The following is a 106,999-nucleotide window of genomic DNA, read 5'->3' on the forward strand; positions in this document are numbered from 1 at the left end:
GGAGGCCAATGCTTTCTTTTTTTTCATTTTGATCTGTGAATTTAATTTGAATTTTTAATGAACCTGCTTCATTCGTCGACTCTATCTGATATTTCTCTGAAGCACGAGTTGTATAACAAAGTAGTGACCTCTGGATCTATCCCTTTCCTTTTTATTTGTAATATATTTCAGATATCTCAATTGGGCAAATTCAAACCAATTTCATTTTCATTTGTTCCTTTCGATGAATACTCCAAAACCCACTTTAAGTAACGAATCAAGTTTCGAGACCAAAAAACTTACATTAATTCTTTCGAAACGAAATCTTAATCAGAAAAAGGGTATCAATTAAAAATCATGGGCCTAAAAAGATGAATTATGTATTACGAAATATATGTTCGGATAGGTTTGATTAATTTATATCTATAAATTAATTATTAGATTAGTTAGTTAGATTAGACTTCTAGTATAAAAGAATCAGGAAACTTGCCTTTTATTAAAAAGGGGAATTAGCAAGTTCTTTTCCCCACCTTGAGAGGATATTTATTCTTTACTTTAGTTCGAGTTCGTTTTAAAGTACTTCCATTGGTATGCGCAAAAAATAGGCTAATTCAGCAGCTTTTTGTTCAATTTCTCGTGGAGTCAAATTCTCATCAGTACGAGTCAAGGGAATGGCTCCTTGGCCCCTGATTTCCATATAAAGGACACGACGAGTATAAAGACCCTCTTTAACCTCTATTCTGATTGATTGGATATCTCTCATAAGGAACCGAAGGAAGATGCGACGATTTATTCCAGGAAATCCCCAACGAAAAATACACACTCTTCCCTCTTTTCTATCGAATCGGTCATAACCGCTACCTACATTCCACGAAATAGTGCACCACAAATAGGAGCTAATGAACAGACCCGCGATCCCATAGAAAGACATCACAACCCCTTGAGGAAAAAAAACGATTTGCTGAGATGGAAATACAGAGATCAAATTCCTACCAAGATAACTGGAAGTTCCAACCACTAAGAATCCTAGTGAACCTAAAAAAAGGATACAGGCCCAGCAAAAATTACTCGTTTTTCGAGATTCCGTTATAAGTTCTATCCATATATGTTCTGATCGCCAATTCATACTATACTGCATTCAGTTACATTCGATTGGAATTGAGCGAATAACCCAAATAAATTTGACTTTACCTTTCTTGACCCCGAAGTCACTTTCACCAACTAGCACTATTGTTATGTGAAACATCGGGAGTAATTAGTTAGATACATTGACTTTCCTTTTTTTATATTCGCTAATTCATTTTGAACAAGCTATATCCACATATACATGCATTTATACAGATATTATATATCCGCATAAAAGTTCTTTCACTTGTGTGTTTGGCAAAAGCCACATATCATACCATATTACACGAAATAAATATCCGTATTATCATACAGTGTTGAAATCACTTGATAAGATTCATTACCATTGGGTCTAGACAATCTTATTTTTTTGGACATGAAGAAATAAAGAAACCATTGCAATTGCCGGAAATACTAGGCCCACTAAAGGTACAAAAATGGAGGGTAAGTTGAAATCTGTCATAGAATAGATGCCTCGATTTACTATTTCTATCTATTAATATTTCTATCTATTAATATTTCTATCTATTAAAAAGATATCCTCTTATGCTTATTTAGGATATATCTATCATAAGTAATATCAAGTTATTATTATATTGTAAATAATATTATTTTTAAGTGATAAATAATATCAACTATAATTCTATTAGCTATATGATTAGATAGAAACTATAATATTTAGAATATATATATATATTTAAATATTAAATAATAAGTAATATAATAATGAATATTATAATATAAGTTAAAATAATAATTAATATTATTTGAATTTTAATATATTAAATTAATATATTAAATAAATAATTATAAATAAAAAACAAAAGAAAAAATATAATTATCCGAAACCTCTGTCTATCTACAAGGAGAACTTATGTCAACAAGGAAAACAATATATATATTGTTTCTTTTAATTACGATTACGATGAATTAAATATTTATTTTTGTTCGCTACAAATAAAATAAACGAATCTAGTGCTATACTTTAATTTTTGGAACTGTGATTCAAAGGAAAGAAACCGTGGAGTTGAAATAACTCACTCAGAACACCTTTTAAAAGATTACGTGGTACTATTGGGTCGAATAAACCTTTTTCGAATAAATACTCAGATGTTTGTGAACCCTCGGGTACTGTCGTATTCAATGTTTGTTCAATTACTCTTTTACCCGCAAATGCAATGGTTGCATTAGGTTCAGCAATAATGATATCTCCTAACATAGCAAAACTGGCTGTTACTCCACCGGTTGTAGGATCTGTAAGAATTGCTACATAGAATAACTTTTTATCTAATTGATAATTATATAAAGCAGAAGAAATTTTAGCCATTTGCATCAAGCTCAAACTTCCTTCTTGCATGCGTGCTCCTCCAGAAGCACACACAATAATGACAGGTAGAGATCGATTAGTAGCATATTCGATCAAACGAGTAATTTTCTCGCCTACTACGGATCCCATACTACCCCCCATAAACTGAAAATCCATAACGCCAATAGCTACGGAAATACCATTTAGTTGACCTATGCCTGTTTGAACAGCTTCAGTTAAACCTGTCTTTCTTTGATAAGAATCGATACGATCTATATAAGAATCAGAATCCAGTTCTTCTTCTGAAAAATCGATATGATCTCTATCAGAATCCGGTTCTTCATCAAATTCAACGGGTGAATCAAATTCAATGGGGTCTACAGATACTATATCTTCATCCATGGGATCCCAAGTTCCGGGATCAATCGAAAGTTCAATTCTATCTGAACTACTCATTTTCAAATGATATCCACAAAATTCACAAATATACATTTTTTCACCAAAAAATTGTTTATAATGTGATTCATAACAATTTTCACATTGAACCCATAAATGTCTGAATTTATGGAAAGGATTATCATTATGATTGGATTCTACTCTAATATCCAAATCATCGATATTTTGACTAGTTCTTATACTAGAACGATCACTCTCACTACTATTTTTATTTTCAGTACAAATGAAATTATAAATGTAACTTTCACTGTAATTGTTGGTACTACTCGAAATAGAACTATTAATACTGACTTCAAAACGAAGATAACTATCAATGCTACTAATAATGTTCTTTTTCCAACTGGATTCAGTATCATTACATGTATGATTCTTTTTCTTAGACCCCCTATTCAAATAACTAGAAACAATAATTTCTAGTTCACTCATAAAGGAACTATCATTGTCAACCTCAAAAATATGATTTTCAATATCAAAAAATATAGAGTAACGATCACCATTACTATCCCTAACAAAAAAAGTGTCATCAGAGATCAAACTCCAAATATTCCTGATATCAAATAAATAATCAACATTATTGAAACTATAATTACTAATACGATTCCAACTAGGAACCTTTTTTTCCATATCGTTTAGAATAGGTTGTTCACTTCTATCTGTATGTCCAATACTATCAACACTATCTATTGATTTACTTGGCCCACACCTATGTTCTACCTTCTCATTGGAAAATACAAAATTGCACCGCCATTTGAACATAGAAATACCTCCTATTTAATTAAAATACAAAAAATTTGATGAATAATCATTTGACCTTAACTATCAGAATTAAGCATACGAATCTAATCATTAGAATTGTTAACTAATGAGGAGTAAGTATTGAAAGAAAAAATTATCTTTTGTGGAAATTCGAAGTATTACTTCAATATATTGATAGAATCTTTTTCTCAACTTTTGTCTTTAATAGAAAGACACAGCTTTTTCCCATATGATGTATAAAATACCATGAAATCCAAACCAAAGAATTGTGAAAAGTTTCTATTTCTATAAATAAACAATTTGTTCTCATTTCTCAGTCTCATTTATTATATAATATAATAAATAATTAAGTTTCTATTTCAACATACAACGAAAAAGACAATATATAGGATGATGGGTAGAAGGAGTCTTTCCCTTGGCTTGATCTATGGACCGAAATGAGGAGATATAAAAAAGTCCACCACTCCCAAGGATCCCTAAAATTGGATTAAATTCATTATAGATCCAACAACAAACAATAGAAGTATTGAGTTGTTTAGTCTTCGATCTTTTATTTAGATCTTATCTTATATTATATATTTTATTTAGATCTTATCTTATATTATATATAAGTAAGATCTAAACAATACATATCATATAAAGTAAAAGAAACAGAAACATATATGCAAATACATAGTATATATAGGATGCTCGTTCTTTTTTTTTTATTCGGTAATCGGCCCAATCTTTTTTTAAGAAAAGACTGGGCCGACTTTAATTGCAATCAATTAGGAGAACAAACAGGAATTACTGAATTATGCACACTTAGCTTTTCTCTTTATCTAGCTTATCTACTGGTTCGAATTCGAATTTGATCTCTTTCCATACTTCACAAGCAGCGGCTAGTTCAGGGCTCCATTTGCTAGCTTCACGGATAATTTCATTACCTTCACGAGCAAGATCACGTCCCTCATTACGAGCTTGTACACACGCTTCTAAAGCCACCCTATTAGCTACTGCACCAGGTGCATTTCCCCAAGGGTGTCCTAAAGTTCCTCCTCCAAACTGTAGTACGGAATCATCCCCAAAGATTTCGGTCAGCGCAGGCATATGCCAAACATGAATACCCCCTGAAGCCACGGGTATAACACCTGGCATAGAAACCCAATCTTGAGTGAAGAAAATACCACGACTTCGATCTTTTTCAATAAAATCATCACGTAATAAATCAACAAAACCTAAAGTCATTTCGCGTTCCCCTTCCAGTTTACCTACTACTGTACCAGCGTGAATATGGTCTCCACCAGACATACGTAATGCTTTAGCTAGTACACGGAAATGCATACCATGATTTTTCTGTCTATCAATAACTGCATGCATTGCGCGATGGATGTGAAGAAGTAGACCATTGTCACGGCAATAATGAGCCAAGCTAGTATTTGCAGTGAATCCACCAGTTAAGTAATCATGCATTACGATAGGAACTCCTAATTCTCTGGCAAATATGGCCCTTTTCATCATTTCTTCACATGTACCTGCAGTAGCATTCAAGTAATGCCCTTTAATTTCACCTGTTTCGGCCTGCGCTTTATAAAGTGCTTCAGCACAAAATACGAAACGGTCTCTCCAACGCATAAATGGTTGTGAGTTCACGTTTTCATCATCTTTGGTAAAATCAAGCCCACCACGTAGACACTCATAAACTGCTCTACCGTAGTTTTTTGCAGATAATCCCAATTTTGGTTTAATAGTACATCCCAATAGGGGACGACCATACTTGTTCAACTTATCTCTTTCAACCTGAATGCCGTGAGGCGGGCCTTGGAAAGTTTTGGAATAGGAAGTGGGAATTCGCAGATCCTCCAAACGTAGAGCTCGTAAGGCTTTGAAACCAAACACATTACCCACAATGGAAGTAAACATGTTAGTAACAGAACCTTCTTCAAAAAGGTCTAAAGGATAAGCTACATAAGCAATATATTGATTATCCTCCCCAATAACAGCCTCTATGTGGTAGCATCGCCCTTTGTAACGATCAAGACTGGTAAGTCCATCAGTCCACACAGTTGTCCATGTACCAGTAGAAGATTCGGCAGCTACCGCAGCCCCTGCTTCTTCGGGTGGAACTCCAGGTTGAGGAGTTACTCGGAATGCTGCCAAGATATCAGTATCTTTGACTTCGTAGTCAGGAGTATAATAATTCAATTTGTAATCTTTAACACCAGCTTTAAATCCAACACTTGCTTTAGTCTCTGTTTGTGGTGACATAAGTCCCTCCCTACAACTCATGAATTAAGAATTCTCACAACGACAAGGTCTACTCGATATGGATTATGCGTGAATGAAACCTTTGACAAAAATCTTTCAAAAAAAAAATAATATTCAACTAATATTATCAACAAATTTCAATGTTATGTTAAAATGAAATGGTTCGTTATTAGACCATGTATTTGATTCATCAAATACATCATTATTGTATACTCTTTGATATATATGACGCAACCTTATGTTTGTTTTGCAAATTTACAATTAAATTTATCTCCTTATTCTTTTGAATCTAATCTAAATATCTAAATACTAAGAAAAATTCCCTCTTGACAGTGATATATGTTGTATATGTAAATCCTAGATGTGAAAATAGGCATAATTCATCCGAAAAAGGGTATAAAGAATAGATAGGCAGAAATCAAATATCTCTAAAAAAAAAAATAGAAAGAACAATAGCCAACGAGATCGAAATACTGAATCATAAATGTAGTTCGGGTTCAAATTCTATATATATTGGAATCCAATATGGATGGTCTTTTCTATAATGATAGATAAATTAAAGAGACTTACTCGTGATTTCATGTACTTGATATTTCTTTTGAAAAAAAAGAGGGATTGGCTGAACTTGAAAATTTACTCTTTACTCATTCAATGAGTATACGATTGAATCGTATTCGGTTGGGTGACACCAACTAAATCGAGTGCTAACTCCCATTTATTTCTTATTGTATTGAATTAACCGATCAATCTGCTATCGGACATTTATTTTCCCCTTGGCATGGCACTATTCCAAAAAAATTTTCGACATATTTCACTTTAATTATAATTATGAGAATCAATCCTACCCCTTCTAGTCCTGCGGTTTCCACACAAAACCTAGGGCGTATCGCTCAAATTATTGGCCCAGTACTAGATGTTGTTTTTCCTCCGGGCAAGATGCCTAATATTTATAACGCTTTAGTAGTTAAGGGTCGAGATACTGTCGGTCAGCAAATTAATGTGACTTGTGAAGTACAACAATTATTAGGAAATAATCGAGTTAGAGCTGTAGCTATGAGTGCTACGGATGGATTGACGAGAGGAATGGAAGTAATTGATACGGGAGCTCCTCTAAGCATTCCAGTTGGCGGAGCTACACTCGGACGAATTTTCAACGTTCTTGGGGAACCTGTTGATAATTTAGGTCCTGTAGATACTAGCACAACATCTCCTATTCATAGACCCGCACCCGCCTTTATAGAGTTGGATACAAAATTCTCAATCTTTGAAACAGGAATTAAAGTAGTGGATCTTTTAGCTCCTTATCGCCGTGGAGGAAAAATAGGACTATTTGGGGGAGCTGGAGTAGGTAAAACAGTACTCATCATGGAATTGATCAACAACATTGCCAAAGCTCATGGAGGCGTATCCGTATTTGGCGGAGTAGGCGAACGTACTCGTGAAGGAAATGATCTTTACATAGAAATGAAAGAATCCGGAGTAATTAATGAAAAAAATATTGCAGAATCCAAAGTAGCTCTAGTCTATGGTCAAATGAATGAACCGCCGGGAGCTCGTATGAGAGTTGGGTTGACTGCACTAACCATGGCGGAATATTTCCGGGATGTTAATGAGCAAAACGTACTTCTATTCATCGACAATATCTTTCGTTTCGTCCAAGCGGGATCAGAAGTATCTGCCTTATTGGGGAGAATGCCTTCTGCAGTGGGTTATCAACCTACCCTTAGTACAGAAATGGGTTCTTTGCAAGAAAGAATTACTTCTACCAAAAAGGGATCCATAACTTCGATACAAGCCGTTTATGTACCTGCGGACGATTTGACCGACCCTGCTCCTGCCACGACATTTGCACATTTAGATGCTACTACCGTACTATCAAGAGGGTTAGCTGCCAAAGGTATTTATCCTGCAGTGGATCCTTTAGATTCAACGTCAACTATGTTACAACCTCGAATCGTTGGTGAGGAACATTACGAAACTGCGCAAAGAGTTAAGCAAACTTCACAACGTTACAAAGAACTTCAGGACATTATAGCTATTCTTGGGTTGGACGAATTATCCGAAGAAGATCGTTTAACTGTAGCCAGAGCACGAAAAATTGAGCGTTTCTTATCACAACCCTTCTTCGTGGCAGAAGTATTTACTGGTTCTCCAGGAAAATATGTCGGTCTTGCAGAAACAATTAGAGGGTTTCAACTGATCCTTTCCGGAGAATTAGACAGTCTTCCCGAGCAAGCCTTTTATTTGGTGGGTAACATCGATGAAGCTACCGCGAAAGCTATAAACTTAGAAGAGGAGGGCAAATTAAAGAAATGACCTTAAATCTTTGTGTACTGACTCCTAATCGAATTATTTGGGATTCAGAAGTGAAAGAAATCATTTTATCTACTAATAGTGGTCAAATTGGCGTATTACCAAACCACGCCCCCATTGCCACGGCTGTAGATATAGGTCTTTTGAGAATACGCTTTAACAACGACCAATGGTTAACGGTGGCTCTGATGGGTGGTTTTGCTAGAATAGGTAATAATGAAATCACCATTTTAGGAAATGATGCGGAAATAAGTACTGATATTGATCCGCAAGAAGCTCAACAAGCTCTTGAAATAGCTGAAGCTAATTTGAGTGGAGCTGAGGGTAAGAGACAAGCAATTGAAGCGAATCTAGCTCTCAGACGAGCTAGGACACGAGTGGAGGCTGTCAATGTTATTTCCTACTAGTTAAGTCATTAGATCAAAATAAAAAGAATAAGTTTTTTAAAAGTTCTTTATATATACACCACATGTTGATTTTGCTAATTGAACACAATCAAGTCTAATCTGATAAAAAAAAGAAGATGGGTAGAAAAACTTATTAGATATCATTTCATTGACTCCAGTATCTAATAAGTTCTACCTACTATTGGATTTGAACCAATGACTACCGCCGTATGAAAGCAATACTCTAACCACTGAGTTAAGTAGGTCATTTATCACTACAAATAGGAACCCATCACTTCGGGAATTATAGATAGAATAGGATTTCCAAGCAATACTAATTTCTTTCTGTTAAGCTTAAATAAAATAAATAAATCAGAGAGCTATCATGTGGGATTATGAAATATCTATAAGGGACTCAAAAAAACCTCTTTTCGCTCTATGAACTTGAAGGTGTATGAAGTCTCATATTCGACTGTTCCAGCGAGGCGATAGAGATTCTATTTAACTTAGGTTAATCTAGGCCGAAGGCAGACCTAAGTCAACGTAATACTTCCTTGAAACACTTTGGTATTGCTCCTAGATCAGAATACAAATAATGAATCATAGCACATGGAGCCATCTCATTATCTTCCTCTAAAGATAAAATATGGTAGAATAACTGATCTTTACATCAGTTGATGGAAGAGCCCAATGCAACAAAATGCATGTTGGGTCTTTGAAACAGTTCAAATCATTTCGATAATAATAAGTTTGATCCGTTTTACCGAGAAGGTCTACGGTTCGAGTCCGTATAGCCCTATAATCCTAATATATTTTATATTATTTTAGTATAGCTTTCATTTCCTCATAGTTGTGGCCAGGTATCGTAGAAATGAAAGCATTACCAAATCAATTTAGGAAGTGGAAACATGACATGATTCCGACTAAAAACTTCAACCTGACCCAACGAAATCTAATTCTAAGTAGCATGGGTCTAAGACGTATTCTTTTTTTGGTCTTAGGTCTTGTATTTGTAGAAAACCCCTGTCCTGACTAATCACTAATCTTTTTTTGGCAGAACAAGAGAAACCTTATTGATTGATTCACAAATAATGGAGAGATAATGAATTGGTACTAAAGGATTAACGTTATATTCTATGAGTTGGGGGGGTTTGGGTTGGGGGTTTGATTTGGTCTATTGAATCATTCGATAATATGTAATTCTTTCATTAGAAAATGTAATGTTATGTAAACCAACAAAAAGGTGGCACAAAGCATGGTAGGCTCAAGGAGATATTAACAAATCTCCAAAATCTCAAAGAACTTGTTACAAATCGGGACACGTTGCAGTATGCGTTAGATGCCTTCCCACGCACTCAAGAATAGGTATCCATAGTACTCATATTACATTTCCAAGAACTCAAGGATAGTTGTTTAGAGGATTTTTTTCACTACTATGGAATTACATGAATCAAGATGTGCAGGTTTAAAAGAAATAGAGAAGACAAATCACAACCTAGCACTAAAAGCAAGGCAAAGCGAGTCAGATTCAAAATCTTCGATGGATGGACATAAAAAAGCCTATCTAGTAAGAAAAATAAAAAAATTACATCTGACAAGTTTAATAAGAAACAAGCCTCAAGATTGTTAAGAATAAAGGAGAAAAGAAGAGTAAGATGTTTCAATTGTGATGAGGAAGGTCACATCAAGGAATACTACCCAAACTCAAGAAGATAACCAAAGGAAAAAGGGAAAGAAAAGATGAAGCTCAAACATAAGAATTTAAATCAACTTGGGATGACTCCTCAGAATATTCGGAGTCTGAACAAATAATGAAGCTTGCATTGATGGTGAACAAGAAGAAGAGTCAGAAGTAGGATCCAGCGATGAAAGCAATAGTGTAGGGAAGCCTCAACCAATGAATCCAAAATGGTAAGTGAGGTACGTAACCTGTCTTTCTGATCAACTTTACGATGCAATTAAAATATTATCTAAGTCATTATGTAAAGTTAGAAAGAAATACATAGATTTAAAACAAATCAATCTTGAGCTAGAAAATAAATTAGTTAGTTCATGTCTTAAAGAAAAATTTGAAAAGTTTCGAAATTGACAATTTAAGACTAAGGGATTAGAGTAGATACCTTAACATAATCCTTAAGAAAATTTTCTAATTCAAACAACTTATATAAAATACTAAAATATAATTATTAACATTTTAGGGACCAAATTAGAAAAGTACCAAAATGATTCATTTCAAAAAAATAAGTTCAGTAGGTTTAAAGTTTATTTATTTTGGGTTCCAAAATTAGTTTTTACTTCTTAAAAACTTTTTATAGCCAACCAAGAAAATTTTTATTTTATTTTATAGTTTATTTGATTTGCAAAAATATTTGTTTAAAATATTCTGTATGAAATTTTTTATAAAAATTATTTTTTGTGAAAACATGATAATTTTTCTATCAACATATAAAATTTTAAAATTTTTGAACAATTGAATTTTTTTTAATAATTATCAAACTAAAATTATATTTTTTAAAAAATTAAAAATTAATTAAAATATATTTTTGGTGAAAATTAATTTTTTATGATTAAGGATATTGTGATCTATATTTGAAAAAAAAAATTAAAATTTTTTATAATATGAAATATTTAGTATCATTTTTTTATTATTATCAAAATGGAGAGTAATAGAAAAAAATTAGAAATTAGGCATAAATATAGGGGAGTAAGAATATTATTATTGCATTATGCATGTTCATATTTTTTTTTTGTGTTTATTACTTATCCTAATTTCAAACTTAGTTTGATCGACATCAAAAAGAGGAAGATTGTTAGTACCCTAATGGAGTTTTGATGTGTGATTAAATAAGTATAAAATTAAATTCTTATTATATTTGACATGTGTGTCTAAATGTACTTAGAACAGATGGCGATCTTTAGCAGAAGACGCAAATGAGCAAGAAGGATAACACAGGAAAGGAGCTAACAGGCTCAGTGCTTTTGAGGAACGAAGAGCTACGAAAGAGTACTCTACTGGAGCAAGAAGGACATACGACAGCGAGCTAGAAGGACTTGGTGCATCTGAGGGACGAGAAGTTGGAAGCAAGACTTTGCAAGATGACCAAGGCACAACAGAGAAGGAAAATGGTAAACATAAGGTTGATAATTTCGGACGCTCGGATCCATTCCAAGTGCCTCGGAGTCTAGGGACTTGAATCCATTCTGGACTCCCTAGAATCTAGGTGCCCAGATCCATTCCAAGCGCTCGGATATCCATTCCAAGTTAGCACGAACTGTTGTCGAGATGGATGAGGATGGAGTCCAAGTCAGCGGAATCCAAGCAGTAGGATTAATACTAGGTGCTCGGATCGCAAGGAGTCATCCAGAACCATTAGCAGATCGTTGCTAGAGTGGATTTGGTTCGATGAATCTAGGCACCCTAAACTACCATGTAAGCACAACAGTCAGATCAAAGAAAAACTATTAGACTGAAGTTCAAAGAAGAATGTACACACTCATTTTTAATTATTTTCGTTCTATCTATTTTAAGTGTATTACACTCAACCGTTGTATGAGGTTTCTCTATTTCTAAATCGTTTCCAATAAGAAGATTTTGACTAGTGTTATTCATAATCTTGAACTAATAACCCCAAGGTTATATCAAGTAAACTCTCGCCTCACTATTTTCTATGTTATATTTTTATTTTAATTAGTATATCCTTACTAAAATGTTAGCAAGAGAAAAGGAGTATTTTTATTTGCAGGTCATTATTCCCTCTAGCGATCCATAAACCATTTCCATTGCACCAACAGCTCCCTCTACCATAGTCATATGTCACCAAGGTTGTCAAAATCGCGAGTCAACTCGGCGAGTTTACGAGTTTACGAACTATTATTTCAATTCCGTGTTGAATCAGCTTAAAATTGGGCCCCCCTTGTAAACTCGTAAACTCGCGAGTCAATTCGGTCAAACTCGGTAAACTCGATAAACAAAGGAAATCTTTGTTTGATGTTTCCTTTTATCAAATTTGGACAATGGAAGCTTATTTGGTGTATCTATTGGACTATTTTTGTATGAAATTTTAAATTTGTCATTTTGTAACTTGATGTTGAAACATAAATTTTGAAAATTTCATATCTTTTCATGTTAAATTTTCATGTTTAGTCTTTTTTTATATGTGAAAACATGTTGTTGATAACTATGTTTATGCTTTTTTATTAGATATGTGAAATAGTGATTGTTCTTATGAAGTTATTATCAAATATATATTATTTGACATTTTATAACTCTTTTTTGGATTATCTGTAAACTCGTACGAGTTTACGATACGAATTTACGATACAAGTTTGTGCATCCCTAACCGAGTCGACACTGGAATCGCGAGTTTGACAACCTTGTATGTCACCCTTGCATATGAAAGTACCTCAACCTTGGAAGATGAAAATCAGTATCTTAAACTCGATTATCATGGTTGGACCTTTGTCATTCAAGCGCCACAATTAAGTTGTTAGATCCATTAGCAAACTTCTCTAGCGTCTTTTTTAAGTCTACAAGCTTTGCCTTCAAAACTCGATTTTCTAATTCTAACTTCTGAATTCTAAAATTATTTTTGGTTGACACAAAGTATTTTTGGTTGACCTACTTTCTCAAAACGTTACATCTAAGTGCTTCTGTTCCTGTTGAAATCCGCTTCCGGACAGATCATCGACGACCAGCCTTCGACACCAGAGGAGGGGGCCTGTAAACACACAGAGAGCGTGAGAGGGAAGGCCAGGGGTGCCCTGGCGCGACCACTCCGACGCTCAAGTTAGACTGTGGAGAAGAAAACTGGGCAAGCAGCAGAATAAGGAAATGAAAGCAGTGAGGCCAAAATCGCATACCTGCACGGAGCATGGAATGGTCGTATATATACCGGAGGGGTAATGGTCCTGTCCCATCTTAGTTAATGCATATGTCTCGTCGGCTGGCATGACGATGCCAGAGGAAGTGGAATTGCTAGGATAATTAATGCTATGAGGAATGTCCCATCATTATTGAAAATGTGTCAGAAGGAGTGGGATAAGTGAGGCATGTCCCATCATTATTAAAAATGTGTCAGAGAGAGAGAGAGGGGTAGAATCCGGATGATTTGACTCGGGTGAGAAGGGGGAATCGGGTAAGATAACACCCGTAACATAAGCATCCCCGCTAGTCTAGTCGAATGAAGCGTGAGTCTGACTGACTAGATTAAAGTGCGAGTGAACCCGAGTCAGCTTGATATGTGCGGTGGGGTTTACGTCTGAAGTGACAGCTATTTAATGATGAGATTAAGAGAGAGAGAGAGACAGGACTTCGAGAGATGCAGGGCACGGTAGAGAGAGATAATTTGACTCAAGTAGTTGGTATGGAGCTAGCCGACTGCGGAGAAGTCGGAGTCGGACTGAGGAGTCGGCTGAGGACTCTGCTTGAAGAGTCTGTTGACTCTGTTGGAGTCGGACTCGGACTGTGGAGGAGTCGGAGTCGGACTGAAGAGTCGCCTGAGGATTCTTCTTGGAGAGTCTGTTGACTCTGTTAGAGTCAGACTTGGACTGTGGAGGAGTTGGAGTCGGACTGAAGAGTCGGCTGAGGACTCTGCTTGAAGAGTCTGTGGACTCTGTTGGAGTCGGACTCGGACTGTGGAGGAGTCGGAGTCGGACTGAAGAGTCGGCTGAGGACTCTGCTTGAAGAGTCTGTGGACTCTGTTGGAGTCGGACTCGGACTGTGGAGGAGTCGGAGTCGGACTGAAGAGTCGGCTGAGGACTCTGCTTGAAGAGTCTGTGGACTCTGTTGGAGTCGGACTTGGACTGTGGAGGAGTCGGAGTCGGACTGAAGAGTCGGCTGAGGACTCTGCTTGAAGAGTCTGTGGACTCTGTTGGAGTCGGACTCGGACTGTGGAGGAGTCGGAGTCGGACTGAAGAGTCGGCTGAGGACTCTGCATGAAGAGTCTGTGGACTCTGTTGGAGTCGGACTCGGACTGTGGAGGAGTCGGAGTCGGACTGAAGAGTCGGCTGAGGACTCTGCTTGAAGAGTCTGTGGACTCTGTTGGAGTCGGACTCGGACTGTGGAGGAGTCGGACTCGGACTGAAGAGTCGGCTGAGGACTCTGCATGAAGAGTCTGTGGACTCTATTGGAGTCGGACTCGGACTGTGGAGGAGTCGGAGTCGGACTGAAGAGTCGGCTGAGGACTTTGCATGAAGAGTCTGTGGACTCTGTTGGAGTCGGACTCGGACTGTGGAGGAGTCGGAGTCGGACTGAAGAGTCGGCTGAGGACTCTGCTTGAAGAGTCTGTGGACTCTGTTGGAGTCGGACTCGGACTGTGGAGGAGTCGGAGTCGGACTGAAGAGTCGGCTGAGGACTCTACTTGAAGAGTCTGTGGACTCTGTTGGAGTCGGACTCGGATTGTGGAGGAGTCGGAGTCGGACTGAAGAGTCGGCTGAGGACTCTGCATGAAGAGTCTGTGGACTCTATTGGAGTCGGACTCGGACTGTGGAGGAGTCGGAGTCGGACTGAAGAGTCGGCTGAGGACTTTGCATGAAGAGTCTGTGGACTCTGTTGGAGTCGGACTCGGACTGTGGAGGAGTCGGAGTCGGACTGAAGAGTCGGCTGAGGACTCTGCTTGAAGAGTCTGTGGACTCTGTTGGAGTCGGACTCGGACTGTGGAGGAGTTGGAGTCGGACTGAAGAGTCGGCTGAGGACTCTACTTGAAGAGTCTGTGGACTCTGTTGGAGTCGGACTCGGATTGTGGAGGAGTCGGAGTCGGACTGAAGAGTCGGCTGAGGACTCTGCATGAAGAGTCTGTGGACTCTGTTGGAGTCAGACTCGGACTGTGGAGGAGTCGGAGTCGGACTGAAGAGTCGGCTGAGGACTCTGCTTGAAGAGTCTGTTGACTCTCTCCTGAGATCTTGTAAGGGTTGATGTATTCGACAGCAGTCGGCAGTGCGTTGGAGTCGGGAGTCTGTGTCCTGCAGCGTGTCGGGCTTAGGCGTGCTACCCGGCTGACTCAGCAGGAGGTGGTGCATGGAGGATAATACGTGTTGTGAGTATAGTAGTCGGCAAACACAGCAGCGCCCCCATCCATCGGCATGGCATGCGCAGGTCGGTGACCGACCTGTGGTGTGCATAGAGTCGGTCGGGTTCGACCGTGTGTGAAGCACAAGTAGGGAAACAGTGGCGAACTCGGACACTCAACGAAGATGACCTCTTAAGTTTTTCTTCTCTCTCCTTCCGCTTCACAAACAAATGAACCACATAAGCCACGTCATCCTTGAATCCAGAAACTCTTGATTTCCAAAGAGAGTCTTGTCTTGTCTTACTGGACAACAAACACATGTATGTTTGCTTGGCTCTGGCGTCTTTGCTTCTGCTCGGCGTCGCTCGTGAGCTATGGTACATCTCTCTTATTAATGGTGGGCACGCTCGCTCGATCAGATCAGGTTCAAAACTATCATAGCGGCTCAAGGAAGGGCATCCCCCTTCCATAATGACTCTTCTCTTTGTCCGAGTCTACTAGTAAGCGACTGAGAGAAGACACTCCCCATAGAGAAGAGGACGACCTCTTGTTTGTTGAAGGCTCCATACGACGTCTTGAGTGTTGGACCAGCTATCTTGTCTTGTCCCGGCGAACAGATCCAAAGATTGTCTTGCCCCAACAACCCAACCCTGAGAGTGAATTAATCTCAAGGAGACATGGGCATCGAGGGGGCTGTTCCGCCGGAGACCGAGGCCGAGGGGATTCTCAAAGAAGGGATCGAGGCGGCTGCTCGGTTGGGAACCGAAGCTAAGGGGAGTGTTCGACATCTTGCGGAAGGCGGCAATCGCGTGGCTTTCGGTGCGTTGCACGAGAGAGGTCGGAGAGTGTGAAGACGATTGCTACACTTATCAACCCCTGAACAACCTCAATAAAAGCCCTCCTTCAATTATGGGCAGTGAGATTTTACTCAATGCTGAGTCGCTGGCTAAGCTCGGTCAGGCTGACTTACACGCGTCGATTGTAATTTTGTCTCCTCAACCAATCTTGTCCAGTCTCTGGACCAGAGACCTGTGATTGAACTTATCTTTATTGGTTTTGTCAAGTATATTAATTGTTCACGTGATGACTTGACTGACCATTGCTTTTGGATTCCTATGCAGATTAGGTGAGGAATTTGTTTAGTTTTTTGTTTAGTTTTTGTTTTTATGGATCGCATTTCTTCTTGCCGAGCTCGGCACCAAGCTCGGCCGCCCCATGGGTGTGTCATGCACGTCGAGCGACGCGAGAAGGCGTCAGTGACAGATCGGCAGCAGCCAAGTCGGGAGCTCGACAAGGAACAGTTGTTGTGCGTGAACAGCTAGGGAACGCAACGAGGTCGAGAGCTTGGCAATACTTGAGAAGGAGGTCGGCGTGACAGGCGATTCGTGTGGATTCGGCCCAAGGCAGTGGTATCGCCAGCCGACAACTCGGATGGCTTTAGTCGGCGAGTCGGCAGACGCAGGAGTCGCGTGTCGGACGAACAGAGGTGTTGCAAGGTCAAGGACGATGGCAATAGTCGGCAGTGACATCCGACAGGCATGTCGAGCACCAGTGAACTCGGGTGACACGGGAGCAATGGAAGTTAGACAGAGAATTCTGACTCGAGAAGTCGCTTGTACAATTTGGCAGTGAGAGCTGACAGTCGGGCGGAGGCAGCACGCGACTCGTGATAATAAACAATCTACTATAACGTCTTTTGTGAGTGTGAGTGGAAAATGGAACTGATATTTTTCAGTGTTATGCTTGGTCATGCCACGTGAACCGAAGCAGTCCTTGGACCATAATCCAAGTCTGCAATTACACTTCTACACTATTTACTTTTGTGGTTGAGATTGGTATTCAGCCTCGGAGCCTAAACCCGAGTACCTAGGGACTCGGCAGCACAGAGAACTCAGCCGGAGGAATCGGGTCGGAAGGGATAAACAACGCCAACTTAAGTTGGCTGAGCGCCGAGTTTTCAGAGCTGGACAGGGTCGGCCGAACCCAAGGGAGAGTTGACCGACAATGTTTTGACATACTCAAGACATTATATATTGAGGCCATAGAAGGACGAGGGCAGTTTCAAGTCAAGCTAGAGCTAGCTAAACAGATTACTGTAAAATTGATATAACAAGGTTGAAGGGGGAGAAGCACCTGGAGTCCGAAGGGATGCCGAAGTTAGAATACCTCAGAGTGCCAGGATTAAATTTTATCCGCCTGGCGATAATAGCCCAAGGGAATAGAGCTCGGTCCACAATTATATCCGAGTCAGAATGAATCCCGAGAAGAGCAATTATTGAAAGAATTCACTAGCCCGAGGCCAAGAATAGTCTTCGAGACGCCAGGATCCGAAACCAGGGAATATGTAGATCAATCCACGACTATGCCCGAGTCGGGAGAGATTAGATCCTAAAAAAGGCAATTGCTGATAGAGATGGGCCGATACCATAATGAACTCGATCCTGACTATGTCTGAGTCGGGAGAAGTTAAACCCTGTAAAGGGTAACTGTCGATGGAGATGTTCCGAGACCAGAAAATATATAAAGGACTTGGGAAGAAACATGTTCATTAGTCATAAAGAGAGTATATTGAGGTACTGGGGTGAGATGCCGAGATGAGATGCCGGCACAGGATGAGCTGATCTAAACACTTAGATGGATGGCTGAATGACTTGGATGAGAGACTGAGTAGCCTGGATGAATGGCTGAGAGATTTGGATGAATGACTGAATAGCCTGTATAAGTGGCTGAGTAACCTGTATAGAGTGGGCAGAGTGCAGAACCGCAGAGTCACGGAATGTAGAGGTGCAGAATCGCAGAGTGGCCGACTGGCCGAATGACTGTGCAAAATGATCGACTGGCCGAATGACTGACTGAGCAGAGTAGCCGACTGGCCGAATGGCTGTGCAGAATGGCCGACTGGCTGAATGACTGACTGAGCAGAGTGGTCGACTGGCCGAATGGCTGTGCAGAATGGCCGACTGGCCGAATGGCTGACTGAGCAGAGTGGCCGACTGGCCGAATGGCTGTGCCGAATGGTCGACTGGCCGAATGATTGACTGAGCAGAGTGGCCGACTGGCCGAATGGCCGACTGGCCGAATGACTGACTGAGCAGAGTGGCCGACTGGCCGAATGGCTGTGCCGAATGGCTAGCTCATCTGCGACTATGTCTGAGTCGAGAGAGGTTGAGCCCTGAAGAGGGCAATTGCTGATGGAGCAGATCCGAGACCTGAATAAAGCTCGATCCCGATTATGTCCGAACCGGGAGAGGTTGAGCCCTGAAAAGGGCAATTACTGATGGAGCAGGTCCGAGACCTGAATAAAGCTCGATCCCGGTTATGTCCGAACCGGGAGAGGTTGAACCCTGAAAAGGGCAATTGCTGATGGAGCAAGTCCGAGACCTGAATATTGTTGACGGAGATAACTCGACCCCGACTATGTCCGAGTCAGGGGAGGTTGAGTGAATGACCGGGAACTCGGGAAGTTGCCTACAAGGAGCCCGTTCATTAAATATAAAGAAATGAGAAGAGAAGATACATGGAAAAATAAGGAGCAAATCGAGCTCCTAGGAGTTGGTCTACAGCAACATAGATTGAGATCTGAGAAGGCCCCAAATGAATAGAAATCTTGACCGAATTAATTCTTTGCCCATATGATCGAGCAAATAGTAGGCTCGTGAGAATCATGGTTATGAGGGCTGATTTGGTGAGATTGTCCATGGCACGTCTCAAATCAGGAGAAAGAGAGTTCCCACAGACAGCGCCAAAATATGTTCCTGTTGAAATCCGCTTCCGGACAGATCATCGACGACCAGCCTTCGACACCAGAGGAGGGGGCCTGTAAACACACAGAGAGCGTGAGAGGGAAGGCCAGGGGTGCCCTGGCGCGACCACTCCGACGCTCAAGTTAGACTGTGGAGAAGAAAACTGGGCAAGCAGCAGAATAAGGAAATGAAAGCAGTGAGGCCAAAATCGCATACCTGCACGGAGCATGGAATGGTCGTATATATACCGGAGGGGTAATGGTTCTGTCCCATCTTAGTTAATGCATATGTCTCGTCGGCTGGCATGACGATGCCAGAGGAAGTGGAATTGCTAGGATAATTAATGCTATGAGGAATGTCTCATCATTATTGAAAATGTGTCAGAAGGAGTGGGATAAGTGAGGCATGTCCCATCATTATTAAAAATGTGTCAGAGAGAGAGAGAGGGGTAGAATCTGGATGATTTGACTCGGGTGAGAAGGGGGAATCGGGTAAGATAACACCCGTAACAGCTTCCATGTCACATAGCAACTTGGCATTACCTTTAGCAATGTCCATCTCATCAATCTAGAACATCCTAACCAACCACCATAGGTAGTTAGTTCCTTGATACTACCTTAGGACCAAATTCATATCAAGAGTAACGAGGCTTCTAAATGTAGGTTTTATAGGTAACTCAGTTCTACTTCTCTACACAATACATTCTACACAAATTACATATCTTTAATTCTATTCTTAGTGCATAGTGATAAACTTTGAAGGTTAATCAAGGATTGGAGGTTGACAGCATGTCCGAGCTATTGGTGCAATCGTCCCCAAATAGTTCGATGCGACTTTGGATTTTGATATTTGGGTAAAGAGTTTAACTTAGATTATCTTTTAATTTGATATGTATGTTTGGGTATGTAGATGTTTATTTGAGTATGCAATGATTTGCACACATGAAACTTGGAGTGCTGGTGCTTGACGAGGTTATGATGATGATAACTTGGTTTGGTCAATGTGGTATACTTAGTAAACTTGGAGGTTTGTAGGAATTGAAGAAAGATAGTATGAGATATCCAAATGGTTGCAAGATGAATAGCACTAACATAACATTAGAGCAGCTCTGGAGCATGACTTAGCACAATCAAATTGGAGGCTCGGTAACTTGAAGTCTAAAGAGATCGAAGAAGGTTGCATAATGTGACTAAGAGATTGTAAGATGAGAAACATTGAGATGGCAAGGATGACAATCGATGGAGGCACATATCTAGGTGAAGACATGAAAGATCGCATGTGGAGATGAACTAAAGGCTTGTGTGAATCCGAGAGATCGAGTAACCTAATTAGAGATGATTAAGTGGCAAAGTCAAGCTAAGATTGTAAAATTTTAGTAGTGAGCTATTAAAGTTGAGTGACTTATACTCATAGGTCGAGGGTAGAACTCAACTTAAGTAAATTAAATCATTAAAAAAATCAAAATCCAATTGACTAAAATTGAAATTCAATCAACTATAGATGAGTTGACTGATGACAAGTCAATCGACTAGTAAACTTTAAACACTATGCAAGGTTTATGGTTTGAACCAAATTGTAATTTGGTTTAGTCGATTGGTATTAAATCCAATTGACAAATAGCTAAGTCAACTAGTTAGTTAACACAAGCTAAGAATCCAATTAATAGAATATTTCTATTCATGAGAGCAATTGGCTAGTCAATCAGCTAAATTAGGAACTAATCAACTAATGTTATAGATGAAAATTAAAAAAAAAATCCTTGCTACTTAACAATGGGATATTCAATGATTAATGTATAACAATTGATTGATGGATGCAAATCAATTGATTGATAACTACAAATCAGAGATTTCAAAGGCTATAAAGGCAAAACTCATTGGAGATTTCAAGGTTGGCAAAATATATTAGTTAAACCTATTAGAAGCATCTTGTAAGCTTTTTAATCATCCTCTTATACTTCATTATAATGTAAGAAATTTTGACACCTCTTATACTTATCAAAAAAGAGCAAATATAATTACTTTTCAAGAGTGATCGACCAACAAATTATAAATCATGAAAGGACCAAGGGTCTGCCAAACCATAATAAACTAGCATGTTAGTGATTGTGAATACTTGCCTTTGTATTTATGATTATTCTGTTGCAAATGTTTCTACAACCTTACTAAGGAAATAACAAGATTAGTTAATAAATCACATTTGTAGGTATATACATTATCCATCCCTCCCTCCTCTCTAGCATCCATCTCAACCTAACAGTCCTAACACTAGCTTCTAGTTGGGGGCTTCAATTGTAAGTTGTGGGGTTTAGTTTGTGGTGATTTGGGGTAAGCCTTTCGGACTTTGGGTTCATTGGTCTGCCAGAATATAATATAGTAATGAATAATGAGGGGATGGTCAGAAAATTTTAGTTAATGCCAAATGAAGCTTGCCCTAAATGCCCAGTGATGAAAGAGAGGCTTTCACATCATCAGAGGGTCACCTGTAATAGCTGTCTAATGCTTGCGTTTGTTGATTGTTTGAAGAGGGAGTGCTATTACTTGTAATTGCTGTGTAATGCTTACGTTTGTCGATTGTTGGAAGAGGAAGGGAGTGCTATTACTTGTAATTGCTGTCTAATGCAGCAGATCCATCACTTACAACAGCCATTGCAGCAAGCATCTGGACCACATAAAAGATGTATGAAATATAAGTTCTGTCCAAAATCCAATACAAAGTTACTCCAATTGGAACTGTATTACACATTTGAGAAATTTAGACAGCATATATTCATCTGCAAAATAATATATTGTGATGAGAACCTGCAAGAACAAAGAATGTATCCCAAAAGAATAACAATTGAGCCGAGTAATTTCCAATAAATTCTATATCACCAAATCCTTAACGGGATTACTATAGCTTGTGCCTTTGCTGCCGTGTATACTCCCAAAGTGCTATGGCGCCACTGACATGAACATTGAGTGACCTGATGATCCCCAGTTGAGGAATCTCAACACAGCCATCCAGTACATGGATAATATCAACAGGAATACCTTCCTTCTCACGGCCTAAGACCAGAACCTGCAAATGAATGAGGTGTCGGACAATCACTAGTGTACAAGATTCCACTGAATTCAAGTAGGCTATGAGCAAACTATTGCTTACTGTTTTTGTAGGGAAGGAATACTGATCAAGGCGTGTGCTGTTTGCCGTCTGCTCAAGGCCCAAGATAGAAAAACCTTCTTTCCTTTTCTTTTCCAGGAAACCTTTGATATTGGAAATTGGAACCTCTATAATAGGTACCCATTTCTCAGCTGTCACACTGTGGAAGAAGCATTTGTTGAAGACTGGATTCTAAATGCAAGGAATTTACTCATGCATAAAACATCCAAATCTAAGGAATCAACTGATGACATGGCTTGGATGTTTCAATGATATATTTGGATTAGGTTTCTTCTCTACGATGAATACATTTTTCTGGAACTTCAACAATGGAAGCAAGCGACATAAAACAAAAAATTTTCAGATGTCATATGTTCGCTTATAGTTGATAAACCAAATGTGGTCTGTCTGATCAAGTCAGCATGAAGGCAATGACTTACCAGTTAAAATCAAACATGAGAAAGAGGTGAATAAACTCAAGTAAACCTAAAAGATTTCAGATGTTTTACCTCAGATCCCTACTGATCTTACAAATATTGCTAGGAATTTCAAAAAAAAAAAAAAAGCAGGCTAAATGAATTTTGCTGATTGAATAAAGCCAAGGGCCATGTGGATACTAAGCCAAGGGCCACGTGGATACCTTAGTCGGAGATAATTTTAAATTATCTTGTTTTCTTATATCATATTTTTCTTTTTCTTTACATGTATTAAAATTTTCATCAACTCATATTGTCCCATAATAGGGACACTGAAAAGTTTGTTTCAACCACCTAACAAAAAGGATTTCAAACTGTGGAGAAATTTTATCCAATCGCAGTTTGCAAGTTCGAAGGAGAAAAGAATTTGATTTTCTGGAATAAAATTATGGAACTCAATCTGCATGAGTGAAATTTTAAACTACTGTAACTACCTTAGAAGGATGACAAAAGAAGAAAAAACTAACCTGATAAGTTGGAATTGCTTGTCCTGCAGAATGCTAGCATCGGCAATAACCAAACCGGCTGCTTTGAATATCTATCCCAAAAGAAATCCTCAGGTTTAATTTAAGAGAACACTATGCAATCCAGCACATGCAAATAATAAGTTACCTCACAAGTTCGTGCTAAGCCAGCTAGATTTGGTATACGGTCAATCAACGAAGCTACAAGAATAAACTGTTGTTTCTGTTGTCTTATCCTCTCCAAAGCTTGATTCCTAACTTGCAATACTGAGCCAAAAAGCTGGTCTTCCTTCTCAAGGTCTGAACACAGCATAGATCCATGAGCTATGTTTACAGTACCACTTTAATCAAAGATATAAAGGAAGTTTCATTCCATGGATCCTATTACTACACAACGTAAGCTAACATCTTATAATTGTGGAGAAATTGCATCAGATTCTATGTTTTCCACGTGTAACATTACCTGTGACAACTAGCATAGGTGACCAAGAAGAAAACTACAATGCACGTACAACTCTAGAGGGAATGTTGCTTATTGGAAAAACACCAACAGCACTGACAATCGTGTCATTACTGAATTTAAGCATCTAAATTATTAAAATAAGACGCCATAGGAAACTAGGGGTTTCCCACCGAAAAGATGTCTCCTTCAAGAAGAAAATTACCTGAAAGTAATCTTGGAAACTCAACATCACCCGCCATGGTGATACTATCATCGTCAATAGAGGGCCTAACTTCATTCTGCAGTGTGATTTTCCTCTGGAAATCGAAATTAATATCCTTCAACATTGCTTGTGGTTCTTTAGAACTGCCATCAGGTAATTCTGCCATGTCCTTGCACATATTTATAGCATCAAAACGCTCATTCTTAATGATCATGGCATCCTTAGTCATGGAGAATCTAAGATCCTCTCTCACACCCTATATGTAGGGATGAAACATCAATAATTAACAATAAATATATAAGAGATTCAGATAACCAGTACTTACATTTAAAAAGTTGATTACTTGTTCCATCAATGAAATAGGCACGCATTCAAATTCAGATCCCTACGCAAGGAGGAAACAGACCTTGTAAGAGTAAAGAACCCAGCTTCTATAGTGAAAAAAACTATCCATGACACTACGTCAATTAAGACACATCTAACTAACTGTATAACCAAAATTTGATAACTTTAAGGGGGAACTGAGAACTTGTAGAGTTGAATATATTTGACCTCTTTCTGTACATCAAACACACCAGAAGGGGTTGCAGATAACTTGGGATCAAAAGCATTAAGCAGGCCTTCCATTGATGCCCTTAACCTGAATGTAAACGAAGATAAATCATCAAGTGCCAATATAATGCATAAAAAGAGGTTGATGAATGAGATATGCTGAGGAAAAATGTAGTCAAAGCTTCATTATCTTGCTACCATATTCCTACGTAGTAAAATAACCACTTGAAATCAAGAACATTTCAGCTTTAAACACAAAAAAATAATAACATTCAAGCCTTTTATATCGCGGAAGTAACCTATAAGAACAATAACCAAGTTTGGGTAATGCTTGGTAGATTGAGAAAAACACTGCCATTAGAAGTGCCTTTTACTGTAAAATCAATTAGAAGTGCATTTTATGTAAAACTCCATATGCTGCCTTCACACTGTTGGCACACACCACCTTCATGCTGTCGGCACACCACCTTCACATTGCCTGTAAAATTTTGCCTTCAGGACGTCCATACAATTCCATGTGGTGACATTCAGATTGACCACAGAGACTCACTTCCTCCTCTGCAACATTTGAGATCACCTCTCATTAAAATTCCAATGTCTCCAACCTAGTGGAATGTTTGATGACAGTTAAATCATCATTATAAGACACAAATTTAATAGAAACAATTATCTCCAATAATCCCAATTGGTGATCATGAGATATGAAGCCAAGGAAAGGGCAATTACCAACAAGATAGAAGAAAATTTTCTTTGTTATGGGACAATAGGAGAATTCTCAAAAGCAGTGAGGAAAACTTATTCATATAAAGAGAATATCCCAAAGCTCTTCAAGATAGCAAAAAATTTACATGATTTGCGGCAAGGAGAAATGAGAGTGACCTAATATTTCAACACTCTCATATAATATTCACAGAGTTGCCCTGAAGACAAAGTCTAAGTATAGGCAATTTGTTGAAAGAAAAAAACATAAATTTCTTTTGGGCTCAACAAAAATCTATTAACTATGAGGAAGAATTTAAGGGGCAAGGCCACAACTCAGCCCATGGGAAGTTTTTAGAGGTTCAAAGACAAGAGAGCAGAAAAAAGGTGATGTTGGGGACTCCAACTCCAACTGTAAAAAAAAACACTGAGACTCTAAGAAGAAGAAAAACCCATATTGTGAACATTGTCACAAGTTTGGTCACAATAAGAAAACATGCTGGAAGATTCATGGGAAACTTGCAAATTAAAAGCTCTCACACTCACAAAACTGAAGCAACATCGCAATCAAAGAAGAAAATTTTGTACAAATTGAGTCTAACACTTTTAGTAAAGAACAACTGGAGATTTTAAAGAAATTGATCAATCAATTGCAGCAGTTGTTCTACTCTAAAATTTTCTTTAGAGTAGAAATTTAATAATTGCCTTAAGTATTAGAAAAGATAAATTGAATTTATGAATTGTAGATTCAAGAGCTTCAAACAACTTGATTGGACATAGAGACTAACAAAATTTCAATGCATGTGATGGGTCACAAATTTCACCCATCACGAATAAACTCCACCATGGTCACTCCTAAGCCCAGATAAAACAAAGAGGCTGCATTAGGTTGTCAGTCAACGTAAAACATAGACATGTTATGTATGGATCCATTAAACTATTGCATTAATACTAAATTATTCCTCGGAAGAAAAATATTACAGGATCCGACTACAATGTCTCAGCAAGGGCTGTATCTCCATAAGCAATTAGGTGTAGTGTTAAATATGCAAGAGTTTCACACTATAGATTAAATAAGAACAAATATTATAGGAATTCCAATTGTTATACATTTGGAATATAAAACGTAGGAACGTTCATTGTCAAAGCAATGAAAGTAGTAAATACGATGATTAAGAGAAGAATTAACATTTTGTGTTTATAAGAGATAACATGAGTAGAGGAGAAGACAAAGATAATAGAGAATTCAAATTTTAAGTTATAGTATACAAGAAAAAATAAAATAAGAAATCGAGCAGGTATTGTTGTAGATAATTTGCTAAGAGACAAAATAGTAGTAGTAGTTAAGAAAGGAGATAGGATTATAGATCCAAAGATAGTGATAATAAAATAAACTATTAATGTAATTAGCATATATGCACCTCAAGTAGTTTCAGATGAAAACACCGAACATAGGTTTTCGAAAAACCTACATAATATAAACAAATTTGACAAACAAGATAATTTAAATAGGAAATCTAAATGGATATGTAGGAGTAAGAAATAAGGAGTATGATAGGATGGATCGGGCCTATGATTTTAAAACAAGAAATGAAGGAGAAAAATCTATATTAGATTTCGCAATAGCATATGAATTTATAATAGCTAATACATTTTTAAGAAGAAAGAAGAACACTTGGTCATGTTCAAAAGTGAAAATAATAAGTCAAAATTTGACATTAATATTGATTCAACTAGGATTGGGATAGGTTGATGACGAGCAAAGAGTTTGGATAGGTCAGTGACACTTGTGGAACAAAGAGTCGATAGCGAGGAAGAGGTTGACTATGAACTGGAATTAGGATGACCTTCGGACTATTGATATCCTATGCTCAAAAGAAGAGAGTTAAAAGGGGGTCGAGGCAAACCTTGGCAAGACCCCTTAGACACTCAAGTTAGACCTCAAAGATTCAAATGAGAGCGTAGCAAATTAGTGAAATAGCCGAGAATAATGTACCTCCTCGGCGTTGGTGTCATTAGGTTATATTGGGATGAAGAACAGTGAAAAACTATCATGCCTTTTCCCAAAGGACGCCCCTCTTTCATCTATACTAAATGGCATATTCCTTTATAATTGATGCAATTGTTTCATAATAACCACATAATCATATAATCCAAGGCTCTCAATGTTCGAGCGTACTCAGGAGCTCAATCCACTCGAGCGCTCGAGAACGCAACCACTTGGGTGCTCAAGAGCGGAACTACCAAAACGCTCGAGAACACAACCCACTCGGGCACTCGAGAACGTAACTCACTCAGTCGCACGGAAGCGCAATCACTAAGCACTCGGTGCTCAAGAATTCGACAACCTCAAACCATTCGGGCTCAAGCTCCCGCAATACTTCAACCCCTTTGGCAATTCGATAAATCAGCTGAGCATGATGACGTGGCTAGTTCAAGATTAGGCCACGCAGGTGCATCTTGTTGACTTGGGACAGACTGAATACTGATGATATCACATACGATCAAGAAGAGAGAGAAAATTATAAAAATTGCAAGGGCATCATAGGAGAAAAGCTAACCATCCAATATAGGTAAGTGGTGTTAGATACACACATCAAGGATAGTATCAATGAAAAAAGCATACATGACTCCTAAGATCAAGAGGTGAAAGTTAAAAGATAGGAAGCAAAGTATTTTTAGAGAGGCTAGGAGCACAATTATTAAGAGCACAATTATTAGAAGACATACATGGTGACTAAAATACAATATGAGATAAAATAGCGTCAAATTGGCACAACCAAATAAAGAATTTTGGTGCTACAATGAGGAAATACAAGAGAAAGTAATGGAAAAACAAACAACCTATAAGTTAATGTACACTTATAAGAACAAAGAAAACTTTAAAAAATATACAATAGCCAAAAAAGAAGTCAAGCAATGAGTGACGCCAAGAATAATTCTTTTAAATCCTTGTATCAACAACTTGATACAAAAGAAAAGGACATCTATACAACAATAAAGCGAGAGACAGTAAATAAAATAAGGGAACATACCCAAATAAGATGCATTAAAATTGAATATGATAGAGTACTAGTGAAGGATGAGAAAATAAGGGAGCTATGGAAAGTTTAAGTGACCAACTTAACTTAAGAAATTTAAATAAGCTAGAAAAGTATGAAAATGTAATTTTTATAGAGAATTCAAATTTCAAAAATAGAATAAGCATTAAATACGACGCAAAATGAAAAAGTAATTGAACCGGATGATATTCCAATAAAAGTATGGAAGTGCTTAGAGAAACAATATATTGAATGACTTATGAAGTCATTCAACCTAATATTGAAAACAAAAAAAAAATTTGATCATTGGAGGATAACTATTCTGGGTAAGTACTCTAGTTAACAATAAAGGAGAATTATAAAATTGTATTAATTATAGGGGCATTAAGCTAATAAATTATACCATAAAACTTTAGGAGAGTGATAGAAAAATGATTAAGAAGACCAAGATAATGGAAAATCAATTTGGATTCATGCTAGAATTTATATATCTTCTCATATAATTGATTGAAAAATAATGGGAATCGAAGAAAGATTTACATATGGTATTTATTGATTTAGAAAAAAATTATAATAGTTACCTAAGGGAAATTATATAGAGAATTATAAAAAATAAAGGTGTCATCATAATATATAATGCAACAATTAAGGATATATATGCATGTAATGACATGAATGAATACTCTAGGCGGATTATAACTAAAATGTTTCCTATAAAGATAGGGTTAAATCAAAGATCAACTTTAAATTCATGTCTTTTTACACTAGTCTTGGACGAACTCAATAGACACAATCAAGGCACGTGACCATGGTATATATTTTTTGCAGATGACATTGTTTTGGTCAATAAAACATGTGAAGGAGTAAATAAAAAACTTGAGCCTTGACGGAAAACACTAGAAGTAGAAAATTTTAGGCTTAATAGAGTAAAGATAGAATATATATAAAATTTAAATTTAATAATAGTAGACGTAGCAAGATAATTCTTAAAATATAAGATGACGAATTACAAGTTTTAAGTATCTGAGAACGTGTTTACAAAAGGATGAAGGGGTTGATATAGATGTTTTATATAAGATACAAGTAGTATGGTTGAAATGGAAGAGAGTATCTGGCGTTCTTTGTGATCGTAAAATAACTCTAAAGCTTAAAAGGAATCCTTACAAAATGACAATTAGACCTGCTCTGTTATATGAAGTAGAATGTTGGACAATGAAGTAGAATGTTAAGCTACAAAGCGGACATAAAGGTAGAAGATAAGAGTCATAGGGATAAGGATGTTAAGGTAAATGTGTGGACATACGAGAAAAAAAAAAAAGAAATGAGAATATTAGAAAGAAAGTCTAAGTTTCACTTATTGAAGAAAAACTTCAAAAGACACGAACAAGATACTACGGACATGATAGTTAGGCAATGTGAGACCATGACACATATGCACATTAATTAAAAAAGAAAACCAAATGAGACTTAGTTACCAATGATAAAATTTTAAATATATATGATATAGTAGAGAATCAAACCTAATGACATTGGAGGATCCATATAATTAACTTCACTTTTTAAACTATTTTCATAATCTTCCATACATGTCTTGATTTGCAATGTTAGAAGATTGAGATAAGATTTAAGCTAGAGGTGGTTGAGTTGATATTGGTGATATTAGAGGTAGATTGAGAGCACGCAAATCTAAACTTATTTAGTGTGTAGATGCTTCCCCCTAGAAATGAAAATTTAGAATGGCAAATAGTTCATTTTCAAGTAACATCCATGGATATAAAAACTTTTCAAGTGTACATACAAGTGCCCTAGAATGAAGCTTACCATGGTGTTATTTATGAACACATACAAACAAAAAAGAAAAAAGAAACTACCAAATACCTAAGCTACACAATCTGGATAAGAAGGGTTTGAATCAACTTTTTATCTCCAAGAATACAAGAAGAAGCTTAGTTGATCAAAAAGTAATAGTAAGAATGGCTTTTACCCAAAGATATTAGAGGCATTGTATTGGAATTGTGTTTTGTTAATTGGAATACCAAAAGAAAATCTTATTCCTCTTAAATTACTCTTTACATAAGAAGAGGTCTATTTATATACAAATTAAGAATCATTCAAAGGAAAGAATCCAATTAAGGAAACTATAATTAGACTAATTGACAACTACTTAATTGAGAATATATATTAACTAATATATACAGATAATACTCCCCCTCAAGTTAGAGCATCAATATTAATCAAGCCCAACTTATTACAAAGATAATTGTAAAATATTATGGAATCACTTGGGATATTACAAGACATAAGTCCCTATTTATATATGAATATAGGGACCTATTCTAGGAAAAATTATTCTATAAAGAAAAAACGAATTAAAAAAATATTTATCCCTAAATATTCTAACACTCCCCTTCAAATTGGAGAATATAAATCATATGTTCCCAGCTTGTTACATATGTAGTCAATTCGAGGACCTCTTAGTAACTTGGTGAATATATCTGCTAGTTGGTCTTGTGAGTTAACAAAACTTGTACATATTTCACCAGATATGACTTTTTCTCTGACAAAGTGATAGTCGACTTCAATATGTTTTGTCCTCTCATGAAAAATTGGATTCGAGGCGATATGCATAGCGTCTTGATTGTCACATATAAGTGACATTTGTGTAACCTCTCCAAATCTTAGCTCTTGAAGCAACTGTTTGAGCCATATAAGTTCCTGACTGCCTCCGCACTGGATCTTGCCACAACATTTTGCTTTTTGCTTTTCCAAGAAATAAGGTTATCTCCGACAAATATACAAAAACCAGAAGTAGATTTCCTATCAATGGGAGATCCTGCCCAATCTACATCAGAATACCCTACGACTCGAGTATGTCCTTTGTCTTCATACAAAAGACCCTTTCCTGGAGCACCTTTGATATATCGAATAATACGAGTCACAGCATCCCAATGTTCCTTGCATGGAGAGTTGAGAAACTGACTTACTACACTTACTGCAAATGAGATATCCGGACGAGTAACAGTAAGATAACTTAGTCTCCCTACTAATCGCCTGTATCGTTCAGGATCTGGAAGAGGCTCCCCCTGATTTGGCATAAGCTTGATATTAGGATCCATGGGGGTGTCAACTGTCTTTGAGTTTAACATGCATGTTTCTTCTAGAATATCCATTGCATACTTCCTTTGGGATATGATAATTCCATTTTTGGACTGTGCTACTTTTATCCCTAAAAAATATTTGAGTTTACCGAGATCTTTTGTCTGGAAGTGTTTAAAAAGATGTTTCACCTGTGAAATCCCGAGATGATCACTACCTGTGATAACAATATCATCGACATAAACTACTAAGTAGATGCAACCAGTAGATGAGTGTCGATAAAAAACAGAATGGTCAGCTTCACTCCGAATCATGCCAAATTGTTGGATTACAGTACTAAATCTACCAAACCATGCTCTGGGAGACTGTTTGAGGCCATATAAAGATTTCCGCAGTCGACATACAAAACTAGAAGACTCTCCCTGAGCAACAAAATACGGAGGTTGCTCCATATAGACTTTTTCGAGCAAGTCACCATGTAAGAAAGCATTTTTTATGCCCAACTAATAAAGAGGCCAATGTCGAATCGCAGCAATGGACAGGAATAGGCGCACAGAAGACATCTTGGCAACAGGAGAAAAAGTGTCCCCATAATCTAATCCGAAGATCTGAGTATAACCTTTAGCAACGAGGCGAGCTTTAAGCCGGTCAACCTTTCCATCTGGACCAACTTTCACCGTATACACCCATCGACAACCGACAACTAACTTCCTTGATGGTAGAGGAACGAGATCCCAAGTCCCACTGCTCTACAAGGCACACATTTCATCCAGCATAGCCTGTTTCCATCCTGGATGGGCAAAGGCATCACCTGCAGTCTTCGGGAGAGAAACAGACGACAAGGAGGAAAGACAAGCAAAATAGGAAGGAGAAACATGATGATAACTCAAAAAAACATAATGAGGAGAAGGATTACGAGTGGAACGCATACCTTTCCGAAGTGTAATGGGAATATCAGTCTCAGGAGATGGGACCAGAGGACGAGGTGAAAGACTTGGCTCCAAAGATGTGTCCATGGCAGTATCAGTGGTGTTCGGCGGCAAAGCAGGACGAGGACGACGCTGATAAACCTGCAATGGAGGAGATGTCCTCGGAGGCGACAGCGACTCCTCCAGAGGATAAAAGATAGTCATTGGTGCAGACGTAGAAGGAGAAAACTCAGACGGAGATCCGTTAGGCCCAAAAAATGAAACCGAATCAAAGAATGTGACATCAGCAGAGATGAAGTACCGACGGAGAGTAGGAGAATAACACTTGTACCCTTTCTGAGAACGTGGGTACCCAAGAAAGACACACTTATGAAACCGGGGAGAAAGTTTATCAATGCCAGGATCGAGAGCATGAGTAAAGCATATAGAACCAAAGACCTTAGGTGGTAAAGGGTGAAGAGACTGATGAGAATAAAGAATATGATGAGGTATTTAACCTTGTAGAGTGGACGAAGGCATGCGATTGATGAGATAACACGCAGTAAGTACAGCGTCACCCCAAAACTGAAGAGGAACATGAGAATGGAGAAGAAGAGTCCGGGTGGTTTCAAGAAGATGACGATTCTTGCGTTCAGCAACTCCATTTTGTTGAGGGGTATGAGGACAAGATGTCCGATACAATACACCATGAGATGCCAAGAAGGTCTAAAATGAAGTAGATAGATACTCACGTGCATTATCACTCTGTAAGGTTCGAAGAGAAATACCAATGTAGAAGCATGATTCGGAGTGATTCGGGAAAGAAAGAAAGAAAAGAAAGAAAAAGAAGAAAGGGATGGGCGACGGCTAGGGTTTGGCGGATAAACCTAACCCTAATTCGGGAAAGAAAGAAAGAAAAGAAAGAAAAAGAAGAAAGGGATGGGCGACGGCTAGGGTTTGGCGGATAAACCTAATCCTAACCTCGCTCTGATACCATGTAAAATATTATGGAATCACTTGGGATATTACAAGACATAAGTCCCTATTTATATATGAATATAGGGACCTATTCTAGAAAAAATTATTCTATAAAGAAAAAACGAATTAAAAGAATATTTATCCCTAAATATTCTAACAATAATCAACCTGACATTTAATGTTTTTGTAAAGATGTCCCCTAGTTGCTCTCCAATCTTCAGATATCATGTATTACAACGAAATGACAATTTATTTCAATGTGCTTAGTTCGCTCATGAAACACGGAATTTGATGCAATGTGAATAGCGAGTTGATTATCACACCACAATTTTATTGGTATTGAAATTTCAAATCCTACTTCAGTCAACAGTTGATACATCCATATTATCTCACATACAGACTGTGTCATAACCCTATATTCTGACTCTGCACTAGATCGTGACACAACATTTTGCTTTTTACTCTTCCATGAGACTAAATTTCTTCCAACAAAAATACAATAATCTGAAATAGATCTTCTATCCATTTTAGAACCTGCCCAATTTGCATCTGAAAAACCTTCAATATGAGTATACCCATGATTTTTATATACGATACCCCGTCTGGGTACTCCCTTCAAATAACACAAAATTTGCTCTAACGTTGTCCAATGATTAACTGTTGGAGATGGCATAAACTGACTAACAATAGTAGTGAAGAGGGATGGGAAAGTATTGATCATCGAATTAGGAATTCAACTCCGATACCATTTGACATAGCTAAATAGAAGAAAAACGATACGATCCTCACCTAGAGGAAAGCTCTGATATCATTTGACACAGCACGGTAGAGCGAATAAAGATACAATCCCCATCTAGAGGAAAGTTATTGATGCTCACCATAAGAAAAAAAATTGAAAACTTTATTAACTTAAAACTTATGTATTACATGGGATTTTAACCCCTTTTATAGTTTGATAACACAACTTATTTTTTATAAAATAACAGATTTTTTAAATAGAATCTTAATTTATTCTAATAAAAACCTAATAGACTTTGCTAAGACACTAAACAACTTTTTAGAAGTTCCAACTAATTATAAAATTAACGACTTAGATACCTTTTAATAAAATTAAATTCTTTATTGTATTATTCTCTTCAACTAAAAAATATTTGACTCTATCAAGTGGGAAGGTAAAGCAGTTACGAAATGGAGACGACTTTTTAGCCTCAACAATTGTCTTTTTAATATCGATGTGTTTGCTTATTTTATCGAGTAGAAAGGTGTAATAGCTGTGATGTGGAGATGCCTTTTTAATTAAATCGAGCAGTTGTTAGTCTTTTTCTTCAATCATTATCTTATTTATGCTAATATATTTCTTTATCTGCATTACAAGTATTCGGTCAACCTTACCTTACTTGACTCATCCAATTTATATAATAGTCAACCTCTAACAAAGGTTGATTATATCAAAAATCTCCTAAAAAATCTCTGAAACATGTTTCACTAACAAACATATTACTCAAACATGAAAACATAATTCATATCATGCTCATCCTTGATTAGGGTTAATTGCAATAATAATCTCCCCTTTTAAAATTTGACAATATGTGTTAGGCTCACCTAACATTCTAAATTTTATCTATGATGCCAAAACTAGGTAAAGGTTTCCTAACTGATATGCTTTAGTTCTCTCCCTTATGAAATGTAATCAATTTGCTCCATAGATCATGAATGCTCTTATATTAACCTATCCTACACAAAGCATCATTGGGCAAAACTTCAATTAAAAATATTGCTACCTTATTATTTGCCTCCAACGTTTGAACTTTGTTCATCAGTCCATTTACTTCTTTTCCTTTTTTATTCCTTGGAGCCTCATAATAATTTATGATGTACTTCATCCATGACCTCTGTAAAATAATATGAAATCTTATTTTATTACAAGAGATAAGCCCCTATTTATACACGAATATAGGGGTCTATTCTAGGAGAATCATTCTATAAAAAAGAAATACAAAATATTTATCGTTAATAGAATATTTATCCCTAAATATTCTAACACTCCCCCTCAAGCTGGAGAATATAAATCATATGTACTCAACTTGTTACATATGTAGTCAATTCGAGGACCTCTCAGTGACTTGGTGAATATATCTGGTAGTTAATCTTGTGAGTTAACAAAACTAGTAGATATTACACCAGATATGACTTTTTCTCTGACAAAGTGACAGTCGACTTCAATATGCTTTGTTCTCTCATGAAAAACTGAATTCGAGGCGATATGCATAGTGGTTTGATTGTCACACATAAGTGGCATTTGTGTAACCTCTCCAAATCTTAGCTCTTGAAGCAATTATTTGAATCATATAAGTTCTTGACTGGCTATGATCATAGCTCGATATTCTATCTTTGCACTGTATCTTACCACAATATTATGCTTTTTTGCTTTTCCAAGAAATAAAGTTATCTCCGACAAATATACAAAAACTAGAAGTAGATTTCCTATCAATGGGAGATCTTGCCCAATCTGCAGCAGAATAGTCTATGACTCGAGTATGTCCTTTGTCTCCGTACAAAAGGTCCTTTTCTAAGGCACCTCTGATATATCAGATAATGCGTGTCACAACATCCCAATGTTCCTTGCATGAAGAATTGAGAAACTCACTTACTACACTTACTGCAAAAGAGATATCCGGACGAGTAACAGTAAGGTAGCTTAATCTCCCTACTAATCGTCTGTATCGTTGAGGATCTGGAAGAGGCTCCTCCTGATTTGGCATGAGCTTGACATTAAAATCTATAGGTGTGTCAACTGTCTTTGAGTTTAACATGTTTGTTTCTTCTAGAATATCCATTGCATACTTTTTTTGGGATATGATAATCCCATCTTTGGACTGTGCTACTTCTATCCCCAAAAAATATTTTGAGTTTGCCGAGATCTTTTGTCTGAAAATGTTTGAAAAGATATTATTTTACCTATGAAATTCCGAGATGATCACTACATGTGATAACAATATCAACATAAACTACTAAGTAGATACAACCAGTAGATGAGTAACGATAAAAGACTGAATGGCCAACCTCACTCCGAGTCATGCCAAACTGTTGAATTATAGTACTAAATCTATCGAACCATGCTCTGGGAGACTACTTGAGCCTATATAAAGATTTCTGCAGGCGACATACAAGACCAGAAGACTCCTTTTGAGCAATAAAACACGAAGGTTGCTCCATGTAGACTTCCTCGAGCAGATCACCATGTAAGAAAACATTTTTGATGTCTAACTAATAAAGAGGCTAATGTCGAATTGCAGCAATGGATAGGAATAAGCGCACAAAGGATAGCTTAGCAACAAGAGAAAAAGTATCCCCATAATTCAATCTGAAGATCTAAGTATATCCTTTAGCAACGAGGCGAGCCTTAAGCCGATCAAATTTTCCGTCTAGACCAACCTTCACTGTATATACCCATCGACAACCGACAACTGACTTCCCTAGCGGTAGAGGAACGAGGTCCCAAGTCTCACTGCTCTGTAAGGCACACATTTCATTGAGCATAGTCTGTATCCATCCTAGATAGACAAAGGCATCACCTGTAGTCTTGGGAAGAAAAACAGACGAAAAGAGGAAAGACAAGCAAAATAGGAATGACAAACACGATGATAACTCAAAGAAACATAATGAGGAGAAGAATTATAAGTGGAACGCATACCTTTCCGAAGTGCAATGGGAATATCAGACTCAGGAGATGGGACCGGAGGACGAGGTGAAAGACTTGGCTCCAAAAATGTGTCCATGGCAGTGTCAGTGGTGGTCGGCGATAAAGCAGGACGAAAACGACGCTGAAAAAACTACAATGGAGGAGATGCTTCCAGAGGCGACAGAGACTCCTCCGGAGGATAAAAGATAGTCATTGGTGCGTGTGTAGGAGAAAACTCGAACGGAGATCCATTAGGCCCAAAAAATAAAACTGAATCAAAGAACGTGACATCAGTAGAGATGAAGTACTGACGGAGAGTAAGGAAATAATACTTGTACCATTTCTGAGACCATGGGTACCCAAGGAAGACACACTTATGAGACCGAGGAAAGAGTTTGTCAATGTCAGGATCGAGAGCATGAGCAAAACATATAGAACTAAAGACCTTAGGTGGTAAAAAATGAAGAGACTGATGAGGATAAAAAACATGATGAGGTATTTGACCTTGCAAAATGGAGGAAGGCATGCGATTGATGAGATAACACGCAGTAAGTATAGCGTCACCCAAAACTGAAGAGGAACATGAGAATGGAGAAGAAGAGTCCGAGTGATCTCAAGAAGATAGCGATTCTTATGTTCAGCAACTCCATTCTGTTGAGGGATATGAGGAGAAGACGTCCGATGTAACACACCATGAGACGTCAAGAAGGTCTGAAATGGAGTAGATAGATACTCACATACATTATCACTCTGTAAGGTTCGAAGAGAAATACCAAATGAAGATTTAATTTCATAGAAAAAAGATTGAAAAAGCGAAAACAACTCCGATCGATCCTTCATCAGATATAATCAAGTACAACGGGAAAAATCATCTATAAAGGTAACAAAGTATCATGACCTTAATGTAGAAGAAACACGACTCGGACCCTAAACATCGAAATGAATCAAAATAAAATGTGACGTAGCCCGACTCACAGTGCGAGGAGAAAAAGAACTACGAACATGCTTTCCTAATTAACATGATTCACAAAATAAAGAATCTAAGTGAGAAAGACCAGGATATAATTGTTTCAACTTGGATGTCCTAACTGAGCATGAATTATCTGCCGCCGCCGAACCAACAAGAGAGGACTGTTGAAGCCGATATAGGCCATGAGACTCATATCCGAAGCTAATCATCCTCCCCGTACTCCGGTCCTGTAAGGAAACAGAGGATTTAATAAACGAGATGACACAATCAAAAGACCGAGTAAGCTGACTAATTAATAATAAATTAAAAGGAGCATCGGGAACATAAAGAACATTATAAATAGAATTTGACGGAGAAGGATGAATAATACCAACACCCTGGGACTGAATTTGAGAACCATTTGCCATGGTGACAAAAGGTAAATAACCAGAAGTAGAGAGAGAAGAAAAAAGTGATCTATTACCAGTGATATGATCGGTGGTCCCGGAATCAAGAACCCAAAAACTCGAAGAGTGAGATATACCAGCAAAGGAATTACTAGTGAGTGCAACGACAACAGGGGAATCAAAGACCTTTCGATCCTCATACCATTTCAGAAAGTCGTTATAGGAAAACGGTGGGGTCGGATTTGGTGGCAATTGTGAAGTGGAAACTGAAGGAGCGACAGAACTCTGGATGATCTGTGTAGCACGAGAAGGTCGACCATATAGACTCTAATATTTATCAATCATGTATCCTGGTCAGTGGCAATGATTACACCAAGGGTGTCCTTCGCTACCCTTATGAGGTGGAAGTTTGTTGTTGTTTCGAGAGACCAAAGTTGATAAATAGGGAAGCATACCGAAGGCCTGTTTCGCCATCCAAAGCATTCACGCGCTGCTCGCTCTCTATGAAGAGCGCGAGCTCGTGACCTAACCACCTCCACCGTCGCTACTTCTGGGAGGGAGAAAGCGAGGAGGGAAAAAGGATGGGGGAGCGATCTAAATCGTACCTTTTGTATTTGCTCCTGGCGGCACTGGTTGTTGAGCGTCCTACGGCCCAATGTCGGTGCGACCACCGCCGAGAGACGCCACGCCAACACAGGGATGCAGCGCAAGAATCTCGTCGAGGAAGACGCGACGGGGAAGACCTGCGCCTGGCTGATGCGTAGCGACGAGACGAGGAAGTCGGGAGGTGGTGTTCCGGATGCTGGCGGCAGCGAAAGTTGCTCGAGCGAAGGAAGACACGTTGATCTACGTCGCGACGAGGAGGACGCGCGACGAGGGAGGCCTGATCTACGTCGCGATGAGGAAGACACGCAACGAGGTGGTGGAGGAAGAAAAAAAAACTATGGCTCTGATACCATATAAAATAATATGAAATCTTATTTTATTACAAGAGAAAAGCTTCTATTTATACACGAATATAGAGACCTATTCTAGGAGAATTATTTTATAAAAAAGAAAAACATAATATTTATCCCTAAATATTCTAACAAACTCCAATATGTGAAATCTCTTATTCCAAATGTTAGTAGCACTCGAATGCCATAGCTACCTATGAAATCCATCATGAATTTGGCTCCTCTAGCACTTTGCCTCCTTGGGAGTTAGTCCGATGAAACGCAACCTCACTCTGATATCACTTCTGTTACCATTAGATGTGGCTAGAGGGGGTGGAACGACGCTTGCATATTTTGTAATCGTTTGCTCATCTACAAATCAGTACACAACTGAAATAATAGAAACAAAACTCAAAGCAAATATGAAGAGAAGAAATGCAAACCACACAAAGCTTTATGTGATTTGAAATCCTTAGTTCCAACTCCTTAGCCTAAGATCAATAACGTGCATCACTCCACACAACACCACTATGTTTTTTCCCTCACAGATATCTTTTAGAGGTAGAGAAATCTCTTAAAATCATATTCTTGCAAGAAATACAAAAAGATACAAGAACATAAGAAAAAAAGAAATGAAAAAAAATAAACTTTAGAGCAATCACAATCTTGATTTGCTTTGTCTTTGATGGTTTTGGATTGCTTTCTAGAAGCCTTAGAATATAGCAACACTTGCCCAAAGGACCCTATAAACGTTAGGCTCAAAGCCTCCACGAATCCGGTCTTCATCAGCCTCTACACGAAGAACACGTTGCCCAATCGACTAATCAAACACCGACTACTCCACTGTAACACATCAGAATTCAACATTTTACTTGCATCTTTATCCAGATGACAGTTTCTTGTCTTGGCGGCATTAAATAGATATTACCATTCCAATCAATTGGGTTAGTAGACAAATAGAACCTAAATATAAATATTCTATTTGTTTTGTGTTCTACTTGAGTTAACTACTCAGACCCTAAACCCTGAACCTGTCCAAATTATAACTTTATGGTTTTAGATTCACTAGTGGATTAGCTAGAAATCCTAAATCATTTCTATCAGTCGATTGTTGTAGCCCCAAATTCAACCATACCATAACTTTGTGGTTTCAAAATCATCAATTGACTCAATCGATTGGATTATTTTCATCAATAGACTACCACTATGATTCCAACCGTGAAAAGACGTCGTATCTTCAAGCCTTCCTTGTCTACATAGTATAAATCGTCTTCAACTTACCAAGACTTTATCATTGTCTAGTATCGAATTGACCTTATCCTTCTATAACTTCTCATGCCAAGAGACTCTGTCTTTGTGACTTCACTAACCAAGAAGCCTCTATGCTTTCAAACTTCAACTACCTAAAGTTTGATCACCATTGATCTAAGACTTCCACTGCTAAGTATCTAATCCTCAATGACATATCGAAATTTCTCCATGTGTCAGACTTCCGATCCTCATCAACTTGCCTTGACTTTTCATCAATTACCAAACATCATATCTACCTTGAGATGTTTGAACTTTCATTGTCAACTCTTATTGGACTTTCCATTGCCAACACTTATTGAACTTTCATCTGCCAAGTTTCCAATCAAATTAACCCACTTAGACTTTTCCATATCAAGTACCTGATCAACCTTAACTCAGAAGCCCGACTATACCAATAATCTCCCCAACAATCTACGAAACATGTTTTAATAATAAACATATTACTCAAATATCAAAACACATTTCATGATATGGTCATCCACAATCACAAGCCAATTGCATCAGGAACAAGTTCTTAGGAAACATAAGCTTTCATCATGTAGAAGGCGATCAGTTGGAAAACAAGCATAGATAAACAGCAATATTAACATCAAACCAACATAGTTGGAAAACAAGTACGGATCAAGCCAAATAGGTCAATAACTTTCTTGAAAACTAGATGCTCAATTAATAAATAGTTAGGAAAAAAATTTGATAACAAAATACAATCAGCTAGAAAAAAGAGATAAACATCATACTTGACACAGTCTATATTTTCTGCCAAATATAACCTCAAATCCCCAAAACACTTCTCCGCTAGCGATGCAACTTCTGAACCATTATTTTTCATAATCGGCCACAATTTGCATAAAACATGATAAACAAGTAGCTGAAACATCAAAGGATGAGAAACCAAAAGAATCTAATATGATTACAAATGCTACAAAACTTCACAACTTGAATGAAGCAAATACAGTACCTGAGTAAAACCACGCAGACTGTGATGATGTGAGGTTAATAATGGAATTATTGGAGGAAATAATTCATTTAAATGTATTCTTTGGGCAGCAAGGTCACTTTCATGAAGTATCACATTAGCTGCTATAAATACATATGAAGAAAGTGCCTAGACAAAGCAGTCATCCTTTAGTTGATCAGAATTGAGATGAGATTTTTAAGTCATTAGCACTAAATTACCTGTGGCCGCATGTTATAGTTGTGAAAAATAGGAATTAATTGCTCTTCGGCCTGAAACAATTATGACAAATTACCAAATGCACTTAAGTTGCAGCTACAGTTCAAACTTGCAAGAGGGAAAAAAAGGGACGCATAGCATTTTCCCCTTTAATACATGCAAACAACTAGACGTGCAGCCTTGTCAACCAAGAAAATTGCAGATTAGGAAGAAAAGTGAAACTTCTTTGGCAATGATAACAGAATCCAGATATTGCAACTCCAAGTAACTCTACATGCTAGAACATTCAATTCTAGAAATGTGTTCCTCAATTTAAAAGGGAAAATAAATTGATACAGTAACACAATACAAATTGGGCAAATTGCCCAAAGGATGCACATAGGTTTTAGTTTTTTTACTCAAATCATGCACCACAGCTTGTTTTCTTCAGAACAAGCTCCTCCTTTTTATTACATACCCAAGAGACCCCCATCAAAATGGAATTAAATCCTTCTTTATAGTTTTCTTCGAGGTTTGAAACTAAGTAACTTAGACAAATAAAAGTATCATTAATTTTGTAAGACCAAAATCAATAAAAATAAATATTTTGAATTTAAATGGATATTAAGGTGTTATCTCAATATAATGATAATTTTACACTTAATAAGAGTTCTTTTTAACAGAAAATGAGTAGAATATTCTAATTCACAAGGGGCATTAATATATTTCGGGGGTCAAAATGACTTTTTTAGGCATCAAGGTATTTTTACATATACACTTTATGACCTACTATTGTCAAAAAATAAAATAAAATAAAATGATACCATAATTTTGCTCCTTGGACTCCTAGGAAGTCACATCCTAGCTAAATATAAGGTCTTTCCAAGTAGGAGGCGATCAACCCACTACCTACTACCTATGAGGTTGGTGGGCACTTTGGCAGAGGGCAAGGCCAAGGCCATTAATATTAAAATTCAATAAAAATGAAAATTAAATTAAAAATGACTAATATTAATGTATTATATATTGACTCATTAATTTATCAAAATTTGCAAATACGTTATAGAACATCGACAACGACAACTGAGCCCTTATACCACTAAGAGCGGTCAGCTAAATAAGTTATCAAATGATAACTATAAAAACATCAACAATAACAAACAAATCATTATCTCACTAATTGAGGTCTGTATATGGATCCTCCTATTTTACCTTGTTTTATTATTGCTAATCAAATCTCTTTGGTCTCTCTTTCTCGATTAATATATTTTAGATTGCAACCAAAAAATAAAAACCAAAATAAAATATAAAATTCAACAATTCATATTCATCAATCCAAATTGCAAGAAAACGTATCACTAGTTTAGTTAATATCATGTTACATTATGAAAATGTTATAATATCAAAAGATAGATAAAAGTAGTAATGTCACATGCAATAGTGACTTATAAAAAAATAATTTTCCTTATACCTGCCCAGACTGCTAAACAAATTGCCTAAGTCATTTTTAAAATGATCGCCTAACAAGGTTGCCTAGCCACTCGATGAAGCAGTAATAGTGGTGAATTAAACAAAGATGTTGTTTGATAGAAAATTATAGTGGAAAAATTGTATTTCATTGATAGAACATCCTCCTTATATACAAAGATAAATCTCTTAAATCAGAGATGTGGATCACTTAAAATCAAGGATGTGATAAGTATGAGCTAATTACAATCCATTGAGGGAATAGATTACACAAAATAAATCCTACAAAATAGGGATAAAATAATAGGTTGCCGAGTTTGAATTTCCCCTCAAGCTAGGTGATAAATGCTCTCCAAATCCATAATCGAGCTCAGTTCGGTAATGTTGGGTTTGAATAGTGTCTTTGTCAAAAAGTTAGCTGCCTAGTGTTTTGAAGGCACATGGAGGAGCATGATGTCAATCTTCTCACTAATGAAATGTTTGTCAATTTCTACATGTTTGGTACGGTCATGTTGAACTGGATTCTTGGCAATGGCAATAACAATGGCTGACTAATTATCAAACATAATTTGAATTGGATCTCTTATTTTTAGCATAAGTTATGTAAGAATTCGTTGTAACCAAATTCCCTCATAAATACCCAATGTTAGAGCTCAGAATTCAACCTCAACACTACTTCGAGCGACCATTGTTTGTTTTTTACTACACTAAATAACCAAATTTCTCCAAATGAACGTACAATATCCAAAAGTAGATCTTCAATCACTAGGTGAACCTACCCAGTCAGCATCGGTGTAAACCTCCAAGGTTCGTTTGTCTATCTTTCTGAACATGAGTCCTTTTCCTGGGTCCCATTTTAGATATCTCAATATTCGGATTACAGCATCCAAGTGATGGATTTCCCAGAAATTGGCTACCTAGTTGATAGCAAAGCTTATATTTGGATGAGTGTGAGTTAGGTAAATACGTTTGCCTACCAATCGTTGATATCGTCCTTTATCGACTTCCATTTCATCAGTCCGAGACCTTAACTTTAGTATTAGGATCCATAGGTGTATTAACTGGCTTGCATCCGCTCAACCCAATTTCTTGTAGTAGGTCAAGAACACACTTTCTTTGAGACACAAATTCCCTTGTGACTTCTAGCAATTTCCATTCCCAAGAAGTATTTGAGTTGTACCAAATCCTTGATTTTAAACTCCTTAGATAGGAGTGTCTTGAGCCTTTTGATTTCTAGTTCATGGTTTCTTGTGAGGATAATATCATCAACATATACAATTAGTACTAAGATTTTCCTACCTAGAAAATGTTTCACAAATAGCATGTGATCAACTTGAGACTAGGAGTAGCCATCTCTTTTAAGGACTTTAGCAAATCTGTCAAACCAAGCTCTGAGTGATTGTTTGAGTCCATAAAACGCTCTCCTTAGTTTACAGACTTTTCCTTTTGTGCTTTCTGTCTCAAATCCTGTAGGGATATCCATGTAAACTTCTTCCACTAGATCTCCATTTAGAAAGGGATTCTTCACATCTAGTTGAATCAAAGGTCAATCTAAGTTAGCAGCACTAGACAGTAATACCCGAATGGTATTGAATTTTGCAACCGATGCAAATCTCCTGATAGCCAATCTCATAGGACTGGGTGTAACCTTTTGCTACTGGTCGAGCCTTGTATCTATTTATACTTCCATCTAGGTTCTGCTTGACTAAAAAAATCCACTTACACACTACAGTTCTTTTTTCTTGAGGTAGCTCAAATAGTGTCCAAGTCTCATTCTTTTCCAGGGTTGTGTATTCTTCTAGGATTGTCTTGAGCCATTCAGGCACTTTTAAAGCTTCATACACAGAACTAGGAATATTGATCAATGATGTCACGAATGCTTGGTACCCTGAAGATAAACGTGAGTAAGACATAATTGTGCATCGGATGAAGAGTGCAAGATATAATACCTTTTCTATGTGCAATAGGCTGATCCAATGTGGGATATGTCTGTGGAACTAGTTCTCTTAGATCCTGTTACTTTTCAAGTTCAACTTGGCCTCGAATCGACTCATGGTACAGCTGAGTTTCATGCAAAGATGCAAGATGTTTTCTCCTCACATAGACTTTCACTGTGTCATGGGAAGGTGGTATCTTCTTTTGTAGTTCCAAGATAGGTGGCACATGTGATTGTGATAATGATGGAGAGGAAAAAGTTGATGTAGGGTTGCGTGATGATGATGGTAAGATTGAGGAAGGACTCGGTTCAATAAGGGACTTCCAATCTAAATCCCAATGCAGCAATTTAATTTTATGCTCCCCTTGAATTGTGGTATTGGAGTAGTATGGAATGTGTTCAAAGAAGTTGGCATCCATAGAGTGATAAAATTTCTAGGTGACAAAAGAGAAACATTTATAACCCTTTTTGTTGGCTGAATATCCCAAGAAAATGCACTTAAGTGCGCGTGAGTCAAACTTTCTATGATATTGAGAGTGGATGTGGACAAATGCAATACACCCAAAGAGTTTGAGAGAAATGTTGGAGACAAGTCTGCATGTAGGATACAAGTTTTTTAGAATCTAAAATGGAGTGTTGAACTTAAGAACCCTAGAAGGGAGAAGATTAATAAAATAGGTAGTTGTTAGGACTGCTTCCCCCAAAAATTTGGTTGGTGCGTGACCTTAGAAGAGTAAGGAGCGGGCTACCACAAGTATATGATAATTTTTCCATTCAGCTACACCATTTTGTTGGGATGTATCAACACATGAACTTTGTTAGACTATGTCATTGGATTGGATATAGGAGCTAAGGCTGGAATTAAAGAAGACTTTGGCATTATCTATTTTGAAAATTTATAAATCAACCTAGTCTTGATCATGGCATGAAAATTCTGAAAAATTTGTGTGGTCTCAGATTTTTCTTTCATAAGAAAAGTCCAACACAACCTTATGTGATCATCAATGAAAAGTAAGAACCATCTAGAGCCAGTAAGACTTGGATTTTTTAAAGGTCCCCAAATGTCCATATGAATGAGAGACAAAGGTTATGTTGGTTGATATAGACGGGGTGCATAATTGTGTCTGGTATGTTTAGCATACTGACATACAACACACTGAAAGAAATCAAGACTTTTATTGATAAATAATAAAGGGAAAAGATGTTTCAAGTATATGAAATGTGGATGTCCTAATTGATAGTGTCACATCATAAGTTTACTTTCATTATTAGATAGACTACTAGACTTGAAACTATGGATTGACTCACAGTTGAGTTTAACAAACTGTCTAGATGTAGGAGAGGCTTCAAGAAGATAAAGTCCAGCATGAAGTTTAGCACTGTCAATCATCTTCCCGGTGTTCAAGTCCTGAAAAACACAACAATCACCGAAGAACTTAGTTTCACAATTAAGGTCTCAGTTGAGCCTACCAAACGACACAAGATTAAAAGCAAGTCCATGCACATAAAGCACAAAACTAAGAATGATATTGGTAGAAATTTTAACTTCCCGTTCCGACCACTTAGTACAGGTGTCATTTACTAAATGTATCATTATATGTTTATCACATAATGTAAATGTTGAGAATGACATTCTATTAACTATCATATGTTCCGATGCTCCTAAATCAATGATCCAAGAGGACTTGCTTATGTGCATTGCCATAGGATTTCTCGTCGACGAGTTGGAATTTGAACTTTTAGATAGATTATTCTACTAAAATAATTTTTGGAGCATATCCAACTGCTCTTTAGAGAAAGGAGAACTCACAAGTTTTGAATTTTCAACAAACACATGATGTGACTTTGCCTCTCTGTTAGGATAATTGTGAGTGGTGATGGGAAGGAAACTACTTTGTAGAGAAGAAGGCATGATGCGGGACATGCTGAAAGAAGTTCCTATCGTGTCTTGCACTGAAAAATCAGAGTCGGACATGATCTGTTATAGGTGGAGATTGTTAGTACCCCAGTGGAGTTTTGATGAGTGATCAAATAAGTCTGAAATTAAGTTATGTGGTATTTAACATGTGTGTCTAAGTGTACAAAAACTTAGGAGATCACACGTAATATCCAGACGAAGAACCTTGGCAGAAGACACAAGCTAGTGAAAAGGATGACACAGAAAAGGAGTCAATGGACTCAGTGCATCCGAGGTACGAGGAACTGCGGAAGAGTACTCCAATGGAGCAAGAAGGATGCACGGGAACGAGCGAGAAGGGCTCAGTGCATCCAAGGAATGAGAAACTAGGAAGAAGACTACGTAAAGCGACCAAAGTAGAATGCAGAACAGAGGAGGAAAATGGTCATCACGAAGTTAACCATTCCCAACGTTCAGGCGCCCAGATCCATTCCGGGCGCCCTAAAGTCCAAGCGCCTATATCCATTCCGGTCGTCCCAGAGTTCAAGCGCCTGAATACCCAATCCAGATCAGCGCGAGTCATTGCCGCAGCAGATAAGGATGAAGTCCACGTCAACGGAATCCAGGCGCTCGGAGAAGTTCCAGGCGCCTGGATCATGAGAAGTCATCCAGACCCGTTGGCGGACTGTTAACAGAACGGATTGAGATCGACGAATCCAAGCGCCCAAAAGACTTCCAAGTGTCTAGAAGTGCTACGTCCGCACAACGATTAGATCGTGAAGACTATAAATGGACTTTAGCTCGATGTAGAATACACACTCGAATTATCTGTTTCATTCAGTTTATTATTAGTCTACATACAATCGTTGTATGAGGTTTCTCCACCTCCGGATCCATTCCGACGAGGAGACTTTTTGATTAAAGCTTTCATAGTCTTGGACTAACAACCTGAGGGTCATAACCAAGTATATTTAGCGTCTCATAGTTTCTTATGTTATATTTACATTTTAATTAATGTGTCCTTGCTAAAACGTTAGAAAGAGAAAGAGGTCAATTTTACATGCAAGTCAATATTCACTTTTCCTATCTAGCAATAAAAAAAAAAGCTTTCACTGCATCAACAATTGGTATCAAAGCATGATCACCCAAAAGGACTAACCGCCAACTAAACAACTAGATTAGGAAGAATGACCAGAGCAAACATCAGCCCACCAAAGTTCGAGGGCAAATTCACCATCTGGAAGAGAAAAATGAAGATATTTTTTAAAACAAATTTTGAAATTATGTTGTATATTAAAAATGATTTCGAGGATAGAGAAGAACTCGATGAACTACGATGGACCAAGAAGCAAAGAGATGAATTCACAGTCAATGGTAAAGCACAGTTCCATCTCTTAAATGTTTTATCTATTCAGGAACTCAACCGGATAGATCACTACAACTCGGCAAAAGACCTCCAGGAAAAGTTCCTAAAACTTCACGAAGGGACTTCAGAAATAAAACTAGCCAGAAGAGACTTGTTGAGGAATCAACTAACTCATCTCTAATTAGAAAAAGAAGAAAAGGTGGCGCAACTATATGCAAAGCTTAAAGAGTTACTCATCGGCCTCAACAACCTCGGAGAAATAGTGGCAAATCGAGACACTCTTAGATATACATTGAATGCATTTCCAAGAACTTAAGAATGGTCTTCAACAGTGGACATATATTACATCTTGAAGAACTTAAAGGTAAGTACACCAGAAGAATTATTTTCGACATTAGAATTACATGATTCTCGGTGTGTAAGGTTTTAAAACACAGAACTACCACACAACAACATCGCTTTGCATGTAAAGAAGAGTGACTCAAATCCGAACACATCCATAGAAGTGGATGAAGAAGCATACCTTTTAAGAAAAATGAAAAGTTTTTTAAAACTAATAACTTCGATAAGAAACAGACCTCAAGACTACTAAAAAGAAAGGAGAAAAGAAGAGTAAGGTACTTCTAACTGTGATAAAAGTCACATCAAAGACAACTGTCCTAAACTCAAACAGAAGCCCAAAGAAAAAGGGAAAGAAAAATCAAAGACCAAATGCAAGAATCTAAGAGCAACTTGGGACGATTTTACAGAAGACTCAAAAGTCAGAATAAATAACTAGACTTGCATTAATGGCGACGCAAGAAAAAGAGTCAAAAATAGGATCCAGCGACGAAAGCAATAGTGCAGGGGGAGTCTCTGTTGGGATCGTCCCGGTACAATACGCGTGTTCTCACGTTTCGTAACGTACGCAGCGGAAATATACAAATAATTAAAACTAATTATTATCACACACACGCATGCAATACAGGAAATAACATATGTACAAGGCATGGCAGGAAATTAAAAATTTCAGAATAAAATTTATTCTACTTGCATAATTAAAATTTGCAGAATAAAATATTATTCTAAACATGTACCTCGCGATAACGATGTTGTGTCGTGTTGGTATCAATCGAGCGGTCCTCATCGGAGTTCCACCTCTACTAGTTATCCACGCCAAGCTCCCGTCTGGACGGCTTCGGAAGCCACGAGTCACGTCATCATCTTCGGTACTACCCGATGATCGACGACGAACGAATCGAAAGAAGCCTAATTCCGAGAACTACGCAACAACGTTTGTCGAGATCGTTCCGGAACTTTCTAACTCTCATCTGAAATCGTATTCCCGATATAGTTTCGGTGGTCAACAATTGACGACCGATTTAGGACAAACGACCGGAAGTCACTCCGATGATGATGGAAAAGGTTTTCGGCAACGATTTCATAAATCGTTTCAAAAGGAAAATAGAACAGATTTCTTCTTTCCTTGAATAGATTTCTTCTTTCCTCTCCCGTACAACCACGGCCAAAACAGATAATACAATTTTCTCTCCTCTCACACTCGGCCAGAACAAAGGAACCAGCAGATCTCTGGTTTCTCCCTCCGCCACCTCCTGAGAGCCTCACTTCTCCTTCGCAAGAAGTAGAGCCTCTCTTCTCCATCCTACTCTCCCACATGTCATGCACAGAGTACCGGGAGGAGAAAGGAAGAAACGCGATCCACAATCGCGATCGTGCAGAGAAGCGCAACTGCCGAAGCTCAGAGGCGTGGCCAGCCGAAGGCGAGATCGCGGTCGGATAGGCGACATCATGGCTTGGGGCGGCGTCGCGGCTGGTGTCGCCGGTGCGCAGGAGACGTCGCGGAGACGATGCAGGGCAGAAACAGGTGAGGTGCTCGATGGGGAGGATGAACCGAAAACCCCAAGTCTCGATCAGCCGTCTTCACCGTGTGAAGAAGGCGACGTCGCGGGCGCGTCACCAGTCCGCAAGGGACTCGCGAGGATGGGTGGTGTCACAGGTGCGTCGCCGCCGGAGAAGTGGCCGGACAGAGTGCAAGACGTCGGCGCTCACGCAGGGAGGAAGACGATGAACAGGGAATCTCTGTTATTCATCACGATCTCTTAGGAGTTTTTTCTGGTTTTTCATTCCTTTTATTTTGCCGCTGCAGCCCAAAATAATCAAAAGGTAAAAACCCTAGAACCCCACAAAACTAAACCGGTAAATCAAGCCTGAACCGAAAAGCCAACAAAACCCTAAATCAGATTTAGTACTGTAGCGAACCAAATCGAACCGGGTTCAAAACTAACTCGCTTGGTTTACTAACCAAACGAATTCCGATTTGACCCAAACCAGTTTTGTTTGTTTCGTCTTCACAAGACAAAACTTCTCATCACATCCGTTCTACCAAAATCTCTTCCATCATGAACGAAACCAAGTTGGTTCAATTCGGTTCAAAACCGAATCATTTGGTTCAGTAATCAAACGAGTTCTGATTTGAACGAAATCAGTTTCATTCATTTCGCCTTCACAAGAAGAGTTCCATCATTTTGTCCATTGTCTGATTCAACCAGACTTTATTTCTCTCGTTCTGAGAATCTAATTCTTAAACTCGTTTTAAGTCCTTCGAAGAACTTGTAGTGCGTATGACCCAATAGGTTCCTGGCTATGTTGGTCGTCCATAATTAACCATTAATTACGGAACGATCATGAGTGATATCTATTAGTATATCATGATCCCCAATTGATTGATAAATCAACGATTGATTCCAAAACAGTTCTAAACCCTTCAACAGCTATATTGAATCGTGTCTCGTTCCTTTCACCGTCTTATACCCGCTTGGTTCAGGACATGGTCTATGTGTCGGTCCCCACTAGGCTAACTATGTCACACCTAGCCCAAGCTGCTTTCTTGTCCTGTGGATTCAAGTTACTTGTACATGTGTCCAAGAGTCTTATACTCTTGACATGTGATACTTTGGCCAAAGACTTTTAGAAACAATCCTGACAAGCGGTCGCAAGGTATACGTCTCCTTTTCTAAGATGCGGTGAATCCTCTGTAGGTTATTCAAACACCTTCAGGCACTTCGTCTTATACCCAATCATCTCGGGTCCACACCTCCTTGGAGATGCTTGTTTAAGATGTCAAAGTATAAGCCTTCGTGACCAAGGTGACCTGAATACCGCAAGTCAAAGGAAACTCGCACTTAAGCTGCACTGAGATCTTCATTGACATAGATATATCAAACCATATGAAATCTCAAAGCAGGTCACTCTAATAAACTGATTACCTTTAACCAACATCCACGTTTAACTCTCAACATCTAATGTCGACAGCAGTGAGATCTGCTGCTTGGCTAACCAAGAAGTTCAAAACGTGCTAGTCTCGACAGAATCAACGACGTCCATGCTCATTAATTCCTCGACTAGGGATAATTCCAATACGTTCATAATTACATGTGTAGAGATGCTCAGTAGTTGTGATCCAATCACAAATTCTCTCACGCTATGAATCGTATTGCGGACATTCAGTATTTGAGTTTAAGATCCAATCAAACACATATGGAATGTGCACTCAAATAGTAAATTGCTATTTATCTAATAAATAGTATAACCGTAAGGCGATTGCCTTAGGACACCTCTCAAATCTAACAGTCTCAAGTGACGAATCCGAAATGGTAAGTGAGGTACATAACCTACCCTCTGATCAATTATACGATGCAATTAAAATGTTTTCTAGATCATTATGTAAAGTTAAGAAGAAATACATAGATTTAAAACAAACCAATACCAAGCTAGAAATCAAATTAGCTACTTTATGCTCTAAAGATAAAGATGAACTAGAAAAAATAAAGAATGAAAATGCAAAATTAAGGGAACAAATAGAAACTCAAAAATTAGAATTAGAAAAATTTTCCATTTGTTCACATAATTTGAATATCATGTTAAAGAATCAAAGAACAAAATTTCGATAAGGGTCAGAATATAGATAAAATTATCAAAATTTTAGAAAGTACCAAAAAGATTTATTTTTTAAAAAAATATTTAATAAATCCAATAGGTGTGAATCTATTTTAGGTTTCAAAATTAATTTTCACCACCTATATTTTTTTCAACCAAGAAATTTTTTATTTATTTTATAGTTGACTTATTATGCAAAAATAATATTTTGAGCATTCTGTATGAATTTCGTATAAAAATTATTTTTCTATAAACATATTATATGTTTTCTATGAGCATATAAAATTCCAAAATTTTTGAATAATTATATAGTTTTTAATTATCAAATGAAAATCATGTATTTTAAAATTTAAAAATTAATTAAAATATATTTTTTTGGTGAAAATTAATTTTTCATGATTAAGAAAATTTTGATCTTTATCTGGTTAAAAATTTTAGAAATTTTTATGATCTGAATAATTAGTATCACATTTTTTTTACAACCCAATATTTTTGTTATGGTTAAAAGGGAGAGAAATAGAAAATTAAAAAATTAGGCATACATACAAGGGGAGTAGGTATTCAATTATGATTGTTATAATGAATTCAATTATTCAATTATGTTTGTTATAGGTATTAAATTATGCTTGTTAATGCTTTTATTATGTTTATTATCTTTTTTATAATTTCAAAACATAGTTTGACTAATATCAAAAAGGGGAGATTGTTAGTACCCTAGTGGAATTTTGATGAGTGAACAAATAAATCTGAAATGAGGTCGTGTGGTATTTGACACGTATGTCTAAGTGTGCAGAGACTTAAGAGATCACACGTAATATTCAGATGAAGAACCTTGGCAGAAGACGCAAATGAGCGAGAAGGATGGCACGGGAAAGGAGACGACAGACTCAGTGCATCCGAGGTATAAGGACCTGCGGAAGAGTACTCCGGTAGAGCAAGAAGGATGTATGAGAACGAGTCAGAAGGGTTTGATGCATCCAAGGGACGAGAAGCTAGGAAGAAGACTGCGCAAGGTGATCAAACTTTAGTTGACTAGATCCTTGGATGGAACTTAGATACTTGGATGGAAGAAAGTTGTGAAATATTTTTCGTTGACTAGATCCTTGGATGGAACTTAGATGGAAGGAAAGAGGGAGGCAAAGCAATTTCAAACTTTAGTTATTAAAAATATAAATAATCAAAAATAAATTTGAAAATAAAACTTTTTAAAGTTTAGATTTTAACTCCAATGCATACAAAAGTGAATCTCAAACCCAAATTGGATAAATATATATATAGAGAGAGAGAGAGAGGAGAATTAGGGTATGACTGTTCCTTCTCTCATTTCTACCAAAGAAAATGAAGAAAACATTTTCTAACAAAATACTTTCTGTCATTTTATTTCTTTTATGGTTGTCTTCTCTTGTAAAAAATATGCCCTTAAAATCAAATAATAGGCAAGGCATAGATCAGTAAAGAATTTTCCTATGATCAAGTTATTGTGAAGTCTTCTTAGGTCAAATTTTGTAGTTCAATTAGATTTATCAAGTTTAGGTAAAGTAGAAGTTTTGAATGTTGTTTTTAAAATTGGTTACCTCTTTTCCTTCTTCAAATTGAGTTTATATATATTTGATTTGTAACATTTCTGATCACGCAAGGAGCTACTTCCTCTTAATATAATAATACATTAAGTTGCCTTTTAATTTTTGGCCAAAATCCTCTAATAAATATAATGAGTTTGCCAAGGCTTTAAGTTAATATAACAATGCTTGTACAAAGTATCGAATTGATATATGTATTCTTTCACACTTAAGAATGATTGTCTTAGATTTACAAATTTGTTGTGCAGTTCATCTTCAAAGTATAAGAACCATATTTTCTAAAGTTTATGTTTCATTTCAGACTACTATTTAATAGGTTCTCGTCTATATAGTTTTTTATTGAATAAGTTTGAATTTGACAAATTGTGCTTATTCGACTTGTGCAACAGATGTTATGTAATGATGTTAAAGTAATTTTTCATTTCAATTACCCAATAAAAAAATGTATCAGGATCCATCTTCTCCTAAAAATGTAGGTAGATGTTATGTAATGATGTTAAAGTAATTTTTCATTTCAATTACCCAATAAAAAAATGTATCTGGATCCATCTTCTCCTAAAAATGTAGATTTCTATCCTAATATATCTAAGCTTATAATGATTATTATTTTGAGAAATGTATCTTGAATATTCTCTAGACATAGGATAATGTGAAGTGGGTGGGCATGTATATGTATGAAGGATAATATTCCTCAAAGTTATTTGGATGGTTGTCATGATTCTTGTAAAAGAATATTAAAATCTTATTTTATTACAAGGAATAAGCCCCTATTTATACACGAACATATAGACCTATTCTAGGAGAATTATTCTAGAAACCCTAAATATTCTAACACTCCCCCTCAAGCTGGAGAATATAAATCATATGTACCCAGCTTGTTACATATGTAATCAATTCGAGGACCTCTCAGTGACTTGGTGAATATATCTGCTAGTTGATCATGTGAGTTAACAAAACTAGTAGATATTTCACCAGATATGACTTTCTCTCTGACAAAGTGACAGTCGACTTCAATATGCTTTGTTCTTTCATGAAAAACTGGATTCGAGACAATATGCATAGCGGCTTGATTGTCACATATAAGTGACATTTGTGTAACCTCTCCAAATCTTAACTCTTGAAGTAACTGCTTGAGCCATATAAGCTCTTGACTGGCTATGGCCATAGCTCGATATTCTGCCTCTGCATTGGATCTTGCCACAACATTCTGCTTTTTGCTTTTCCAAGAAATAAGGTTATCTCCGACAAATATACAAAAACCAGAAGTAGATTTCCTATCAATGAGAGAACCTGCCCAATCTGCATCAGAATACCCTACGACTCGAGTATGTCCTTTGTCTTCGTACAAAAGACCTTTTCCTGAAGCGCCTTTGATATATCGAATAATGCGAGTCACAACATCTCAATGTTCCTTGCATGGAGAGTTGAGAAACTGACTTACTACACTTACTGCAAATGAGATATCCGAACGAGTAACAGTAAGGTAGTTTAGTCTCCCTACTAATCGCCTATATCGTTCAGGATCTGAAAGAGGCTCCCCCTGATTTGGCATGAGCTTAATATTAAGATCCATGGGGGTGTCAACTGTCTTTGAGTTTAACATGTCTGTTTCTTCTAGAATATCCATTGCATATTTCCTTTAGGATATGATAATCCCATCTTTGGATTGTGCCACTTCTATCCCCAAAAAATATTTGAGTTTGCCGAGATCTTTTGTCTAGAAATGTTTGAAAAGATGTTTCACCTGTGAAATTCCAAGATGATCACTCCCTGTGATAACAATATCATCGACATAAACTATCAAGTAGATGCAACCAGTAAATGAGTGACGATAAAAGACAGAATGGTCAGTCTCACTCCGAATCATGCCAAATTGTTGAATTACAACACTAAAACTACCGAACCATGCTCTGAGAGACTGCTTAAGGCCATATAAAGATTTTCGCAGGCGACATACAAGACCAGAAGACTCCCCCTGAGCAACAAAATACGGAGGTTGCTCCATGTAGACTTCCTCGAGCAGGTCAGCATGTAAGAAAGCATTTTTGATGTCCAACTGATAAAGAGGTCAATGTCGAATTGCAGCAATGAACAGAAATAAGCGCACAGAGGATAGCTTGGCAACAGGAGAAAAAGTGTCCCCATAATCTAAACCATTTGCCATGGTGACAAAGGGTAAATAACCAAAAGTAGAGAGAGAAGAAAAAAGTAATCTATTACCAGTGATATGATCGGTGGACCCGAAATCAAGAACCCAAGAACTCGAAGAGCGAGATATGCCAGCAAAGGAATTACCAGTGAGTGCAACGGCAACAGGGGAATCTATTACTAGTGAAGTTTTTCGATCCTCATACCATTTCAGGAAGTCGTCATAGGAAGGTGGTGGGGTCAGATCTGGTAGTGCTTTGCCACCCTTATGAGGTGGCATGATCAATCTTCTTTTCATCAGCACCTGTCTTCGGCGGCGTTCGAATTGTGCGCTGAGTATTCCTCACTTGTGCAAAGTAAGGTGGCTGATAGATCTCGCCGGAAGCTCCTCAATTTGATTGGTTCAAGTGCTATTTGATGTTTGTTGTTTGTTAGGTGTTGTTTGTTGTTTTGGGTTTGCTGTTTTGGGTTTACTGCTTGCCTTTTTCTGTTTGTTGTTTGCCTTCACGTTCTGTCCACTGCAAGGGATAGCGAAGAGGAGAGAGCTGCTTGCCTTTTTCTGTTTGCTGTTTGCCTTCATGCTTCTGTCCGCTGCAAGGGACAGCGAAGAGGAGAGAGCTGCTGCCGCCTTTGCTCCGTTCAATGCGTGTACAGGAGGACCAAGGAGGCAGCAACGGCGCAGAGGTGTCTGCGTTGGGAGCAGCGGCGTTGCTACGCTGTAGCGTCGTGAGGTTGCGATTGTTCGACGGCGCTGAGAGAGCGAAACCTTCGCGATTTGGAAGGGTTCCGATTCGGAAGGCGAAGTCTTCGCGATGAATCAACGCGCCGGAGAAGAAGATCTGGGCGTCGATTACCTTGTCGTCAACGCGGATGGTCCGAGTGGCGAACTCGGCGCCGATGATGGACTTGGACTCGGGGCTGCGCTAGCGAGCAGAAGAAGACGAAGGCGGCCGTTGTCTCAGCCTTGGCTGCAGTCCGTCAATTGTTTCGACGACGAAGGAGAAGCGGCAGAGGAAGAAAACAGGAGCGTGCGACCACAGGAATAATGGCGTCGTGAGGAAGAAAGCTGCTTTGGCGAACGAGAAAGGCAGAGGGGATGGCGGCTAGGGTTTGGGGGATAAATTTACCCTCGCTCTGATACCATGTAAAAGAATATTAAAATCTTATTTTATTACAAGGAATAAGCCCCTATTTATACACGAACATAGAGACCTATTCTAGGAGAATTATTCTAGAAACCCTAAATATTCTAACAATTCTCATCAATCTTAGCTTATCAACATTTTAATGTTGGTGTTTTTGCAACTTTCATATCTCTCATCTTTCACACAATATTAACATGTCGATCTTAGGTTATTGGTAAGTAATAATGCTTATAAAACAAAAGCAATATACATTAAGGTACAATAAAGGAATTTTTTTCCAATGATGGATGATAACTAATTAAGATAACTTATATGATTTTTTATTTTTTTTACTTTTTGATAGATGATAGTTAAACTAGGGAAAAAGGATAAGGCAAAATTGATATTTTTTAATAATGTGATTATGTACAAGACTTTTTTTCTTTAAATCGCCAATACATCTGACTCACCATTTTTCTATCATTAATTTAGAAGTTGTGTAATTGTCCCATGAGGAGATCTCTTTTCCTTATGCAGGAGTTTAAGGTTCCCTCACGGTCATGGAGTTTGTGAAACAAATTTTTAGCAGTGCTGAAAGGGCCAACCGTAGTTGTTCAAGGAAAAGTCAGCACTGCAGAACAAGTGTTGTCTTTGCATTTGCTTGTGTCTCCTTCGTTTGATTTGCCTATAGCTTCAAGGGTATATGCTCACCAAGGTCATCAATGGGAGGCTTAAATGCAATATCCATAACAATCTAGTTCTCAAACTTTGCCATCAAAAAATATTGCATTCTACATTTCCAATATAAAAAACTTACACCATTAAAATTTGGAGGTCATGTTGTGTTATAGCCTTCTTGAAGTGCCATTTTGAACTTGAAACTTCTAAATAGTGTTCTATCAATGATTGGTCTAATTAGAGCAACCCTAACTCCATCAATGATTGGTTTGATTAGAGCAACCCTAACTCTGATGCTACTTGTTAGCATCGTGTAGCATCTAAAAGGGGGGTTGAATAGACGATTCTCAAAATTCAAAACTCTTTTAAAATCGTTATTGTAAAGGCAAGACTTTAATCACAATTTTAGCAAATCAGAGGAATAAGAAGTTGAATTTTTACCATTTCACTTAGATCACAATTTATCATCAGTCTGTCAGTTGATTGATCCATATTAACATGAGACTTGCTTCTTTAGATCAAGATCAATTCGTTAGTTGATTATTTTGTGTCAGTAGTCGACTAATCTAAATAACCTTCAACTTTTTCTCTACTGACATGGCTTCATTAGACTGTCAATGCCTCCAATCAACTCATATCCCCTATAACAAGTTTACCTTGTAGAAATAAAAGGGCAGCTCGGTGCACGAAGCTCCCGCCATGCGGGGTCCGGGGAAAGGATCCATTGTACGCAGCCTTACCTTGCCTTTGGCAAGAGGCTGTTTCCAGGATTTGAACCCGTGACCTCTAGGTTACATGGCAGCAACCTTACCGTTGCGCCAAGCCTCCCCTTCAAGTTTACCTTGTAGAAATAAAGTTAATAAATTGTTCTTGTTCCAATTCAAACATACCATTCAACTCTTTTTGGCATACAGTTGATGGAACCCAAAACAAACACTTTTTCTATTCCACAAGCAATAAACCAGCGGTAAACCACATTCTCAACGCAACTAATGAGTCAATCGATTCTTCATATTAGCTGATATTGCTTAATCTCAAGCAATCGCGTCAACTTCGACCTAAAACACATGTTCCTTGGTTGAGTTTGCGCCTAAGTAAAAAAATTCTACCTAAAAGCCAAAATACAGTTCTCTCGAACTCTCATCCCACATGTCATCAAGTTGATCCTGCTGCTTTCCTCGAGACCGCCTCAATAAGCCTCCAACCTTCGAATTTTGCTCGATCGGGATTAATTGAACCACATCTCTTTAGACAAGTAGATGATTTTTAATATTTGACAAACCTACCAAGTGATCCATCTCTAGGACTTCCGTCTGCTAAGAGGTTCGATCTCAAAGACTTCTTATCAATCATTCATGCCTCCTTGACTTATCATAACTTGCTAGGATCTCAAAGACTTGCTAGAAGCTCACCTCCGAGAGTTCACCTACCAATCATCTGGTCTTCTTTAACTTGTTGAAACTTCACCTGCTAAAAGCTCACCTCCAAGACTTCACTTGGCACACATCGTGTCATGACTTCAAATTGGCCAAGAGTTCTCTTCGTGGACTTCTATCAACCAAATTGACCAAACTGCAACTCAGTTGATGTGAAGATCCTACAACTATACACTTGAGATAAGTAAACAAATAAGTTTGACAAATCATATCAGTTCTATCTAACTTGAACATTCTATTTGATTCAGCCAAGATTTAGCCAACCACATCAAAATCAACCCAACTTAAGTAATTTCATCAACAACCTCCCCTTTAAGTCAAGCTTCTAGAAGTCGATTGTCCACACAATCTCTCAATTGCACTAAGATGATCTACTCTACTCTATTTTCCTTTTTTCCAAAATATTACATTCCCTCCTTTAAAAACATAATAATTGGATTGTGTATCTATGGAAAAACTAAATCTATATCAGTTTAACCTGTAACATGAATGTACTGACGGATATTAGATACAAAGATATATTTGGTAAATGATATATACCATGCATGAGAGGCTTCCATTATTTGGGATGTAGTGAACTATCTAATTAACCCTGAAATACAGTAACTTGGATTAAAGAACTAGAAATCAAACCATTCTAATAACAGATTAAAATGAGATTATAATTTTCTTGTACTGGTCAGACTATTCAATCAAAATCTTCATTTTACGATGTCAAACTTTTGATATATGTGCTCACAGCCTACACCCCTAAGACTAATTAGGACATTTGAAACATTTTCTTTTTGGTTTAAGAACATTTGAAACTTGTAATAGATATACAAGGGAGGAGTTCCAAGCATATGTGATAAACCTCATAATCAGAATTTCCCGTAGCAATTCCTTATTGAGACTTAGAATACTCACCAAGGATGGAAATTTTAAATAAATTTGTATTGCAAAAGTCTCTAGATACTGTCTTACAGCTGGAAGGTTGTTTCTCTGCAGGAAAAAGAAATACATATTATCAGGTAACATTTCAGGAACCATTGTGTTGAAGCATAAAAAAAGAATATAAACAAATTAGTAAAAGTAACAGAAACAATTTCAATTTTTTGAATTCTGACTCTGATGGGAACTACTATGGATCATCCTTTGTTCCCATAAAAATACAAGCATTGAATTTTTTTTACAGAGTGATAAACCATGCAAAGCATAACCTTTTCAGTTGTCTGTCAGCCTTATAATTGTGACTGTTATAATGTATATGTTCAGTTCTGCATGAGATATTATTTCGCTGCATTTGCTATGTAAGAGTCCTATATGCATTACATATACGTGATATTGTTCATTTTTATTCAGAATAGTACAATTTCATCACTCTTAACTTGGAACCAAATCTGGCAAAATTAAGGCTTCACTTTTTAGGGTTTTCGTTTTTCTAATACCCATGGTTGGAGACTGCATTTGAGGTGATAGCATAGGCCTCCCTGGATCCAATGCCTCTTCTCTCCAAATTTCAACATAATATTCTTTTCCATACTTTTGCCCAAGAAAAATCAGAAGCCAACACTTCCTGAAAAGATCCGTTATTCCTCCCTGTATACTCTTATTTATTACTTTCAAAATCTTTTCACTAGACCACATAGCTCCTTACTCTTCAAATAGGAGAAAGCACCAGAAAAGGAAGAGAAGATAAGGGTTTGATGTTTATTGAAGTTAAGTGGCATGGATATTATGGGATTCTCAAGTGCCAAAAGACAGTCGTGTGTTTTACACTAGCATATGATCCACAGACTCACTCTATAAATAACGAGCAAATCCACTTTGAACAAAAGACATCTGGTCCGTCTACTACTGATTTCTGTGACTATTGCTATGGTTCTAGTGTTCTGAAGTGCTGCAATCAATCCAATGAAGAGTTACATCAGATAATCTGATTTCATTTTGGTAGTTTCTCTCTTGTATTTCATTCTAAACCCTGTAAAAAAGAACTAATTCTTTGTGAGGTTTCTTCCCCTCTAGAAAAAAAAAATCATTTCAATTAATAATTTTGAGTGACTCAACTAACAGTCATAGATAATGGAGTAAGAGCCTAGATCCGAACCATATAAAATATCTAACTTAGCATTGTGTTTATCGTATATCTTTTCCGCTACATTATTTTTGACATTTGAACTGGTAACAAATTTTCAATTTTCACCAAAAGTAGAAAAAGGGAATTTAAATTATAGGCCTAAAATGCACTGTGATCCTAACAACTGACAAAACAAAATTTTAAATTCTTTTTAAAATGGAACTATAGCTCAGCTACAGTTTGGATACACCTCCAGCCTTTGATGCAAAAAAATTTGCTTATTGAAAGTCACCAAAGAAATGCTACATTCAAATAGACTTTCATTGTTAGATAGTTATGATAGATGGATTTGAACCCCATAATCAAGGAAGAAGTCAGAAGAACAAATGAACAAATCTAAGGAAAATCAAAAGTAATAATGTAATAGATTTGTTAATAAATGTTTGCCTCAGTCACTGCACAAAATTGGAGAATATTGAAATGCAAAAGAACTATGGGACAAGATGGTTAATCTCCATGAGAAGATCTCACTAACATAACAACATCAGAATCGGCAATTAACTTATCGGTGCAGGGATATCAAAAGCAGAGTAAACAAACGCAAGTGGTTCAGGAAGTAGAATCAATTCCACAAGCTCTAAAACAACACGATATGGAAGAAGAATCATCTATTTCAAATTGTCAATGATCCGAGGAAAATAAATCAACATTTGATCAACAAGATACCTATTTAAGTATCTCATCTATGACATCAAAAGGTATATTTAAATTTAAAGTGCATATAATGTTTTGGTTGAAGAAAAGTCTTGGCGTAACGGTATAGTTATTGTCATGTGACCTAGTGGTCACAAATTTGAGTTGCAGAAACAACATCTTGCAATGCATGGTAAGACTGCGTATAATACACCCAATGTGATCCAACCCTTCTCCAAAATCTCATATTAGCGGAAGTTTCATGCACCAAACTGCCCTTTTATATAATATGTTTTGCTTGCATGAAAAAGACTAGTATAAATATTGATGTCCTCAAGTAAAGACTAAGCCAAAGAAGAAGAGAAAGAATAATTCAAACCAATGAAGATATCCCAAGATAACAAAAAGTCAAAACACAGATTTGAGAAGATAGTATTTACATTTACATCATATGATTTATATTTGCACTCACATATGGAAAAATCTAGAGAAATAGTCAGATGATTAAAAGAGAAAATAAGTGGCATCATTAGTAGAGTTAACTAATTGCATATGCATGAAAACCAAAACATTTCAAAATCATAACTTAACATGTGGCTAGCCATCAATGGTATGGTTTAGGTTACAAACGAATCCACAAAAGGAAGCCAAAGTACCTTCGTAGTATAGGATTTTTTTTATTACAATGATTCTTAATTTAATGGATTAAGACTGATGACTAGGGAAGCCATCCCAAGAGACTATCTTGTGAATTCAATTGGAACCAACAACTTTTGGGTTCCATAGAATCACATCCATTGAACAGCTTGAGAAATGTCAATAAGGAAAAATGGTTAACTTGACCTTAGTATGACATTTTTTTTTATTATCTTCTAATGTTTTCATATGCATCTTATCTCACTTAATAAAAAAATTACTTAGTTTGTGTACTACAACATCCAGTACGAAAAGTGATATATTAAGATTGTTTTAGAAAATATCTAAAATTGCTTAGTATAAAAAAATCATTGTTTTGGATTTTCAAAGTAAAATAATGTTTTCTAAATAATTGGCATTTAGTTTGTTAAGATTCAGTCGATTGACTCCATGCGTAAACACATTGACTGAATGGTCAATTAGTTGACTGGTCAATTTTCATGTTGGACACTAGTTGATTTGGTGGTCAATTTTTAAATGAATTTTTAAAGCTCAGCTGCTTAAATTATCAAAATTTAATTAACTAAAGCAGAAATAGAGTTGCCTAACTAACACTAGATATAGTCGACTGAGTCAACTACCAAAATATTCAATCAACTGATTGGTCGATAAGACTGCCCTAAACATAAACAAGGTTCATTGTTTCATGAATATTATTTTCTAACCATTCATAGTTGATGCAGTAAACAGAAAAGGTTTTCTAATGTATTCATGATTATCTGAATTTAGAAGTTTGAAATAATTCTATTTTTGGAGAGTTATCTTTTAAGGGGGAAGATTTCTTAAATTTTCTATTTATTTCTATTTTTTCTGATCATTTTTCATGTAAATATACTTTTTCAAAAATTATTATTTTCTTTTCATGTATGTCAAAAGGGTTAATAAAGGGTGAGATGAGAAAGTTAGCTTCTTACTCTTGTGGAAAGAAGAAAAATAAAGGGTAATATTTGGTAATATTTGTTTGAAGTTATTATCTTACCCTTGTTAATGAGGAGGATAGTATTATGGAGGAGAAAATGGTATTCAGCCTTTTAACTTATGTTTTTTTTTTTTGTGCTAACTTAAAGAGTTTGCCAAGCATCAAAAAGGGAAACATTATTAGTGCAATTCGTCCCTAAGAGTCTTGACTTAAGCGGAAGATTATTAATGCAATCATACTTACATTGGATTGGATTGTTTTTAATATGGTTGACAAAACTATTAGAAGAATATTTAAGTGAACATTATTTATATTTTGACAAAACTATTTTATCATGTGGCATTGTGGTCACAGGCTTGAATCGCGGAAACAACCTCTTGCAATGCAGAGTAAGGTTGTATACAATAAACCAATGTAGCTCAACTCTTCGTCGAAATACATATTGGTGGGAGCTTTGTGCACCGAGATGCCCTTTTTATCAAGTGTGTTAACTTGTATCAAGTGTAAAAACACAGGATCTTAACAAGAATTGTGGTTGCAGATGAAAGAAGTCTTAGAAAAGGCAACTTCTAGTAAATGAGATGTCCAAATGATTGAACTCTTGTTAGATGAAAAGTCCAAGTAGATCTTGGCAAATAAGAAGTTTCGGAGAAGTAAACTCTTTACAAAAGTATAAGTGGATATTGACAAATGAAAAATCTCAAAGGAGTAAACTCCTGACAAAAGCAGTCCAAGTGGATTTTAGCAGACAAGAAGTCTTTAGGAGTGAACTCCTACCATATAGAAGTTCAAGAGGATCTTGGCAAATAAGAAATCTCGAAAGAGTAAATTCTAACCAAGATAAGTCCAAGTGGATCTTAACATATGACAAGTTCTAGAGGAGTGAACCTTTGGCACATGAAAAGTTCAAGCGGACCTTAGCAAACGAGAAGCCTCAAAAGAATGAACTCCTAGTAGATAAGAAAATCCGGAGGTGGAACTCTTGATAGGTTGGACAGATAAGTTGGAAAAATGTCGAAAGTCATCTACTTGTCTGAAGGGGTGTTGGCTTAAGTGACCCAAATCCAATAGGACTAGAAGGCAATAACTCCAAGGATGAAGGCCTATTGAGGTCTCAAGGGAAGGAGCATGTTCAACACATAGACATGTGAGATGAGAGAAATGAGAGAAATATAATTTTTGACATTTTGATTAGAAGTTTTCTAGTTAGGCACAAACTCATGTAGAGCATGAGTGTTCTGGGTCAAAGTCGATGATTTAGTTTTAGGGCGAGAAAGTTACTAGTATCATAGTTGATTGATTAGCTAAGTTGATGTTGTAGTTAAATGTTGACTTGTTGCTCAAGAAGTTTTTTATTCTAACTTGGGTTAACTGCAAGGCAAATTAGTTAACTAAAATTATTTGAGTCGACTAATGCTATAAACATCAACTAATGGCATAGTCGTCTAAGATTTAGTCACGAAGTTGTCCGGTAGAGTCAAGTTCGACTAAAGACGCCATCGTGCCGAAAGCTAATCAAATGGAGTCAAGTGGAAGATGTTTGAGCCAACAAATAGCACAATAGTCGACTAATAATTGATTGGAATCGAGTGATTATGAAATGGTCAAAGAGCAGTTGACTAATTGGGACAATTGAGTTGATTAATCATCTATATAGCCTCACCATATAAATAGCGATTAAAGCCACTTCGAAAAAAAGACATCTAATCACATCCATTACTCATTTTATATGCTTATTGATATCATTCTATTATTCAGCAATATTACAAAAAACCAAACAAAGAGTTACCTAGGTTAAGTTAATTTTCTTTCATTTTGTAGTTTCTCTCTTGCATTTCATTTTAAATCTTGCACAAGAGAAGGAAACATTTAGAGTAGTAGTTCCAAGAAGCGACTTGCCTAACGAGCTATAAACCATGGAGTAGGAGCTTAGAAGTACTGAACCACATAAAATATTAACCTTATATCTTTAGTTTGCATCAGTTTTGATATTTGAACTATTAACAAATTTATGTAAGGCCTTGCATTTGTAAAAGCAGGAAAAAATATATTTTAATTTACAAGCTATAAGTATTCACCTCCCCTCTAGATTCACGATGTGCACCTATTCAACCCCCTCCCCTCTACTCTAATCCTAACAATGGTATCTTTAAATAAGTGAAGATTGTACAACTAAAAAAGATCCTTATTTCTTTAACTACTTGTTCATCAGTCTAAGAATAATTAAAATAGATAAACGCTTATATCTACCTAATGACATTGATATTTAATAGCATTTAAATATCTCATATACTAATTGATTAATAATCATATACTAATGCACCATTAATCCTGTTGCAGTAAGTTTTTACAAAGCCTATGTCATGTTTAGTTACTCCAGGCCTTGTGTAAATTTTTCTATTAATAATAATGCAAGTGTTTTTCCCATTACTATGTCGGTCCCAAGTCCAAATGAAAAAGGTTGAGGGTTGCATTCCGTGGTGAGCCAACATCAAATACAAACAATTATTCTATGAATGAATATATCAAACTATTATACTAGATTTTTCCTTAGAAGGAAAACGTTGTGGGGTCCGATTGTAATGTCTCATCAAGAAGCACTAAATGTCCATAAGAACATGAGTATAGTGTTAAATATGTAAAAGTGCTCACATCATATGTTCAATAAGAACAAATATTATAAAAATATTGATCGTCTTAAATTTCAAATATTAAACAATGATCACTATAAAATAATGGAGGAAGTAAATACGATGATTAAGAGAAAGAATTAGTATTTTAAGTGTACAAGAAACAAAATGGGTAGGAGAGAAGACAAATGATAAAGAACTCGAATTTTAAATTATAATATATACGTACGAGTAAAATAAGAAATGTAGTAGATATTATTGTAGATAATTTGTAAAAGATGAAATAATAAGAACAACTAGAAAGAGGGAAAGGATTATAACTCTCAAAATTGTGATGATGAAAAAAACCATTAATGTAATTAACATATTTACACCTCAAAAAGAATTAAAAAAAAGATACTAAATATAGATTTTAGAAAGATCTAGATGAGGTCGTATAAAAAATTTCATTAAATGAAATGATTTTAATAAGTGTTCTAAGTAGGAGTACAAAATGAGGCATATTATAAGGTACATGAAGGTTGTGGTTTTAGAATAAGAAATAAAAAAATAAATATATATTGGATTTTGCCATAGCATATGAACTTATAATATCTAAAACGTTTATTAAGAAAACAAAACAAAACTTGATTACGTTTAAAACATGAAAAATAAGTCATAAATTAACTTTCTTACAATTAGGAAGAAGGATAAAAAGATTTACAAAGATAGTTAGATTATCCCCAGTGAAAACTTAATTGTCCAACATACGTTAGTAGTGTTGGATATGCAATTCAAGCATAGTATCAATAGAAGAAAAATGTACATAGCTCCTAGAATTAAGTGGTAAAAATTAAAAGATGAAAAACAAAGCCTATTTAATGAGACGGTAGGAGTACAATATTAAGATAAATACATGACAACTTGAATATGATATAGGATAAAATGACATTAAAGTTGAAAATGATAGCCAAAAGTATACTTGGTGAGTTAAAAGCATGTGCACCACCAAGTAAAGAATAATGATAGTGGAAAAAAGTAAAAAAAAAGTGATGAAAAAAACAAATACCTTTTAAGTTATTATATACTTGCATAAAAAAAGTATGTAGCATTCAAGAAAGATGCTAAGAAAATGGTAAGTGAAGTTAAGAATAAAACCTTTGAATGTTTGTATTGACAACTGGATATAAAGGAGAAAGGGGCATCTATAGAATAGCTAAAATGAGAAAAAGGAAGAAAAGAGATCTTATTTAAATAAAATGTATTAAAAACGAATATAATAGCGTACTAATAAATGATGAGGAAATAAAAATGCGATGAAATAGACAAGGTTTAAAATATTGAATCGTGTCGAAATTTCGGCCCTAAACTGGAATTATACAATTTTAGTACTATATCATATTGTGTCAATATAGTTTTGATATTTTTTAAATATAAAATATATTAATTAAAAATAAAAAAGTTAATCTAAATATTTAAAAATAAATTTTTTTAAAAAATAATAAGATAATTTTATGAGGCTTTAATTAAGTCTATTTAAATTATCTCAACTATAGCTAGGAGTTGATTAAAAATATTAACCTATGTTATTATTAAAACTCAAGTTAAAAAAAAAAAAACCTGATCCATAGTTCCTGTTCCACACGACCGGGGCACGCATGGCCCGCGCGATATCTCCAAAGGCGTCTCCGGACCTATGCGACACATCCGGATAACGTCCCCAGTCGGAACTGCTGGTGCCGGTGCCAGTGTCGAAGGAAATTATGAATGAGTTCCGAAGGAAATTATATGAAGAATTCGAGTAAAAAAAGATGTTAGCATAGCGTATATTAAAATATTTAAGGATATAAATGAGGATGTAATGACAAAAGTAAAGACTTCAAAAAGATTAACCAATATATTTCCTATAAAAATAAAATTATGTAAAGGATCAGCTCTAAATCTTTATCTTTTTATACTAATGGATGAACTCAATAGACACATATAAGATACGTTACCATGGTGCATGTTATTTGCAAATAATATTGTTTTAGTAATGAGACATGTGAAGGAGTAACTGCTAAACTCGAATCTTGATAGAAAACACTGGAAGTAAAAGGCTTTGGTTTAGTAAAGGAAAGAAAGAATATATAGAATTTAACTTTAGCAATTTTAGACATAATAATTGTTAAGATAAGAGATGGCTGAGAGCTTTTTAAATATTTAGGATTATTTTTACAAAAGGATAGAGGGGTTGAGAGATGTCTTACATAAAATATAAGTAAGCTGATTGAAATGAAAGAGAGCATCCAGTGTTCTTTGGATCGTAAAATACCTTTAAAATTTAAAGGAAAATTCTGTAAAACGATGATTAAACCTGCTATGTTATATAGAGTTGAATGTTGGACTATGACTTAAATACACAAGTAGAAGATAAGAATTATAAAGATAACAAGATTAAAATGAATGTGCAAACATACGAGGATTGACAAGAAAAAAAAATGAGAACATTAGAGAGAATCAAGATTGCACCTATTGAAGGAAAACTTAGGGAGACGTTGAAGATTGTATGGACATGTACTTATACGACTGATAAATACTCTAGTTAAACGATGTGAAATTATGACAAATACGTATATTAAATGAGTAAGATGAAGATCAAAGAAGACTTGATTAGAAACGATAAAATAGGATAAAATTTATTTAAATATAGATGATGATATAATAGTGGATTGAGCCCAATGACGTAGAAGGATGCATATAGCCAACCCTAGCTAGTGGGATAAAACTTGATTGTTATTGTTGTATAGATGATAATATAATAGGGATAGAGTCTAATAGCATAGAAAGATCCATATAAATAACCTCATGAAGTGGAATAAAGCTTGGTTGTTATTATTGTTATACTATACAGATCCTCCTTTATCATCTTCTGTCTTATGTTGACGAGTTGCTTGGTAAAGATTATTTATTTTACCTTCAATCTTCATATTTTATTCATCTTATGATATATTTATTACATGATATAACATGAGATTACCCATTGAATAACTCTTTCAATATCTCCCCTATTGAAATCTATGTAAAACATTTACTCTCTTGTGACATCTTCTACCTATTTGTATTAAATAACTAAAATTTTGTTTCCTCCAATCATTTTTCCTCTCTAAGAATAAATGTTGAAATATTAATTTGATTTGTCATCAAGAACACTAGTATCGTTCTCCTTGGTTGCAACTATAAACAAACATTAGTAATGATCTTTCTTACAATATCACCTTAAGCTTCACTCTAATAGATACCTAAACTTAATCTCCTCTATGGCATACTTAGGGTTCGTTTGGTTGGGGGTCATCCGTGATTACCTTAGTTATGTGATTACCAAGTAATCACATAACCAAGGTTATAGGGAATAAAGCATAACCTAATGTTGTTTGGTTTAATCCTAGGTAATAAGATAAAACCTTATTTGTTTGAAGGTTTTGATACATTACTTACTTTAACATTTACTATATTATCCCTAGTTCAATTATAATCATTTTTTACAATTAAATTCATTTGATATTTAATTTTTTTTAATTAAATTAAATTATTATTTATAATATTAATAATATAATATATAATATAAATTTTAAAGTTTTAAATTATCTTAAGAAAGACTCTAACAAATCAGGATAAGTATTTGAGCAAAATCGAATCAACCGAATTGAATAAATCGAAAACCGATTAGAAATTAAAAATGCCAATTAAAAATTTACATTTCAAACTAGGAATACATGAAAATAGAAATTGCCTGTGGCAAAATATTACTTGACATATGCTACTCTTTGGGTGGAAAGCATGTCGTCGACGGAAATAGCTAATTTATTTCTTAATTAATTGTAGTTCAAAATTTTATTTGTTTATAGGATTCAAGGGTTTGTCTGTTTGGCCCCTTCATCACTGACATTGAGTTGGTTGTTGTTCATATACACAATGAATGCTTGCTGGCAGAAAGCAGCTGGCTTGTTGAATTCATTCATTTTGAAACTCAATGACATCCATATTCTACTAAGTGCAACCCTTCGCGGCTAGAGGTACCACGAGTCGTGCCAGCCGAGTCAAGCTGAGGACTAACACGGGTCTGGAAAACCATCTAGGCCGAGCACGACATGAACAACTGGCCGAGACGAAAACCATAGTTTTTTCGGGTATGGGTTCGGGTTCGGGTATGGGTTCGGGTTCGGGGCATACTATCCCCATCCCCGAACCCGCCCCGATTCTTTAAAAAACACTTGTTGTTTCGGGTCGGGGTTCGGGTTCGCGGATGAATTTGTGGTCTCCAATGATCTTGAGGCTTGTTTCACAAAACACTTGTTGTTGTTTCCTGAGAATCTTGGGGGCCGACCCACGGGTTCGGGGATGGGGTCGGGGATGGGGGCGGGGATGTCCGGGGGCGGGGATATATTGCCACCCTTAGCCGAGACCACCAAACTACACCCACATTGATTCCAGCCTGCACATTAGGTAGTTTGTCACAAAAATAATCAATCAGCTTATTTCTTGCTTGATGAACTATTATTGACTTCTCAACTAGGAAATAGAGAAAATCTTTCTCATGTGTGGTGTGTTTGAGTTTGAGGAACAACTCTTGACACAGTGAGATATTATATCAACTACAACTTTTGACAATGTATCCTGGAAATATGTATTTAAACATCTCCATTCAAAGTAAGCATTAACTCACTGATTTCTTCACCTTCTCATTGATCGATCACATGTGCAAACAGGCAAACTTTCTATGTGCAAACAGGCAAACTTTCTCATTGATCGATCACAATAGCAGGAAGATACAAAACTTCAACCACACTATTCGAATAAATTCGATACAAAAAACAAACAGGCAAACTTTCTATGTACAATTGCGTGAAATACTAGTCCTGAAGAACACTTTAGAATTCTCAGACACCTTGTCTTGCTAATGTTTTCCAGAAGATGCTCCAGTTGACAGAGATGCACTTTCAAGCTTTCATTCCAGCAGCAGGACAATGGAGTTGGGCAAATCCAAGCAAAATTATCTATTTTGGTAAGGAAAATACTCAATTCCTTCATCACCTGGAGCTGTTCTTCCTGTACGTTCGGATCGGCAACCACCCAACCACTTGAGCCCTAGAATTTCACCGAACATCTACCTGTCAACAAAAGAATAAAAAAAATCACCAAAATATATATAAAGTTCGCATTTTCTTTATCTCAATGGCCAAAACTTACTTGGCCGTCGAGCCAGATCCGCCATTTCGACAGCTGGAGTCGTCGCCCGCAGCGTCATCCTCCGACAGCGACCTTTTGCTACCCCTTGTAGCCGGCGCATCAGATCCCAGTAAACCGAGGAGCAGCTCGGTATGCTCGACGTAGCTCTCCATGTCAACTGGCTCCTTCTATTCTAAAGCAGGAAGCACCGATTCGAACGCAGAAGATATTTCTGAAGACAGGTAATCAGCATAGGAATTGTAAAATCCCGCTTGCTCATAGTGATTCCTGCGGAAGCTAGTTTCTAGGCTGATCGTCTCAGGCGGAGAAAAGCAGTAGGAGAATCCAAGCTGCAGGGTTTCGCTGCTTCGAATCGCCGCCGCCACTGTTAGAGAAGGGAGCAAGCGGAAGCGGACGGGAGAGGGCTTCGCTCGCGATTAGGGACGGGAGAGGGTTTCGCTCGCGATAGGGGACGGGAGAGGAGGGTTTCGCTCGCGATCAAGGACGGGAGAGGAGGGTTTCGCTATTTCGCTCGCGGAGATTAAGCGGACAGGTTCGAGGGGTAATTTTGTAAAGAAAATTACCTTAACCCCGAAATCAAGAAAAACCTAAGTTTTCCTTGATTTTCCAATTCCGGGTTGAATGCCCTCTTTTGCTGACGTATGCTGGCATGTCGGGAATGAAGCATTACTTGGGAATCGCCAATTACCTAAACCAAACAAGCTTATGAATGATAACTTTAGATGGATAACCAAGGTAATCATAAATTACCCCCAACCAAACGCACCCTTAAAGTTATATCAGACTTCACTCCGGCACTCTTGATATCTTCTCATCTAGGCCATAAGAGTAAATATTGAAACCCAAACCATTCAAATCAAAGTATTTTAACTTTTTCTCGACAAGCTTTTACAAGTTCTAGTCATCTTTGCAAACTTCACAAGTAAATGGTATCTTGAGTTAAGAAGATTATACTCATAAGAATATGATATTTTGAAGATCTCATCCTAAGTATCACCAAAATCTCTAGGCCTTAGCACCAATATTGGTCTTACTTATCTAGTGGATTCTCTTAATCTTGTTTCCTAATGTGAAACCTTTTAGTAAAAAGTTGGAGACCACTTATACAATCAGGCTTGAAGGGTAGTATAACAGTTAGCTGCTACGACATAGATTTAATCCCACATGGGCTAATATGTCATTTGCTAGTCATATATCTCTATGAGTGTAATTATCTTTTGATCAGAATTAGATCAATTTCATCTATCTCAACTATAGGTAACTATGCGAAAGAAGAATGAATTTTGTAGAGAAGAACATCATCGGAAGATCCATTTAACCTGGTTCAGTATTATTTGAATCAGCTTCCTTCCTCTTCCACTTTCCTCTCATAATCATTACATTGTCCATGCCTAATTTACAATATCAAGTCCATTCAACAGGCAATTACAGTAACCACTATACACTCTCCTATGTTCTTGTGCACATAAGAGGGGGCAGAGGAAGGGAGAAGGAAAAGAAGAAGAGAGGATAGAAGGGAAAAAAGAAAAGGAAGAATATAAGGAGGGCAAGAAAAGGAGAAGAGGAAGAAGAAGTGGGGGAAAGGAGCAAAGAAGAGGGAGGAGGAAGAAGAATGGAGAGGAGCAGGAAGGAGGGAGAAAGTGAGAAAATATTAACAGAAAATATTTTCAATTAAAAATATGGCGGGGTAATTATTTTTTGAAGTCCTGATTAAAAAAGAAATATTTATGAACCCAAAAGCAAGTTAAATATATTGACAGTTTATGTGTTGATTAGGCAATTTACGCTATTGAACTACTAATATCTATTGTTATAAAACAGGCTATTATTAAAATATGATATTATTCTCTAGTAGTTGTATATGAATATAGGGCCTTGAAACACTTTAGCAAGCACCTAGGGCCTCCAGCAATATGTGAACTTGTTCCTTGGAGCATTGTCCAGCTATAACATCACTAATAAAACCAAAAAATGAGGGCGAAATTGGGCTGTGGAAAGAAGGGCTCAATTTGGTATGATGACCATAAATTCTTCACCATTTCACCATGATGTTCAAGCATGATTTCTGAACATACAGGGAATACAATCTATAAATTGTAACTTCTATACCAAACTGATCCTGCATATGTTATCATTGCTAATGAAAAGACTTGAATTTTTTTTCTTCCATCATCCTTGAAATTCTTATTGTAGCAACATACTATTGTGCTACCGTTTCCTCTTTAGGATCATCTTTCAATCATAAATAATTGTGATGTAGAGGAGCATGGGCGGAACAAAAAAAAAAGGCTGGCATGCAACTAATCTTTATTTGCAAAACTGGATTTCTTCATAGAAAGATTGAACAAAATATGAAAATGATATAGACAAAATTCAACCAAAGATCTAAATGTAAAAGAAGCTAATATATTCAAAAATAATTTGAATGCCATTGGAGAAAAGCTTACATAGAGGCAAATGTGCAAGTCAGATGTAACTTTTCCGACAATGTCATCCTCAACAAAATGTGAAAGTATACAAATCATCTGCCAAGCTCGGACCTTTCTCCTATGAACCTGAGAAGACACCGAGAAATTTTTGAAACAAGATACATTACCTACTAATATATAACATGTCAAAAAAGAGCTAGAAAATGAGAACACGCACACCACTATACTTCTTGTAAAGTTCTTTTGCAAGATCATTCTCATTGACCTGTAGAGAATACAAGGTAATACTACCTTCAAACATGAACCAGAAAACAAAAAGCATTTGATTACCAGGAAACATCCAATCAAAGATAGCAGATGAAACATATTATATACAAGTATCATGAGAAATACCTCAGTAATTACTAACAAACATTTATCCATTATGGTACACCTTTCATACAAGGTAAGTCAAGAGCAATTAAATTTTTTGCCAACGAGAAAAAAAGGTATAGTAATATTAACAGTGCAGGGGAGATACTTCAAAATTAATTTAAAACTCAACAATAGACTTACATGCCTATGTAAATCCTTGTAATTACTTGGGAAAATGTTTGCACACATAGCCTGGTTTCAAGTGACAATCTGTATTATTCATCACAATTAAAATGTATCATTTCAGCTGCTGATCCCTACTGATACTGTCTTAGCACAGGTAAATGTCACCACATCATCTGTGCATACATAATTTTAGTGGGTGTTGACCAAGAAAATGCTTATCTCAACTAATATGAGGACAATGCTTACCTCCATAGGCTTTTTTAAAAGATGTACTAAAATAAGACAGCAATGTCCCAAGGATATGTTTGCCTCAGTCATGGTGTCATTGCAGAAGTGAACAAGATCCTAGGACTCTTTAAACTAAAGTCTTCTACACCTTTAGATGGGTGGCTTTTATGGTTTTTGAGGAAGTGGCTAAGGGAAAAGTGTGGCACTATACTTCTAGAAGGAAAATGTGAAGCTTTTAAGGGTTATCTCATTAGGGTTTTACCCCAAATAATTGGTATCTAAAAAGGACAGCAGGGTGTAAGAGTCAAATTCATTAATCTTTGTAGCAATTTTAATGTTTGATATAAACTGTACCATCAACTGCCATTAACTTTTTTACTTAGCTATTATAGCTTGACTCCTAAATCATGATTGAAAATGTAGCTCGCCCTTGTAATATCATGTTAGTTTAGGAGGTGTTCACATATGTGGATTAGAAAATGCTAGAGGACTTTGATTAGGAAAATTGACAGAGAGAATTCCATCTTATTTACTCTTAGTTACTTGATCTTGTTTGGTTTAACCATTGACACTTTTTATACTTCTTCTGCACGTGCATCATGCTCAGTATTTGCTTATGCTTAAATATTCATATTATATTATGCTTAATGTTGCCTTATAAAATTGCTTAATCACATGTTGTTATAGCTTAATATTATCGCTTTCATAAACGGCATGCTAACTGGGACACTAAAATGATTGTATTCTATAGTTATAAAGTCTTTAATAAACTTAATGGAACAACTAAAATGATAGTACATATGATGATCTAATGCATACTAAATAAGTTAGTGAAACAAATAAAATGAATGCTTAAATAGAACCAATCTAGCTTGATGGTTGCAACCCACAGCATTAAATTACTGCTAAACACACTAGATTTGTAGCTTATGAATGTGAAGGCTGCTATGCTTTGGCAACTATATGTATGTTAAGCATACACAATGTACTCTTAATTCCTTCCAAGCACAAGGTATAAAACTTTTCCCCACAAGTTCATACACTCAGCTTCTTTACAGATTGTCATGAGAAGCAAGGGTAGATATGTCTTTTTCTCTTATGATCTTAGGGTTATGTTGGCTATATAAACCCTGTACATGTTTTCTTTGATGTTAAGATAGTTTTAACATGGTATCAGAGCCAAGTTATCTAAAATCCTAATTTTTTTCTCTCCTCTGCTACGCCACCACCCTCTTCCGTCTGTTCCTCACGCTTCGCTGTTGGGTATCCCCTTTTTTTTCCCCTTTGTCTCTCTTCGTTCAGCGCCGCAGAGGGACACTGGAGCCCGAAGACGCCGAAGCCAAAGACAAAGCCGACAAGGAGGATCACGATCAGTAAAAGGAAGCGAAGAAGCAATAAGCGGATGTCCAGTTCGCCATCGTCGTCTCCGTCGCTTCGTTCCGCTTCCTTCTTTAGCCCCCTCGGCTTTCTCCCGCTCCGGTAGAGGCTCCGACGAACTCCAAGGCTTCGACGAGCTACTCATCCCCAACGGTGGTGTTGCTGCCGGTAATCCCACCATCGTCGAGTTCCAACTTCAAGACCATCGCTCCTTCCTGAACGATCCTGCCACCAGCAACTCACTCAGTTATTCCTGCGCCGACCCTCTCTGGATCTTTCGCAACTCTCTTTGCCCGATCGAAACCGAATTCCGATTGGTCGGAATCTGTCCCGCTTCGGCGCGGAGATTCGTGGCCAATCTTCGTCGTCTTTCTTTTCTTATTCGATTTTTTTGTTTTAGGAAATAGGGTTTGAAATTTGAAGACCCTTCTGCCTAAAAAAAAAAAAAAAAAAAACTTTGTTGGCCCGAGCCTCTCCTCTGCTTGGAACTTTGTAACCACAACTTTATTTTATGACGGACACCTCTGGAGAAACTTCTGATATTTCTGCAGATCCCATGACTTCTTCTGGACAGGTACAACCGTTTTTCACGATGTCAGAAACTATAGGATCCGATCTTCAAATAACCTCAAAGAAATTAATAGAGACAAATTATGCATCTTGGGCAGTTGCTGTTGAACTTTATGCTGAAGGTCATAATAAACTTGATGTTCTTCATGGTACTAAAGTGAAACCAGATGAAAATGACCCAAACTTTCGTATTTGGAAGCGTGATAATATTCAGTTGATGACTTGAATACTCAATTCCATCAGTTCTGGCATCAAACAGGTCATTCTTCATACAAAACAGCTTTTGACATGTAGAAGACACTAGAGCAAATGTACGGACACAAGCATGACATGCTACGTACTTATCAGCTAAGTAGTCAAATCTTTAAACTTGTCCAAGGTTCTATGTCTGTCACCAATTATTTTGCTACTCTAAAGGGGTTGTGGGATGAGTTTGACTATTACAGGATGGAAAATTGGATTTCCACTGATGATCACCAGAGATATCTAAAGCTTCTGGAGAAGGACAGAATTATTAAGTTTCTAGATGGGCTTAATGCATAGTTTGAGAGTTTAAAAGGACAAATTCTTAGTCTTGATCCTACTCCCTCTCTAGAACAAGTTTACTACAAAGTTCTCAGTGAGGAGAGTAGGAAAAGGACCATGAGCAACAAGGATATTTCTGCTACCAGCACTCCAATTGGGGAGACTTCTGCTCTTGTCAGTTCTGTAAACAGGTTCAAGCCTGGGGGAACTAGAGGAAAAGGTGATAAATTTTGTCGGCACTGTAAGAGGACTAATCATGATTCAGATTTTTGTTGGGAGAAATATCCAAAGAAAAAACCTGACAAATTCAAACACAGTGACAAGAAGGCCCCTAGTCGTGGGAATGTTGTCGTCAAGAAATTAATGGAGGAGGAGACTGGTGGTTCCTCTGTGTCCTCTCCTGTTAGGTTGTCCTCTACTGACATTGTCAATCTTCAGCACCTTCTCTCACGGCTTCAGGCTTCATCTTCTGCCTCTACCACTCCATCTTAAGCACACACAGGTATAAAGGGCTTGGGATTGAGTGTTGCTGATTCGAGTTCTTATAGCCCCTGGATCATTGACTCAGAAGCTACGAATCATATGACAAACGTTGCTAACTCCTTTATTTCCTACTCTTTGTCCTCTGGGCAAGATAAAGTGACCATGGCAGATGGAACCAAAGCCACTGTTGCTGGCAAAGGTTCCATACAATTGGCAGATCATTTTATCCTATCCTCTGCCCTTCATGTCCCTTCTATTTCTCTTAATTTACTTTCTGTTAGCAGCATTACAAAACAACTTCATTGCTCAGTAACCTTTTTTTCTGATCATTGTGTCTTCCAGGATCTCGAGACCAAGCAAACGATTGGGAATGGTCGTGAAGTAGGAGGTCTTTATTACTATCAGCTTGGAACAACATCTGCTCTGAAATCTACAGCACAGTGTTTGGAGAATAAGCATCAAGAAATCCTCTTATGGCATTCCCGGTTGGGACATTTATCTTTTCAGTCTTTGAAAGTCTTATTTCCTAGTCTTTTCTCTTCAATTTCTTTTGAGTCACTTCCATGTGAAGTCTGTCAGTTATCAAAACATTGTAGAACTTAATTTTCTGAGTCCATAAAGAAAAGTTCTTCTCCATTTGATCTTGTTCATTCTGATATGTGGGGGCCCTCTCCTGTGACTTCTTTGGATGGCTATCGATATTTTCTCTCTTTTATTGATGATTACACCTACTGTACATCGCTTTATTTGATGAAAAGCAGGGAAGAAGTTCCTCGACTCATTCAAACTTTTTGTCGAATGGTAGAAACTCAATTTCATACAAGAGTAAAGACTTTACGTTCTGATAATGCCCGTGAGTACTTTGCTCAGTCTCTAAATACTTTCCTTGAGGATTCAGGAATTCTTCATGAGTCATCCTATCCCTACACAACACAACAGAATGGAGTGGTTGAAAGAAAGAATCGTCATATCCTTGAAACAGCCCGTGCACTATTATTTCAACGCCACTTACCCAAATATTTCTGGGCTGATGTTGTCCTTGCCGCTGCCTATATCATCAATAGATTGTCATCCAAAGGTCTCGGGTATCGGTGTCCTCTCACTATTCTTCGGCTTGGCACCACGTTTTTGGCTCTCTGCTTTATTCATGTTCTTAGTCCCAAGTCCTCCAAACTTGATCCTCGTTTTATACGGGGAATTTTTCTAGGATATTCCACTTGCCAGAAAGGCTACAAGTACTTTGATTCTATTACTAGAACGAGATATATCTTGAAGGATGTTACCTTTTTTGAGTCTGAGTTTTATTATTCTCTTCAACCTCATCCTCAGGGGGAGAATATTACCTCTTCTATGTCTCCTTATGTACCTCGAGTGGTCCCATCTCCTACCTCTTCTGTGTCTCCTTGTATACCTCAAGTGGTCTCATCTCCTATTCTACTGGATGCCATGGAAAATACATCACTGGGCTCGCAGTCTTCACAAGAAATTATCACTTACAAGCGACGAAGACACAAGCAAGGACCTACTACTGATCGGCTAGCCGAATCAGATGCTCTGGCTCCGGATCCCTTGGAGCAGTCATTAAATATGAATGAGCTGAACCTTCCTATTGCTGTTAGGAAGGGAGTCAGGTCATGTACTCAACATCCTATCTCCAATCACGTTTCTTACTCTCGTTTGTCTTCTTCATATCATGCCTTTGTTTCACAGTTATCAAACCATGCTATACCTTCTTCTTACTATGAAGCTGTAGAGGATGCTAGGTGGCTGGAAGCAATGAATGAAGAGATAGAGACTCTTAACAGGAATGGTACTTGAGAATTAGTTAATCCTTCAAAGGGGAAGAACTTGGTTGGTTCTAAATGGGTCTATGCTATCAAGTATAATTCAGAGGGTGAAGTGGTCAGATAGAAAGCCAAACTTGTTGCCAAGGGATTCACTCAAACATATGGGGTGGATTACATGGAGACTTTTGCTCCAGTTGCAAAACTGAATTCGGTCAGAGTAATTCTTTCTCTTGCTGCTCAATATGATTGACCTCTATTTCAGCTAGATGTTAAAAATGTCTTTTTGAATGGTGACCTTCATGAAGAAGTCTACATGTTACCACCTCCTGGAATCAAAACAAAAGGAAAAATTTACAGGCTAAAAAAAGCTTTGTATGGGCTTAAACAATCTCCCAGAGCATGGTTTGATAGGTTTTGCAAAGCCATGATATTGTTTGGCTTTAAACAAGGAAATGCTAATCATACACTTTTTGTTAAAAAGAAAGAGGACAGAACTACCATTCTCTTGGTTTATGTTGATGACATGATAGTTACAGGTGATGACGAAGCTGAAATTCAGGCTCTCAAGTCCAAGTTAACATCAGAATTTGAAATTAAAGATCTTAGACTATTGAGGTACTTCCTTGGTATTGAAGTTGCTCGGTCTCAAGAAGGAATTTATATGTGTCAGAGAAAGTATGTGTTGGATTTACTCAAGGAGACAGGGAAGTTGGGTTGTCGACCAGCATCTACTCCTATAGAAGTAAATCATGATCTTACTAGTTCTAATGGAGAAGATCTTGCAAGTCTAGAAAAAGGAAACGTATCAAAGGTTGGTTGAAAAATTACTATATTTGTCTATGACTAGGCCTGACATCACCTATACTGTTAGTATGGTGAGCCAGTACATGCATGCTCCTAAAACTGTCCATATGAAGGTTGTTGACAGGATTTTAAGATACTGGAAGTCATGTCCCGAAAAGGCTTACTATTCAAAGGAGGTGGTAATCTGAAAGTGGAATGTTATTCTGATGCAGATTGAACTGGTTCTCGAGATGATAAAAGGTCCACTTCTGGTTATTGCACTTTTTTGGGAGGAAACCTGGTAACTTGGAGAAGTAAGAAATAAAATGTTTGTGCACGATCCAGTGCTGAAGCAGAATATCGAGTCATAGCACATGGTCTTGCAGAAATATTGTGGTTGTGTTTTTTGTTGAAAGACATGGGATTAAAAGCAGAATTACCCCTCAGGCTATATTGTGACAACAAGGCTGCAATCAATATTGCAAATAATCCAGTACAACATGATCGGACTAAACACATCGAGATTGATCGCCACTTTATTCGGGAGAGACTTGATTCCGGAGAGCTATGTTTGTCTTATGTCAAATCTGAGGATCAACTTGTTGATATGTTTACGAAGGCTATACCCCAAGCTATGTTTAATTCTGTTCTTAGCAAGTTGAACATGTTTGATATATATGTTCAACTTGAGGGGGAGTGTTGTGAGAAGTAGGGGTAGACATGTCTTTTTCTCTTATGATCTTAGGGTTATGTTGGCTATATAAACCCTGTACATGTTTTCTTTGATGTTAAGATAGTTTTAACACAGATAAAGCTAATTATAATGATAAAATATGGTACATCTCATTCATAGTGTAAGTTGTATATATTTATACTTTGCTATGCCTGTTGCTGCTTGCCAACCTTCCATGGTACATACATTTTGTTGAATCCCTACCAACTAGTATAGTTGATTTTGACTTAGCAAGGTTGAAGAAATTATCATTCCTTGTTGCAGGTGTCATGCCATGCCTATTGTTCTGGAGACTGATTGTGCATGCTAGTTAGCAGGTATAATCATTACCCAGGATGGTTATCATAGTGCTATCAAAATTTTTATTGAATTGACATTTTAATTGCTGGAGGTAAGTAAATTAAGTGGAATGGTATTTATTAATAGATTTGAGTTGATCTCAACATGATCTGAAAGTGCGAGTGTCAATATGACGCAATGAAACTGAACCATTTAGAACGTAGACAAAATTCTGGCAAAGATGCTTTAAAAACCTTGATGCATAGTAAAGATATAGTTGTGTACATGGATTGTGTTCGTGACACAAATATTAAATGTATGATTTTATATACCTCTTGCAAAAATAATAAAACAACATCATGAAAAATGTGCAAACTCTTTTTGACACTACTTAACGAACCACCTAGTTACCTGCACCTTATAAGTACACTAGTGGTATCCAAAAGAATTGAACAAGAATATTTGAAACTCACAAAAGAGAAGGATCTAGATAGAAAAACAAGATGCACTTTCATTTTGTCCATTCTGCTGCATTACTAGAGAAATGCACTTGTTTATATAATTAAAGCATTATCAAATTGCACATACATGTATCCTACATACAATATCATATGGCTCGATAGAATCAAGATAATTAGTAGTTTTTAATATAATAATCTGTACCACAGAGTCGAGCATCTCCAATAGAAAAAATTTTCCACTTGAAATTGCATCATTCTTTTCCCTGCCCCTATCCTCTAAAGTAAAATTTGCAAGCTTGTAGAAGAGAGCAGCAACAGAAGCACGAGCATACATCTCAGTATTAATAAACACCTGAACAGTGCAAAATCATCAAATTGGACGTGAAACTATTGTATAGAGAAATCAGGATTATTATTCAATAAAGAATCAATGTCTATTTCATTCTAAGTTGTGTGCATGTGTACCTGCAAGGGACATGTTAAAGAAATTATTAAAAAAACAGCATGAGAATGCAAAAGATGGAAAATTCATTTCATCCAAGAATGTTATATTCTGAATAGTTTTACTGATTCATCTTGCTTTAGGAATTTAAAGAATGTCAAATTAAGGCAGAACATAAGATGTTAAGGGCTGATTTGTTGTTAATTACTTAATTGGACCAAATTTGGGTCTAATTGGTCTAATTATAATTTTTGTGGAGTCTCCTTATGTGGAATTCGCCTCGAATTTGCTAGGGTTTAAATTGAACTCAAATTAGATTTAAAACAGGTGCGTTTGGGTTGAATCAAATCCAAACCAATTAAATTTGAGCTGAACCAGTCTGCTTGTAAATTTATGTAACTGGCTGGGTTCAGTGATAAAATATGGCTTCTTCCTGATTTTTATGGATTCCAAGTGATTTTCATTCCCATTCACAAGTCCCTGTCCTTTATTACGATTCTCTGCTCCCTCCCTAGATAAGCCAAAAAAATGGCCTCCCCTTGCATTGTTTGTCTGCAAGCTATTCACCTGCCTCCACCCACTTGTGCATGAGTAGTGTTTCTTGCTCCCTCTCATTTTGACAAGTGCAACCATGCAACCTTCTCCGGTTTTCTCACTGAGAACCAATGCAACACCTCTTCAGGCCAACAGCAATGGTGTCTCTGAGTGATGACCAGCGGCCATGAAATCCAGAGCCTCCCCCTTCATCAGCAAGCTGCACATGAACAGAATAACAATCTCTTCTTCCTCCATCGACTGCGGGCAACAAGCAGCCTCGACCTCAGGTCCAGGCCTTGTCTTCTTATTTACACTTGACCCATGGGGATCTCATGTTTATGAGTCGACAGGATTCATTTTCTCTTTATTGTTAAGGACACATAAAGACTCTTCTATGTTTATGAATATGGCAAACCTTTGGCAAGATTGCTCAGCTACTACAATGAGAGAACGCTGAGCATCAACTTTCACTCATCGCTTGATATATGTATCTTTTTATTTTCAATGTTTTGGAGGATTTAACTGGGTGGAATTAGATTGAACTTTGAGCCTGCAAGAATGTTCTTAGGATTCAGTTTGGGCTTGATTTGCATCAAATATGTACTCAAATTCAAGATTTAAAAACTCGTGTTGGTGTAATCGTGCCTCAAATGGTCCATTGTGACCTTGAATTTTAATATTTGAGCAAAGGGTTTAAGTTAGGCCTTCCCTATTTGATATGTGTTTGAATGTGAAGGAACTTGTAAGAACACACATGGAGCTTGAAGAGTTTATGACTCGACAAGGTCAAGCAATGGATGTTGGCTTGGAGTGGCCAAGGTGGCACGCTCAGTGACATGAAGGTTCGTTGAGATCGGAGAAGGATGGTATGGGGCATCTAAAGAGCCACAAGACATGGAGCACTAAGGAAATATTGGAGCAGATTTGGAGCAATGACCTAGAACGGCCACGTTAGCAACTCGACGGCTTGAGGTTCGAATGATCGGTGAAGATTGCATGACGCAAACTGAGGGACCATCGGACAAGGAGCATCAAAGCATCAAAGACGACAATCGATGGAGGCGAACTTTGTAGTGACTAGGTGAGGGGTTGTATGTGAAGGAATTGAGAGTTGGTGCACATACAAGGGACTAAATAACCTGACGGGAGATAGCCAAGGGGCGAAGTCAAACTACGATGGTATATCTTTGGTGAGTTGTGAATGTTAAGTGACCTATATCTATAGGGAAAAGAGTAGAATTAAACATAGGCGAACTCTCCAATTAAGTGATATTGGAGATCAACCTATTGGTGGTTGGGAAACACAATACCCAGAAGTGCTTTGGGATTTTTGGTTTGAGCAATCAACTGATGATGAATATCAATTAACTAGTGGAGAACTCAATTAAGGTAGTGAACTAGATACAAGGAGTCATCGAACAAAATAATTTTATTCGTGACTAAGTAAATTAATGGCATCAGTCGATTGTTGTTAAGTTACTAGTTGATCGATTGTTAAAATGGAAAGTAGAAAGGAGTTATTATTGTGTAACAACGATTGGATAGTGATGGAGCAATCGATCAATGGTGCAAGGGATATAAGACAACAAGAGATGTTAGAGGATTGAAGGTTCTAAAAGAAGAGCTCATTGGAAGCATCAAGTATAGAGAATAAAAAGGTTGGTTAGATCTTGTTAGATCATCTCCCGTGTACTAAAGCTTTCATCATAATTCCTTTGAGATCTTATAATTGTAAGAGGTTTCTCCACATCTGGTAGTTGACCGAGAAAAAGAAAGTAGTGATGCTTTCTAGAAGTAATCCACTAACAGATCATAGGTCATGAAGTTGCAGCTAAAGGGTTACAAACCATGTTAAGCAAATGTATTAACGATTTGTTAAGTGAGATTGCTTAACTGTTTTAATTTCCATTGCATTAATTATTTTGTGACCTTGCTATCGAGAGCAAGAGTAGTTAGAATCACATTTGCTAGTTGGCGATTACTATTCAACCCCTATAGCTCGGTCATCCAGTCCAAACCTCTTGAATCGTGTCGGAGTTTTGGGTCCTCAACTAAAATGATACGATTTCAATATCAAATTATGTCCTACTAGTATAATCTGAATACTTAATTAATATATGTAATTTTTAATTAACTTTTTATTATAATTATTTATTGTTAATAATTAATTATATTGAAAGCCTAAGCCAAAGAAGCATTCATTGTTCATGATGTAATTTTATTTCAAATGAACTGAGATTTTTATAAGTTAATATAACTATATTTGAAATTAATTTATGAGTATTTCATTATAACATCAAAAATCACTTTATATTTATATTTTAATTCATAAAGCCTAAATAAAATATCTATTGGTTGCAATGAAATAATTTAAAATTTTATTATTTAATTGTAATTTGATTTTGTTTCTTCCACCTAAAGTGGACGAAAAATAAAAAATTCAAAATTTTTAAAATTTTAGGATCTAAAACATTATATTTTAGGTTTCATCTAATTTTAAATATTGTATTTAAATTTATTTAATTTAATAAGTATGAAATTTCTAAAAATTAAACATATGAAACTGATTTCAACTTGAATTAATTAAATTTGCAATTTTCGTAATTCAGATTCTTTTAATAACATCACATCCAAAATTGAAAATAGATTTTTATAAAAATAAGTAAATTTATTTGATGAGTTCACAATACTAATAAAATGAATTTAAAATTATGGGGGAAATATATGAATTTTTTAAATTTAATCAAACTCAAGTTATCCGTTGAAGACCAAATAAGAGGTATAAGAAGACATAAATGAGGACAAGAAGTCAGGCATAAATTTTGTCATATTCAAATTTTTTGTATTTTAAATTATTTTTAGAAAATTTTAGATAACCAAATAAGTTAAATTAAATTCATAATTGAGTGGAAATTAGTTTAAGTTAAATAATACTAACATATGTAAACTTAGTCAACCACTTACTCGGTCAGCAGTTAATGTGGCCCAGAGACAAACAGTGATAAAGATCAAATCTTGAAATTTATTCAAGTTGGTCGACTGAAGTAGCAAACCTCGTCAACCATTTGCTTTGAATAGCAACACTTATCCAATTTAATCGGCCAGTGCAAGGTGGTCGACAATATAACTATGTCACCAAGCGATCCAAATAAAGTGGTGCATGTGGCAGCCGCTTTAGTCAACCAAGATGTAAAAAGTGGTTGACTAGATGTGTTGGTTGACTAGAATACTAAAGTTAGTCGATAACTATTGTTGCGAATAATGATTGAATCTCTAGGTTTGGATGACCTGATTGGACAAGTTGATTGACCAACTCTTAACAAACAACACCTATAAATAGAGGCAGATGTTCCTCAACTAAAACTTTATTATCAATCAAGCTATCAACTAACAAGCAAATTTTTATCGTAGAATTCAAACTTCAGAAGTAGAATAAGTTTTAAATGGGATACAAAATGGAAAAGCAGTTAGACCAAATAATATTCTGTAGATGTATGGGAGTACCTAGGGAAATAAGGTATTAAATGGCTTACAAAGTTATTTAACCAAATATTGAAAAATCAAAAATATCCGATCAGTGGAGAGTAAGTACTCTAGTTCCCTTATATAAGAATAAAGGTGATGTACAAAATTCTACAAACTATAAGGGTATTAAATTAATAAATCATACCATAAAATTTTGAGAAAGAGTAATAAAAAAACTAACAAAGGAGACTATAGTGACTGAAAATCAATTTGGATTTACACTTGGAAGGTCGAAAATAGAAACTATACATCTTCTCAGGTAACTAATTAAAAAGTATCGAAAACAGAAGCGAGACTTACATATGGTATTCATTGACCTAAAAAATAGTTATAATAGAGTTCCAAGGAAAATTATATGGAGAATTCTCGAAAAAAGATGTATTAGCACAACGTATATTGAACTAATTAAGGATATGTATGAAGATATAATGATAACGGTGAAAACTTTAGGCGGATTAACCGAAGAGTTTTCCATAAAAATAGGATTATATCAAGGATCAACTCTAAGTCTCTATCTTTTTACGCTAATCATAGACGAACTCACTAGACACATCTAAGTACTGCGGTGCATGTTGTTTGCAGATAATCTTGTTTTGGTAGAAGAAAGTAAATGCTAAACTCGAATCTTAATGGAAAATACTAGAAGTGAAAGGTTTTAGCTTTAGTAGAATAAAGACATAATATAAAAAGTTTAGTAATAGTAAACGTAATGAGACAATTGTTAAGACAGGAAATGGCGAGTTGTCTGTACTGAGAATTTTAAGTACTTAGGATCAAATTTTTCAAAAGTATAGAGGGATTGAGAAAGATATCTTACATAGAATACAAGCGAGATTGTTAAAATGGAGGAGAACGTCAGGTGTTATGTGTGATCATCAAGTACCTCTAAAATTTAAATGAAAGTTTTATAAAACGACAATTAGAACTGTTATGTTACAAGAAACTGAATATTTGGTTATGACTAAAGCACAAGAGCAGAAGATGAAAATTGCAGAGATGACGATTTTAAGGTGGATGTGCGAACATAAAAAAATGAATAAAATAAAAATGAAAATATTAAAAAGAAAGTTTGGGGTGAACCTGTTGAGAAAAAACTCAGGAGATGACCAATAAATGTTCCAGTTAAACGATGTGAAACAATGATAAATGTGGGCATCAAACGAGAAAAAAAAGACCAGAAAAAACCTAGTTAGAAATAATAAAATAAAATAAATGTTATTTAAATATAAATGATGATATAATAAGAGATAGAGCCCAATAGTATAGAAGAATCCATATAACTGACTTCATTTAGTAGTATAAGACTTGGTTGTTGTTGTATGCTCAAGTAGTAGTTCTCTATAGGTAGTGAAGCGCCCAATCTGTAGTTTTTATATTGTTGTTCTTCTAAGTAGTTGTCATATATTAATTGCTAGTTTTATTATTTCACGGCTTTCTACATTTTATTTTTAACTCAATTTAATAACCAAAAGATTTGATATTGTAAAAGTGATTCTATAAAAAGGTTCACTGCTTCTAATTGGTTTTTAGAAAGGAGAAAATATAATGGTAATTTTTCAAGGGGTGATTCACTTAACGAATCATAGGCTATGAAGTACGAACCTGGGAGTTTTCAAACTATGTCAAATCCTTGTTTCTCACTTGTGTTATTATTACTCTTATTTATTTCTGTTAGAATATTTAAGGATAAATATTCTGTTAGGGATAAATATTCTGTTTTTCTTTTTTATAGAATAATTCTCTTAGAATAGGTCCCTATATTCGTGTATAAAAAATAGGGGCTTATCTCTTATAATAAAGTAAGATTCCATATTATTTTACATGGTATCAAAGCGATGTTGGATTTAAGGTTATCCGCCCGAACCAATCCTCTTCCTTCTCTCTCTGTTCGCCACGCATTTTCCTCACGTGCGTTTCTGTTCGTCGTTTTTACCGACCAAATCGCGACTTCTTCTCTCATAATCCCTCTTCTGCTTCTCGACCGGATCGCGATTTCTTCTCTCGCAATCCCTCTTCCGCCGGCGACTTCTTCTCCTCTCGGCTCACTGCTTCCGACTGTAAATTCCGAATCAATAGAGGTGATCCTTCAGGCAGCACCTCTATCAACCGCCTTCCTCGTCGCACATTTTCCTCGTCGCGACGCAGCAATCGCAACGGCTTCCTCGTCGCGGGTCTTCCTCGACGCGACGAGCATCACGCCTTCCCTGTCATGTGTTTTCCTAGTCGCGACGCAGCAATCGCAGCGGCTTCCTCGTCGTGCGTCTTCCTCGACGCAACGACCAGCACGTCTTCCTCGTCCCGCCTCTCGCGTGTCAATCTCCTCTGCAGCCTTCCTCATCGCGTGTTTTTCTCGTCGCGACGCAGCAATCACAGTTGCTTCCTCGTCGCGCGTCTTCCTCAACGCAAGGAGCAGCACGACTTCCTCGTCACGTGTTTTCCTCGTCGCGACGCAACAATCGCAGCGGCTTCCTCGTCACGCGTCTTCCTTGACGCGACGAGCAACACGCCTTCCTCGTCGCGCATTTTTCTCGTCGCGACGTAACAATCGCAGCGGCTTCCTCATCGCGCGTCTTCTTCGACGCGACGAGCAACACGTCTTCCTCGTCCTGCCTCCCGCATGCTTCTCTTCTCTGTTGCCCTCTTCCAGTAACGGCAGCAAGCTAGCAAGTTCTAGCTCTCCTTTTCTTCTCCTCTTCCCGTTTTTCCAAAAGTAGGCGAACATCAGCAGCACCTACCTTATGTTTTTCCAGTAACGGCAGCAAGCTAGTAAGTTCTAGCTCTCCTTTTCTTCTCTTCCCGTTTTTCCAGAAGTAGGCGGGCATCAGCAGCACCTACCTTATGTTTTTCCAGCAACACAGCACCAGCAACACCTTTCCGAAAGCAGGTACTGATGGAAAGAAGGTTGATCATGTCACCTCGTAAGGGTGGCAAAGAACGCCCTTGGTGTGATTATTGTCGCCGACTAAGACACACGATTGATAAATGTTGGAGCTTACATGGTCGACCTCCCCGTGCTGCACAGATCGTCCAAAGTTCTGTTGCTCCTTCAGCTTCCACTTAACAGTTGCTTCAAGAGCTAAGATTTGGAGAAGTTACACAAATGTCACTTATATGTGACAACCAAGCCACTATGCTTATCGCCTCGAATCCAGTTTTTTATGAGAGAATAAAGCATATTGAAGTCGATTGTCACTTTGTCAGAGAGAGTCATATCTGGTGAAATATCTACTAGCTTTATTAACTCAAAGGATCAACTAGCAGATATATTCATCAAGTTACTGAGAGGTCCTCGAATTGACTACATATGTAACAAGTTGGGTACATATGATTTATATTCTCCAGCTTGAGGGAGAGTGTTAGAATATTTAGGGATAAATATTCTATTAGGGATAAATATTCTATTTTTCTTTTTTATAGAATAATTCTCCTAAAATAGGTCCCTATATTCATGTATAAATAGGGACTTATCTCTTTTAATAAAGTAAGATTCCATATTATTTTATAATTTCTTTTTATAAAATATATTTAATTATTCATAAATTCAAATTAAGATCAAAAACTAAATTTCTATTCTACTGTGCATCTTACTTCAAAATAATTTTTAAAATAGTTTCTAATATATATATAAAGAAATGCTCTTCACCCCACCCCCTCCCCTTGCATTTCTACAAGATCCTACAAATATGATTGACAGGACAATATAAGAGACATTTTTCGATATTGAGTAGTATCAAGTTTCAGTAATTTATTAGAACAATACATTTCAACCATTTCACTTAGTACGATATGAAATTTCTAGCTATGCTTATACCTTTGATTCTTATCAACCGAGTTAAATGTCTTATGTCATTCTATTTACCAAATTGAGAACTACACTTTGCATATAAGGAATATATCTATTGACACTAAGATGAAAATAGTGTTGAGCAATGATTATTATAAAATATCTAATGGTATAGCAAATTTTCATATTATATTCATTAATTCAAATTTCCTCATCACATCTACTTTAAATGCATTCGTCCAATTCATATCTATTTTATTTGATTATATTGTGAGGAAGATCACATATAATCCTTGTTCATTTAACTTCCCAATTTATTTCAGCAAAAGTTTAATTTTTAAATTGAAGAATAGGTTAATTAGCTAGGAGAAGTTAGTATTGGTCTCCATATGCTGATTTTGTTATAAGTTTTGCAAAATCATTCTCATCATTATCACCTTCAAATTACATAATTTCAATAAAGGTGTGACCATCATTCTTGTCATAACAAACTTAGATGTTTCCAAGGTTAAAAATTTTCTTACACAGTAGTCGTGGAGGCTACCGCGATCCTATGCGACCTCTGCGGGGTTGAGGAGGCGTCGCAATCCCATTGGTTACAGACACTGCGAGATCGCAACGACCTCCACGAGGTCTCAAAGGCGCCGTGATCTCGCATTCCTTTTTAAATTATATATATTATTTTGTATTTTTATTTTTGAATATTTAGGCTAAAAATTTATTTTTAAAAATATTTTTCATTTTTATATTTAAAAAATACCAAAATCATATTGGCATGACACGGTACAATATGGTACCAAAACTGTATTATTCCGGTCATAAAATGAAACTTTGATACAGATCAAAATTTTAAACCATGGATGTTTCCATATTCGTTGGAAAGGTCGACCAAAAGGGAATATCTCAAAGTCAAAATGCAAAAACAAAATGCATCTATTTCTTTCTCATTGAAAGGGACATCAAAAGAACAAAAAAAATTAATGAAGAAACATTGCTAGATAAGTTACAAATACTAAATCAATTACTTCCCACACTTGAAAAAAACGATCCAAGAAGAAAAGTTGACAACTCATCGAGAGTCGAGTTCTCCTCGCTGGGGGAGAATAATGCAAAGAAGGAAATAAATTAACATAAAAAAGGCAATGACAACTATCTACTTTAACTAGAGAAGCATCATCACCTTGCACCAATGTGCTATGTTGATGGACTTGATTTATCAATTCCACCTTCCTACTCAACATAGTGAGTTCTTTTCAATTGAGGAGAATAACTCAGTCAAGATTTAATTCTATTAAAAATTACTTAAAGTTGCCCAAGATGTTAATTTTTATAATTTGTTAGAACTTTTAAAAAGTTTAGTTTTTTTAGAAAAGTTTCTTAGACCTTTATTAGGCTAATTAGGATTTTATCAGAAAAGTTTGTTATTTTATAAAAAATAGGTCATATTATCAAATCATAAAAGGAGGTTAGAATCTCATGTAATGAACATGTTTTTGAGTTGATACAATTTTCAAATTTGTCTCTGAGTGAGGAATGGTACTTCCGCTAGATGAGGATCATATCTTTATTTGTCTGTTGTGTAGCAATAATTGATTTTCTTACTAATCGATGCAATGGGCATCTGCATCCAATATGAATGTGGGTGAGTTGCCATTCTTACATTGGTTTTCAACACAATCCATGAAGTAGGGAAGGGTTGATTACTTAATCTCCATGTTTTCTTCAATTATTCTTCCCTATCAGATCAATAATGATGGAGCTTATCATTCCCTTGGCGTCTTTTGTTTGGTTGAAAACTTAGAAAATATAAAGAAGAGTAACAGTGGAATAAAAGTGCTAAAAGGCCAAAACATAGAAAGAGTAACAGCAGAGAATTAAGTGCCATAAGGTGAAACTTAAAGCCCAGCCATGTGATCTATGGTTTTAGCTCATGATCGTGAGTCACATGATTCAACCCATCTGCATGAGTTGCAACCTTCAAGCCCATTTGCATGCAATGTAGTTTTCGCCCAATTTGGATATTTTGAAGGCTTTGAACCTATTTTATATGCATTAGCAAGGGCTTTGACTCATTGCTACACTCCTGATTTAAGGCATCAACCCATGTATTATGTGTCACCTTTGTAAATGGTGAATGTGGCTCTAGTGCTTCAACTTATTAAAAGAATATATAGACTTAAGCGGTGATAAGAAGATTTAACATACATCTTGTAAATGAAGAAAAATTGATCTAGATCATTATTTAAAGAGTAATGTCAGATATTCATTGATTTAAACTGCTATTACATGGAACTCTTTCTAAAAAATAATAATTCATATATATTTATCCTATATACCCACTTCACACTTTTATGCACATTCCTTGTTTTTCTATAACCTCCAAATTTGAAGGCAGGGAAAGTTAATGAGATGTTGGTTGGTTGGGGTTGCCGGTTTCTATAATTGTCATATGTATTTATTTGCCCATCTTGCAACATTTTCTTCTTGTATGATGCATTGTTCCATTTTAAAAGAATCAACATCTTTATTGTGGCTTTTCCTTTTACACAAAGGTTTTTATTCAAATTATATTTTTGTTCCAAATCAAAGGAACTCAATAATAAAATTCTTTAGTATCATTCATGTGTTCTCATCTAGTGTGGAATTATTCTTGGGGAAAAAATAGAACAAAATATGTGTTTTGAATTATCATGGGTGAGGTGCCCTTGTATGCAAAACGAAAAACTTATTACATGTGAAAATTTTTTTGATATTAAAACTAGGGTTGTGATTTAAGTTATGAATTTTCTCTTTATTTGACTTTAATGGATTTTTTAAATTTTTGTAATTCACAGGAAGTTGCATATATCTAAGCAATCAAATCTAGAGTCCAATTTCCTTTTGGTTTGGATTTTTGATACAATAGTTCTATATTAAGGTTCTTATCTATATTTTTGGTGTCAGCATCAGTATGATTTCTTAAGCATCAAATATGGGAATCAGAATATAGTTGACAATAGTGCCAACTTTGATAAGATGGCAGAGATTTGTTTTCAATTGTTTGCTCAGTACAATGACTAGTAGGTTTCCTTCATCTAGGGGCTTGCACCCTACATCTCGATTAGGTTGTCTAGACACTCTAGAAGGCCCTAGACAAAGCTTTTGCAATCAAGATCATGATATAAATCTTGTACCATGTTGGATGACTCATTCTGATAAATTACCAAAATTTGATACTACTCGCATATTTCACTTAGCTATGTATCGTACCAACACTTGGCACCCCTTGGAATATATAATATAAGTTAAGATGAATTCTAAAAATGTTATTATTTTATGCATTGCATTCGTACAAGATAATCTATTGAAACTATACCATTATAAATGAAATCGAAAGTCCAAAGTCAAGTGTATAATTGTTTATGCTCTTCGTTTTCTTCTTCAACTTTTTTTTATTGCACCTCCTATTGTCAGTAACACCGTAATCAAAATGTCGACACTATACTAAAACAATATCGCTCTTGTTCAAAGTTAAGTATATATTTGTCATATCTTCTTCTTTGTCTCCTTTCTCATTCCACCTTCAATTTATCACCAATTTCATACATCAGAATATCGGTATAATACTAAAACAATATCATTCTAAACAAAAAGAAACTCGGACACAACTTAACATTTTGGACCTTGATCGAGACCTCCCAACTATAAACTAATCAGGAGAGGAAACTAAGTCAATTAATCTCTCAGTCTCAACATGTCAAGGTGAGTCACTCGTATGGTCAATCTAGGGGGCAGCAACTTGAGAGAGTCTTCTCAGCTATAGAAGGTGGTCAATACATCTCATACAATTTCATGGAGGTCTACACATTCATCTAAGTCTCAATCAGTGCTAAAACTTAAGCTCTAAGAAGAGGCTAAAGAAAGTTTTATGGATGTGGTGGTTGTGAACATAGGTATATGTGTCATCTACAACAGGACTTTACTTTTATTATAAGTTCTTGGGATAACAGAGAAAGAATTGAGCATTAAGAGCAAGCATCAATCATCGACATCTCAGACTCAGTAGAGTAAGTCCAACCAACCTAATCAGTAAAGAGGTTAACAGAGATATTAACTATCTCTGCAGCAGAATCATAAACCTCAATGCCATTCTCAGCAGCCTCAGTTATATCATTTGCAGCCCAGTCTTCACTGTAGCACCACCTCCCATAAGACCAGTATTCAAAATATTCAGCTCAAGGAGCCAACAAGAGTCCCTGATTGGTCATGTTTACTATCACACATGAGGCACTGCAGGCCAGTAGGCAGTGGTCAAGAGGTATTATTTCTCTTTATGGTATTGTTGCTGAGAATTGTCATGGGTGAGGTGCCTTTATATGTTAAATGAAGCCCTTAGGGACATGACACCCTCATAGTAGCTTATTCACATTTGCAAGTTATCCATTGATGCAATTTGATCTCTTTATATAATTGTCTAGAGTCATGCTTAGCCCTTCCTACGAACATTTTGCTTGTAGATTGAGTTACGAGGGAATCTTTGTGCCTCTTTTGAACAACTAATCGTCGAACAACAAACCAATTAATCTCTAGTGGTTCATCTGACCAACTTTGAGAAAGAGTGATAGAAAAAAAAATTAACGAGACCAAAGTGATTAAAAATCAATTTGGATTTATACTTCAAAGCTCAACAATAGAAATTATACATTTTTTTAGACAATTAATAGAAAAGTTTCAGAAAAAGAAGCAAGGGTTATACATGGTATTTATTAACCTAGTAAAAACTTATGACAAAGTCCCCAAAAAAATATGTAGAGAATTTTAGAAAAAAAAATATGCTATGAGAAAGTCTTGTAACGTATATTGAGACAATTAAAGATATATATGAAGATTTAATGACAAACGTGAAGACTCAAGATAGGTTAACCGAAGCATTTCCTATAAAAATAGGATTACAACAAGAATACTCTAAGTTCATATTTTTTTACACTAGTTATAGATGAACTAGACACATCCAAGATAAGTTATTGTGCATGTTATTTGCAGATAACATTGTTTTGGTCGATAAGAAGTAAAGGAGTAAATGTTAAGTTCAAATCTTACCAAGAGATACTAGAAGTTAAAGGTTTTAGACTTAGTAAAGTAAAGACAAATATATGAAATTTAAATTTAGCAGTAATAGATGTAGCAAGTCAATTGTTAAAATAGCATATAACAAGTTACATGTAACCGAAATTTTTAAGTATTTAGGATTGTTTTTACAAAAGAATAGTGGACTTGATAGAGATGTTTGACATAGGATATAAATAGGATTTTTGAAATGAAGGCGTCATGTGTTTCTTGTGATCATACAGTACCTTTAAAGCTTAAAGAAAAGTTTTACAAAAATGTCAGTTTGACCTACTATGTTATATGGAGTTGCATATTATGTTATAAAGCGCACACACAAGCAAAAAATGAAAATTGCAAATATGAAGATGTAAAATTAGATGTGCAGATGTATGTAGATGGAATAAAAAATGAGAACATTAGAAAAAAATATAGATTGCACCTATTGAGAAAAAACTCTTAAAGACATTTAAAATGGTATAGATATGTACTTAAACGATCAATAAATGCCTTAATTAGGCGTTATAAGACCACGATAGATAGGCATATTAATTGATGAGACAAATCAAAAGTATACTTGATTAGCAACGATGTATAGGATAATATTCATTCAAATATAGATAATGACATAGTAGAAGACCGAGCCCAATGGAATAGGAGAATCCATATAGTCGACCTTACTTAGTGGAATAAAGACTTGATTACTATTGTTGCTGGTTCCTTGACCAACTCCTTGAAATCATGGTACACATGATTTATTCAATATGTATATACCATACCTAATCATCAAATGTTACACAAGTTGAATAAGTGGGTAAATTGAGTATTTAGATGTTGTGACAAATTAAAATCTAGTCAGGAAAAGTCCTACAATAGGTAAGTTCTAGGTCAGAGTTATGTATAAAATAGATAAAGAAAGGGGCAATTGTTCACCTTGTAGTACAAAGGGGTAATTCTTCAAGTTGTAGTGAAAGAGGTAATTGTTAAAGTTGTGTTGAATATTGAATGACAGTGTTAACTATATAGTCCACAATTGTGGGCTTTAAATATAATAGTGGCTTGTGTCAACGTTAGTTAAACAAACAGAGAGATCGATGAAAACATTGTTGATTAATAGATCCGTTAAGCCTAACTGACTGTCGTGATCCTCCCTTTAAGACTAAGCATGGGTATATGTAGTTGACTTGAGTTAATGAACCATTATATAATGTAAATCAAATTTAGTGTGGTATTCAAGTTAGCACAGGGATAGAGTAATGGTAGGTGTTGAGTGTGGCTTAGGATGCTCATATGCCTCTCTTCCCTCTTAGGATTACCATTTATGAAAGTTTTATTAATTGCTTTTGTTGCTTCTTTCTTCAATTGGACTCCTTGAAAGTACAATAGCTTAGCCACATGGTAGGGCCATTAGAGAAACATGTTTATAGACGTATCTCTATGACCACTTGGCTACAAGATTAAAATTTACATAATACATTAACTTTACACTAAGCGATATAAAAAAATGATTAAAAATTTTATTAATTTCCATTCTTCTTCCAATGACATGTGATCATAGTTTGAAATCTCATACCATGTCGGTTAGCATGGTCAAAATGAAATTTTCAAAATTCAATACTAGATAATCTTTTGTATCGCTATGTCAATCGTGTGAATAAGTATTGTGTCATGCCGACACTAAACTATAATTTAAAATCTCAAACCATATCGAAGTTTTGATTTATGACTGGAACGATACAATTTCAATGTCGTATTGTGTCGTTCCGATACAATTTTAATATTTTTAAATATAAAATATAATAATTAAAAATAAAAAATCAATTTAAATATTAAAAAATAAAAATAAAATAATCTTTTAAAAAATAAAAAATACGAGATCACTACATCTCCATATGGTAAATAAATAAATTATTATATATTTTGAAAAATATATATATATATATATATTAAATTAATAGGATAGTTTAGTAGAATTTGATTAAGTCTGTTTATATTATCCTATTTATAGTTGGGAATTCATTAAAATTATTAACCTAAATTTTAATTATACATCTAAGTTTTCATCCCTACAGTGCGTGCAGGTGTCCCCACCGCGACCCCACGGAGGTCGAGGGGATCTCCATAACGACCCACAAAGGTCGCAATGGCCTTCCTGACCCCGCAGAGGTCTCCGCGACCTCGTAAAAGTCGTAGGTGTCTCCGCCGCGACCCACAAAAGTCGCGTCATGAGATCGCAGCACTCTGCTACCCATGGAGGTCGAACCATTGGATCGCAGCACCTCCACGACCTGCGGCAACCCGTAGTGCCGAAGCTGGATGGTGGACGAAATGGTAAATTTCACTCATTTTGCCCGGCACAGAACGAAATGTTAAACCATGCACTAAACACCCTCTTGGCATACACATCAAGATTAACTAAAACCTTCTTGAGGTTTTGAGCTTTGCATGTTATTATCATGCTCTGCTAATAATATCAATAGCTTTGAAAAAAATATAACCTTTGGTAGTAGTACCATCCACTTAAAATCAAGTGCATGCTCAAATTTATAAACATATTACAAAGAATAGATAGAAAGTGCACATGTGATATGGAGAAGCAAGAATAAGAAACTAAGCCCCTAATATAACTGAAATTTGTGTTGTAGAAAATTACAAATAGGTATATACTCATATTTGTAATTTTTATGTTTTAGAATGATGATGATGCAAGACAAGAATTTGATCATGATTGCAATATAATTTTTTCTGTTGAAACTATCTTTCCTTTATTATTTTCAAATTTCATTCTCCAAAAAAGGAATTTAGAAATTGAAAAAAAAAATCCATAAACAAAAAACAGTTTCCAATTTTTATCAACAAACACACCATAATTTCTCCTTGGAATTCTATATGATGAAGTGTGACCAATCATTGTTGCAAAAACTAGGTCATGTCAATTGGCACCTAAGAGGGGGAGCAAGAGGGAAAAAAATATGAAGAAATAGAGACAAAAGAAAGAAAAAAAAAAGCATAAGGAAACCTAGGGTTGTGCTAGGACCTAGACTATTCTTCTCATCCAATAGCTTGCATATTGTCATTTATTGGCACCCTTGTGTTGAGATCCCTACCCTATGGTTCGGTTTTGATGGGGTACCACCATGTTCCACTAATGCCACTACCTCATCACCAATTTAGGTCACAATGAGCCAGTAGAATGGCATGTGCTACCTATTTTAATCAGCAGGAAGAGAGTTTCAATTTCATGCACTCTCCGTCGTATCTTAAATTCTTCTCTTTTAGAATAATTACAAAGAGTTGAACAGACATGCAAAAGAACCTCAGTTTCCCAGATATCCATAATAAAGAACTATTAATCCAATAAGTATTACATTGCAAACAATGTCCAGATTCTGCACAAAATAGGAATACCTCTGTGAATTCTTGATCAGGACTTTGAGCAAGTATAGAAACCTCAATTTCAGCTTCATGATTTTCAGACAGCTCTGCCTCAAAATCCTCATCAAAGGCCACTGCAAAAAGAAAAAGATTTAGAAGGACAATGGGGCAAACTTTTGCACTATCCTCGAAGAGAAACAAAATAGTTGAATCAGCAAATGCAGTGGGGAAAAATACACCAGAGCCATATAGTGTCAGCAACTTCAACTCTTTTATGTAATATTTAATTGTTGCCGGATACAACAGCCACAGTCCTGTTAAGTGTAAAGCTGCAAGTCGAATGGTACGGGGACTTCTTTTGCCATCATCAAGAAGTTTTTCAATGAACTGTAAGATAACAGGAAATTAAGTTAATAAATGATTTTGGCAGCGGATTATTAATGACATAATATATCAGGAAAAAGGAACAAAAACAGAAAAAGAATTCCCTATTCCATTCTAATTAACATGCTAACATCAGTAAGAACTGATGGATGACCATGAATAAACAAACAGCAGCAGAAAATGGAAATGACTGACTAATTAACCCTTCCATAAAATGAGTAGCTAAGCTAAAATCAAACAGCAGAGTATGTGCAATGAAGATATAAACATCATATTTATATATTAAAACTACTCTTGAATAGAATTTCCAACCATAAACAACAACCATCATCAAACTTCTTGAGAACTATATTACAATCTTCAAAAAACTGTGTCTAAAGAATATTTTATGTGGAAGAAAGGAGAAAAAGTTTAACACTACTACAAAATATTTAAAGTATCTAGACACAACACAAGGACATCCTGTCCATAGGAATCTGTCTTTGTGACTGTCGGGTTCTCATTTATATCTATGCAGGAAACAATTTAGGTTTACCAGCACAAGCAGTATATAAATTATGCAGTTCATGGATGTCAGAAGAGAAAATGAGAAAGAAATACTTGAATCTAATATGTGAAATGTCCACATTTTGTATAGCAGACTCCAATACCTAGGTAATGAATGTGATCGAGTAAACATTGAAGGAATATTGAGAATCCAGAACTAATGAGGTGAAAAAAAGGACTCAGTTTTACTCAATTCTGCTAACATCATGCAGATGTGGGATAGAGGATATATTACTTTGACCTAGTAGGATATTCTAACTCAGACTATGTCGGTTGCAAACTAAACAGAAAAAGTACAAGTGGAGAATGTCAGTTCTTGAGTTTATATCTAGCCAGCTAGTGTAGTAGAAAGCAACAATGTATTGCATTATCTACAACTAAAGCATAGTACATAGTCATGGGTAAATATGTTGCACAACTACATTGAATGATACACACATTAACTGATTATAATTTAAATATCATAATACTAAGGTGTTAATTGATAACATTAGTTTAATAAACTTGACAAAAAAACTCAGTTCACCATTCTAGAACAAAATACATAGAGGTTAAACACCACTTTGTTAGATATCATGTCGCTAAGGGAGAAATTGTACTCGATTATGTTGAGTCTCAATCTAACAGTTTATATATTCATAAAGCCTCTACCCGAATCTGAGTTTAGTATAATCAGAAGGCAATTAGGACTGTGTTTAGTAGAATAAAATAAAAATTTTCTTTAACTTTCAAAAATTCATGTTTTCAAATATATTATTAATTAGTTTTTCAAAATTGTTTTAAAAAATTATTTTAAATTCTAAAAAACTTAAGTTCAAATTTTAGATTTAAAAAATGAAAAGGAATGTTTTAGCCTTAGTCTAGATTTCCCCCTATAAATCATGTACCTATATATCTAGATTACGCATCTCACAAAGCACACTAGATAATTTAATTATGTATTGTGAAACTTAGAATGGTGTGAGATGCATAAGATTTTAACCTAAGTTTCAGATGCTTAAGTCTGTACATCAAACCAAAGTTTGTGTTGTAAACACAAACTATAGATCAAGTGTTGTTGCTTAGCAAAAGCTAGCTGGAATGATACACTTAAACTTGACAAATTTGGTCAAGCTACTATCTTCTGGTAGTTAGTTAAAACCTAAGTTCGGCATGTGCCCAAAGAGGATAGTTTTTTGTCTAAGTATTTTTTTATAACATGCTTGGACTCACACCTATATTTTTTCAAATTTTTTTGATTATGTCAAAGGAGGAAAGATAAACATTTCAATTCTAATTCAAAATATTTTTTCAACTTTTTAAGAATTTTCAAAATTAAAAAGGGACTTGAATGGTTTTGAATCAAGTTGATCAAAACTAAACCATATTAAATTTAGGGGAAGAGAAGAAATAAAATTTCAAAAGTTTGTTGTTACCCAAGTACAAATTCAGGAGGAGTCCTGAAAACAGGGGGAGTTCAAATTTTAGAATGACTAATTTATTACTTGCATTATTCAATTTATTGCATTAATCAGTTTATTACTTTATCAGTCATTATAAAATATTTTTTCTTAACTTAAAACTTGGGTTGTCATAATCAAAAAGAGGGAGATTATTGGTACAGGGAGCACCAGATGATCAAACTTTAATTTTGATAACGACAAAAGCTTCAAGTTAATTGTGTGTTGTTTACTAATAAGCTGATCTAAGTGTGCAGGAGCACAGGAAAAATCCTAATTGCGGCTAGGCACAGGAAAGTTCTAGTGGAGACTAAGCAGTGGAAGTTCTAATACAGACTAGGTAGTAGAAGTCCTGGCTGGAGGCTGGACACACCTGATATGGAGGATTAGGTGGGAAGACAGTTTGAAGAACTGAGTAAGGAAGTCCTGGTCAGGAGGACTAGGCAGGAAAACTTGGCAGATCAAGTGCATCAGGTGAAAGACTAGGCAAGTCAGGAGAACCAGATGTCTAGCGGTGGAAATCTTGTAGGCCTAGGATCGAGGCTAAGCAGAAGTCCAACATACCTGGAGGACTTAGTTGACAACAAGTAAATTCTCCTGAGTGAGTGAGAGTGTGTTCCCGATGAGGGGAACAGTAGACGTCAATCTGACTCAAGGTTTCACTGGAAATCCGAAGTCAAGGCTAAAAAAATTCTTGGAACTATTACTCTTTCTTATTGTATTTTGCTTTTGAGCTAACTTATAATACAGGAAAGGAAGGATTGGAACTTTATGTTCCGGGCGCCCTTGTCTGGATCCATGCAACCGAATCTCCAGGCGCCTGGATTGGTTTTAGGCGATTGGACGTCAACAGAACGGAGCCAGCAAAACAGTAAGATGGCAAAGTCCCAGTGGTTGAGACACATCAACTTCTAGGCGTTCGGAGTGATTCTAAGCGCCCTGATCTGGATAAAGCATTGCGGAGTCAAGGTTTGATCCGGAACCTCCATTTCAACATAGAGGCGCCCAGAAAGGGATACAAGCGCCCATAAGTGTCGAGTCAGCAACGCCGATAGTGGATCAGTGGGCAGCGTGGAGGCGCCTGAAAAGATTTCCAGGCGCCCAGATACCCTAATAAAAGAGCCTCGAGGGAGAGCTCTTGAAAAATCATTCTACACTCAAGCAACGATCATTTGCATGCGAAACTTCAACCAAAAACGTCGTAACACCAAAGAGCTGCACAAAAATTCGCAATCTTCACTCTGTCGGTACATTATATGTGTGCATAATTTTATTAGATCGGTATATTTGTTACCGGTCCTATACTTTTGTAAATCACTAACTCCCTTTTATAAGAGGAGAGTTACATAGTTGATTGCCCGTCGAAAACGATATCTTGATCGCGAGCCTTGGAGTAACAACCTATGGCTGTGAACCAAGTAAATTCTTGTGTCTGTTTCTCTTTTCCGCACCCCTCTTTGTTTCTATTATCACAAGAATTTATGAGTTTATTACGAATTGTGAAAATGCACCGTACACGCTATTCACCCCTCCCCCACTCTAGCGCTCTCAACGATCCTACAATGATTAGGGGGGAGGATTATGTTAAGGGGGAAAATTTTCAAATTAAGATTTATCCCTTAGAACTTTCAAATTAAAATTTGCCCCTTAAAACTTTCAAATTCAAATCTGTCCCTTAAATTTGATTTTACTTTAGAACTATGTTTACTTAACTTTGTACCGAGTTGGCATAATCAAAAAGAGGAAGATTGTTGGTACAAGAAACACCAGATAATCGAACCTAGATTTTGTTAATGGCAAAGGGTCAAAGTTAAGTTTATTTATGATCTAACGAAGGTTAACTAAGTATGTAGGTAGCAAAAACAAAAAATCCTAGCTAGAGGTTAGATAAGAAAGTCCTAGCTGTAGACTAAACAAGGCAAGTTCTAACTGAAGGTTAGGCAAGGAAAAGTCTTAGTGGATCGGCTGGACCATGGCTAGGCATGGGAAAGCTCTAGTGGGTGGTCAGCTAGAAGATGGCTAGGCAAGAAAGTCTTAGTGGATCAAAGACACCAGATGGAGGAACTTGATAGGGTCTGGAGGACGAAGATAAAGTCGGACCAGTGACTGGGGGTCAAGGACCAAAGGCTAAGCAAAAAAGTATAAACGAGATCCAAAGAAGCACCAAGTAAACTCTTCTAAGAGGAGTGGGTGAGGAAGCATTCCCTTAAAGGAAACAGTAGATATCAGTCTAACTTAGAATTTCACTAGAAATCCAAAGTCAAGATCAGACAGTTGTAAGATTTATATATATTATATCTGTTATACTAACTCTGTAATATAGAGACTAAATATGAAATTGGCTCGAAATAGAACTCCAGGCGCCTGGAAGGGATCCAAGTGCCTAGAAGGTATCCAAGAGCCCAAAAGGATTCCAAGTGACTGGATTAGTTGAATAAGTCCAGATGAGTTGGCAAGCACTGCTTAAGCAAAGCGCGTCAACATCCAAACGACCGAAGATGGATAAGTCATGATCAGAAAAGAATCAAATACGCTTCGCTCAGCTATCAACAAGTCAGCAATCTAGACACCCAGGGTGGATAAAATCGCGATGATAGGGAATTGTATCGGATCGAGCCAGAGCACCCGGAAAGGGATCGAGGCACCCAGAATAACTTTTAAAGTAGCTTCGACTAGCACCTTCAAAACAACAATTTACACCGCCTCAAACTCACGTTCTGTCTCAAAATTTTGATAGAATGCCAAAGTGTTGCTCCGACAATTGCGCTCAAGTTTTAATTCATTATCGGTATTTTATGTCAGTTTTTCTTGTTTTTCCGTGATTTCTTTTGAAAAGGATCAGTTAACTTATTACCGATCCCTATCCTTTGTAAAAGGCAAATCTCTTTTTGAGAAAGAGAACATTATTTTATTGTCCATCGAAAGTGGTCAACGACCGTGAACCTTGGAGTAGCAGCCGCAGATTATGAACCAAGTAAAAAGAAACGCATCTTCTGTTTTGTTTTTCTTTACTTTTCGTTACCAACTTTGATAAACAAAGCAAGTTTCACAAAAACGAATGAAAACGGCAAGCATTATTTACCCCCCGCCCCTCCCCCGCTCCCCGCACTCATTAATCCTACAATCTTCCTATAGCATTTGATTCAAGACCACTCCAAGAGAAATACCAACTCATCCGAACTACTATCGCTTCTCTTTGCTTCTTTGAATCTCCATTTCCTCAAATTTATAATGTGGGCTCTTTTTATCCCACATTTAAAGCAAGATGTTGAGGTTTGAAGGTATAATAAGAGCAATTGCTCTCCTATTACACATCATCCACATTGTTGCCACTAACCTTCAAGACTACCTCCACCTCATCAGTCATGCCATCATTTCTCATTAGAAGTGAAACCAATCACATCATCCGATGAGAACACATAAATCATCCATAGGGCTCACAAGAACCATCTGATCTAGCGTAGAAGATGAATAAGAATCCTTGTGTTGATCAGCATTTTAGAAATACCTTGTCATCCCACAACTTGAGCACATAATCCTATAGCCAGGTTTATGTCATCTGGTCTGGCTTATACTAGTAATAGGAAATTAACACATTTAAAGCAAGATGTTGAGGTTTGAAGGTATAATAAGAGCAATACTTCGGGCCAGCCAATTGCTCTCCTATTACACATCATCCACATTGTTGCCACTAACCTTCAAGACTACCTCCACCTCATCAGTCATGCCATCATTTCTCATTAGAAGTGAAACTAATCACATCATCCGATGAGAACACATAAATCATCTATAGGGCTCGCAAGAACCATCTGATCTAGTGTAGAAGATGAATAAGAATCCTTGTGTTGATGAGCATTTTAGAAATACCTTGTCATCCCACAACTTGAGCACATAATCCTAAAGCCAGGTTTATGTCATCTGGTCAGGCTTATACTAGTAATAGGAAATTAACACAATGCTCAATCATTCATCAGCTTTGTCCATGTTCGATGCAAACTAAAGTTATTAGTAGAATTATCAATTTGAGAGATGATGTTAACAAGTAACAACTGTAGATTGTTCAGGAGATTATAGCCCTAACATGTGTGCATGTTGTATTCTATAACTTTCCACTTACTATCAACGTTTGAGAAATTGAACCATGTCACCTAGTATCGTCAAAATATATTTTTCCGTTGGGAGATCAAGACTCAGAAGTGACAAGCATAGGGTTTGATCAGTTTTGCCTATGTCACAATAGTGTGTCTCATGTGAAGAGTAGGAATGGGCAATACATTTGTTTGTCGCAGTCGGCATGGATAGAAACCAGATGAATCCATCAGACCTCAAACATTAAAGATTGAAATTATTTTAATGATCATGGTGAGGGAAAGAGGAAAGAAGAGGCTATTAAAGGACTTGATCTTGTTGAAGTTGTTGGAGGCTCAAAGTGTCAAAAAAAAATTTACGACAGACAACAAACTAAAATCAAGTGGTATGAGCATAAGAGAACAAAGGAAAGGTGGTTGGAGGGAATTACAAAAAGTTTCTCGCCGTATTGATAGTTCAATTTGGCGAAGGTGGGACAACAAAGGAAGTAGTGAGCACCACAAAAACTGTGAACATATGATGTGAACAAAGGCATCCATGATACCATAATATAGCATCCAAACTTACCTTCTTGGTTTGTGAGTTTGAAGATGAGTATAAGACGCATAATGTACTCAACTTCCTTCATGCTTGAGTTACACAAGTTTAGTTTCTCAAGAGCTACATGAAACCACAATATAGATTTGCAAATATTATAGTTTTGAAGTCCTCCAACTACATCTTGTGTAACATTAAAATAATCACATCATAGCAACAATAATAAAACATTTCTATATAGAAGACAAACGCAATAAATAACAAATCAAAATAAGAAATGAAATTAGTATTGCTCTGTAAGAACACTTTAAGAAAGGAGAGGCAAATAAGAAATAGGAATGGGCTCTCAATTTCCATGAACATGTTCAGAAAATGTTCCTGATGTTTCTAAAAGACAGAAATGGAAACAGCACTTACCCACTTCAAAGGGCCAGGTTTGTTATCTTTGGTATCGTGCATGGCTAAGTGACTAAATAATGACTCATGCAATACAGAAGAAAGAAGTGCAGCAATAGGTGCAACCCTCCGCTTATTGCAGTTGACGTGTAATATCCAGGATGACTGAGCCAATTGCATCATCTGCAAAAAGGAAGAATGTTAATATTATTGGATCTTGCAATTTACACAAAAATTCACTCTTAGAAATCCTGAAAGTAGCTTTACTAGGTTCTTAAGTATGTCAAACTAGCAGCTAATTTATTATGATGGGGAATATATCTGAGGAGATTTGTGAGTTGTCAAGGAACTTTAACCACACAAACAGAAATAGATTAGGAGACTGAATTAAAGTAGTAGTCAAGCTTAAGTACTCCACAATGCTAGTAAGGTGTACAGGCTTTTATTTCCCAATCCATAAAGCTAGATTGTCACAACCATAAAAATCTTGCAACTATTTAACATAGTTCAATTAGAAGTTAAAGAAGATTTGTTAATCAATCTACGCAAGGAATGAAAAAAATTACCAAAGCAAGGTTAAAATCTCAAACCGTATAAATATTTTAGTCTCTAACTGGAACAATACTAATGGTAACGTATCCTATCATGTCGATACAATTTCAATACTTAATTAATTGAATTATTGATAATAATATAATTAAATTTACTTAATATAATTTTTAATTAATTTTTTATAAATAATTATTTTGTTATTAATTATTAGATTATTAATACATATTTAATCTTCTATTATTTTTTAATTAATTAATCACCTTAGTTTAATATTTAATTTTAATCTTTACATTTTCTAGTGCTCATAAACTTGACATGCTTTTCTTTTAAATTTTGTAAAATTAAAACAATTTCATATTTAAAAGCTCGAGAAACTTTCATTTTGATAATTGTTACTAATTATTTAAATAAAAATAGAAAATATAGGGATATAATTCACCTAAATTGTAGGAACATGATTTATCATAATTGTAGGGATTTAATTAAGCCTACATACTCTATATATATGTATGAGATTGATGAATAAATATAATATAATATTTTTTAAATCCTCTAAAATTTCTCAACA

At 36.4% G+C, this 106,999-nt stretch overlaps 1 protein-coding gene and 1 pseudogene across 1 annotated transcript; one reads left to right on the forward strand and one right to left on the reverse strand.

The window, feature by feature from the left end:
* Positions 1-22,054: 22,054 nt before the first annotated feature.
* Positions 22,055-106,062, reverse strand: LOC141817043 (uncharacterized; the record flags this gene model as incomplete). The annotated part of the gene is given in 17 exon segments (XM_074704740.1): positions 22,055-22,378; positions 22,463-22,619; positions 23,403-23,473; positions 23,548-23,699; positions 24,065-24,320; positions 24,390-24,449; positions 24,617-24,704; positions 41,360-41,490; positions 41,581-41,727; positions 41,799-41,849; positions 60,250-60,324; positions 73,993-74,100; positions 74,192-74,239; positions 81,943-82,092; positions 98,522-98,622; positions 98,728-98,875; positions 105,901-106,062. Coding segments are annotated over 17 exon segments (2,073 nt in total), but the record flags the coding sequence as incomplete, so codon positions are not given.
* Positions 77,074-77,963, forward strand: LOC141817042 (uncharacterized; annotated as a pseudogene).
* Positions 106,063-106,999: the final 937 nt, after the last annotated feature.

Source organism: Curcuma longa, unplaced genomic scaffold (genome assembly GCF_044706935.1).
Source record: "Curcuma longa cultivar G26 ecotype Majalengka, Jawa Barat unplaced genomic scaffold, ITB_CL_G26_1.1 contig_19166, whole genome shotgun sequence".
Lineage (NCBI taxonomy): Eukaryota > Viridiplantae > Streptophyta > Magnoliopsida > Zingiberales > Zingiberaceae > Curcuma > Curcuma longa.